We start from the raw sequence: 144,179 nt of genomic DNA on the forward strand, positions 1-144,179 counted from the left end.
GAGACAAGAGCCTAGCAAAGGGATTCATGAGAGCTGGACAGTGGAAGAACTTGGGACTGTGTGATCTTGATGTTCCCGTCCTGGTCCCAGTTGCTTGCCTCCCTTTTTGTTTGCTTGTTTTGTTTTGTGTTTTGGTGTGTGTGTGTGTGTGTGTGTGTGTGTGTGTGTGTGTGTGTGTGTTTGTTGCCTTTCAGAATAGATGGTAAGACCCTATTACTGAAGATGACTCATACTATAGTCAGTGGACATGGAAAAATCAAGCTAGAAGGGGCTAGAAGCTTCCTCTCTGCTGGATAACCCACAGAGAGGCAGAAAGTGTGATGCAGACTGCTAGAACAGAATGTTCATCAATTCTTACTTAGCTGTTGACTGACCAAGCAAGATCTGCCTGCTGGTGCAATGCTGGCAAGTCTGCTAACGGAGGTTACCAAGGGATTTCTAATTGGATTTGGTGACCATTTCTTGATGCTCTGCTCCAATCTGTTCATTTTCCAGCTTTCATTTTCTTTCTTTAGCTTTATCATAAGAGAGATTCTTACCCATGGTGATGTTGACTAAATGACACTTAAAAATTCTGTTGGTGGTCTAAGTACCAAACAGTCTAAGAGAAAAAGTAAATTGTTTTTCCTTGGGGTATGGCTCTTGCTTGTGGGTTTCTTCTCCCATTAAGGTCCCTATTAAGTGAAATTTTTCATCTTGGTGGAGCCCCTTTTTCTGGCTCTAAATTGCCCAAACCTTACTGTTATATACCTCTTCCCCCCGCCTGCCCCTGGCCTGGTACTGTTTGGATTTCTGTATGCAACATGATTGTGTTTCTGCCAGAAATCAGTTTTTCTTTTTCTGACTTCCTAGCTTTCAATCAATTCCCTCCTCCCACAAGCATTAGCAAATCTATTCCTAGAAGCCATTAGTTTTGCAAACAGATGTAGCAGGTCTTCTGTGGGGGACATATTTTGTCCTGGGTGCCATTCCAGGGCGCCTTCTGATCTGGTACTTACGAAGCACAAACCAGCTACTCAAGACATTGCAAAGAGATGAAGAAAAGACCTTATATTGCCCACAGTACACCAGAACCCATACTGTGGCTCTCCATAACTGCAGATGGAAAATATTTGTAAAATGTTGGTATCTGGGTTGAACATATGTGGATTTTAAAAGATCCCTAACCAATATAGTTTAACAATGATTTACATTTTAAGTAATCTGCAATGGTTAAGATACACAGGAATGTGGGTGTAAGTATATTTAAATGCCGTGCTGTTTTATATAAGGGACTTGAGCACCTGCACTTTGTGGTCCTAGAAAATCAGTGTCCTGTGAATACAGAAATGACTATTTCCCCCTTTTTGCTTTCTCTCTGAAGTTTTTTTCCTCTTTAAAGAAAAATCAAATTTAATTAAAAAAGAATAATTAGCAACTTCCTATGAGAATAACAGGGTAAACCAACTCACAAAAAAAGAGCACCCGTGGTTGGGCAGATGCCTCAGTGAGTAATGTGCTTTCTGCATGAGCCCGAGAACCAGGGCTGAGATTCTCTGAAGCCACATCAACGGTGGGTAGGTGTGGTGGCTTGCCTGCAATCCCAGCACTTGGGAAGTAGACACAAGGTATTCCATGCCCATGTAGGAGAACTAGACCAGTGAATTCTGTGAGTTCTGGGTTCAGCAGGAGATGCTGCCTTTGTAAATAAAGACCTGACAGTAAGCTCTAGCTTTACTCACACGGGTGTACACATATGCTCACACGGGTGTACACATATGCACACACACATGTGTGCTCACACACATGCTAACATGTATACCCCTCACTCTCCCACAGGACTCCCTTCCACAGATAAGAAGAGAATACGTTTCTAAGCATGCTTTTTTTATTTAATTAATTTATTAAGATTACATCTCAATTGTTATCTCATCCCTTGTATCTGCCCGTTCCTCCCTCCCTCCTGCTTTCATCCTATTCCCCTCCCCTAGGTCTAAGACGGAGGGGGACCTCTTCCCCAACTATATGCTCATAGGCTATCAAGTCTCATCTTGGTAGCCTGCTTATCCTTCCTCTGAGTGCCACCAGGCCTCCTCACCAAGGGGAGGTGGTCAAATATGGGGCACTAGAGTTCGTGTCAGAGTCAGTCCCTGCTCTCCACTCAGCTGTGGAGAATGTCCTGTCCCTTGGCTGGATCTGAGTGGGGGTTCAGTGTTTACTGCTTGTATTGTCCTCTAACCATGCTTATTGAAGGGCAGGAGGAAAATACAAATACCAAGTAGCTTAAAGGGTTCTGAATTTCTTGTGAGCTACCTCATTTCAAGGTGAGAGAGTCAGTTCATTTCCTTTAAAATATATTATCTTTTGAGATTATAATACAATCACATAATTTTCTTCTTCTGTTTTATCCCTCCAAACCTCCCCATGCACTTCTCCTGCTCTCTTTCAAACCCATTGCCTCTTTTTCTTTACTTGTTGCTGTTGTGTGTACATAAATATTCCTAAATATATAAAAACAACCTGCCCAATCTATATAATGTTACTTGTATGTATATGTTTTCAGGGCTTACAGTTTGGTATTGGATAACCAATTGGGGCACCCTTCCCTGGGCAAGACTGTTTCCCCAGCTCTCAGCATATAACACCCTCTTTGGGACACAGGACATTGGAACATTCTATTTTGCTGATTTTTATGTCTGTGTTTCATTTTACACAACTGTCCCAGTCTCTCCGGCATCTCTCAGAACGATGCTGAAAATGTTGGTCATTAGTGTGTAATTCATAGCAGAGCTCTTGGTCAGCCCCATTGTCACATGCATCCACTTCCAGGCTGAGATGGTGAGCTCAATGGCTCCTCTTTGGCATTAGTACCTTGCTATTGATCACTGTATTTGAAACCATGTCTCAGCAGAAGGTCTTCACTGGTGGCCATCTCATTTCTCTTCCTTTCCTTTCCTTGAACTTCTGTCTTATGAAGTCCGCATCCAGGAGGGCAGGGCCTGGGAATATAAATTATAACAGGTACCTCAGATGAGTCTCAGTCACAAGTCAGTTTGAATCTAGAATGTCCCCAAGGAATCAGGAGCGGAGACGTGGACGAAGCTAACTATTGATTTACAACTGGTTGAGCCTACCAGGAGGTGGTAGAAACTGGAGGAGGGGAGGCCCTGCTGGAGAAGGCAAGTCACCGAGGGCATGCGCTTGAAAGACGCATCTTGTCTTGAACTACCCTTTCTCTGTGTCTTAGTTACTTTTCTACTGCTGTGAGGAGACTCATGACCAAAGAAACCTATGGTGAGGGCTTTTGGGGTCCATGATTCCAGAAGGTTAGGGCCCATGGCCATTGTAACAGGAAGTACGGCATCAGGTAGACAGGCATGACCCTGGAGCAGTAGCTAAGAGCTTACATCCTAATCTATAAGCAATTAGTTACTGGGAATACTGGGCATTTTTTAAACCTCAAAACCTACGCCAAGTGACATACCTCTTCCTCCTCCAACAAGGCCACACCTCCTAATCCTTCCCAAACAGTTTCACCAACTGTGGACCAGGCATTCAAATATATGAGCCCAACGGGGGCCATTCTCATTTGCTTCAGAGCCTGCATGAGGTAAGCGTCATTCTGCTGTGGCATCTTTACCATGACGGTCTGTATTATTGTGCCCAAAGTGATAGAGCCAAGTGATCATTGATGAAGAAACTCAGAAAATGTGAATCTAAGTAAACCTCTCTCCCTTCAAGATATTTGCCTCAGGTATTTTTTCATAATGACAGAAAGCTGACTAATACAGAGCCATGGCATTAGGAGACATGGCCCCCAGCATTTCTTTTCCTTTCTTTTCAACAGGATCACATATATCCTAGGCCCACTACGTGAACTTCTGATCCTCCTGACTACTGAGATTACAGTCCTGTGCCACCACACCTGTCTAGGTGGCACTGGGGATAGAGACCCAGGGCTCCTTGCATGCTAAGCAGGCCCTCTACCAGCTGAGTCTCATCTCTAGGCACTGTTTTTAATTCTGCAGGCCAGAAATGGTTTCCATCATCATCCCCCAAGCCCCTTCTTAAAAATGGCGAACGATGGTCTGAAATAAAGATAAGCCACAAACTGGCTTGGGCTGGCTCTTCTTGGATGGCTTAAGTGAAATAATAACTGCAAAAAATTTCTGGCAGATGTTATTTATGATGATGTAAAGGGCACATAGCACAGCTCCCGGCCTGAACTCTGGGCTCAGAAAATAGTTGTTTTACTTGCAAATCTTGGCCTGTGGTGCTGATCCTTGGCACTTTCTGCTCCTGTCCTGGTCAGTGACCTTTGGCATCTTGTCTCTAACTCACTCAGCTTTGCAGAAGTGAGTGAGTCTCCATGACTCTCATCTCTGCAAGGTCAGTGAGTAGACACAAACATCTATCTGGCCTTTTGTCATGGCTGGCAGCCCCTGCTACTGTCATTGCTGGTCTCTTGCTGGAACAGGACACACTTCCGGCTTGGCTTCTCTACCTCTGGGGGGACAGAGCCAGATCCCACTGGGATGACTCACAGTACAGTGGCTACACTCGTTGGCCCTCTTTGGGATCACAGCCTCTTCCTGCAAGCTGAGTGGGGACAGGAAATGGATGGTCCATTGGTCCAGACGCTCTCTCACTGGATGGTGTGGCCTGAGGACATCCTTGTACTATTTGCAGTTTTCTGGAAATGGAAGCAAATGGTCCAAGGCATTCGATCAGGCCCCTGCATTGAGAAGTCAACCACTGTTTCTCACATCCTAGGGAATATTGAACAACCAAGTATGCCTTTAGCAATTTTACGAGCCTGTGAGCTGTTGGCCTCCTAGAATTGGTACATGCTGCCCTTAAGGCCTTATTCCACCCTGCTGTCTTTAATTACATGACCAAAGCTGCCTCTAAGAAGGAAATGACCCCAAGTGTGGCTTTGAGGACCTTGACAGCCTCTTAATCCATCTCCTGGTTCCCCTCTGACTCTCCCTCTAATCCATCTTCAACGCTACAGTCGGCCTGCTCTCCTCAATAATGCTTGACTTTCTTGCTTTAAGCTCTTCAGCAGCAGCACATAACTCTCATGATAAAGCTTAGAGTCCTCAGCTAAGATGAGGCTTCATTCATGCAGGCCTCTCTCCAGCTCACACTTTCACTTGGCCCCTTCATGCTGAATCCATCACTGCCCACTACACTCCCAGGCCCTTCCAGACCATGGCTTTGTGCACTACTTGGTAGTCTGGCTCCTATCAGCTGCAAAACACATCTCAGACCATCGGTCTGTATATCTCTCTGTGGACATGTGTGTGCATGTTAGAAGTCAGCCTTAGATAGGGCTCCCTAGATGCCAACCACCTTATGATTCAAGACAGACTCTCACTGACCTGGAGCTCACTGACTGTCTGGGCCAACTGGCCAGTGGGCAGCAGGGATGCTCTGGTCTGAGTCTCTAGCACTGGGATAACTAGCCTGCATCACCATACTCAGACTTTACTTGAATTCCGGGAAAGCATTCAAGTCCTCATGACTGTATGGGAAGCACTTTACTTTTGAGCTTTCCCCTCAGGCTTCTGCTTGTGCTACTTACTTGTTTTTTTAAATATATTTTATATTCATGTTATACTATCATAAAATACATTTTGATCATATCCACCCCTCCTGCAACTCCTCCCAGATCCACACCAGCTTCTACTCACCAAATTTTGTGTCCTTTTGCTTTCCCTCCCTCTCTCTTTAAAGACTTGTGCATTGAGTCCAGTTTGTGTTGCCCAAATAAGTACTTGTGGGTGTGGGGTCTGCAGTGGAGAATGTTGTCACACCATTCTAGAGAATTGTCTCTTCCTCTCCCAGCAGCTGTCAAAGGCTAGTAGCTCCCCAGGTAGGTAGGCTTTTCATTCACCTCCTGCCCTTCATGTTGGGATTTTATGTGGCTTGTGCTTGTGCAGGTCTTGTGTGTGCTGTCACACTCAGGACGTGTTCATATGTGCAGCTGCTTGTGCTTTTTGATGCTGCATTTTTAGTTCTTTCATGGAACTTTCCCTTTTCTTCCAGAATACATCCTTTCTGTTCCTAAGCCCCTGCTTGCACTCCCGCGTATAGGGGAATGTTTGCAAGCCAGGGTTTGAACTCTGGTTGACTCTTTTGCTGGTTGTGTGGCCTCAGGTGAGTCATTCAAACCTTTGCACTCCAGTTCTGTCTGTACGGTGTGGCTGGTGATAGTGCCTGCGTCTCAGGCTTCTTCTTGTGAAGACTGGTGAGAGCAGCACAGCAATGCCATCACTTTGTGCACAGCTGTAGTCAGTCCACCTACACCACCATTGACTCCACTGTAAGCAGCTTAAAAACAAGGACTGCAGATTCATCTCTGAATGCTGCCAGTGCCTAACATAGTGGCTGGCTTCTGTCAGCCATTGCATTAGCCTTTGCCCAAATGCTGCTGAATGAAGCCAGGAGGAAAGGTCATGTAGACTGAGTGCCAATGCTTATCTATTTGTTTGGAGAATTTAGGGTACAGTATTGAAAAAGTATTGAAGCCTCAGCAATAAATTATGCTACATCCTTACTATGGAATATTTTTCAGTGGCTGAAATCAATGGTGTCACCCTGGATGTGCTGACATAGAAAAATATCTAAGACAGATTTAGAGGCACTGAAGTGTTTGCTGGCAGATCTAATTCATGTGTGTGCATGTGTGTTTCCATGTATGCCTATGTGTGGGATTGAAACTCTTTGATGGGCAGAAATGATTTGAAAGAAATAGAAGAAACTTGAGTGTACTCATCTCTAAGATAAGAGGTGGAGAGAAGAGATGTTTGAGTCTGTCAGGGACCAGCACACTACAACTTTTGAGGTGAATTCATCCAGTTTCTGCTCTTGTAGACAGTTTTCCTAACAACCTAGTCATCCATTTTCCTCCTCCCATGGCTGCTTTTGTTCTGTTAAGGTAGAGTAAGTGGTTTTGATGGACACCACGTGTCCCATGAATGATTAGTTTCCTGGACCTTTACAGGAAAAATTTGATGACCTCTACTTCATCACTCTTATTTAATTAATTTCCTTTCTGTCATTTAATTACAAATAAGATGTATTAATGAAAGCTGAAGTGCCAGGAATGAGCTACCTCATTATTATTTGTTGCCAAGGAGGCCCCTAAGTCAACCCTAGACAATTCAGGATTTACACTGTTGTTAGTTGTCCCCCTGGACTAGAGAGAACTGGTGATAGGACTGCATGACTCAAGATGCCACGTGCCTTGTTCATGAGACATAGAGAAATCAAGCTGGAAGCCTTCTCACTGTTGCACTCTCATAGTGCCAGGAGGTTCTATGCATACCCTGGGAGAGAATTGTCTTCTAAATCATACTCAGCTGTGGACCTTGTGTGTAACTGTCTTGCCAGGCTCATAGCACAATAGTGGCAAGTCTGTTACAGGCCAACCAGCCACTTTCTGACTGGGTCTGGTGACCATTTTATAGGAGGGAATTCACATGTGGTGTAAACCTGGCCAAAAAAGCCTGTGGTTGGGGAGGCCGTAGGCCCTGGTAGGGAAGATACTGATTTAATGCTGATGAGTAGACAACATGTGCTCACAAAGTTGCCTTCTGAATGGTTATGCTTATGCCGTTAAATATCTGCTCTGTTCAGAGAAGATTCCTTTTTCCTTCTTCCATCCATTCTTCCCTCCTCTCCCCTTCCTTCCTTCCTTTCTTCTTCCTTCCTTTCTTTTTTTGCAGTGATAAAAACAGTGACTTCAGAGACTCGTAATCTTTCAAATGACTGATGAATGCCTGGCCACAAGTAGGACATCCTCTAAGGCTTTGTGGATACTATGGAAGGAGAAGTGGGAAGAATCTAAGATCCCAAGGGAAGAAGGATGAGGTGTGGAACACCGGATTCTGAATGTGACATGGATGTTGCTCTTTTGAACTTGAAGCAGTTGTGATTAACCTGAGCAAAGTTTACCAGATTGGGCTCAGCACCCTTTCATGGGAGGGCAGTTTTATGCAGTTCCTTTTCTCTCTGAGGATTTATAGCAAGTCAGTGGTTGATGGGTGTGCTAGCTAGTGTTATGTCACCTTGACACAAGCTAGAGTCATTAGAGAGGAAGGAACCTCAATTGACAAAATGTCTGCATAAGACCAAGCTTTAGGCAACCCTGTGCTGCATTTTCTTAAGTAGTAATTAATATAGGAGGACCCAGCCCATTGCAGGTGTTGCTATGCCTTGGCTGTGGTCCTGGGTTCTATAAGAAATCAGATGGAGTAAGCTATGAGGAGCAAGCCAGTAAGCAGCACCCCTCCATGGCCTCGACATCAGCTCCTGCCTCTAGGTTCCTGCCCTACTTGAGTTCCTTCCTGACATCTTTTGATGATGAATGGTGATGTGGAAGCATAAGCTGAGTACAGTTTCCTCTCTAAGTTGCTTTGCTCATGGTGTTTCATCACAGCAATAGAAACCCAAACTAAGACAATAAAGGAGGGAAAGACATTTTAAAAAGTAGTATATTGTCTTTGCTAGTCTTTTTTGTTTGTTTGTTTGTTTTCTGGAGGAGCATGGAGGCATGCAGTCAGACATGGTGATAGAGAAGGAACTGAGAACTCTATACCTAGACAGCCAGGCAGCAAGAAGAGAGAGTGACACTGGGCTTCTGAAACCCCAAAGCCCACTCTTAGTGACACACCTCCAATAGTACCACTCCCTATGAGTCTATGGGGGCCATTTTTGTTCAAACCACCACATTCCATTTCCTAGCCTCTACAGGCTATGTCATATCATAATTCAGTCCAACTTCAAAGTCCTCATAGTCTATCAGTCTCAACCCTTTTTAAAAGTTTAAAATTCAAAGTCTTCTGAGACTCATGGCAACCTCTTGGCTGCAATTCCCTATAAAATAAAAATAAAAGCAGATCTTATACTTCATCCATATAATGGCACAGGATAAACATTAATGTTCCAAAAGAAAGGGAAGGGAGCATAGTGAGGAAATACTGGACCAAAACAAGACCGAAAACCAGATGGACAAAGTGCAAACTCTATCTTTATGTCTAATGTCAAAATGCTCTTCAGATTTCCAACTCCTTTAAGCTTTTTTAATTGCAACACACTTCTTCCTCTTGGGCTGATTCCACTCTCTGTTAGCAGCTCCCCTTGACAGGTACCCCATAACTCTAGCATCTCCAACATCTTGGTGTCTCGAAGGCAATCCAGGCTTCCCCTTCACAGCTCCATGCAATGCCCTAACTAGGCCTCCATGCACAAATATCCCTGACACATGCCTGGCCTCAATGGCTTCCATTAGGCATGGAGGGAGATTCCAAGCCCTTTTTTGTATCCTTCACTCTGAACTCAGAACCACACAGCTGAAGCTGACAAGCTCTGCCTGCTGGGGCTGGAACTTGGCCCCCTCATTCAATCACAGCTTTCTGTTTTTGATGGTTTCCTTCACTGTCTAAGCTTGGCTGTCTTGAATTTCTCTATGTAGACCAGACTGGCCTCAAACTCAGAACTCTGCTTGACTCTGTATCTGTAGTGGAGTGCTGGAATTAAAGGTGTGCACATGCCTGGCCCTAAACTCTTGTTTAATTCTCTTTCACAAGTTGGAAGTTTAGCTGGGTGGGGTCTTGCTCTGAGAGCACCACTTCCTTTGTTCTAATTAGCATTAAGCTTTCATTTAATCTGATTACACTTTCTTGTACCCCCTTCCCTACAAAGTATACATTTTGTATTCTTTCCTTGCTCAGCTTGCTCCTTTTCATTACAGATATGCATAAGACTGGCCACTAATAACGGCATGACACCGTTAACGCTAGGCTGTTTTGAAATCTTCTCTGCCAAACTCAGCCTCTTCAACTCAGCCTCAGGCAAACTTTTTTGGATAAGAGCAGAAAGCAGCCACATTCTTTGCCAAAATTTCACAAAACCGTCTCTAGGACTCAGACTAATATTCTTCTTTTCTGAAACCTCTTGAGCCAGGTCCCCACAGTTCCAATCACCCCTAGCATCATTGTCTTCCATGCTCCTATTAGTATGGCCTATTAATCCTTGCTTAAAGTATTCAACTGTTTTCCTAATCCAAAGTCCCAAAGTTTACATTTCTCCAAACAAAAGTATAGTTAGGCCTATCACAGCAATACCCAAGTCCCTGGTATCAGCTTCTATCTTAGTTAGTTTTTTTTTCCTGAGTCAGGGCTTCTCTGTGTAGCCTTGGCTGTCCTGAACTCACTTTGTAGACCAGGGTTTTATTGCTGTGAAGAGACACTGTGACCACAGCAACTCTTATAAAGAAAAACATTTAATTGGGGCTGGCTTACAGGTTTAGAGGTTTAGTCCATTATCATCAAGAAGGGAAGCATGACAGCACACAGGCAGACACGGTGCTGGAAACGTAGCTGAGAATTCTTTATCTAGATAGGTAGGCAGAAGGAAGAGAGAGCAGCACTGGCCTGTCTTGGGCTTCTGAAATCCCCAAGTTCACCAGTGATTCACTTCCTCCAATGAGGCTACACCTCCCAACAGTGTCATTCTCTAAACCCTATGGAGCCCATTTTTGTTCAAACTACCATATATATCCATTGGAAGTATGTGCTCATGTTCCTTTAAACAAATTTTACCATGCTTGCGTAAGCAAACATATGAAATTTACACAGAAAGTCTTGTGGGGGGGGGGGAGAGAGAGAGAGAGAGAGAGAGAGAGAGAGAAAGAGAGAGAGAAAGAGAGAGAGAGAACTATTTTGAGGGGATCATGGAGTGGGAGGGTCATAAGAAAGGGCTATGAGAGTGAATATGGCTGAAATATATTATGTACATATTTGGAAATGTGATAATGAAACCCATTATCATAGTGTATATGTGTTAATAAAACACTAAAACAGGTTATAATATTTAAATTATTTTCATTTTTAGGCTGCTATGGCCTTAGTCTTTAGTGATAGGATGCAGAAGTCTGGGACTTCCCTATTCATGGTGTTAGCCTGTGTTATAATGATGCTGGAGACAGTAACTCTCCAAATCTTGGTCGTTTGGGATAATTATCACTTTGCTTCTTTCATCCTCTGGCATACCTGTGGATTGTGAAGATGGCTCCACTGGACTTAGGCTGGATTCTTGCTCATGTTTGGTTTTGAGTGGGACATCTGGCTCCCATCTATGAGATTGTTCTCCTGCATGGCAGTTCAGCCAGGCGCAAGGTGGTGGCAATAGTCTTATAGAGAGTATCTATTTCTTTAGGTTGGGCAAATTTTCTTCTACAAATTTGTTGAAAATATTTTCTGGGCCTTACAACTTGGAGTCTTCTTCTTCTATTTCTATTATTCTTAGATTTGGTCTTTTCATAGTGTCCCAGATTTCTTGGATGACTTATGTCAGAAACTTTTTAGATTTAACATTTTCTTTGACTGATGTATAGATTTGTTCAATCTTATTTTCTACACCTGAGATTCTCTCATCCACCTCTTGTGTTCTATTGAGCATGCTTATGTCTGCAGGTCCTGTTCTCTTCCCTAGGTTTTACATCTCCAGGATGCCCTCAGTTGGTATTTTCTTTATTGCTTCTATTCCCATTTTCAGATATTGAACAGTTTTATTTATTCCCTTCACTTGTTTAATTGTGTTTTCCTGTATTTCATTAAGGGATTTATTCATTTCCTTCAGCTGTTTGATTGAATTTACTTGTATTTCTTTAAGGTGTTTATTCATATCCTCTTTTAAGACCTCTGTCATCTTGATAAGGTTGGATTTAGAATCATCTTCTTTTGATTCAGCTGTGCTGGGGTGTCCAGGGCTTGTTATAGTAGGATATCTGGGTTCTGGTGATGCCATATTGCCCTGGCTCTTGTTGACTGTGTTCTTAAACTGGCCTTTAGCCATCTGGTTGTCCCTTGGTATTCCTGGTGGAGCAGGTATTATGAAGATGGGCCTAACCTGGATGTTCCTGGCTTGGCAGGCATCCGTGGGCAGCCTTGTGCTGGATTTTCCGGTGCAGCAGGCCTGGATGTTCTTGGAGTAGAAGGCATGGTGGATAGGGGTGGAGTGGTGGACTGAAAATAGAAGTCTGAATATTCCTGGAGTGGCAGGCTTGGTGAATGAAGGTGGAGTGGTCACCCTACAGTAGAGGTTGGAGGACATCATGAAGCTCAGGGACACAAGCAGCAGGGAGTTTGAAGGGGTGGGTCTAACCTGGATGTTCGTGGAATATCAGGCTTGGTGAATGGGGAGATGGAGGTGGGCAGAGTGTGGCCCGACAATGGAGATTGGGGGATGGCACACAGTTCAAGGTAGCTGAAAGTGTCCCAGGTCAAATTTCTGGTCTTTATACATCAGTGTCAGGATGGCTGTGGAGTGCCATCCTCTGGGCATAGTAGGCACTACCATTTCCATTAGAGAAATTGAGATTACCCACAGGAGACCCTCACACCAGATCTTTTGACACCCTCTCACAGAAGGAACAGATAGGGTGGGTCATTAGACACTGACATGGGATTCCAGGCACTCGCTCTTGGACCCACTCCCAGCTTTATATAATTCTTCTCCAGCTATACAAGGTCTCAGGAGGTGCTACTATGTATAGAGGATGGACATGTCCTGAAGGTGGATTCTCTCTATTCAGCCATAGGAAAGTCATCATCCATGCTGGGTGAGACATGAATCTGTTTGGGGGTCACCCATGCGCCTATAAGTAATGCCTCATCCATTCTGCTATACGTAAGATGTTATAATAGTCTCATTGGTTTAAATGGTGTTTTGGTCCTCCATTGGCACCATATCTGTACTAAGGCATTTACTCGTGCCTCTCCAGGAAAAGCTCATACAACATGGACTGAGACATTCTGTATAATTGACACAGAAAGGAATTAGGTAAGAAGTATTATATTGTTGGCAGAAAGTCTAAAGTTTAGCCCAGTCTAAAGATTCTGGGCTAGGAATATACATTGCAGACTTGACAGGTAAGGACACTGCTCCAGTAGGGAACCCTGCATCCTTCTTTGGTCAGAAATACTTGGAGCTTTGCAACCAGTGAAGTCTGGGTCATCCACCTTGGAGACCCATAAGATGAAGGTGCCTCAGACCAGGAAGTTTCCTTGATACATTATGGCATCTGAACCTTCATTACACTTTCCTCTAACCTGCTTTCTGGGTGTCTACTGGGTATATGTCTTGGTCCAGGCACTAGGAATGCGAAGATGAGAATGCAGGGTCCAAAATGGATGACAGAGACCAAGGAAGCCCAAGAGCCCAGATCAGTGGTACAACCCATGGGGCAAGAGCTAGGAGACTTAGATCATGTTCTACCAGAGCCTTTCCGCCGAGCAATATGGAGCATATCTTCTTGGTTCTCAGTTTTCTCACTTGTGAAATGGAGACAATAAAAGTTCTGCAGCTCATTGGACAAGGGATAAGTGATGGTTCTCTCTCTAGAGACATAAAGTCACGCACCATGCACATCTGTGTAGCACTAGTTGGATTCAGTGTGTGTGGGGGTTCTTAAAGGATGTGAAATTGGAAGGAAATGTGTTGGGGGGATCCTGGGAGGATTGGAGGGAAGAAGTTGGGTGACTATAGATATGATCAAGTATATCAAGTACATGTATTGAACTCTGAAAGAATACTTCCAAGATGGATAGATATAGAGGAAGACACCTAAATTCAACCACCTGGGGTCACATGCATCTGCCCACATGTGTGCATCACACACACACACACACACACACACACACATACACACACACACACACACACACACACACACACACGTGCGTGCATACACGCGCATACATGCACACAGTCATGGCAGAAAACTGATGACAAAGTGTCGCACAGCTCTTGCATTCACTCACTCTTGTATTCACATTCTTTTCCACTGTAACGTTGCATTTCCCCTCATATCTCTCTGTGCTCCTTCTCCTACTTTGTTCCCTCTCTTTAACCACTACCCCTGTCTTTTCTATTTCCCCTTCTGAGTGAGATTTGAGTCTCCTCAATTGGATCCTCCTTGTTACTTATCTTCTTTGGGTCTGTATATTGTAGTATGTTTATCCTGTACTATACAGCTAAAATCCACTTATAAGTGAGTACATACCATGGGTGTCTTTCTGAGTCTGGGCTACCTTGCTCAGGATAAGTAAGATGGAATCATCTCAGAGTTGTTTTGATTTGCATTTCCCTGATGACTAAGGATGTTGAACATTTCTTTGTTTCTCAGCCATTTGATGTTCCTCTGTTGAGAATTTTCTGAATTGCTCTGTATCCTATTTTTAAATTGGATTAATTTGTCTGATGATGTTTAATTTCTTGAGTTGTTTATATATTTTGGATATTTGCCCTTTGTCAGATGTAGGATTGGTGAAGATCTTTTCCCAATCTGTGGACTGCCCTTTTGTACTATTGATAGTGTCCTTTGCCTTACAGAAGCCTTTCAGTTTCAAGAGGTCTCATTTATTAATTGTTGATTTTAGTGCCTGAGCTGTTGATCTTCTGTTCAGGAAATTGTCTCCTGTGCCAATGAGTTCAAGGCTCTTTCCCTCTTTCTCTTTTACACTATGGAGCTGATAGACAGCTTAGTCTTCATGTGGGTCCCTTATCAATTGGAGCAGGGGCTGTCCCTGACATGGACTCTGTTGCCTGCTATTGGATCACTGTCCTCTAGCTGGGCAGCCTTGTCCAGCCTCAGGAAGAAGATCTGACATGAAGTGCTAGGGCAGGATGGCATGGGGGTGGTGCTCCCTTCTCTGAGGTTGGGGGAGTGGGCCTGGGAGGAGAGGAGGGAGGGGCTGTGATCTGGGTGCCAAGTGAATAAATAAGTACATCAAAGAGAAAAAAAGAATATAAACTATGGGCCAGAGAGAAGGCTCAGAGGGAAAAAGATCATACCTGAAGGTATGTCTGTGGGGCACTTCCAGAAAGGCCTAATTGTGGACAAAAACCCCACCCTGAACGTGGGTGTTGTCATCCTAATGGTTGGAGAGGGGAAGAAGCAAGTGCATGGAGCACCACCTTTCCTTTTTCTTGCTTCTTGCATGTGGACACAATGTGACCAGTTTCTTTCCCTTAGTGCATTGAGTCTATCCAACAAGGATGGGCTGAATCCCTCACATCATGAGTCAAAACAAACCCTTCCTTCTTAAGTACTTTTTTTTTGGGGGTCAGGCATTTTGTCACAGCAAAAAGGGAAAAGTAAGCGATATACTTTGTATTCCTCATTGTTGTGTTTCTTTCATTAGAATATGAGTAATAAAAAACCAAACCAACCAACAACTAAACAAACAAACAAACAAACAAACAAAAAGAATATGAGTAACACCCAGGCAGAGACTCAGCCTAGGAGGTTCTCTCATGCCTCTGATCAGGAACCTTACCTGACACACGGCAAGTGCAAAAGGATGGGTCTCTATTTATCATAGCTGCAAATTATCAGGCTTCTATCGCATTTCAGGGACCGATGACTGAGCACTTTGGCTACATGCTCTTATCTGATAATGTAAATAAAACTGCCTTGGGCCTTAGAGCTGAGCACCTTGGTCCCCAGGCTGTCCTGCTGTGATCTCAGAGCTTGACTTACAGATCTGGCTCTTGCCTCTCAAAACTCTCTGCTTTCAATCATAGTGTTGTGTATTCTGCCTCCCGTGACATCTTGGGAATTTCTGGTCTTTTGTTTCCCTACCCACAGCCCCAAGAGTCCTTGAGATGGGGATTAATTACAGAATTCCTGTTTGCTCCAGCCCTGTGCAGGAAGCTTGCTCTGTTTCTTGGGTGAGAACAGCTGTTGGGAGAAGCACTCAGGGTCTGCCTGAGAATCTCTGGGAGCTGCACTCCACCGGCGCTTCTGCCACCTGCAACGGTGACAGCCCTGCTGTCACGTACCACTGACAGGCTTCTGGCACCAGACCTCTTTTCAGAAAGAAAATGCAATTAGGGCTTGTGCAGTAGGCCAGGTTCACCTCCATTCCTGCCTTGCGCGTGGAGTCAGAGGACAAGTACGTGCATGTGTGTCTGTGTGCATATCTTGGGTTAACTCCCGCAGCTTCCCAGACAGACTCACATGCTACAGCTAGGAAAGAGATGAGCAGCCATTCCTGGGTATGGTTGACTTCCTCACCAGTTGTGGTTGTTGAAGACATATTCTGAGCTAGTCCTGTGGTAAGCACCTCATGTGTTCAGTTTCATTTAAAACCCAGAAGCCTGTGCAGTTAGGCTTACCTTCTATCCATACAACAGATGTGGACCTGGCTTAGAGAGGGTAAGTCCATGCAGCTGAACAACACCTAAGGCCAGAATTAAACCAGGTGCATCAGACTTCATCTACCACAATGCCTCCTTGGCCCTCCAGTAATCTTGATATCTACTTTCTACTATTAAACTAGGCAACTTTTCTTTTTTTTATTTGACATTCCTGAGTGGATGCATCTGAGAAAGCAAACAATGTATATGATATTTCACATTTTTGTGGTGCTAGGGATGGAAGTTGGGGCTTCATGTATGCTAGGCAAGAACTGAGCCACACACCTGTACAACATCATGTATGTATGTATGTATGTATGTATGTATGTATGTATATACATATGTGTGTATTTATGATCTCTCTCTCTCTCTCTCTCTCTCTCTCTCTCTCTCTCTCTCTCTCTCTCTCTCTCTCTCTCTCTCACACACACACACACACAGAGTGTGGTAACACTGCTTTGTAGTGCTTCCAGGCAGAATAGTACAGTCAGAGTATGCAAGGTTATGCTTTATAGTACCAAACATCACCAAAATAGTTTATTAGTATGCGTTTATCTCTCACTCACTTTACTTTTGACACAGGGTCTCACTCTATAGCTCAGGTCATCCTTGAACCCCATGATGCATTCTCAGGGTCTTTTATGTCCAACTTCTCCAGAATTTTCAGCTTCTCTCCTTTCCACAGACACCTCTACACAGTAACCACAGGCCAGCCAAGGGTAATAGCAGCTACATGAAAAACCCTTGAAATCCACACACCAACCCTACCTGCACCTACCTTTATTAAGACACAGAAAAGTTCTTTCCCATAAACATGAAATTTATTGGACAATAACTAAGACTCCAGGGAATTATTTGAAAAAAATACTTTCTACATTGTGTTTCTGAGGATAGCTACCTATATTTTGATAAATACTTCAGTCAGCTGACCTAAACCTGGCTATTGTTTATTGTTGAAAATCAATCTTTATTGGAACATAAGTGCACTCGTCTATCTATTTATGGTCTGTGGCTGTGTGTGCTCTGCGATGGGGAGTTTGAGTAGTTGCAATGGAGACCACGGGCCCTGGAGAGCCCTCTGCAGTGAAGGGAGGAGGAGACCACGGGTCCTGGAGAGCCCTCTGCAGTGAAGGGAGGAGACCATGGGCCCTAGAGAGCCCTCTGCAGTGAAGGGAGGAGACCATGGGCCCTGGAGAGCCCTCTGCAGTGAAGGGAGGAGACCATGGGCCCTGGAGAGCCCTCTGCAGTGAAAGGAGGAGACCATGGGCCCTGGAGAGCCCTCTGCAGTGAAGGGAGGAGACACGGGCCCTAGAGAGCCCTCTGCAGTGAAGGGAGGAGACCATGGGCCCTAGAGAGCCCTCTGCAGTGAAGGGAGGAGACCACAGGCCCTAGAGAGCCCTCTGCAATGAAGGGAGGAGACCATGGGCCCTGGAGAGCCCTCTGCAGTGAAAGGAGGAGACCATGGGCCCTGGAGAGCCCTCTGCAGTGAAGGGAGGAGACCATGGGCCCTAGAGAGCCCTCTGCAGTGAAAGGAGGAGACCATGGGCCCTGGAGAGCCCTCTGCAGTGAAGGGAGGAGACCATGGGCCCTAGAGAGCCCTCTGCAGTGAAAGGAGGAGACCATGGGCCCTGGAGAGCCCTCTGCAGTGAAGGGAGGAGACCATGGGCCCTGGAGAGCCCTCTGCAGTGAAGGGAGGAGACCATGGGCCCTGGAGAGCCCTCTGCAGTGAAGGGAGGAGACCATGGGCCCTGGAGAGCCCTCTGCAGTGAAAGGAGGAGACCATGGGCCCTGGAGAGCCCTCTGCAGTGAAGAGAGGAGACCATGGGCCCTAGAGAGCCCTCTGCAGTGAAAGGAGGAGACCATGGGCCCTGGAGAGCCCTCTGCAGTGAAAGGAGGAGACCATGGGCCCTGGAGAGCCCTCTGCAGTGAAGGGAGGAGACCACGGGCCCTGGAGAGCCCTCTGCAGTGAAGGGAGGAGACCACGGGCCCTGGAGAGCCCGCCCTCTGCAGTGAAGGGAGGAGACCACGGGCCCTGGAGAGCCCTCTACAGTGAAGGGAGGAGACCACGGGCCCTGGAGAGCCTCTGCAGTGAAGGGAGGAGACCACGGGCCCTGGAGAGCCCTCTGCAGTGAAGGGAGGAGACCACGGGCCCTGGAGAGCCCTCTGCAGTGAAGGGAGGAGACCACGGGCCCTGGAGAGCCCTCTGCAGTGAAGGGAGGAGACCACGGGCCCTGGAGAGCCCTCTGCAGTGAAGGGAGGAGACCACGGGCCCTGGAGAGCCCTCTGCAGTGAAGGGAGGAGCCGCAGCTTTGGATGTCCAGGCTCTTCACTGCACAGAAAATTTGGCCCATCCTCTCCCGTGGTTTGCCAGTGCTCAGGACTGTGATGTGGACACCGAGAGCTGTGTGTGCTTCTGGAAGAGCAGAACAACATGGTGAAGACAATTTTCATAACCACCCACCAACACAGTAACCGCAGCACGACCAAGTGGAATAACATCCACCTGCAAACCCCTTGAACTCTCTCTACTATCCCTTCAGGCCCAGAACAAGCTGTGAAGCCCTCAGCTCACAGCTCTCTCCCATGTCCTTCAATGAGACACATCCATCTACCTGCGCCTTTTCCTAGAAGAAAACATGCCCTTAAGTCACAATTTAATCATCACAGATTCAGGATGCTGTAGTTAAGGAGCACAAGATGAAACAATATTTCAGGCTGTTAAATCTAGGGAGACAGGGAGAGAAGTCAGTAAAATGCTTGCAGGGCCAGCATCAGGACTTGAGTTTGACACTCAGAACCCATGTGCAAAAGCTGGTGCTGTGGGAGGCACTAGTAAGTTCAGTGCTGGAGAAGCAGAGATAGGTGGCTACCTGGAGCTCACAATATAGCTGAAGCTACTTAGTAATCCCCAAGACAATGAGAGATGAGAGGCCTTGTCTCCACAAGCAAGGCAGATGGCTCTATAGGAACAACACCTGAGGTTGCCCTTTATCATCCACATGCCCATACACGTGTGCCCCCATGCCTGCACCACACATGTGAACACACACACACACACACACACACACACACACACACACACACACACACACACGAACATTGCTGTTTGGGGTTTTGGATGTATCTCCAGTGTTGGTTGGAAGAAGCTTGTGAGGAAAAAATGACTTGGAAGTAGTTTTTTTCCCCAGAACTGAGGACTGAACCCTAGGCAAGCGCTCTACCACTGAGCTAAATCTCCAACCCCTGGAAGTAGTTTTTATTCCTAAGTCTCACAGGTAAGGTTGCCCATAATTTACCCATGAAAAAGAGTCACCTATGTGACCCTCAGTGGTATGTCACACCTGAGTATCTTCTGAGGAGCCAAATCTAACATATCTAAAAAGCAGACTGCTAGGGGCCTGGGGACAAATGGGTTTAGAAGTTCATTCCATGGAAAACCAGAAAATAACATTAGTTACCTGCATTCCCACCTTCAATCCCGGGTAACCACTGTTCTTCTTTCTATCTCTACAAGCTTTGCCTTTACTTGTGTATTTAGGACACTTCACATAAATAGATTCACACGGTAGTGATCTTTTTCATATTGTCTCCATTTTGCATAATGTTTTAAAAATTGTTATTTCATGTGTGTGAATGTTTTGCCTGTATGTATATATGTGCACCACAGTCTGGTGCATATGGAGGCCAGAAGAGGACACTGGATCCCTTGTAACTGGAGTTACAGACAGCTGTGAGCTGTCATGTGGGTGCTGGGAATTAAACTTGGATCCTTCGGAAGAGCAGCCAGTGCTCTTAGCCACTGGGCCATCTCTCTGGCTCCTGTTTTGTGAGGTTCATCCACTTACTGGTACTTTCCCCCTTTTACAGTTGAATTGCTTTCTACTGCTTGGCTACACACTGGCTGTGGGTGCTTTTGGAAAGTTATTTAGGTAGTTTTTGTGTACAGCAAGGCTTGAGAACCATTGAACTGAACCACAGCAGGATGAAGAACTTTTGAGGCACCCAACTAGCTGTGGCCAGCCTCATTCTGTCAAGAAGCAAGTGGCTCTGTTCTTTTTATGTTCCTTCTAGTTAAACATATTGGCCAGCTGTTTCAAACTCCTCATTTTCTGCTGCCTCCTTGACCTATGGGCACCCACTCTGCCCTGTTCGGTGTTCTGAGTGTGCTGAAACCGAAGGGGGGGGGGTCTAGGTCCTTCTCTGCTTTGGCCTTTGGAGCATTTGTCTTGCAAATTACCTCCCTGCTCTTGAAACTTAGGCATTGTGACATCACAGTTTTCTGAGATGTGTCCTTTGTAGTTGTCCAGTGAGTGCCTTAGAATAGCTCCAATCAGTGAACCCTGTTGTCTGCAGTCCCAGGTGAAGAAACAATACACTCCTGCCCTCTGCTCCAGTATCTGGAGGCTGCGCTGGAGTTCCATGCTGAACTATTCTCCAAAGACAGTGCATTAGCGGTTTGATCCCCAGCTTGTGGCGTTATGAACTGGTAGCACTTTAAAAGGTGGAGCCCTGGGCCAGGTGTGGTGGCTCATGCCTTTAATCCCAGCGCTCGGGAGGCAGAGGCAGGTGGATCGCTGTGAATTCGAGGCCAGCCTGGTCTACAAAGCGAGTCCAGGACAGCCAAGGCTACACAGAGAAACCCTGTCTCAAAAAACCAAAAAAAAAAAAAAAAAAAAAAAAAAAAAAAAAAAAACCAAAAAAAAAAAAAAAAAAGGTGGAGCCCTGTAGAGGGAAGTTGGAATTGGGAGTGTGCCCCTAAAGGAATTTGGAATTCTGGTCCTTCCTCCTCCTCTCTCTGCTTCCTGGTTATCATCAGGTATCACCTGCTCCTCACTATGATGCTCAGTCTCACCACAGGCTTCAAAGAACATTCTAGCTGCCCACAGACCAAAATCTGCAACATTATCAGCCAAAATAAGTCTTTATGCATTCAAAAATATGTTCTTGGGGTATTTTCTCACACCGGTGGATCAACAAAAGTTGCAATCAAGGGGTTGACTGTACGATTTTTTCACATGGAGTCAGTCTCCCTTCTTCCCTTCCCTGATCCCCCCATCTCTCTCTCTCTCTCTCTCTCTCTCTCTCTCTCTCTCTCTCTGTCCTAGAGCTCATTAAATAAGCTCTACTGGCTAATGATTGAAAATCAGAGATCTGGCTATTCTTTCTGCCCAGTTAAGGGATTATGAGAATGTGCCACTACATCCAGCTTTTTGATACAGGTTCTGGAGACAGAACCCAGGCCCTCATGGTAACATGGCAAACAATCTATTGAATGAATTACCTCCCCTCCCCTCATTTGGCATCTGGGTAGGGGAAATAAGATTCCAAGTCAGTCAGGTTGTTGCCAGAATTTATTTCCTGGCACTTATATGTCTGTCAGCAGGCCTATGATTCTTGGTGACATCAATTAGGAATAGTTCTTAGGTTCTTGCCACCGATAGTTCCCTGCTACCTGGCATTATCACAGCATGACATCTTGTTTATAATCCAACTCAATTATGCCAATCTAGTTTGTTTAGGCAGAGAATTATATGACATAACGCAATCATGGGTGTCATATCTCCTGATATTATATACTCAATCACTCGAATGAGGTGCACTACCTCTGCCATATTCTACTTGTTAGAATGGAGTGATACAAATGCTACCTGTGGTCACATGTATGTGCAAATTAAAATTTCAGTCTCGAAATAAAAGAGAACACAACTAAGATGACTTATGTCTGGGAGGGATGGGAGGGAAGCGTATGGAGAAGGAGGATTAATTGCTATAAGGACGTTGTTGGACGGGAAGTCACTTCTGTTGCCCTATAGCTCAGTGGTATAACCTTGGTTTACAACGGTAAGTTGCCTACTCAAAACACTGAATAGAGAGAGTTCTCAAAGCAAATAAATGATGAAATCTTGAACAGCTGCATATGCCAATCACCCACATGTGGTCATTACACATTGTATTCATGTACTGGAATGCCACACTGTGTCCCTAAGTATGTACCATTGTGACCTGTTAATACACTATATAAAACATAGAGCTAGCTCTGGTGGTGCAGGTCTGTAAGCCTACAACTTGCGTAGGTTGCAGTGAGTTCAAGGGCAGCCTGGACAACTTAGTGAGACCCTGTCTCTGAAGAAAAACTCAAAAGAGGGCAAGGGCTATTGCTTTATGGTGGAGCACTTGTCCAGCATATGGCAGGCTCTGAGTTCAGCCCCCAGGACTAAAAAAAGATAAGCACTCTTTAACCAAATCACAGGTTCTGCCTGTCCTGAAAGGGAGGGATTACATAAACATGAGTCAGTTAAGTTATTTTAGGATATATCTGCCACCTTATTAAAAAAAAGTAGGAAGTGCACAGAAAGTCATAAGGAATAACAGTGGGCACACTCAACCTCATGATAGTTTGACATTTTGCCTTGTCTACGTAAGTAATGAGACCTATCAGATGGAGCTGCAGCCTTCATGTGCCTGTTTCCATCTTATCTTCTCCCTCTTCTCTAAGAAGCCACCACTATCCAAGGCTTAGAACTTAACATCTGCACTGATGTTGAAGGTGCAGAAATGTCACACAAATGGAATCATATCACACACTGCCAACGTTCTCAGCTTCTAGCACCTCCTCTTTTAGGTCTGTCTTAGTTTGCTTTTCTGGTGTTGTTATAAAATACTCTGACCCACAACAACCTGGGGGAGGAAAGACTTTATTCGGCTCGTACTTCCAGGTAACAAGTCCATCACTGGGGAAAGTCAGGAGAAGAACTCAAGGCAGGAACATGGAGCACAACCATGGAGGAACAGGGCTTACTGACTCACTATTGGCTCATGATCAGCTAACTTTCTTGCATAATCTTGGTTCCCCTGCCTAGGGATGGAGCTGTCCATACCACTCATCAATCAAGACATCGTCAAGGATAATCTGATCTGGGAAACTCCTCAGTTATGATTGCCTCAGATGATTCTAAGCTGTGTCAACTTGACAGCTGGTGTGAACCAGGGCCAGGTTTACCTTGGTGATATCTGTGGTATTAATTTATTTGCAGTGTGGCACAATATTGCATTTACTTACCCATTCTTTTGTGGAGAGACCAACAGGCTGCTTCTATTTATTTTGTTACTGTAGCAGCGATGCAGTGAACACTGAACCCATCTCTTTAAGTTCTTGCTCGAGATCTCCCCTCCCCACCCCGCCAGAGTATATGCTTGGAGAAAGAATCGATGATGATGCACTGCCACTTTTAAATACTTGCCCCCAACCTACATTAGTGACTTTTATTTTGCTGTGACAGGATCCTTGGAGAAACACTTTAAGAGAAGGAGGAATCATGCTGGCTCACTGTTTCAGAGAGTTTCCAACCATCATGGCAAGAGGCATGGAACAACTCAATCCACGGCTTCAGGAGCATGTGGTAGAGGCTTCCATGTCATGGTGGGCCAGGATGCTAACAGCAAGGTAAAAACCAGAATGTAGGTATAACTTTCAACGATCTGCCTCTTGTAATGTGTTTTTGCCACTTAGGGCCCACCTGAAGTTTTCAGATTCCCTCTCAATACCTAGCCATAGTCACAAGTTTCATTTGTCACCTCCAATATACTGCAAGGTGACCCTAACTAGAAATGAAGAATTTTCTCATTTCTCCTTGAGCAGCACATGGTATTAGCCCCTTCCTGGTTTATCTGTGGTGGCTTTTGTTAGTAATGGCAGAAGAAATTCCACCTGAAGTTTATCATGCTCAAGACACTCAACAAGGAGGACTTGGGGCAAGAGATCAGGGATAGGAAGGCTGTTGCTTGTATATGAAAACATATTCTTGACATATGTGATGCTCCCTGAAGTCCTGAAGCAAGACATGAAACATTTTTGAGAGTGTAACTAATGGGACATTTTAATTGTAGCGTCTACTGATTCCACAGATGATCAGGCAAGGGACTATGTGATCATTACACACTTTAGCTACTTCTGGATTGTGGGTTAATATGGCACCAGTTAATTCCTCTTGTAATTTCTTTTTACAATTTTATGAACCAGAAAGGAAAGCATATTCTTCCAAAGAATTGTTGCACACCCCTGTCTCCAGCAAAGGCTTGAATCTCATGATGTCTTCTTCTCTTTATAAGCCCTCCAATTCATTCCGTATTCCCTCTGTGTTTACAGGCACAACACATTGAAAGCCAGCCTTAGTGAACAACATGCTGGGAAATTACTTAAAACCAACAGGCATGGCAGGCTTTGTCTTAGTTAAGCTCAGCTGCTGTAATCACTGTCCCTACATACCATCTGTATCCCTCACCAAATCTTTTGCTTGTAAGAGATAGACTCCTCAGCTGTCTTCTTGCATTGTTGGAGACCAATCTATGGCAGGGATACTTTCAATCTTTAATTATTAGGTCACCAATGAAAACAACAATAATATTCCATCTGCATATGACCCATCCACCCATCTGTGCCTCTGTCTATCCACACACTCATCCTTCCATCCATGCACCCTTTCTTTGCCTGCTTATCTAAAAACCATTTAATAGCTATAACTGCTGATTATTAGGCTAATGTTGTCCAGAAAATGATTTAAAATGTTTCTCAGTGATACACACTTATTTCAGGACCCAATCCTCCTGTTTTCAAACCCATCATAGCTTATCTAGAAGAAACCACCCATTTGCTTGATAAATTACCAGTATGATGTTTATAACAAAATGGATGCATGGTCATGGAACAGTGAGATGTTTATAATTTTATTAAAATACCATATTTAATTTTCATGTTAACATTTGGGTTCATTTTTAAGACTCCCCACCAGTTTAAAACACACACACACACACACACACACACACACACACACACACACACACACACACACACATACACACACACACACACATGCATACGAGGGGGAGAGAGAGAGAGAGAGAGAGAGAGAGAGAGAGAGAGAGAGACGTATACCATGTATTTACCTTTAAAAGAAGATAGGACAATACAATCCTTTCTATTTGTTCCACTTAAAAATCTAATGCAGAGAAGAAAGTCTCCATGGGGCAAGATGGCTGGTGAGCACGTGGCCATGAGGACAGACTGATGGAACAGAAGCAGCCCAGACAGGATGACTTAGTGTTCTGGCAGGTAAAACAGTGACTGAGCATGGATCATTTAAATGAGGCAACTTAGGGGAAAGAGAATTCAGAAATGTCTAACAATGTGAGTGAGCTGAAGGGTCCACCAGCCAAGGTTGCCTGTCTGGAGCAGAACAGGAGCACAGATGCAAAGAGTCAGGGAGTGCCAGCTGATGAGAACCAGCCTTAGGAAAGGAACCATGCTACCAGTGTTCTGCCTGGTGGAACATTATGAAAACGCCATTGACTATGATGGCAAGGAGGAGGAGCATGTGGAGTTTGTGTTAGTGAGAAAGAATCTGCTTTCCAGCCAGCTGATTGAGACGGCACCGCTGTCTTTAGGATATTTGTGTAGCTCTGCTGCCCAGGCCAAGGTGCTCACACAGGACAGGAAGTGGAATCCAATTCCACTGTCGTATGTGACAGATGCTCCTGATGCTGTGGCAGCAGATCTGCTTCAAGATGTGTGTGTCGCCAAGAGTACATATCCTAGGTCTAACAGATAGATATGATTCTATAAATAGATATGGTAAAGTAGTTAAATAAGGTCTTCAAAAGCCTCAGAGACCTACAGAATATGGCATTTAAAGATGTTTTTATTATTCTAAAGATTCTTTGACAACAAGACAAGTTTACTCCTATCAACACCCAGCCTATGTCAAAGATGATGATCAATATCAAAGAATCTCCTTATAGAGATGGCTCCAAATATGACAAACCAGCCACTGGACAAAATGTTCTTGTTTCTGCACAGACAGAATTCTGCCTAAAAATGGGGGAGCTTAGATGCCTGCAGAGTCGACAGCCGAACTCTGCCAAGACAGGGTAAGCAAGTCCACAATAGTTCCTGCCTCACAAATATGTATGTCAGAGATATTGGCTAGAAGGCTAAAGATGATGCTCCAATGTTATAGAGAGTGTTGGGTGACTGTTCAGGCAGTAAACTGTCTCAGCCATTTTTCCATTTTGGAAGCTGCTAACCTGGTTCACTCAGGTATTTAAGTTTTATCCCTTCTCAAGTCTCTGATGGGGCTGAAGACCAGATAGTTTAGTCTTACAATTAAGCTTATTTGGTTAGAGGTTATGATGCTTTTAGATCAATACAGATGTTTTAAGTTAATAGATATATGATAGATATAGATCTTCATTCAGAAATTTAGACCCAACTAGGTAGGAAAGAAGTTTACTTCAAGTTTGCCAAATATGAATAGCCAAATCACTATGAATGTAACATTTATACAATTCCTGATTGTCTCATGGTTCTTCCTGCTGTATGTAGTTTATTTTATTCATGTGTAGTAATATATATATATATATGTATATATATATATAAGATTAAATAAAAAACAGATGTATGTGTATTATGTGGTCACACTCAAAATCCAGCTACACAGTGGCCCCAAACCAGAAGATTTGCCTCCTGAACAATGGTCACACACCACAGTAAGGAATGCTCTGAAGGACTTCGTGAAGTATATGAATCATAGTTCATTGGCTAAGGAGTGCCCCTTTCACAGGTACTCAGCATAGCATTTCATTAGTAATAAGACATAAAATAATAATCATAGGCAGCTACCACCTGAGGCAGTAGCTGGTGGGGATCCCTGCTTTCAAGGGATCTGAAGCAAGAATTTGCTAAAAATGTTAAGTGACTTGACCACTGAGGGCCTTTGAAAACCTGCCTGATTTATTCTGAATAGACCTTTCTCTCTTGGCATGGGGACTGTGCCCAGGAAAAGCAATCTTGTGGAAGACACTGCACTCTGCCACTCATTCTTAGATCAGCTTCTGAGTAGCCTGAACCCTCTCTGAGGCCGACTCATTGAAGGCCCTTCTCTGACTCTGACACCTGCTTTGGATCTCTTTCCTCTAACTGGGATGTCTTGTCTGGCTTCAATGGCCCAGGATGCGCCTAGTCCTGTGGCCTCTTAATGTGCAGGGATGGTTGGTACCCATGGCCTCCCCTTTCTCCCAGGAGAAAGGGAGGGGAGGACATGGGGGAGGGGGTTTGTGATGTGGGGCCTGGGAGGGGAGGAGGGAGGGGAGGCTGTGATTAGGGTGCAAAGTGAATAAATAAGTCAATGGAAGAATATAATGCAGGTTTCTACCATGAACACATACAAGTTTATATAATCACTTCTAAATAGCTGCATAATACTTTCATTTATGGGGCTACATGTTATCTTATTTAAAGTATTTTCCATTGATCAGATCCCAGGACAAACTGCAATGCTTTTGTTCAAATATCTTTGCATAGTTTATCAACAACTTAAAAAAAGACGAATTGTTAGAACAGGAAGTAAGTGAAGGGCTGTGCATCTGAAATTGCAATAGCTATTGCTAATCTCTTTTCAAAAGGGGTTACAAGAATTTGAATGAACGCAAATAGTGTGAGGAAAACCTCACTTATTGTGGGTGTGTGGGTACCTGGAAACACAGGATGACTTCATTCTCTTTTATTATGTATCTTCTGAAAGTTTTTCATACATTGACTATCGTCATTTTTTCCTCTGTACCAGTATCTCAAGCATCTGTAATTTCTTTATAAGGTAATATTGGAAACACACAGTACATTACTATTGACTACAGCACCCTACAGTGAGGTGTGCTGCCAGGTGCAGTTATCTAAGTGCAACTTCCTACCCACTTGACAACTTTTATCTATCTCCTTCCTTCTCCAGCTCGTCCGCCACATCCTCCCTGTTCGAGTGAGATTGGCTTTTTTTTCATATTCGATTTCTCAGCAGGACTGTGCAGCATCCTTCTTTCTTCATGTGGCTTTTTTCACCTAACACAATGCCAAAAGGTGGAATTTCATTTTTATGGTTTAACAATATTTCATTACACACACACACACACACACACACACACACACACACACACACACACACAGAGCCTTCTTAGGCCTTCTCCCAAATTATTCCTCCTCTTTCTCCTTGAGTTTGTGAGACAGAGACTCATTGATAAGCCAGGCTGGTCTCTAACCCTTTGTCCTCCTGCCTCAGCCTCCCAAGTGTCGGGATTCCTGGCTCTGACAGTGCAAAGTTATTTCAGCTTCAGTTGGAGTTTCACCGTGTCAGCTCCATGGCAGTCACATGCGGGAGGTGTGGTATGCAGAGGCCACAGCTTTCTGGAAGACAGCAGTAATTAAATATGACATCGTGCTGGTAACAAAGAAGCCCAAATGCTGTCAACAATCACCAACGACAATTCTATAGAAATTCATGAAGCAAATGTTTATCTGTAAACTCTCAAAGTAATTGTTTTTCCATGTTCTGAACACAATACATCTTTACAAACTTAGCAAGCTCACTGCTGAGTCATTCACCTTAACTAAAAAAAAATTCATTAAGACAACATCGTTTCCCGACTCCATCATTGTTTTCTAAGCTGGGCAATGATCCGAAGAGGCTCTGAAAAGCATTTTAAACAATCAGAAAAAAATGTGTCTAACATCCATAGTATAAAAGTAAATAGTAACTCCATTAGTGTAAGGGATGTTGCTATTTTCGTCAAGGGAATTATCAGTATCAACCAACAATACCAACTCTAGCAGAGTGCTAGGAAGAAGCAAATGTTTCCCGTTTATTGCCCTTGATGGAGACATTTCTGGCACTGAGGTGAATTCTTCATGAATTAAGAGGGACTTGAAACCTTCCAGTGTCAGAGCTTAAGTTTAAAAAATAACAAAGAAGATGAAATCGAGAGTATCAAAAATTGCCATAAAGCCCACTAAATCATTCATAGAATGGTATGTGGTAAGTAGTATAAATATCCCCTGGCATCATAGGGACTTCACAACCTTGGAGCAGCTTAAGTAATGCTGTGTGTTTCTAGGACAAATCACATGAAAAATATCTATGCTTTTAGGGGTTTGGGCTCTCCCATGGATTGAGATGCTCACACTGAGTGATGCATGGGAAATCAGGAGAGAATCTAACCATTGTAGTGACAATCTATTCTCTTTCTTTCTCTTTGTGTGTGTGTGTGTGTGTGTGTGTGTGTGTGTGTGTGTGTTAGGTTTACTGAGATTCTACTGACCCAGATATCATAGAATATGACCTTCAGAATGTATAAGAAGTATAAGCAGGCCAGTGAGTATTTTTAGTAAAACAGCCATTATAAAAGACCAATGAATGATGGGGCCAATGAACGTGCATTTTGTAAAAGAGCCAATACACAGCAATTACTGATTTTCATAACTTGTTTTGAGTCTATTGCTTGTTTAGGCACATCTCTGAGAGAGTTTTTGTATTAACTAAACAATCAAAACAAACAAACAACCACCCCCACAAAACCCACCAACCAACCAATCAAACAAACAAACAAAAACAAAACAAACATACAAAAACACCATGGAAATTTTGATTTAATTAAAAGTATCTAAATTAATTTGAAATTATCTCCCTCTGATTACATTCTGTCTGCCTTTTTATCTCACGTTGGAGAGGCAAAACAGCCATGAAGTTGTTGCAGTTGGGGAAAAGCACTGGTGCTTGGAGTACCTTTAAGAAGATGCATTCTCTTTGAAGAATGATTTCATTATTTGCAGAAAAAGATATTGAAGGAAATTATTTGAGTTGGGGAAGGAAATGATGAAATTTGACAACTCCTTGGGAGTTTAGAGGACACTGAAATGGAGAGCAGAGACTATTTTTATTCAGTGAGAAAGGAAGAAATGATGCTGAAAACATCTTGCTAAATCAAGAATTTTAACCTTCCTTCCCCTTTCATCTTCCCACATAGTGACACCATGGCATTGGTCTAGCCAGGAGTTAAAAGTAGAGATCCTCTCAGAAGGAAAGTTGGGAGAAAGTGGATACTGACCTGAAAAACATCCATCCCAATGCTGCTGTTAAGAGAAGGGAGATGGGCACACCTGTAATGCCAGCACTCAGGGAGGCAGAGGCAGGTGGATCTCTGTGAGTTCCGGCCAACTTGGTCTACAAAGGAGTCTAGGCCAGCTGAGGCTATACAGGGAAACTCTGTCTTGAAAAACCAGAGAGAGAGAGAGAGAGAGAGAGAGAGAGAGAGAGAGAGAGAGAGAGAGAGATGAAAAGTGTTTTTGGAGCCTTCTCCCGTGCACTGAGCATCCTTGGCCCCCAAGAAAGGTTGAGGTGACTTACACATTTCAGGAATATTTAGAGTCCCAGTGATCATCCACTCTGAGGGGATAGAAGCTTTATAGCCAAGTATGGCTACAGAGAGAGCCTCTTTTTGTAAGGAAGAAATGATGACTTTATGAGCTGTAACCCCATGCTGGAGTCGTTAGGCCTTTCAGGAGAGCTCTTGCTTCTGAGACCCACTGGCCTTAGCTGGAGGTATGCTCACTGACTATTTCTGCTCCAATGAGGCTGGATAGGTTATTAGGACAAGACTCTGATCTGAGATCATGGCAGAAAATCAACAGAGTGCTTTCAGCAGGATGCTCCATCTTAAAGCAGAGCGACCTCTCCTGGTAGACTTATCTCATTAGTGGGGTCGCAGGAAGACTACAGACTGAATCTTTTTGTCCCCTCTGGTTGGAAACTACTTTAACTGTCTCTGTGGGAATGCTTATGTGGACAGGCAGGCCAACCAAACCAGGACAAAGAACATAGGATCCTCTGCTGCCTCTCAGGTCCATTTCCCCTTTCCTTGTCTGATGAGTGCCTTTCCTTGTGACTACTGATGTTGTGATGACCTCACTCTTTGGCGAAGACCCTGCCCTTTTCTTTCATGGTTGTGGCCTGTTCCTTGCCATAGAACAGCATTGTGCCCCAGATAGTCAGTTACACTAAGAGGCACATACATATGAAATCTGTGAGTCCTTTCCTGGTAACCTCCTAGAATCAGCTATTTGTAAGATTAATTTATAATAACATGAAGCCCTTGTCTCCTGTTGGGGGATATTTGTATTCCAGCTCAGACCCTTAGAGACACACTCGACATAGTGTGACATAGACAGGTGACCTGTCTTAACACACACTTACCAATAGGACCATTTACATTTTTATCATCACTGGAACTCAGTGATAGCAACCCTTATGAGGCAGGCCAGTGGCCTTCATGCAACTGTGGCTACTTCACTCCAATCTTTAAGTTTCTACCATAGAGATGAGCAGTAGATGAAAGCTATTTGAAAGACCTAGGATGGAACAGGGAGCTGCATCATGACGTTGGAATAGAACATGCAATGATGGATGGCTTGCCTTCTTCCTTCCAAATCCTCAATGCTCTGTCATTTTCAAGGACTGTCACTGGATGATGGTAATGAATGATATACTTTCTCTGCTTTGGAAGAGACAGAGAACCAGAACACAATATAGCTAAGCCCTTTATCTTGGAAGTGGCCTCATTAACTCATAGTGGACTCAGGTGCTGAGGGAAGTCTATGAACATTCAGCATTCTTGCACATTTTAAACACATCTGTCAATAGTTTCTAGAGATTTTTAGCATCTTTAATATCACCCCACTATTCCCCCATTTAGAGTTGGTAGTGTTGTTATTTGTACTTTATAGATAACAAAGCAGGAACTAAGGAAGTGGAAGAGGCTTGTTCAACATTCCTCAGCTACATATGAAGGAGCAAGGATATGAACTTGGATCTGCATGGCCTGGTCACAGGCTTATACTGCTCGCATGAGTTCTGGGGCTCCATGTGTCTTGTCTTGGCCTTATATTTGTTCAGTCCTAGAAGTCCAATTTGGTGTTTGTCAAAGTCATCTAAGGTTAATTTTGATTCCAGAGCTTTTAGGAAACTCTGCAAGATACCAAGATTAGGGAATCTCTGTTCCCAAAGCTAGAAGTACACTTTTGGGGATGTCCAATAGCCAAATCATGCTTTAAGGACAGAGGACCAGGGGATCTTTTCTTTTTAAAGCATCTTTATAGTATAAGACACTTGGCTGCTTCTCTGTGCGTTGTGAAGTTTCTGGACCCATATTTTGTTAGATTCCCTAGGTCAGGAGGCATGAGTGTAGGGGGCACCAGGCTCTTTTAAAATTGGTTCTACATTAGCCTACTGCAGTAACTATTTATCCTACTATCAGAAGCATTTAGAAGTTAATTTATCTCCACTCTGTTCTTTCTCTTCACCTTCAGTGGAGAAGGAAGACCACCTATCATGCTACATTCAATTTCAACACCATGAAATGTGACTTCCTGTGCCTCATTGATCTGTACAGTTTAGAGCATGGATGCCATATATGTGAGTTGACACACTTCATTCTCTGTTCCTCAGGCTAGCGTGTCCACAGGAAGGGAGAATTCTACATACGCTCCATCTTCCACTCAGGACACTAGCTGTAATGCTCCAAGCTTGGCTTTACAAAGATAGTTTGAAGTCTCATCTCTTGGTGTCTTCATTTGAATTGATGAATCTGGGATGCAGAAAGTCTGCTTGCAATTATCATAACAACCATTTTCTATGAAGCCCTACTCTGCCTGGGTGTTTGCTTAGTTCCACTGACCTTGGGCCCACCCAAGATCATCTAATCCATCTTTCCAGAAGTAGAGCTTATCCTCAGTCTCTATTTTTTTTGAGACAGGGTTTCTCTTCGTAGTTTTGGCTGTCCTGGAACTCACTCTGTAGACCAGGCTGGCCTCAAACTCACAGAGATCCACCTGCCTCTGCCTCCCAAGTGGTGGGACTAAAAGTGTGAACCACCATCACCCTTCAGCCTCTATCAGTCATTTTGTAAACCTGTTTCACAACATGCTCCAGATACATAATGGGTGGTAGACAGCTAGCACTTGTAACCAGATCTTAGCTCATCTGTGAGAGGCACACATATGATGAACTCTCAACCAAATATGGAGTATGAGTTGGTGAGGGGACTCATGACAGACTGTTGGGGAGAGTTGTGATTTATGAGTTCTTATAGTTGGCAGAGTCACTAAGTAGACAGAAGCATCTCAACCTTGACTGGGCATCAGAATCATTTGGGCATGATTTTTGAAGATGCTGAAGCCTTGAATTCCTTTTGAAGGAAGGTTCTGACTGAACATGTATCTAGAAGCATCTGGAAGTATGTTTTTAGTAACACCAGGGGAGTCTGAAGTGAAGCTAAGGCTTAGGAGTCACTAAAAAAAAACTACTGTAAAAGCTCCCTGTAATAGACTGGCATTTCCCAAGAGATGAATCTCTTGTAACGTTGGAGGTGTGCAAGTAAACTTTCTAACCCTGAAATATATTGTGAAAGAGCTCCCCTACCAGTCATGGCTAGGTGAGAAGAAAGTCTCAACATGATGACATCAGGCATTTGACTCTCAACTTTTGTCTCTTAACTGAAGAGATTAGATCTGATTTAGATAATGGTACATGTTGAGGATTATTTGCAACATTCATGCATCTGTTTTAATGGTCTCTGTCTATGCTGGATGATGTAGGTTTTCCTTTTATACTATGGTTATAACACTTTACCTGAAGAAATTATCTGGTTTGCAGTGAAACCCTCTGAAGACATTTAAAGAATGTCTATCTCTATAGTTCATTCTGGTATTGGGATTCTCCAAAGATCTCCAAGGGTGAAGAACCATTGAATTAAAATGTGCCAACATAAGGCTACTGCAGTTTTAATGAATGTAGAAATCACAGGGGGATGTTGTTAAAATCAAGATGTTTCATCACTTGGCTTTGGGTCTGTGGTTATGGTTCTACATTTCTTAAAAGCTTACAGTTGATGCAGAGGTTGCCAACAGGTGCAAAGACCTTGTGGAAGTGGATTATGTAAGAAACTGCATCACAAATATTATAAGATAAATAATAATGGGATTTTGGCAAACAGCACTTGTGTGCTGAGAGTAGAACTTCAAGCCCCAGGATCCATGTAAGAAGCCAAGTATAATGGCATGCATTTATGATCCCAGCACTGGGGATCTGGGCATCTGGGGATCTGGAGATCTGGGGCGCTGGGGAAGCTGGGGGAGCTGGGCCAGAAGTATCCGTGAGGTTCGCTGGCAAGTCCAGCCTAGTAAAATCAGTGGAGACCTAGTGAGAGACCCTGTCTCCAAAAACACAGTGGGCAGTTCCTAAAATGACACAGTTGACCTCTGATGTAGATGTCTTCAGACACACACACACACACACACACGATGTTATGCTATGTTCTTTTTAAGGAAGAGGGAGGGCAACTTTCTATTTTTATGTCTAGAATATTCTCCAACACTTGATCAGGCATGGGCAGTTTCAGAACCTTGGACAGAGGCATACTTGCTTGTCTTAAAGGAGAAAGGCCAACTGGTAAAATCTGGCTGTGAAAGCCTTTGCGAAACAATGATGACATCAAAAATATTATTACTGAGCGTGATTCAGGGAAAATGTAAAAGTTTATACTTGCTTTTGCCTTCCTTGTTTTTATTACTATCTTATTTGTAGTTCTGAAATTCAGGTCTGCCAGATTTCATCAAACACACAAATTGGGTCATGAAGAGGAACCACAGGGTATTATGCCTGGATGATTTCTGACTCCTCATTAATGGAATTGGAGGATGACTTTAGCCTAAATATCAAGTTTGTATGAGCAAAAGGCTAAAGTGGAACCAAACTGCTAATTCAGGACCAGGAACGTGGGATGTCAATGACAACATGTCAAGGTGGCCTGCTGAAGGGGCTCTTGGAAGCAAGCAGGCCTGCACTTAAATATCAACTCATGAGTTACTCATTGGTATTTTTGAGTAAATTTAATTTAATTTCCATGAGATACCAAATTTTTTTCACCTGAAAAATGGAGATGAGTGCATTCCCTTCAAGACTCAAGAGGACAGAAGTAAGATGACCACATCAGTGCCTTGCTTAAGATGCCCAGTGGTTTTCTTTCGGAATCTTGACCAGAGCACAAAGCTCTGCATGATTTGATGATTGCCACCTTGCCCTGCCTTGTTTCATAACATCCCTCTGCTGGGTCATGATGCGTCAGCAGTTCTAGTCTTTGGCAATCTACCTAGTGCTCAAGGTCATTTCCATTTCAAGGCCTGTCTTTTCTGATCCCCCTCTGTGTGGCTCTTTTCCTTTCTACATGGGCCCCAGTTCTCTGGCTATGTTCTGAAACAGAGATTCCCTGAATGAGTTATCTGATGTTGTTTCTGTCTGACCTGGATTGCTTACTACTGTTTGTCTAAGTGCTCATCACTGTCTGCTTTAATCTAACTTGATTTCTCCAGTACCATCTCTCCCCATGGAGAACACCTGCCATGAGAGGCTTATGTGTCTTGTTCACTAACAAATTACTGACTAGAATAGATTTTGGCACATGGTGTATTTTAATAAATATCAGTCAAATAAATAAATGACTAAAGGAATGCCTAGGGCCCAGCGGTTTTTAAATGAATGACTGCATTCTATCCTTAGACATATTTAAGTTGATAGTCTGGTTTTGGAAATCCTGAGGATAAATATGAAACCCTTCTAATCATGAAAATTTAAGTCAAGTGGTGAAAGATATATGATGCATTTTGTGTTTTTGGAAAATGTGTAAAAAGATTACTGGAAATTGTGTTTACTAACACTTAGAGGCTCTATGCTCTCCAGTAAGGAGAATTTTATTGGGTCTTAGCTTTCTTTTTGCATCTTTGGATGATATAATTTCAAAGAGCCTCACTGTCCCTCTAAGAACTCAATGACAGTAAAATAAAACTTCCAACTTGGTTATTTATTCTGCAGTTGCTTCTTGTCTCATTCTATTCTTGACGTATCGCTTACTTGCTGCTCAGGGTCTGGTCACTATAGATGAACCACCTGCTCTCCCTCCCTCATGGACTCCTGTTTGCATGTTAGCACTGGCAGACATCCATGCAGACATTAAAAGAAGGGAGATCTGGGAGAACACCACCCTACCTTCCTCTCTGACATCCCAAGTCTGACAGCAGTGTGGACCAGCCCTTCTCTGGGAAGCCCCTCTTCCAAGAAACCAGATCAAATCTGTGTAATTCCACTCTTGCCTCCAATGGCATTGTGGGGGGTGGAGAGACCCCCTATGACTCCCTAGGCATCCCAACAGTGCTTACTGGGTTTTTAATCTTGCTCAGGCTATCACTGAGAGTCTCACGACTAAAGTCTCTACATTGAAACACCTGAATGTGATTTGGTTCTCTGTGATGAGGAATTTCTTTGAAACTGAAGCAGAGAAGCTGACTCCAAGCTGCCACTGAAGCTCATTTGTGGAGTTAATAGACATCTACATGCAGGCTTCTTCTTTGGATTTAGTACAAATCCATCCTGCTGCAGTTTTAACTCACTTGCTCTGGTTACATCTCACTTGGAAAAAAAAATACTGTGTCATTGTCATTCCGTATTTAACAGAGCTCATGCACAGGGTAACATCCCATCCAGAGAGTTCATGACAAGGTCTCTCCCCTCCCTGTTACCCTATTTGCTCTTTTGAAATGGGGAAACTCTTTTTTATCCTTTTTGAGCACCACAGCAACACATTCTCCTAACAGACTCAGGATATTCACAGTATCTCTTTATCCCCGTAGACACAAGCCGCGCATCCCCTCCTGTTGTGTCTGGCAAGTACTTGGATTAATTGCACACCCTTCAATGAGGCTGAGCCACCATTTAGCAGAATGTATTAATAAAAGGATCATTATCTAACAGTTCAGCCTCTGTTGGCTCCCTCCCTGAGTTGGTGAGCAAAATTAATGAGGATACTGAGGCCATGGCTAGCAGATCCTGTGACCCTGTCAGCATTTTTGTTCTGCTTTTCTGTACCTCTCCTCAGCTTTGTCACTTTCAGTCTCTGAGTTGATGCAAAGATGGCTTGTGACAATAGTTTGTGGGTGGCTGTCAGAATCGATGGTGGTTTGTGTGGGAAAATGCATAGTTTGAGAGCTGATAGAATTAACTTAAAGAAAAGTTCCACTTCACAGAGAAATGTCAAGCTGTGTGTTTTAATTATGATGCAGTTATACTATATCTCATACTTAGGTGACCTGGGCTTGAAGAACTGCAGAACTATACAACATTCCCAACTCTAGAAAAAGGGCATGAGAGTAATGTGATCTTTTGGAGGATGACTCAGAGGGTTCAGTGGGATACAGTGGGAAGGGTCACATATGTAGTGTCCTGGGCTCCATTCTGGACATAGCTGTTCACTACTTCAGGATTAGCATCCTCACCTGTAAAGTGTTGTACAAGGGAAGCTGTAAAAATCCTGATCCTTACAAGCATCCTATGAGGTATTTACTGGAAATGTGATTAGCTCCTATTGTGAAGGAGAAATTGCACCTCAGAGGGATTAGGAACACTGTCCAAGGTCACACAGCCCACAGTGTTCCACACCAAACTGTGGGTGTCTCAGCATGACAGCATCAACATGCCTTGCAAACAAATGGAAGATATTACAATTGGTAGTACTTTCCAGATAAGGACGATTGTTCAGGTTATAACCTTGAAGGGCCTGATTAAGTCACACATCTGGTCAGTGGTACAGCAGAGTCATGAACACACAACTGCCTGGTGTGCAAGTCTGGGCACTTTGCCGTGTGCTAATTCTATTTATGATTACAGCCCTTGCTGTTCAAAAACTCACAGCGAGTATAATCACAATAGAACCAAGGTTTATATCTATCAAGGAGCAATTTAGGATTACAGGAAGCAGAACATTGCGATCTAACATTTTGAAATCTATATGACCAACAAGAAGGAAGGTGGGATTCTGTTTGTTTTGTTTTGAGCCTAGTCTTTAACGGCTGAGCCATCTCTCTAGCCTGGGATTCTGTTTTTATGCTAATATTTAACACAACATATAAGTAAAATGCTCATTTAAAATATTTTAAAACTTTCAGCAGTATTTTGATATTTGGAGAACATTATACTAAATGAAATGACTTATCTCCAAACAGACAAACATCATATGATCTCAATTATATGTAGAAACAACAACAACCCCCAAACAAACAAACAGTTGAGCCCATAAAAGTAGAGAAAGGAGTGATATCAGAAAGTTTGGGAGTTGGGGGCTGAGGAGTGGGGAGTTGTTGACCAAAGGGCACAAAGATTCAATTAGACAGAGGAATGCTTTGAAGAAGCTCCACAGAGGTTCTCTAATACTGAAAAGGTATTGTAAACTTCAAAATAGACACAAAGTACGTTTCAAATGTTTCAACACAAATATATAAGTGAGGCAATGTGTTAATTTGCTTGATTTAATCATTGCACATTTAATACATATATCAAAACATCACATTGCACCCCATAACTGTATACAATTATAATTATCAGTTAAAAATAACATGAATAAAAACCAGCATTCTGTAGTTGATTCAACATATATGCAAATAGCAAACACCAAGTGCGCACCATATTAGAATTTATTAGAATACAAACTAGTCCAAACACAATATATTATCTAGTTAAAAAAATATGAGCATTTACTATTTTTCAGTGGTAGCTTCCTGTTCCATTTTTGAGTGGTAATAGTCAACTTTAGAGTCATTAATGTACTTCCAAAGGGCTCCTCATGTTGTACAAGTAAGGACCAATTGTGCAAAATGACCCTTTCCTGTTGCAAGGTGTTTGGTGTTTGGAACATGGATGCTCGTGCGCATGGCTTATCTTTTATGGTTTGTCTGCTGCCCCCCTCACCTCATTTCCCAGGCTTCTAGTTGATAAGAAAAAGACTCAGCATGTACATATGTGGCACTGTCACCACGTCCAAGGACACAAATCATACAGCAATGGAAGTGAAAGTGAACAGTCTTTGAAAGAAGCACCACAAAAACCCAGGCTAAGGTGTTTGCCCTTAGCAGCAGCTGTTTATGTGACGGGCTTCGACATTCAAGGTTTCATCTCCAAACCTGGCCTGAAAGAAAAGGCTTGCAATTTTTAAAATTAAAAAGAAAATATCTTCATCATTGTCTGTTATTATTAATATCAATAATAAATGAATGTTCCTTCTGAAATCTTAAAATCTTAAATAAACTTTAGGTTATATATATGTGTGTATATATATGTATACACACACACACATATATATATACACATATATATCCAAAAGGAAAAGGTATACATACATAAAAGCATATGTATATATACATACATATATTGGCTGATATATATACATATACATTCAAAAGAGTATCCATGTGTATTTTAACAGAAGATATAACAACTCTCTGGAGTGCTTTCATGGATTAGCTTTAAAAATTACCTAGAGAAATAGAAAATGTAGTCAGAAGAGAGAGATGCTGCCATACTACCTGGTAGAACCTCTACTGTTAAGAAGAGCAATGGGTGAGTGTCCGTGGGAAGCATTCCCAGTGCACACCCAGTTGTTGAATAGTTAATTTGTTTTTACATACAATTAAAAGCAGAGCAGACATCACTGAGAGTCAGACTTGCTCTTCAGCTCGTGTACATCCTCAAGAAAGGAATTGCTTAACCTTTATAGATATTGCACTTTGAATCATTTGTGTATATCTCAAACTAACATTTTCAGAGATATGTATTTTAAAAATAAATAAACACACACATATAATATATATTGAGCATAGGCAGCCTTTGGTTAATGTTTACTTATAGGGAGGTGCGGTGAAATTGTTTCATACACACAGTTAATGAACATACATTCATCTCTACATGCTTGGGGGGAAAAGAAATGCAATTTAAGTGGTATGGGGGATTTCGCTGACACTTCACTCACTGAGCATAGACTCTGGGGAGCAAGCCAGATGGAAGCCAGGACTGCTCATCCCTCACATGAGTAACTTCTGCAGACTTTTCTGTGGGAGTGGCTTGCTGCATCCCAGTAGTCCTGAAGTTCTCCAGCACATCACAATAATAGGCACATCCCCTAATCACCAGCTGCTTCTGTGTTGTCTTCAACCAAAGTATCGGCAACCTGTCCCAACACTGGAGAAAAATGTAGCTTCTTGGGTGTTCAAAGGTCCTCTTCCCAGAGGACTATGTACAGGAGCCATGCCCCCATAATGTCATTCTCTTTTGCACTGACTTTAGAATCTAACCATTGGGTTTGATGAGACTCTCCAGTAAGCCATTTAAAAGTGATAGGAACGAACACCACCAGAAACAATACAACCCCAAATCACACCAGGTTAGTATCCTTGGAGGGAGCTTAGGGCTTGTGTTGCCTCAGGAATCGTTACATGCCATTCCTTTGCTAAAGAGCCCTTTAACATGATAGGAACACGTCTTTCAGTTTAGGGAGATCATGCAGCAAAAATCAAGCCTATGGGACTGATATGTTTAGTTTGGTCACCAAAAATATGCAGTTTAAAAAATCATTTTGAAAGATTTCTTCCAAACCAGGCATGGGTTCAAATGCTGGGAATCTTGGGAAGGGGTATGAATAAAATGCAAAATAAGAGTAACTCTAGCATTTATATCCCCTTAAAAGCACACCACAGGACACAGTTTTATACAGTCATGTCTGTATGTGTGCATTATATGTCTGCACATACAAGTATTAATTCTCAGGAAAGTCTCTCTCCACGTCCTAAATTTGTTCTTACCTTGGACAGGCAAGGGGAGAACAATAAATATATTTGATTATCTTTGAAGCATCTGAGTTGAACCACTTTACTGATAACTTATACCACCTGACTGAGCTACTTATTTCAAAGGACAAACCAGTGGTCGGCACAGCCACCCCTCTATGTCAGTTTTGTCTGTGTTTCGGGTCTTATATTGCAATGCCAGCTGGGCTGTGGTAGGAGATGACACTCTCTTCCCACCAGAAGAGCTGCAGTTTCTGATCCTCGCAACTATTCTCTCCAGTTAAGAAGTCACTTCAAGTACAACAATTTTGATGAGGGCTTGAGCAAGCAAGAGGCAGGACTAAAACTTGACACATAGAATGCTTCTCTGGGAAGCATGCGCAGTGCTACACTAAGAAGTAATTTTGAATGCAAGGATTGTATACAGCAGACACAGGGATGAATCAAAACAGTGGCAAGAGTGGGTTTGATTTTTTTGTTTTTCTGGGCTCAAGAATTCCTCCTTTCCCCCACACATCAGGTAGGGTCTTTGTTTTAGAGGAGACATAAAATCTACACATTATGGCAAATAGAAAACTGTACCTTAGACTCCAAGTCTAAGGGATATAGTCATGTTGGCTTGGAGCCTCCCCATAGACATTCCAGCAAAAGTTTGGATGGTATTTGATACTTCCCTTTCCCCATGCTGTCATTCTGCAGCCAGAGTTGCCAGGGCCACTTGAAGACTACAACCCTGGCTAGGACAAAGGGCACCTTAGAAAAAAAAATCCCAAATCAGTCATCCCTGTTAGCTCCTGGCTATGGTACAGGGAAATGATGGATGGCCTCAACTCTTGGAAGAAGAGCATGGCTCAGCTACACACTATGGTAAGTGGCTTGGTGGACCACATACATGAGCAGTTGGTTCCTAGTGGCTGTGGGTGGTACCAACACTAACTACTTCTTGACCGTGGTCTTTATTGGTCACAATATGATAGATGCCAATTTATTTATAACTGCCAATGGCATCTTCAAGCCAGCAGGAACTTTGGCTGTCAGTGTGATTTTGTGAAACTAAGTGCACAAAAGAAAAACAAGATTCATGCTTTCCTTTCTTCTCTTCCATTTCTTCTCATCTACCGGTCTGAGAGCTGCTCAGTCTGTGGAGATAGGAAATCAGGTTAGCACTCTTAAGGAGAGCTGTTCAGCCAGAGGATGGGATACCCTCTCATCTGGACACAGATTACACAGAGGCACGAGTGCCAGCCCTATGGGGTCACGGGGATACTTTTATAGGCTTTCCGTGTTTGTCATACTGATACACCAGCATCTTGATGCAGTGTGAGTTTGCTGGTGAGATCCAAGGACTACTTGTTATGGAAAAGTTATGGTTGGTGTAGAACTGTACAGGCTGCTTCTGGCACTTGAACAAGGCCTTGAGTGTAGCAGCTGCCATGGTACGGAACCTCTTGCTGATGAAGCAGTAGAGGAAGAAGTTGATGGCTGTGTTCAGAAGGGCCAGCATGTTGGCAACATCCAACATGATGTGGACCAGCCAAGGCTTCTGGATGGGTGCGCCATACAGGTGGTAGAGAATCATGATGATGCGGGGGGCCCAGAGGGTGGCAAAGATGGAGGTGATGGTGAACAAGATGGCTGTGGTCTTCCCTGTGGAGTAGCCACGGAGGCGGAAATTGCTCTTCCTCCTTAGCTTGTACACAATGATTGAGTTCAAGATGAAGAAGATGGAGCAGGGCACCAGGTACACGGTGAAGCAGTGGACCCAGACAAGGACATGGTGCATGGAGGTGCTGGTGTAGTCTTCAGTCCAGATGTTAGGCCACCAGTAGTAGGGGATGCTGGTCAGGAAACAAGTGATGTAAACACTCACAATAACTTTTCGTGTCCTGGCTGGGTAGGAAACTGTGTGGTATTTGAGTGGGTGACAGACGGCAATATATCTGTCAACTGTTAAAGGGACCGTAATCCAGATTGAGGTGTGGATGGAGGAGAATTCCAGCACTTCTATGATCTTGTCAGTGATCTGAGGCATCTGTACACTCAAAATGAAATCTTCTAACAAGAAATCCACGAAAACGATGAAAAAGAGGACCAAGATGTCGGCAGCAGCAAGTGCTAGAAGATAGTTATAGGAGGACTTCTGCCTCCTGGCCACCAGTTGAGACAGGATTATGACTGTCAAGATATTTGCTGTGGAGAGAAGAGAATTAAGGTTACCTCCAAGGCAAAAAATAACCATTAGCTGCCAGTGAGGCCCTGGGCTTGATGTTTCGGGGGTAGGGCACTAGATGTCAGAGGATCAAATAGGTCTTTCTGTGGGATACTGTACCACAAATCACATCTCAAATGAAAAGCTGGACACAGTTGAATATATACACATGGTGTGGTTTATTTGTGCCTCATGCAAGCATGAGAGGTGATGCTGACATTAACCTACTACAGATGTGAAACTGGGGTCCACGAGTGCTCAGGAGAGTCAGTGCTGTATCCCTGAGTCGAATCCTTTACGTGCAGTCTCAGTGACTGCGGGGGAATATGGGTATAATAGTTAATGCTGACCACCAACTTGGCAGGATCTTGGGTCACCCAGGAGACAAGCCTCTGGGCGTAACTATGAAGGATTCATTGAGATGGGAGACCCGTCCTAAAAATGGGTGACACTGTTTCTTGAATAGAAAGGAAAAATCCGGCTGAGCGTAAGTATCCGTCTCTCTCTGCTTCCTAACTGTGGATGCCATATGATTAGCACACTCGTGCCCGCTGCCATGACTTTTCCTCTGTGGCAGGTTTTATCCTGAAAGTGTGAGCTTCGGTTGCCTTCCCCCAAACAATTTATTACAGGCAGGTGTAATGTGATGGGGATAGGAGCTTGGGCTGCATACCTTCCTTGTTATGGTGCTGGGGATAGAACCCAGGGATTTTTCCTATTGGTAAATGCCCTACCACTTGGCCACATCTTTAGCAGCATGACCTTTTAATAACCTTTATGAAACTTAGGGCCTCCTTTTACGTGCATTTAAGGGATGACTTTCGCATTAATTTAAAAATGAATTGTATTGATTTTTTGGAGCAAGTGATCAACATACATTGTGCATACTTAAAAAGAAATCACAAAGAAATAGAAAATTCTCCTTTACTTCTGTTTTCTAATCATCCCACTTATTTTCCCTTAGGAAAACGACAGCCAGTAAATAATTGATATGTGTATACACCCATATATCACAGATGTTTATGATTTTTGTATAAGTAACAGCAAATATTTTTGTTCCTAGGGTCAGATGGGAGATGGGTATTTAAAATGTGCACACACACACACACATACACACATACACTCAAACATAAAATCTCTGGTAAGTTTTATAAACATGAATCTCCCTTAATAAGATGCAATTAGAAAGGCATTAGGGAATAATTCAAAAGCAATAACCAAGTGATGATGTCTGAAAGATATTTAGACAAAACTGATACTCATTCATTCTTATGATCAACTCTGGACACTGTCAATCTTGCTTTGCAAATGAGGGACTCGGAGCTCTTATGTCCTTTGTCTGAGGTCCAGGAACAAAGCCAGAATCTCTCTCCCTCTCCTTCCCTTCCTCCTCCCCTCCTTCCTATCTTTGCTCCTTACTTCCATTCCCTGACTTCCTCTCTGTCTTCCTCCCAATCTTTATTTCTCAGTAGCCACATAAAACATCACCTAAGCCTGATGTCAAGGTGTTTTCTATGACCCTAGCATGCAGGAGGCTAACACAAGAGGGCTGACAAAGAGCTCGAGGCCAGGCAGGGCTTCATGGCAAGACTCTGCACCCAAACACTAGACAAACCATCAGTAGTTCACAAATAGAACCCTCTTACAACAAGCACACCCAGACAGCCTGATACACTTGTCCTAAAAGTAAAGGAATAGGAACATTTTCTTATATTTGGTTCATTCCTTCATAAAAAAGAAGTAACGATGTAGGCAGAGCTGAAGTTTGTCTTGAAATAGCTCCAAAACCATTGCTTCTCTTCCTCTCTTTCTCTCTCTAAGGGTAACCAGAGTCTGTGCCCAGGGTGATGCTGCCTGCTGTTGCTCTTCTACACTATCATGATTTCAGTGCATCCCATTCTTCCCTTTTGTTATTCAGCATTAGGTTTTTGAGGCTTAGCTATATCAATATCTGAAATTCTAATCTATTCATATGAACCTAGCATTGTATCAACCTAGTACAATTTATGTGTATATTACATATAGTAAATTATACATATAGTATGTGCGTATTACATATAGTAAATTTATGTGTATATTACGTATAGTAAACTATATAGTAAACTCTCTCTGCAGCACTTTTGAATTTATTTCAGGATTTCCCACTATGAGTGTGTTAATTCATATCTCAGTATGACTTTCACTGAGAAGCACTGCCATGTGAGGTTTTACTGGGTAGCACACACAGAAGTGCTGTAGCTATTCTTCTCCTTGCAGTGATCAGACACCTGACAAGACGCAACTTACCTGAGGAGTGGCATATTTTGGCTCATGGGTTAAGGCAAAGCCAAGAGACAGTAGAATGGAAGACCTGACTCGCAGGCATCAAGGCCCCCGAGACTCACTTCCTGGAGCAAGGTTCCACATCCTAAAGAGTTCCCATCCTTCCATACCACCGACTGGCTGGGGACCAAGTGTTGAAATACACGAGCCCATGGTGTGCATTTTTCTATATTAGGTAATGAGAGCTAAGTATAAAGTGGCCTTACTAATTTACACTCCCAACTGCTGAACGTCTGAAGTCTAGTTCAGCTGCTCCACAGCCTCTCGTTAGCTGGCAGTGCCAACTAGTAGTCTGTTTAAGTCTGCGTCATTCTCGCTCTTCTCTGAAGCGCTTGGAAATAACAGAATGCTGGCTGCGTTGGCCATGCTTCCGGCCAGGGATCTAGGATTGTGCTGTAGATTATCACGCAGCAGTGTTTATTCTAAGGGGATGGGAACCCACTCACTGTATCTGACAGGGAGCAATGGTGAGTGTATACTCCATGAGGAGCCTAGCTCAGAAAGCACCGCCTTCTACAGAAGTGGTTTGTTTTCGTTAAGACTGATATCCCAAACGATTGTGCAGTCAGCAACGTTTTTAAGAGCTCGTGAGTTATGTGCAGTGAAGAGATGGTAAATGAGGAAGATTCTGTCTATTTTGCTTTAATCTACCTTGGAATTCACTGGTGGAGAACAACAGTAACCAGAGAACTATAGAAGAAAATGCATAAATTCAGGTTATAGTGTGTGCTAGGAAGGAGTGGCTGGCAGCAGTGCCCGTGAGGGAGCAATGGTGTTCAAGCTAAGATCAAGGGGAAAAGCAGGGAGGTAAAGAGGGAAAACGTGTGAAAGGAGAAGCCTTTCAATAAAGGAAACAACATGTGCAAAGGCCCAGTGGTGGGGACACATGAAGTATTGGGTTTATTAAGGCAAAGAACACTTGTATTGATTTGTGCTTGCTCTGTAAGCATTTTTGCACTTAATAGCTCTCTTTTATTAAACAGCTTTGTTGTGTTCTCTTCAAAAGCATTTCAAAATGTTTTATTCATTCTGAAATCCTTTCACTAAGTATTTAGCCTCTATATTTGCAGGCAATGACCCACACATGGGCTGAAGGTGGGCACAAATTGATGTTGCAGACAGTCAGGGTCTCCACCAGAGTGTGGAAATAGCCTGAAAATGGCTACATGCTGAAGAGATAAATGAGGATGTAGGCAGTGGGCATAGGAAAACTTGTGAGCAGGCATGGAGCAGAAGGCAGAGGCTTGGAAAGGGCGTCTGCATCAAAGGGCTGCCCTCTTGCCCTTGCTTGCCATGACTTAATCTCATACAATTAGACTTTCCTGGAAATCAGGCTGTAGGCCCTTATTGCACTAATGACATTGGGTACCCGGCAGCCAAGCATGTAGGGTCTGGAGCAGGTCTTCCCTGGGGTTCTGTTCTAGCTCTGTTACTTACTGGCTCATAGATTTGGGGCAAATTTATTTAATCACTTTGTCCTTCAGTTTCCTTCTTTATAAAATGAGGCCAATAAGAACACTCACATCATGAGGTTGATTTCAGATGGAAGAATTATTAAACAAGACAATTTTCACAAAGAGAACAGTGCCTGGGACATGGTAAGTGCTTGGCTACTGGATCTGTTGTCATTCGTTCATTCAAACATTCATTCATTTCCTCATTTGTTTGTTCAAAGACAGACATTACAAGAAGTGGTGAAAATTAGAAATATGGATACGTTTCTTTTCATCATGGGGAAGACAGAGTGAAAGAAAAAGAGTAAGTGAATGAATGAATGAACGAACGAACAAATGAATCAACACAGCAATGCACAGGGAATCCCACATCATGATGCCATGAAGGATAAAGGACAGGGACGAGAAGTGACATTTGAGCTCAGTCAAGTTGAGAAGAAAGGGTCCATCATGATGGAAAAGGGATTCTAGGCAGTGAGAACGGCATGTGCAAAGATTTGAGAATGAGCTAGGTAACGGAAAAGAACAAAATGAGAATACTCTGTCATGTTATAGACGAGGAAAGACACCAAGCAAATGAAGAAACCAGGAAAATATTCTATCTCTTTGTGACCTTACCCCACATTAGATGTCTCCTTTCTTCCCTTCCTCCTTCCTTCCTTTTCCCATGTGCGTATGGTTTGGTACATGTGGTAGATGCATGTAAATGTGTGGGTGCATGGCCGTGTTAGCATACGGTGAAGCCAGAGCAGGGCACTGCGTGTCTTCTGTTGTCATGCTCTAACATATTGCCTTCAGATAAGGTCTCTCATGAAACTAGAAGCTTTTCATTTCAACTAGGCTGGCTGGACAGAGAGCTCTTGGAATCCATCTGTCTCTTCCCCAGAGTTCCATGGCTATAGGCACTGAAGCCATGTCTGGTTATTTCTCTTTATATGTGCACTGGGGATATGAATTCAGGTCCTCATGCTTTCAGATTTGATGTCCTTACACACTGAGCCATCTCCTTGCACCCTGTTTTGTTTGGTTTTGCCATAGGAAAGGCCAAAGAAAAGTCTTGTCATTTCTCACAATCTCTCTTCACTCACTGAGCAATGCCCACATTTTCTTTACACCTGTGGGCTCTATAACTATCAGGGGTCAAAGATGGGCAAATTTCAGGGTATCCCCAAGAAATGTTGTGATCATGTTCGCTAGATAACTCTGTCTCTATCTCTTCCTCCCCTGATGAACCCAGTTTCAAGTATGGTGCTAAAAATTCTCCAAGTTGAAATGCTGCAAAAATATTCCAGCCCTACCTAATGAATGCTTTAAGTCAAGCAAGCCATCAAAGCCAACAAAATTGCCAGGTATTCATACTTGACATTTCCTGAAGTTTCTAGTAATTGCCTCACTTGAGAAACTAATCTGTAGACATGGAGTTTCTCATTTCTTTTGTGTGAGCAGAGAGATCTCCCCAATCCCAGGCTAATATCTGGGACACTTAGGAGACCTTGAGGTGAGCTTGCGGGAGCTAGAGGGAACTGTGTATTGATTTTTTTAGAAAAGAAATGGGAAGGTAGGAGCTTCAACTCTTATGACTTGATGTTGCTCTAACTTCACATATGAAAGAAATCCATCATTTCCACTGTCACACATTTTTTTCCACAAAGGGAAAGTGGTGTTGACAGAGTCAGTGCACCTTTGCAAGGGGTGAATGAGCTGAGAAACCCACAGCACCACTGCCTGAAATTGCATTTCACAGCTTTTCTCTAAAACCAACTGGCTCGGGGATCCATTCTGTTCTGTGCAGTTGGACTGGTTCAAGCTCTTGGGATAGAGAAACCCCATGCCCTGGAACCCCTGAGCATCACCTTTGATATTCCTAGGAGAACTGATTTCCATGCCTGATGTTTATAGTCTTTAAACTTGAGAAGATTTGGACAGTGGTGGGGAGAACCAACACAGTTTTGATTATCAAATCATCCCACCAACTGGTCCACTGGCTGCAGAGAAAGGGCAAAGGTCTTTCAGAGATTTTTTGGTGTCTGTGATGATTGTGAACTCCCCATAGGTTCCTTAGAATAGACAGCTGACTGGGGAGACAGATCACTTGGAGTTCTGAGTTCATTTCTCTTAGTTTTGCTGTTTTCCCAAATTTTATTTCTAACAATTACTTTTTCAATGACTTACTTTTACCAGTGCATAATAATAACTAACATTTCTTCAACATTACTATGATCTGGGCATTCTACAACATCTCCTTTGATCTTAATTACCATGTGAGGGCATGATTTGAGAGCTTTGAGACTCAGAGGGGTTAAATCCCTTATTGAGGAAACACAGCTAAAGGGTGGGGATCCAGGAGACAGTACTAGACCTTTGGTACCCAAGTCTATGCATTTAATCAATACATTATAGACAGGTAAGGCTGAGGAGATGTCTCAGTGGGTAAGACCACTTGCTGTACAAGCATAGAGACCTGGGTTCTGGTAGAACCCATGTAAAAGCCAACTATGCCTGCATGTATCTTTAACTACAGTATGGTGGGTGGTGGTGGTTGAGACAGGAGGTTTGCTGGACACCAACCTAGCTAAGAAAATGAGCTCCAAGGTAGGGAACAGCAGGGGGAGAGAGAGAGAAAGAGAAAGAGAGAGAGAGAGAGAGAGAGATCCAGAAGGACACCAGATAACTCTCTAACTTCCACGAGTTCCTAGGCATATGTACTTTTATACAGCATGCACAGATACACACAATGAAAAGGACATTAGACAGTTAATGACTGTCAACACATCCCAATAATGTGGTAAGTAGGCTCCTTAACGGTCTCCAGTAAACTATATCCTATGGTGTCCATGCCTATATAGGCTCGTTGCCTTAAGTGGGCCCTGTGATGTTGGCCTGTGATGGTGACAGGAAAGCTTTGTGTGACTATTTACACTCTGACATAAGGGACATTTTTAACCTTTGGGACCATGGCTTCTTCTGAAATCCTCATTTTTATTCCATGATGTCCATGTCACTTGGAGAGGCCGTATGTAGGGACTCAGAATGAGAGGTTTGGGTAAGCTCCTAGAATCAGTGGTCATCTCTGGTGTGAGTGTCCATATTTGGTGCTTAGGCCTATAGCGCTCCAGGTGACTGCAGTCCCACATGCCTCCTGGATGCGACTGTCTGAACCTGAAAGTGAGACCTTTTCCATGGAGCTCCATCTGCCATGACCGGTAACCATAAACCTTAGCATTCAGTTTCTATGTCATGGAGGTTTTTAATGCTGCAATAGCTAAGCAGAGCAGGTGTTTGCTAGCATCTCCAGGATGTTTACACCAATGATAATAACATAATTAGTAACAATGATTAGTGCCACAGATGGGATTATACAGGAAACAGCACTGCTCAACTAAAATTTTTCAGTTAGAGAGAGACCCTCGGTCTTATTTTTCTCCATGCCTATAGACTTACAAAGCATCTTCCTGCTGTTGGACATTTTTTTTGTTTTTTTGTTTTTGTTGTTGTTGTTGTTGTTTTTTTTTACCATTATTGCTTGGGTGAGATGCACACTGTGCTTCTTTAAGGATTTTGTGTATTTCTTCAAGGTGAATCCCACTAGATAGAAGCATTGGTTTAAAGAATAATATACTTTTCTTCCTTCTTGCCCATCTCTTGTCTCCTTTCACCCCCCTCCTACAGGCAGCTAAGAGACTTTGTAAGAGGGAAAACAGATCAAACCATAGCTATAAAAAGACAAGGTTAGACACCAAGAAGAACTTTTTGATAGAAACACTGGTTCTGTGAAGAGCAGGGCAGCAAAGCCACTGCTGTCCTGTCTATACAGCTCTCAAAAATTAGAGAAAAATTTAGAGACAGAGAACTGCTTATCTGGGCTAATTAAATTCCTGGTCTAACCTTTCACAAATCCTGTCTCTCTGCATCCTAAATTACATCCTTGTGAATTTCCAGAGAGGCAGCACTCACCTCTTTCTGTTGCCACTTAAATTCAGTCCCAGTTATCTCCCCTATGAGGAGTGTCAGCTCTCACATCACCCCAGCCTCTGGCATTTTGAGCTAGTCTGGTGCTGTGGTTGCCTGCTCCTCAAGGTTCCCAAGACAGGGTTGTCAGGAATGACAGTCACGCAGCCCACTGGGCAGGAAGCTGGCTATGACCTTGCTTAGATCTGGTGATGAGAGCAAATGGCACTAAGTGATGGGTATTGCCACCCCCCCCCATGGCACTGGTATTCTCTGGTGGGGGTGGGGTTGCGGTGGGGAGAAGGGGAGGAGAATGAAATGTAAGATGCTTATAAGACTTTCTTGCGGGCCTCTGTGGACGGTTTGGAGGTTTCCAGGGGATTCTACTCTGAACTCTGAGAAGTAGGGCAGGAACTCCCAAGAGTGGGTGTCCCATTCTGTATCTCCAGTCTCAAGTGCTGGCAGCTGGCCAGTGGCCATCTTTGTTTCCCATGATTCTACTCCCACCAGTCAAGAACTCTGGGAAGTAGTGCTTTTTTCCTGTTGTTGGTTATGAGGAGCATAAGATTAACTGTGCACCCGTGACATGACAGTTACGAATGGAGCATCGCCCCAAGGGATGGACAACTTTGGGGAATGGGCTTCCCACTCCAAGAGAGACTCTGAAAGGTCTCTCTTTGCAGGCAGAACCTCACCCAAAGTATTAGAGCATCTAAGAACTTTTCCTTAGAGGAGCAGGGAGCAGGCTACCCGTGTCAAATCCCAAGAGAAAGGATTCTGTATGGCTTAGTGAACGTCCTAACCCTGAAGCCTCAGCATCAACTGTAAAATGGGGATCATAGCTGTGGGAGCCCTCTTAGATTGTTTTAATGTTGCATGGCATAATGTATGCATAGTATGAAGCATATTTCCTGGCACAGAGTAAGCACTAAAACAAGTAGCTATTGCTGCCTGTTAAAACTCCGGCAGTTGGGATCAGTTAAGAATTACAGGACAAGCACAAAAGGCTAGGCCTGTGCTAGTGGGAGAGTTAAAGTACTCAAGGAAGGAAGAAAGAAAGGGAGGAAGGGAGAGAGAAAGGGATGAAGAAAGGAAGAAAGGCACAACTTAGGTATTCCTTAGGAATCTTTCTTGGAAAAGATTCTGATTTCTCTGGCCCATTGCTTCTAATCCTCCAATTGTAGCTGATGCAACCTCTGTCCTCTTTGCTTTTGTCCTTGGTGGAGAACATTGATCATTATCTATACAATTAAGCTTTTAAGAGCCATCATTGGGTAAGGACTCACTTGTCTATTGCATCCTCTGGTATAGCATTTTTTCTTCTTTAAAAAAAATTAGTTCCTGGAGAGAAGATATAGCTAGGGAAGCTGTTAGCAATTCCTCCTGCTGTGGGAGGGAGGGTAAGGTTCCTCAGAGATGCAGCCTTTGAAAGAAGAGCCCTGACCCATGTACATAAAGGCAGTGGGTTTAAAAAAATTAATTTATTCAGATTACATCTCAATTGTTATCTAGGTAGTGGTTTTTAAAAAGAGTGAATACATGAGGTTGGGAGGGTAAAGTTACTGGGGAGAGAGGGGAGAGTTTGCAGGTGAGAGTCTAGTCAATGGGTTTGATAAAAACATATGTGCATGTATGAAATTATCCATAAAAGTATAAAATTAGTTATTATTTTGAAAGCTCTTCAATTTTTTGCAGCTTCTTATTTATTTATTTATTTATTTATTATTATATTATGTTATTTTCAATTACTTTCTTTATGGATATGGTTCACTTATATATTAGGAACATTTTGACTTTTGAAACACTCTTAACTTTAACTCTTTGAAATACCCCAAACCAGTGTTTCCATTCTTTTGTTTCTATTTTTACATATAAAAATTACATGTGAAATCTTTTGGTAGTGGCTACCTTGCCACCATGTTGAAAGCATTCTTTGGACTGCAGCTAGGCTCAGTGGGACAAAGATGAATTGGTGATGTCTGCTAAGGCGGAGCAGATGCTGTGGATTTGGCCTATAGATCTTGAAAGTGGGATCTGTGTGCCTTTTCTGGCTTGCTTCTAGAAATTAACAAAGTGATGGTTTCTTGTGTAGACTAGACTGGCAAGTCTCCCTTTGTGGATTAATAGGCAGCAACAGCAAATATGGCTGCTGTCCCAGGAAAGGTTGACTCAGGGCAGTGGAACAGTGAGTCAGCATCCATGCTGCAGGCTGAAGTCAGTCCTACCAATCAATTGACCTTCTCTTGAGAGCAGAGTGGTTTTTGCTTTTTGACCTGGGGCAACATCCTTGGGTAACCATGGCAACTTTAGACCTTGGTCATAAAGTCACATTCAAGGCAGCCAATAGACCCAAAAGCTTCTAGACTATGCTTCCTAGCTCAGAAGTTCATTTTCTTATGGTTACCTTCTATTGTGGACCTACTGGTGGCTTTGTATAGATGAGATGGTTTAATAGAATTTACTGATGAACATTCTTACTTAAGAACTTATAAAAATAGTTAATTTGTTTGAAAAGTTATTAAAACCTTATTTAAAAACTTGCAAAAAATTACACCATGCAGTGAAATGAGACAGTTTAGGAATATCATAGGAATATTAATTTCCCACTTAGAGCAGAGGTAAATGTCTGTTTATAAAATAAACATTTTATTTAAGAAAAGACTTTCTATATGGGACTTGCTATAGGGAGATGACAATGCAGGTGGGATTCAGGCCCTGGTCTCTGGGAACAAATTAGAAAACCGATGTTGAGGGAGAAGATGCCACCTGGACAAGACAGCATGGCTGGCAAAATGAAGAAGCATCTAGCAAGCACTTGATGGTGCCATTCTGGGTCAAGTTCTGAACAGAGTGATGGATGCAGCTGTGTCTTCTCGGCTCTGAAAGTCTGTCAGAAAGACAGATGGGGCAAGGCTTTACAGGAGCCAGTCTTGGGCAGGCAGGTGGCTCTGCAGCAATCACTGAGTGGGAGGGTTACTGAGATGGTTGGGACACTTGCAATGAGAAACGTACTTTTGGATTCTGCAGTACCTGGTTGGTTTCCTAAGTCCTCAGTTGTTAAAAGTCAGCATTTTAATCAATTATCTGAGAATATTATATAATATATTTGAACATATTCACCCTCTTTCTCTCACCTTCTCCCTTAATTCTCTCTCTCTCTCTCTCTCTCTCTCTCTCTCTCTCTCTCTCTCTCTCTCTCATCTACTTATCCAACTTAGAAATTTATTCATTTTTTAAAAATTTCTACCATCAAGTCTAGTTAGTCTTTGAAAGAGAGCCTGTCCTGGCATGTGATCCCTCTACATCTACCAGGGGTCATATTATTAAATAAAACTGGCTTTCCCTTACTCAGCAGCTTTCAAATGCCAATAGCTCCTCAGCTAATTCTGGGATTTTGTCTGTCTTGAGCTTGCTGAGGTCTTGTGTGTGCTGTCACAATCTCTGTGAGTTCCTCTGTGCACCTGCCATATTGTGTCCAAAAATACTATTTACTTGACATTATCTACCCCATTGAGACCCTTACAATCTTTCTTCCCCTCTTCTGCCAAGAATCCTGATTCCTGAGATTGTGTGTCTGTGCGTGTGCATGTGCGTGTGTGTGAGATGTATCACATAGAACTGAGAACTTTACTTTACAGTCTCTTATTCTCTGCTTATGACTAGTTGAGGGTCTCTGTGTTAGATGCCAGCTACTGCAAGGAAAAGCTCTCTGATGAGGGAGAAGAGATGCTCTGGTCTAGGGGACATTTTAACACTATGTCAATTTGGTAGAAAAATAGTATTGGGTTCTTCCTTAGGCCTATGACCTATCTAGGATCAGGCTCTTGACCCCTTTAGCAGTGCCAGGTATGGGATCTATCTTGTGGAGCTCAAAATCTTTATTTTTTTTATCTGGAATTCTTAGTCAAGTCATAGAAACACAGATTCAGATACCCTATCAGTGACTGAGGATGAGGATGGCTTCTGACTCAAAGGTCGGCTGTGAAGATGAGAGCCATATGACATATAAAGCTCTTGGCTAGAGCCAGGCTTAAGGAAATATTCAGTCAGCAGTCATGCTCATCACAAATAGCTGCTACCATTGTGTTCTCTAAGGAGAGACATTGAACGATGAGAGATTCTATGAGTCACTGGCCAGCTTGATTGAACCTTCTCATGGTCTACAGGGCAGGATCTCTAGCTCTGGACAAGAATTATGTGATTCAAGTGTCAAGTCCAGTCAATGCCAAGTGTTCTTAGATTCCCAGAGTGCCACAGGATATGCTTCTGTGCTAGACTGGGTTCTGGTGTAGGACCCAGGTGCCCAGGGCAAGCCTGTTTCATCTCAGGTCCTCAATTTCCATATCTACAATCAGAGCAGGTTAGCAAAGCAGTGGTAGTCATCAATGAAGTATCATAGCTCACATCTGGGGAAGGTGAGGATGGGTTTCACTGGCTCACAGGGAAAACGAGTGAACAGCATGGGCCAAGACACCAAGGGACAGGAGATGTGAAGATCCCTGCCATTCTCTCAGAGTAGCTAAACAGCTACTGGGCGCTTACTCAGTGCCAGACACTGAAGTCACTTCTTCACAGGCTGTAATATGACACACTGTCAAATATTATAATATCCTATGATATCAGTTAGTTTTGCTCATCATGATGACCAAATGTTTATAACAAAGAAGGAATGACTTGTTTTGGCTCATAGCTTCAGAGGATTCAGTACATCATGATGGGCAAACATGGCAGGCTAGGAAACAGAGCAAGACAAGAAATAGGCAGGGATAATGTATTCATAGGAATCTGCTTCCAATGACCTTCTTCATGTAGCTCAATGCCAGCTCCTGAAATTTCCAGAACTTTCCACATAGTATCGTTAGTTAGGGAAGAAGTGTAGACTATGAGCTGAATGGGGACTGTTGCATATTCAAACTAGGACACCAATCTGAGGGTCTCTGTCACTCTGTCACAACATGCTTTCACTAAGTATCTTTCAACTGTGCGAAGGGGCAAAGATGATTATGCATTCAGTGGAAGCCATACTTTAAGGTCTGAATTTGGATAATTTTATGGTCTAGTGATTTGAAATATAATCTCGTCTTTAAATGCTGGGTGCTGACAGCAACTATCGCTCTCAAGCCTGGCATTGTGAAGAAATACAACCAAGAGTCTGTGTTGTGTTGTGTTGTGTTGTGTTGTGTTGGTAAGAGGAATCCCTGTGGATTGGATTATTAATCCATTACCAACTTCCCATAGTTTCAACTTACTATGGGCTTCTTGGGTCTATCAGAATGTAACACTACTGCAAGTTGAGGACCATTTGCATATAGCACTTAATCCATACTAATGAAGTGGGTAAGATTTTCATCTACTTATAGATGGAAAATGCCAAGGTCTGGAAGAGGAACATGATCATATCTAACGCCTGAACCAGATTTCTCATCCTCTGACATGAATCTACAAAAGCTGGGCAAAGCTTGTCCATTTAAAATAATGTTTCCCAAGGGCCGAGGATGTAACTCGGGGTAGAGAGTTTGCCCAGCATGCATATCTCAGCACCCAGAAAGCCTCTCTTGGTTGAATACTTACTGTATGCATCTCACCTTCTGAAGGTTTAATATGTATTGAATTTAATCTTCGTGCTATGAGGTGGGAATATGGAGGCCTCATAGGGGTAACTTTACAGAGGAATCAATGAGAGTGTGCTGGACCCCAGATTCAAACACTATTTATGAAGACCCATGCCCTTTCTTGTTCATATGGTTTTTGATCATCTTTGGGGAATTGGTCCATTTTGTCTTTCTTCCCCCTTTAGGATACCAGTATATCTTAGCAAATGTGTGTGGCATGAGAAAGTCGAGGGAGAAAAGAATGTCTTTCAGAGGAGCCATATGGCCTTTGGGGACCCCTGGGAGTAGAAGGAGGGGGAGAGGATAAAGGGACTTATGGATCTAATGGTTTTCTTGAACTCCACTGCACATGACTGAGATGACCCCATTGTCTCTTCCGGTACCCAGTGATGTTCCCCACTGGCTAGTCTCCATGGCGCTCATCCCATGTGTTCTCTTTCTGCCTACCCTGCCCATCTGCTCCAGCTGGTGTCTGCCTTGGGCAGAGGATGCTCATTTATTCTTTTGCTGTTTTGCAGACCTGGGGTGATGGTCACTGGGTGCCAGGGGACTAACAGGAAGTCAGAGGCTTCCGGGCTGTTCATTTGGAGTTCACTGGGGTGTCAGAGGCTAATTGTGGCTCTGCTTGGGTTGTCGCTGTTTGATTAAACATCTTGAGCTAAGCACTATCCATCCAATGGTTGCCAGGGGTACGTATTTTTAGCAGTGGGCAAATAGCTTATCAATTGTGCATATAAAATGCGGCCAAGAGAAAGCCATCATTTTCTGTGACCCTGCTTTGTTCTTCTAAGCAGGCAAGGACAAAAGAAGGAATAAACAATGTTGGCATTCACATCTCTATTGAACAAATATTTCCTAAGCCATCTACCATGCAGCAGGCACCGTACCAGAGACAAGGGTGCAGTGATGAACAGACGTAGTGTTCCCTGTCCATGGGGAGCTCATATCCTACTCTGATCTGTAAGACTGTGTTCTATCCACTAGTTCCTGTGGCCCCGGGTAAGTCACATGTCCCTGGACTTACTTCTTTCATTCAAGAGAACAAGATGAACACATATCTTGTGCTGTTCATGGACTAAGGGCAGAAAGGGCACTGGATATCCAGAAAGTGTGGCTCAAGTGATGCAGACAGTTTCTGGTCTATGGTCAAGGTCCAGGGAAGGATTTTTAGAGGCATGAAGGAAAAAGCCATAGGGAGCAGAGTTGGAAGTCCTAGAGCAGCCTGAGCAAAAGCATGGAGAAGAGACTGTGAGAAACACACTCAGCAGCACACACTACAGTTCTCCCAGTGATTGACCCAAGTTGTCTTTCTTGCCTTAAGGCTATTGCTCTCAGGGGCCACTTCCTAAAGACAGCTCACTGCCCAACAGCCAAAGCTGTGTGTAAACTTTAGTGATCAACCTAGCTTCAAAGCCCCAGCTGTTTCTTAGTATTAGGTTTGCATCCAGCATCTTCAGTCACATGAGTCTTTATTTGGGGGAAGGGAGCTACTATGAACATGCTGGGATAGTCCTGTTTCGGACACTGCAAGAGATGACCACAAGGGCCATGGACCTCATTCTTATAACTGAGAAGGTTGCCCAAGGCCTCCTGGCATCATCCCCAAAAGACACACTCAACAAATAAAAATAGGATGCTGGATATGTCTCTGCTACTCTCTGGCTGTGTGATTTGGGGCAATGGCTCCAACTTCTCTATGCATTAGTTTGCTCAAGATCTCACAGGTTACAACATGGGGACAGTGTCTACAGCAGTGCCTGGTACCACAATGTATATACATTGCTATTGGGCAGGCAGACTTGCAATAAACTCATCAAGGCCAGTTTACTAGTAATTGTTAATGTGACACCAACTTCTTAGCTCTTTGGTGTTTCACAGACACACAGAAGGTCTGGTGTGCTGTGAATGCACTGGAAGATTTCTAAGGGGTTTCTGTGGAAATAAGTTGGGTAACACACATGTGCTGGTGATTAATTGGAAACTACTTTGGTATTGTGTTTGAGAGGGAGCTTTTTGAGACCCTACTCTTCTAATCCAATGTGTCCAGTTTAACTCAGAATAAACGTCGGATGTCCAATAACATGCCCAAGTCTGGGCCAGGTTCTCAGAGCGTACTCTGAGTAGACTCAAGGTACTCAGAACACATAAACAGAACCACCTCAAGGCAACAGAAAGACTCCCTGCTCCATTCAGTAGCTCCATGCTAGGCTCTTAAAAAGCATCAGGTTGTCTGGGAGAGTGTCTGTGTGAAGAGAGCAGGTAGGACTCCCAGGGAACAACATGACTTCTGCCTCATTTCAAGAGTGCAGTTTCTGTGTGGATCACCTGGCTTATCAGCCAACTGTGTTCATAACTTCCAGAGTGTTGAGAAAGGTTTGGAAGACACACACACACACACACACACACACACACACACACACACACACACACTGCAAATTTGTGTGCAAGCACCTGAAGTCTGGCCTATGTGTTGCTGCTTTGATTCCTATGCTCCATAGGTCCCAGGCCACTCCTCCTTCTACTTGCCAGCTCCCCTTTGGGCCATGTGGAACGCACCTTTCCCCTTTGTCTCAGTGCATACACCCGAGAGCACCAAGCTTTCCTGACCACTGGAGCACTGTTTGGGATGCCCTCTCCACCTCTGAAGGTTTGACAGGCAGGCTTTATTTCTCAATGCTTCTCTGAGTAGAATGAAGAGTGAAGCTCCTTGTTGGCTGGATAGCATATACAATATGTTTTTGATGGTTTAATTTAAGACCTGTGTGACTTTTTGCTTGAAGCTTCTGGAAGACAGAAGCAACCCCTCACCCCCCCCCCCTCTGAAAAATTAGGACTGGTCAAATGGTTGTGACAAATTATGAACTCTCTTAACATTTGTAGAATGAAAGATGATGGATGGGTGGGTGGGGGATGGTTAGAAGGATGAAGAATGGGCAGATGTATGGATGGATGAGGGTGGAAGGAAGGAGCTGGATGGGTGAGAGGAAGGACGAGAAGAAAGATGGATGGATGGGCAGATGGGCTCATCGAGGCTCTCTTGGAACATTTATCCACTGACTGTTACTTTCATGGTGCTCCACCATATGCTCCATGTCTGCTTTCTTCTATGTGAACCCATCTCCCTAGGTGATCTTTCAGAAACTCGCCCTTATTACCTACTACAGAGACCGATGGAGCGGAGTTCAAACTTCCCATTTCCATGCTTGAGTGTGATACTTAACTTTCTTCCTCTCTGCAAAGAAAACTAAATCTTCCCACTAGACTAGAGAAGAAGATGGGGGCATTTAACCCATGCACAGACATCACACCATGCTGAATGCAAGATACAAAGCAATGTGCTTCGTTTCCCTGCTGAGCATGAGGGTCCCCTCTTTGATGCTCTGAACTTGCTGAAAGTGGGAACACTAAGATCACTAATTCTGAAACAAGCAAGTTACCTCTTGTTTGCTGATTCTTATTTTTAGGATCCTGGCTTAGGCTTAGTTTCTTCAATGAGCTACACCCCAGTGTTCTTCATATGTAAAGCCGGGATGACAACACCTGCCTTTCAGGATTATTGTGTATATTAAATAATATGACACAATTTAAGTGGTTAGAAGTGCTTTTGGTCCTTCATTTGGGTGAGGGAGATCTTGAGATTTCCCTTAAGTTACTCTGGCCTGCCTCCCTGCTGTCTTCCAAGCCAGATGCTGGCTCTGTTCTGCTTTCAGGCCCTTCACTGAGGGCCTCAAATGTCCTAGTAGGCCTGAGACTCCAGATTGGGTGGAAAGCCATATAGGTGTGCCACAGTGGCAGAAGACAGTGTGTGGTGGAACCACTTCAGAAGGAAGAACACATCTGACTCAAGAACTGTGAAAGACATCCTGGAGGAAGTGTCAGGCATGCAGAAGTAAAGAGAAGGGGCCAACTAAATGAACTGCCATGTTTTTAAATTGTCTATTTCATGCCTGTGTTAGAATTTGAGCTTCTTTTGCAAACCAGATGGGAAGGACCAGAGAGGTGGCTCAGATGCTAAAGTTCTAACTATCCCACAATCTTGATGACCTGAGATCAGCCCATAGAAACCATGGAAAGAGCTGGGTGTGGTGGTGATCACCTGTAAATCACAGCACTCCCACAGAGATAAGGGAGGCAAAGACAAGAGGCTTTCCTGAAAACTCATAGAGAACTAGCCTAGAGTAAGTAGTGCAGTGGCAGAAACAATAAGAGAGGCCCTGCTATAAGGTGGAAGACACACGTGTCAAGATGCAAGAAAGCTGTTCTCTGGCTTCATGAGCCCATACCTGCACTCACACATGCACAGAGTTAACATATTATGAACGGAAGAAAACTGGGGGGAAAGGTCATGCTGACCCACACGTCCATGTAGGCTTGCCTTCCAGCTCAAGTTGTCCTCATTAGGCCTCCTTAACTATGTCATCTTTTCCCCTTTTAGGTGGGGAGAAAGGGGGTTGCTGGGGAAGAAGTGGAAAGAGTCTATCAGTTCAATGGCCTTGCAGCCATGTTGGAGGGGTCTTGTCTTAAGGTACTGGGGGGGGGTCACAAAAAGTTTTGAGCAGCTTACGGGCTTTACTAGGTATAAGCTTATTATTTGTATCAAGCCACAGGCGTATCTGAAGGGTAATGAGGCGTATGCATGTGCACGCGCGTGTGTAACAGGCTCTGCCATGAATATCAACAACATCTGGTAACTATGGCCCGCCACTGGAACTTCTCACCCATGTTATGTGACAAGAGAGGCGGGGCTGCTGGAAATAACCTCTTCCCACACAGTGCGTGCATCCTTGCTCTCCTTTTTGGCTTAGCAGAGGGAGGATCTGAGGGATCTGGATGTTCAAGAACGTTAGAAAATTCCCCAGCACACACAGCCCGGGTGCACACCTCCAAGGCTGCCCTTCTCAGGATGTTCTGTTCCATAGAGGGACCTGTGTTCAGATGCAGGGTCGAAGTGGTGTTGTCTGTGCTGGGAGACGTGGACAGGCAGGGAACAGGCCATGCCTAGAGGACAATGTCTAATTACCCGGGGGCCTTGGGAAGCAATTTTCTATGGTTGGAGAAATTGTGGGTTTTTTTCTTTTTATGTCAAGGAGGCATAATTATATTGAAATGGCTTTAGTTTGGGAGCTTCTGAAAACCCACCTCTGTGCCCTGGGTGGGGGAAAGGGAGAGGAAGGGGCTTTGGACCTTCCTGAGATTAGATGACTAGGCAGGAGATTGCTTCCTTGTAACGTGAGAGCAGTTTGTTTCTTTCTGGCCTCAGGACTCAGCCTTTGGGCCACAGGGTGAAGAAGCTATACCTTTTCGGCTCAGCCTTGTTGGTGAGCTTTAATCTGCATGGCTTAGATAAGGCTGGCTGTCCTGGGAGCTTGGTTTCCCCGGGTGGTATTAAAAGCTTATGGAACCTTTAAGAGGTGGGGTTAAGTTCTTGTGTGTGTGTGTGTGGGGGGGGGTAGAGTGTGCCATGGCATGGATGTGGAAACCAGGGGAGATCTGGTGAGTGCTGGTTCTCTTTCAGCATTATGTGGGTTCCAGGGACTGAATTCAGGTCTTCAGGCTGGGTGGAAGTGCCTTATCTGCTGAGATATCTCACTTAGATGAAGCCTGTTCTTCTGGGAAGACTGATTCAGGTCTCAACAAGAATTAGCTCCAATGTGAGTAGGTTTTATAGTTTCCCCCCATACCACTCCTGAAGGAACCTCCTTCTGCATCAGTGTTTGCCAGATGTTGACATGGTTGGTGATGCTGAATTTTGCAGCCACCAGGATGACGAGTAAATGAAAACCTCTTTTCTTTATATATCACTCAGCCTTAGATACTTCATTACAGCAACGCCAACCAATTTAAGATAGTGACCTTGGAAAAGTGAATGAAAGTTCTGTCTGTTTCCTCCTCTGAGAAATGGGATGGGAAACTGATTCTGTATGAAAAAGAGGCTGTGAAGAGTTGGACAGAGATGGTAGGCATGGCTGGAATTTGGCCTCTGTTCGAGAATCCTTCTGGTTTTACACACTGCTCATGTCCACTCTATGGAGAAACAAAGCTCTCCAAACAAGTCACACTCTCTCGAGCCTGTGTACTCTTCTTCTCCTATAGCCCTTCTCCCGTCCATCATCTGGATGACTCTTGCCCGTCCTTCATGAATCAGCTGGTTCCCCCACCAGCAGCCTGATGTCCCCAGCCTTGCTATAACCTTGCCTATGACGAAGCAAACTGTCTTCTTTAACTCTAAGCAAAAATGCCACACAAGACAGGACACTAATTGTCTATGGGAAAAGCAATTGTCCCCTCCCTAGAAATAAGAGGAACAGTAAATAATCACTCCAGGAGCAGTAAAAATGAGGATGGTTTCAATAAATGATTCTATGCTCTTTCCTGCCACAAAGGAAGTGCTTGTAATCATCGCAGCAGCTTCCATTTAGCAGTCCCTTATGACAAGATAGAAATGGTGGACAGAGCATGATACTCAGAGGCCACTGTTGTGCCCCTCACTTTGAAGGTGGGGTTTATTAGATCCTTCCTGTAATGGAGAGGATGCAGTCTTAGGGTTAGTGACTGCCCCAAAGCCACTTCTTATAGAAAGTAGCAGAGTCTAGATTTGAACTCATGTGTTCCCCAACTACAATATGCCTGTTGCCACAATCTGCAGCAAGTCAGAGATTTTGCTCTCTGTTCTGCTGGGCTGCCCCTATCATGGGCACCTTTATCAGCTACTCACAAATTTAGGGGGCCCTGCCCTTTCCTTGCTTTCTGATTCCCCGGAACGAATAAAGACACTCTGGTCAAACCAGGAAGGAGTGAGTTTCTTTCCTGGTGGCAGAGTCATAAGTGCAGAGTCACAGAAGTGTGAACATGCGCTGTGTTTGCAGAACTGCAAGATGACAGGCTTGGCTTGTGTGTGGACCGCAGGGGAATGAGGCATGGGGATCCAAGAGCCCAGTGTGATAACCTCGGTGAAATTGCTTTGCAAACTTTCAAGGTTGTTTTGGGGACTGCTGGAGATAATGCCCGTGGAGCAGCTTTGCAAACGTGAAGAGTGTTAGGCAAATGTTAATTATCATGAGATATTTTGGAGGTAGCCTGATTGGTATGGGGAACGAGATAGCAGAAGATTAAAATAGCTGCTAATTTCTCTTGAATCCACATTCTCAAAAGCATTCATACATGAAAAACTCTAATTCCATTGCTCTCATCCCTTCCCATTCTCAGATAAATAGATTATAATAGATTTTAGAGGCTAATAAAAATTCAGCCAGTTTCCTGGTTATTATTGATTTCACAGCCAGGTTTAGCGACCTGGAGTAATATTTTGTTGCCTGCCCGTAAGACCACATCCAGTTAATTCTTTACCAAAATACTTTTACTCAAACACGGCTGCCTCTTCTCTTCACTGTTCTGACACTGGAGCTCTCTGGGGGATATCTGTGTGTCCTTCTGTCTTGTTGAGGGATGTGTGCTTAGTCAGTACTATGGTACTCTATGCACAGCTGTACTCGGTGACAAACACTCTTTCAGAATGTAGCATCAGAGTCTAGATTCCACATGAGTTGCTGTAGGGCATCTTTACTCTACGTAGGGTTTGCTGTTCTCAAAGCCATTCTGTCTGTGTTTGGCAAAATCCTTAATCCAATTTTCCACAGTCTAACAAAATACTATAGGTAAAACTAATTTACCTAATATATAATAATGTTTCTAATAAAGAATCCAAATTTGCATGCCAACTGGAATCATAGGTAGGACCAAAAATAAGAGAAGCCACTACAATTATAGTTATATTCTTTAAAACACAGAACGATCAGCTGAAAAGTTACCAGAGGAATGAAGAAAAGTGGGCCAATGTCCAAAAGCCATGACTGATCAGAAAATAGGATGGGAGTATTTCATGCACACACCCTACCGTTTACCAGAGGGAAACTGCAGTTTGAGCATGGGTAGGGCAATTCTGTTCTCCTATTTGGTTGTATTTTGTCTCATGGGTCTGCAAAGAGCTTGGCTGGTGGCCAAAGTCTCACAATGTCACTCACATCTCAACTATTAGTCCCTGGCTCTTGCCAAAGTGAAAAATGTGCTTCCAATCCCATCAGCCCATAGAGACATTAAATGCCACTCTGATCATCACCCCTCTTAGGGAGACATTTCTATTTCTCTTGTTTGGAGGAGATACTCCTGTATGTCCAAAGATGGAGTCTCAGCTTTCTATATTCATGTCTGAAGAGAAGGGTTATGGATTTAATGATACATTCATTTGAGTGATGTTGGGACCAGGATCTATCTTTCTGGAAGCAATACTAACATGCACTTCCTCACCTCCTTCTGTAAGGAAGAACAAAGGCTGCAGCATCTGGTGAGTAGGTTGGAAGCATGGCTTTGTCATAGTCTGACTATGACCATGAACCATTCATACACAACGTTGTGCCTCTGTTTTATTAGTAGGTTCTACATTAGGGCTGGAGAGATGGCTCAGTGGTTAAAAGCACTTATTGCTTTTGCAGAAGACCGAGGTTCTGATTTCAACACCCACATGGTGACTCACAACTGAGACTCCAGGCCCAGGGGATGTGACACCCCCTTCACTTCTGGGCTCCATAGGACACTATATACATATGGTGTACTTATGTACATGTAGGTAAAAACATAAAAATAAATAATCAAATCTTAAAAAAAAAACAACAGTGTCTATTGCATGGATTTAGAAGGATTGGGTCAGCCAGTTCATGTAAGGTACTTAAAATGGAGCCCAGTGTAGAGCAGGTACACACTTAACAGTTATAATGATAATAAACCTTCATTGTCATGTAACAGGATGTAGAATTTCCTTAGAACAGAATCACACTTCTGCAGAATAGGATTAATGAAGATGAGACCCTCTCTGAGTATGGAGGGCACTGTCTCTTGGGTTATTTATTTTTTAAGAGTTTATATGAGCTTTATTTAAAACATATTCTTTTTCTTTTTTATAATATACCTTAAAAATTAATTTATGGGCTGGGCGGTGGTGGCGCACGCCTTTAATCCCGGCACTCGGGAGGCAGAGGCAGGTGGATTGCTATGAGTTCGAGGCCAGCCTGGTCTACAAAGTGAGTCCAGGACAGTCAAGGCTACACAGAGAAACCCTGTCTCGAAAAACCAAAAAAAAATTTAATTTATTCAGATTACAACTCAATTGTTGTCCCATCACTTGTATCCTTCTGTTCCTTCCTCCCTCCTGCTTTCACCCTATTCCCCTCTATTCCCCTCCTCTAGGTCTATGACCGAGAGGGACCTCCCCCCCCCCCAATATGGTCATAGGCTATCAAGTCTCATCTTGGTAGCCTGCTTATTCTTTCCTTGGGTGCCATCAGGCTTCTCCACCAAGAGGAGGTGGTCAAATATGGGGCACCAGAGTTCATGTCAGAGTCAGTCCCCGCTCTTCACACTGGTGTGGATACTGTCCTGTCCATTGGGTAGATCAGAGTAGGGGCTTTATGTTTACTTCTTGTATTGTCATTGGTTAGTGCAATAGTTTGAGCAGATGCCCCTGGGCCCTGATCCACCCATCACGATGTTCTTCTTGTAGGTTTCTAGGACCCTCTGGATCCTTCTATTTCCCCATCTACTATATTTCTCTTATCTAGAGTCCCAGCAGGATGTCCTCACATTTAACCCAATCTCCTGGTAAGTAAAGACCTTCATGGGACATGACTTTTGGGCTAGTGCCCAATTATAAGTGAGTATATACCATGTGAGTCTTTCTGCTTCTGGGTTAACTCACTTAGTATGATCATTTCTAGTTCCATCCACTTGTCCACAAATTTTGGGATTTCCTTGGGTTATAAACCTGGATAAGGCAAAGGGCAGGGAGAAGAAAGCCAGAGGGCCCCAGCATTCCCTTCTCTCTGCTTTTGGCTCTACCATACCCCACCCCCACTGCGAAGGATGAACCCTCTGAAACCATAAAGCAAAATAAACCTTCCCTTCCCTTATTTCTGTGAGCTCTTTTGTTGTAGTGATGCAAATTCTTGCTAACCAAGTCCTAATTGCAGCAAAGGTGTTAGCTTAGCTATTTGTAAAGTTTCAGCAATCTTGCTGTGTTTCAGCTGTGGACACTGATGTGTGGAGAGCAATGAGTGTATGAGATCATCCTCAGATTTTTCTCTAAAGTAAGATTCAATGCCACACACAAAGGGTGTTGTACAAGGTAAAATGTGACTAAGTAGTGACTCTTCCCCACAGCATAATAATAGTTTGTCAGTTTACTTTTTTACCTACTGGACGGGACATGTCTTATAAGTAAGGACAAAAGTCATTCTTCATTGCTTAGCCATGAATCTCATAAGAGAGCTACTTGGCCTGTGTGTGATGGCCAGTGCATTTGTAGTCAGCACACACAGGGCACTGTGGGTCTCAGAAAGGAGGAGGGTAGGTTCCAAAAAAACAGGTAGGACAAACTGCCTCCTCCCACCCTTTCCCCAGCACTGCTACCAACCCACAACTGGTGCTGGCAAGGCACATCCTTGGCCCATAGTATACTGAGCTTTATCTTTTCAACTAGACTGTGCTTTCCCCAACAGAACCCTGGCTCTATCTGTCACTGTAGCACCAGTGCTGGTAGATAATCCTCAAGGGAATGGACAAGGTAAAACCCCCATAATATTCACGTGGTGGGCTCCACATTGATACCTTCGAAGGCTTGCACATGTCATGGAAGGTACAGCAGCTCTGGTTTTGAAGTCCTGGCATATAGCTGCGGTTTTAACTTAGGGAAGCCACTTCACTGTGCCTAGCTTCTGTTTCATAATGGGTGAGGTCTTTGTAAGTTTTAATTCACTTTGCATATTGGTCAGCACTATATTAACATTAGTGATTCTTATTGATGACTCTGTAAACATTAGGAAAATCAATCTGGCATGGACTAGGTAAATGATGCACATTCACCACATGAACTGGATTTAGAAATCTGAGTCCTGAATGACACTGAACCCCTTCATGAGTGACAAGGGAAACCTTGGAAGGATCTGGATGAAGAAAGATTTTTTTTCTTGACAATTGTTTGATCACAATATGCTAGCTTATGGGGAAAAAAAGCAACTCAATTTCCATTTTTTAACTTAGTAGGGACTGGAGAGGAAATTCACCTGTGTGTCCTTGGTTTTAAAAAAATGATTTCAAGTAATTAAACCATCTGCTTAGGGAGAGGGCAAAGGGAACATTAGGATAGTCCTCAGGCAAGAAGGAAGACATAGTTCCTTAGAATGTCTGTAAAGATCAGGATGGGAGGGTGAACCAGGACAGAGGTCAGTAGACACAGCATTTGTCTTGTCCCATCCCCTGAATGCCAACATCTGCAGCAGCCCATGGGCAAGCACAGAACATAAACTGTGATGGCACACTCACCACAGCTCTGCTGCCTGCTGGCTGGGTGACTTTAGGAAGGTCACCTTCTTTTACAATCTGCTTCCCTATCTCCTAAGTAGACATAATGGACGTGCCAGGTATAGCTGTGAATATTAAGTGAGGCAGTGCAGAGTAAAATGCCTAGCAGATATTAAGTACTCAGTATATGGTGCTGGTGCTGCTGGTGCTGTTGGTGCTGCTACTGAAGAAGAAGAAGGAGGAGGAGGAGGAGGAGGAGGAGGAGAAGGAGAAGAAGAAGAAGAAGAAGGAGGAGGAGGAGGAGGAGGAGGAGGAGGAGGAAGATAATGAGGATTTACTTGCAATGTCTCAAGTTTCTTAGAGGCTAGTATGGAGATTACACTTTAAAAATTTGGAAGGCAATTACTTATCTGTCTTGCCATCTATCTACCTATTTATTTACCTACCTGTCCACTCATAAACCACCCATTTCCATCCATCCATTCATCCATCAGTTCATATAAACATACAAACATACAAACATACATCCAATATATATTTTCTAACCCATAACTGTGAGCTAAGGACCAGCAGAGGGAATTTAAATGTAAGATTCGCCTACTGTCAAGGACTCCCAGTCTAATTTGGCATCTTTTTGACATTCCTGGGCAAAGACAAACCCCTGTTATTTTGAGTCCCCACAGGAATTTAAACACCTTGCTTCCCAGCACCCTCATGCCTGCTAAGGAACAAGTCACCTATTACTATGATTCTTTAAAAATATATATATATTTACTTATGTTTTTAAAATGTTGTGTTTTGTCTGCATGTATATGTACATGCCAGAAGTGGGCATAAGATCCCTTTATAGATGGTCATGAGCCACCACGTGGTTGCTGGGAATTGAACTCACTACCTTTGGAAGAGCAGCTAGTGTTCTTAAACCCTGAGCCATCTCACCAGCCCTTGTTATGATTCCTTACCTGTGTTTTGGTCTTACTAGCATGTGAGTTTTTAAGGGCAAAGAAACAAAGCATGCTCATTTTGCCTCTCCTTCCTGTGTTTACCTTCCTGAATGAAAGTTGGATCCCGTAAAACTTAACTCAGTTCTTCGTTATGCATCCTGAACAGGCCAGCTGGGGAGCTGATAGGAAACCCTTGCGTGGCTTAAGAAAGGAAGTCTTCTCTTTGTTAAGTGTCTGTTGTGCACATTGTCTCTTGTGCTGCCCTCAGACATCCTCTATATTTTATAGGTAATGACATGGAATTTATAGATGCTAATTACACATAGACAGGAAGTCCAGTGGGAACTCAAATCCAGATATTATAACTTTGGTTTTTACAAGAAACCCAGTTACAATGGCTGAAGAAGTGGGATAAGGTCAAATTGTGGGGGCATAACTCTGTGTGTGTGTGTGTGTGTGTGTGTGTGTGTGTGTGTGTGTGTGTGTGTATGTTTACATGTGATGTGCATAGTACATGAAGACAAATGGGAGGCAGGTATAAAAATGACCAACTTAAATTTCTTTAGAGGCAAAGTGAGGGAAAAACATCAGACACTACTTTTAAAAAAAAACAGTGTTGGGAGGCAATGAGGAAAGATATGGTGAGGTACATCACATAAGCCTGGTCTCAAGGAGATTATCAGCCTTGGCTCTAGGTTTTTGGTGACAGTTTGGGAAGACTCATCAGGAGAAATACAATTATTTTTGGAGACTGTGTCCTGTTGTATAGTCCAGCTGCCCTGGCCTGGAGCTCATGACTCTCTCACCTATCTCCCACATGTTGCCATGCTTGCTTTTAGAACTGTGCATTGTTGTGACCCATTTCCAAGTGTTGCTTAAAGGAAGATGCTGCTATGGCAGGAAGTTTAAGCAGACACTTCCTACATTCCAGAACGGGGGCCGGTTCAGACATCTTCAAGAAAAAGGAGTGAGGCCCCCTACACATATGCAGCAGGTGTGCAGCTTGTTTTTCATGTGGGTCTCCTAACAATTGGAGACGGGTCTATCCCTGACTATATTGTCCGCCTTTGGATCCCTTTCTCATGGCCGGGCTGCCTTGGCTGGCCTCAGTGGGAGAGGATGCCTTAGTTCTGATGTGACTTGATGTGCCAGGGTGGGTTGATACCTATGGTGGGCCTCCTCTTTTCTCAGGAGAATGGGAGTGGGGAATGGGGTGAGGGGGTAGGAGGGAGAGACCAGGATGAGTGGAGGGAGGGGAGCTATGATCAGGCTGTAAAGTGAATAAATAAATATATTAATGAAAAAAAAAGAAAGGAAGTGAGAGTGACTGAGGAGAGTGGGAACCAGACTAACATCTTGGGGAGGGGGCGGCACTAGTGCTCAGAACAATAAACACACCTTACCTCAAGGGACAACCTTATGTGGCCAGGTCTATGCTGACAAGACCCAGTAAGCAGCCAGCCCTGCCCTTTCTTGAGCTGCATCTGTTTATACAAGATGTTCTCGGAATTTCTACCTCAGTTTTGGGTTAGAAATTTCTTGCCAGATTTTGTATCATCAGAACTGGATGCAACCATGGTGACAATGTCCCTCTGCATGGCTGGCCAGAACTCCATCCATTCATTTGTCAAATGACGGTGTTGAAGGTGACCTTCTCCATCCTGTTCACCTCTGTCATGTGACAGCTTAGAGCAGGCTTTGGTTTTCTCTCTGCTTGTAATTCTTGCCACCCACAGTTTGATCATAAGCAGGACTTATCCACAGTCACAGTCAAGATGTCACCTCTCCCTTGTGCCACGGGATCTTATCTACAACTCCCAAGAACCAGACAGCAATGTCCTTGGAGGCTGAGGACGTTATGGACATGCCCGTCCCTCCTGGCAGTCTCTGTCTTCCCTGGAGTCTGCAACTGATGATGAGTGGGGAAGAGTTAGGATGTGAGAGGCTGGACAAGATATGACCTCTGGCCCTCACTTTTGCTGAGTGTCAGTGGCTATACTTTGTATGCTGTGCACATGTCCCTCTCATCCATCTGTGCCCTTGAGGTCCCTTTTACTGCGATGGTCTTCATCCTCTTTCCTGTCTTTCTCCTACCACTGTCCGTCAATACTTAGTAGCTACAGAGAGCTTTGGATGACAAGTTAGGCCATGTCTACTCTTCTAAAGACTCTGTGTCTTCTACCAATGCTTACAGTAGCATCTGGATTCCTCCTTATGCAAAGCACCTTTATAGGATGGCATATCCTCTCATCTCTGATGACCTTTCTCACTCAGTGTGGTCCAGCCGCACTGGCCGCATCTCTGGACTTCCACCCTGTCTATTTCTTCTGCCTCCTGTGCCCTCTCCTGTTTTCCCCTCAGCTAGCTCCTTCTTGCTATTCAGTCGCAACATCAGTCACTCAAGCATCACCCTCTCCTGGCACCTAATTGTGCAACTCCCGCCACCTTTCCCTGTGGTGTGATTGCCAAAGTTCCTATCAGTACCTCAAGTGGTTTTGTTTATTAATTTGCTTATTGGCTTGTCATTTGTCTCTCAAGTAGTATCGAGAAGTGTAGGGACCTCTTGGTATTTTGTTATTCCTAATATATAGAGCATGCCCGGTATATGAAGGGTCCTGAACAAGGAAGAAATTAATGATATGGGAGCATCTTCTGTGAGGGGAAGGAGTATGGACCTTGGATTCCATTAGCAGTGGTTCTCAACCTGAGGAAACTCCTTTTGGGGTCAAATGACCCTTTCACAGAGGTCGCACATCAGATATCCTACATATCAGATATTTTCATTATGATTCATAACAGTAGCAAACAGGAGTAATAGTTATGGACTAGCAATGGAAATTATTTTATGGTTGGGGGCCACCACAACGTGAGGAATTATTAAAGGGTCACAGTATTAGGAAGGCTGAGAACTGCTTTAGGGAGTGGCCAGCCTTGTCCTGTTCAGGGCCCTGTTCCCTCTGGAAATTCTAAGTGCTTTAACAATCCATAAATTTTAGGGAAGCCACTGTATTTCTTCACAGAAGCGCAGGTGGCAGGGTGTGTGCCTGGTGATCACTCTGAGTAGCTGAACAGTAGAGGTGAGGCTGTGAATATTAAAAGTAGGGAGCTGCAGCTAGGATAGCCACAGCCCATTCTGTGTCTTTGCAGTGGCATGTGTGCATGTATGCATGTGCACATGTCTCCATGAGTGCCTGTGTGTCTCTGCATGATGTATCCATGTGTGCATGCACGTGCCTGGTGTGTGCCGATATGCATGTGTATGTGTGTGTGTGTGTTTGTGTGTGTGTGTGTGTTGCATCTGTGTGTGCATGTGTTTGGCTACAGTCCCTTGGTTAAAATGATGGGGCTGATAGCTTGCTTTGCACTTAGCTGAAATGATAAGAAATGTCTGTAGCAGAAAAGCAATTCCCCCAGCTCTGCTGACTGCCAAGCTTTCTGGCAAACAAGGGGGATAGGAGTCACTGTTGGATGCATTGGTTTATATACTGAGAAACGGCTTGTCCTAGCTCAGAGCAATTCACCTGGGTTTTGTAAGGGGCTGGCTTCCTGTGTCACTTTTCTTGCACCCATTCCTCTGTCATTCCAGACACTCTGGCCTTCTTTCTGTCTTGATTTATTTACACCAGTCCCGGTCCCTTCCTGCGAAGGACCTGGTCCAGCTTCTTTACATTTGTCCTCTTCCCTTCCCCTCTTCCTCCATCCCCTCCCTCCTCTATTCTCTCTGTTCTCCACCCCCACCCCGTTTCCCCCTTGTCCTTCCCTCCTTTTCGTTTCTTTCCTTCTGCTTCCCTTTCCTTCTTTTCCTCCTTCTTTCTCCTTTTCCCCTTCCCTGTACTCTAATTTGAAATGGTTCTTCTGGAGGGAGTGTCCCTTCTCCTCTTGGTCTGGGTCAAATTCTCCAGTGATTAAAGTCTCACAAGTGTCCTGGCATTTGCACAGCTGAATGTTTACATTTGAGTGGTTTACTGATATCTTGGTGTGTGTGTGTGTGTGTGTGTGTGTGTGTGTGTGTGTGTGTGTGTGTGTGCATGCTCATGCACACTAGCTTGGTGTGCTTTGTGGTATGTAAATGTCACCAAAAGAAAGGAATGAGTTTTGGGGGGGCTTGTCATGCAGCTAACACAGTGCAGAATACCTGGCAAAGTTGGGGACCTGGGGAGATGATGGGCAGATAGAAACTAAACCAGTGAAGCAGATAATGTGCATGACAATGCTTTCTGAGCTGTCATCCCCCTTTCCTGGGGCAAAAAGGCACACATTTGGGGGAGAAAAGTCCTTAACTTCTTTGTACCGTATTTTAGTTTATTGTAACCTTCATGCAAGAGAAGCCGAGGCACTTTGCATCCAGACTACAGAAATCAAAGGTACTTGGTCATCCACATAGAGGTGTGTCCGTTCTTTAGTAACATGCATGAAGCAAACTGGGATCCGCTGTCTTTGTATTTCTTGCAGGGGTGTGAAGGTGTTGGGGGGTAGCACAGGTGCTGTGGGTGGGCAGTAATTTCTTGGTCTATAATGACCAAAGCACACAGGATTTAGAATTTCAGGTCCAATTATGTCTGGCTGGGGGGCTGTTTTGGTCTTTTAGTGTCAGGTTTCCCATTCAGAGTATTTGGTAGAGCTTAGCCATGGTTCTATTGTGGGGGATTAATGTCTGTGTCCTCCTACATCCATGCATTGGCCTCTTCATCCAAGTGGGATGTGTTAGATAGGGGCAGGCCCCTTGAGAGGCGAGGAAGGATCAGTGTCTTTACAAAAGGACCACAGTGCACTCTGTGTTTTCCTGCTATGGTGGACTCTGACAAAAAGTTGGCAGTCTGCAGCGTGCACAGAGACCTCACCAAAGTCAGAGCCTGAGCCTGCTTATTCCATGACTTTGCACTTTCAGCCTCCAGAATAGTGAGAAATAAGCTTCTGGTGCCATAAGCCATGAGATTGGTGTTTTGTTATGGCAACCCAACTTGCTGAAATATCCATGAACTTTTTGATTTTTTGTTGTTGCATTTAAAATTCTGTTTCACCTATTATATTGTTTACTTTGCATTTTGTTTAAAAATGAGTTGTCTTTGTTTCTTAGATTTATGGGGTTGTTTTGAGAAAGGGAAAGAGAGAAAGAGAGGGAGGGAGGAAGGGAGGAAAAGAGGGAAAAAGGGAGACTTATTTTCTAGTCCAGGATGATATGGAACTCTCTATGCAGATCACGCTGGCCCAAACTCATGATACTCTGCCCACCTTGGCTTCCCCAGAGCTGAGATTACAGCAGTAAGCCTTCATGCCCAGCTCCTAGGTTTACACTTTTTATAACAATGCTCTCCAATGTAAATGTAACAAATCATATGTGCAGTTAAATTTTAATAGCTACAATAAAAAATAAAGAGAAACAAAAGTTTAACACTATAAAAATCAGAAGCCCTCCTGTATACAAATGACATATGGGCTGAGAAAGAAACCAGAGAAACCACACCCTTCCCAATAGCCACAAATAACATAAAGCATCTCAGTGTAACTCTGACCAAGCAAGTCAAAGGACTGTATGACAAGAACTTCAAGCCTCTGAAGAAAGAAATTAAAGAATATATCAGAAGATGGAAATTTCTCCCATGCTCATGGATTAGTAGGATTAATATAGTAAAAATGACCCCACCAAAAGCAATCTACAATTCAATGAAATTCCCATCAAAATATCAGAACAATATTTTATAAACCTTAAAAAACAATTCTAAACTTCATATGGAAAAAAACAGAATATCTAAAACAATCCTATACAATAATAAAATTTCTGCAGGCATCTGTATTCCTGACTTCAAGCTATACTATAGAGCAATAGTGATAAAAGGCTGCATGGTACTAGCATTGATCAGACTGGTGGGTCAATGGAGTCTAATCAAAGACTCAGAAGTAAACCCACACATTTATGGACACCTGACTTTTAACAAAGGAGCCAAAGCCATACAATGGAAAAAAGACAGCGTTTTCAACAAATAGTGCTGGTCTAATTGGATGTCTACATGTAGAAAATATAAATAGATCCATATTTATCACCATGTACAAAACTCAAATTCAAGTGGATCAAAGACTCAACATAAAATCAGATACACTAAATCTATTAGGAAAGAAAGTGGGTGAAGAGCCTTGAACTTATTGGCACAGGAGACAACTCCCTGAACAGAACACCAACAGCTCAGGCTCTAAGATCAACAATTAATAAATTGGACCTCATGAAATTGAAAAGCTTCTGTAACGCAAAGGACACTGCCAATAGAAAGAAAAGGCAATCTGCAGATTGGGAAAAGATCTTCACCAATCCTACATCTGACAAAGGGCTAATATTCAAAATATATAAACACTATATTCTAAACACAAACACCCAATGTATGTAATTCATATTAGTTATGAGATATTTACCATTTTTTCCTGTGCTTCTTCAGAATCCAGTGTGTAGTTAACAATTGTAGTATATCTCTTTGTGTGTGCTGAATTTTTTGTGACCTCTATTTAGAGGTCATAAAAGAGAGCTGGATGAATAAATTCATACCAGAGTTGTCCCAACCAGACAGTTATTTTCTAATAACTGAATGATCAGATTTTAATTGCAAATTAATTGAAATGAAATGAAACATTCAGCATCTCACTTGCACTCGTCCAATGTCAAGTGTTCCATAGCCTCACATGGCTTGTGTCACTGTAGCAGACTGCACAGAACCATGATTCACAAACTAGCCTCATGGCTGTAATGAAAAGGCAGTCTTAAAAACAAAGGCAGGGCCTGGGTGTGGCTCAGTGGTAAGATGATTTCCTGGTGTGTGCAAAGCCCTGGGTTTGATTCCTAGCATTGGGGAAAATATGTAATAACAGAACAAGACATTAAATTCAAGTCAGATACTACTGCCCGCCAAGGTGCCGGGCCCAGGAGATTTAAGACATACTGAGAAGGTGTTAAAGACACGCTACGCCAAGCTGAGATATTCCTTTGATGGAATCAGGAAGTTTGAGAGAAGGAACAGGTGCTGCACACGGATACTATTAAAAGCCATTCTAGACACAAACCAGACAAAATGCAATGCCAGGTGGTCACTGCGCACTGGCTCAGTCTATCTGTCTTTACTCTGATCACTTTCCTGCACCTGGACATCTAAGCAGTTGACTTAGAAAAGGAAGGCAAGATCAGAAGAGTTCCACTGAGGACACTTCTGCTCCTGGCCTTGTGGCTTCAGGAGAAGCATTGACCTTTTGGTAAAGTCAGGATCTTTGGGTTCATCAAAGAAGACAAAGCAAAACACTAATTCCAAACCATCCAGAAGCCATGGACTGACAGATACTATGCCCTATGCTAGCCCTGAATGGTCTCACTTCATCCATGCCATAAGCCCTGAGTAAAAGACATTATGGGCTGAGGCATGGAGGCCACTTGCCAGTCTTGTTAACAGGAAGTCATGAGGCTGTACTTTGAATCTAGATCCAGGGTCTTTTGTGCCCACACCCCAATTCTCTGTGTTGGCAGGTTTGAAGGGTTATTCTGTTTTTCTCAAATGCAGTTTGTAGTATTTCTTGGAGAAGTGTCTTCTAGCTAATTACCTGGGTTGGGAAGTCGGTATGCCTTCGTTCAGCCCACAGTTCTCTGGGTCTCCCTAATTATTGCTCCTTTCCTGTCTAGATTCAGTGTTTTGTTTTCTACTGGGATCCACACTGGGGTTTCTTGATCCTTCTTGGAGCTTCCCCATCCTAAGGTTGTAAGTCAGCAGGCTGGTGGACTAATGCAAGCCAGCAGGTAGATCTGTTTGGCTTGGGCTCAGGAAGTGTTGGCTCACAGAATTTTTTTTTCTTTTAGAATTAGTTGCCAACATTAAAATATTGGCTGTTCCACATAAACCTAGATCTCTAGGTTTTGGAACAATTTGCCAACACTGAGTTGTTGGCCAAAAAGTGAAGTGACAGAGGACTTTCTGACCCGAAGTCTAGTCCTTCCTTTCTTATGGTCAGTTCCACTTGAGTCTCACTTGCCATCTTGGTGTGTGTGTGTGTGTGTGTGTGTGTGTGTGTGTGTGTGTGTGTGTGTGTATGTGTGTGATCACTTTTTCATGATAAGCTAAGTAGTGACACACAGGGCTGCTCTGTCATTTCCTAGCTGTGTGAATCATTGATGCCCAAAGACTTGTGATAAGAATTAAATAAGTTCACACATAAGACGTGCCTTGATGAATATCTGGCAGTAGGTGCTATGTGGGAGCAGGTGGTTATTAAGAGCAAACATAAAGGTTTGGGGTTTGGGTATATTTATCTGCCACGGAGAGTGAATGAGGGAGACTGACAATCGAGTGGTTTCAGCACAACAGCAGGGAAGCACAATTCCTTGGATAAGCGAAACAGAACTGGACCACTCTGCTCACAGACATTACGTGACATCCCCTTATAGGTATTTGAGTTCATGACACCGGCAGCCCATTCCTCAGCCAGGATTGTAGCCTCTGACTGCTTGACATCCTCTCCAGGCTTTGTCTATGTCTTTCAGATGCACATGACCCTGGATACTTTTTCCAGGCAACCAAATGTACTTGTTCCAGTACTATTTCTAAAAGTTGCCCAGAAATCCAGGCAAGTCTTTTAGGAAGTCCCGCTGCTTAGGCTTAAGAAAGGATTTATTGCCAACTCATGGGGTTATTTCTCTCTGGCTTGCTATGGAACATCTGTATCACCATCGTGAGTAGAACCCTGTGTTTATGGGAAAGACCCATGTACCAAGTGTGGCTATCAGACATAGACATGGCTTAAACGCGCATGGGCACATTAGACAATAAAACAATGTCAGTTATTTATGGATCCCCCTACTTTGTGTGAGGGACTGTGAGAAACCTTTGTGTGTTTTATTTCTAATCATCATAAACAATATAAGACCCAGAGGTTAATAACATTATCAAACCTTACTCCACATGCGAGCAGGCATGCCAAGAATGGAACTAAGCATTTTCACAATTTAATTTATCTTCAAAATAGCCCCTTGGAACAGGCACTATTAATATACTTCTCATGGCTGAGGACGCTGAGGCTCAGCGAAGTACCAGATGAGTAAATAGAGGAGCCAGGATTCAAATTCAAGCAAGAAGATACCAGAAAACTATTGCTTAACTGATGACCTTGATATCCCCCTGTCAAGGATGACAGAACTCAGGATTAGAGAGGGGAAGTATTATACTTGAGGTTACAATAGAAACAGGATCCAAATCCACATCCAGTTTGTATGCAATGTATTTTTCATTCAACCTTGAAAAGTAGGACTGAAGTGATGGTTAGAGGAACTGTAGGAGGATTGGGTTAGGGTTAGGGTTAGGGTTAGAGTTAGGGTCTAGAAAGAAGTTGTTCTGGACTCCATCTCAAGGCCATGATAGGCAGCTTCTAGTAGAGCTGGATCATGACTTTGTGATTCCACAAACTTGTATTGCTATGGTCCGTCTAAGGGTTATGTCTCCAACTACAGGTCAGGCAGAATCCTCTCTTCTTGTGGCTTTGGTGACCCCATCAAAAATGACCTCTCTAAGGCCATACAGTGAGTTACTGCCAGAAGAGCCTGGAACCCAGAATCCAAATCTTGTTCTCTTTGTCTGGCTCATATTTATAAAGGGTTTTATGGCCAAATATACCTGAGTATGACACAGACAGGATGCGGGTGAGTTAGGTGTAGCATGCAGAGCTATGTAGAATCAGAGAGAGAGAGAGAGAGAGAGAGAGAGAGAGAGAGAGAGAGAGAGTGTGTGTGTGTGTGTGTGTGTGTGTGTGTGTGTGTGTGTGTATGTGTGTGCACTTTGGCAGGAAGCAGCTCACATGAATTTGAATGTAAGGATACAAAGGAATGCTATACAGCTGTATAAAGGAAAGACAAGGTTCATGCATTGACACAGTAAATAAATTAAAAAAAATAAAAGGTAAGTCACTGTATACCGTGCTCATCTCAGGCAGCATTTGGAATGAAGAGTTGAACTTCTCAATTTAAAGCGGTGAGAAGAAATGAAGGCACAGTAGCAGTGATTGCCTGCGGGATGATGAATTAAGGATTGATAAACAGGAGAAAGTGATCCAAGTGAGGCACTTCAGCCTGTGCTGTTCCCTGATTTGAGGGTTTCAAGCTGTATGGATGCCATAATCTGTTTCAAGGGGACCCACTATTTTTCAGCTTCTGGAAGGGGCTACCTCCTGTGAATGAACGTTTACATGCTGCAAGAGAGAACTTGGAATTCTATTGAGGTTATTTTGTTTTGTTTTGTTTTTAATTTCAAATTATTCATTGCTGGTAGATAGATATAACAACAATGTATTGTGTAAACACACTAGATCCACTGGCTAGTTCGTAGGAGCTTTTCTGTGACATCTTTTAAGTTTTTATGAGGGCTATTTAGCATCCATGAATAGAAATGATTGAATTTATTCTTTGCTTCTCTTTCTTGCCTTATTCCATTGGCCCAAACTTCCAGTACCATGTTGAAATAAAGCAAGGAGGGCAGTTCTTTCTGCCAGGCTCCAGATCATGGAGTTTGGGGGCATGCACCTAGGCGTCAGCCCCTAAGTGTGGTATAAGGCTCAAGTTATTTGTGGATTTTCCATATTAAAGAAATTCCCTTTATCACTCATTGGATGAGTTTTGACTACAAGTAGATGTTAACTACTGTCAAATAGTTTTTTCCCTATCACTTGGATTTTGCTTTTCAGTTTGATACTATTATTCTCAAATGCTTAATAAATTTGGTTTCCCCAGATAAACCCGAGTTCTAGATGAGTTATCCTTCTTAGGTGTGGATGGAGAAACTTGGCCATTTCTGCTTAGTGCTTTATAGTTTTATTTTCTTATAGTATCTGTTTTGCTTCTACGATAGGGTAAAGCTGGTGTCACCAAACAAATTGAGAAAGTTTCCCACATTTCAAATGATGATAACGTAGCTTATAGAGTGCTTACTGTGCTCAAAGTGCTGTGCTTAGTGCCTAAGTCAGTCTTCACAACAGTTTCACAGTGTACGGACAAGTATCACAGCTTCCTTTTTAAAGGTGAGGAGATGGAAGCATGGAGCAGTTAATGTCACTTGCCCATGGTTACACAGGGTGTGAGAATCACAGCCAGGATAGAAAATTCTAGAGGTTTAGCCTTCACATGTCTGCTCTTAGCCTGTTTACTACGTGTTCTCTAATCAAAGCTCTTTGTGGATGAAAGGGAACATATCTGTGGAGTTCAGCCCAGTTACTAGGCTACTAGCATCTTTACCTTTGGCTAGTAACCACCATTACTACTGTGTGTCAGGCTCCCTTCACCTCATCTCAGCCATCAGAGGAAGATCTCATCACCCTCGCCCAGCAGGTGTGGAAGCATTCCTTCCTGTGTGGTGGGGCGCCATTGCAAGCTATCATCTCCTTCCTCACTTCACTTTCCTTTATGTCTGGGGCACCTTTCAGAAAGAAAAATTAAAAAGAAAAGTCTTTCAAATCTCCGTTTAATTTTCTTACTGTTCCTTTCTTATCTTGGCAGCTCACCCATCACCCCCTTACTGTCTTCCTCCAGGCATTCAAACTCATAGCTTCCTCCCTCTTCTGCCATTCCTTTTATACTGCTTTGTCCACACCAAGCCAATCAGCACTAGGTTTGCCTACTTAGCTCCTGTGTCTTGAGAAAATAAGAAACATCTTTCTCACTTAAAAGGGAGGAGGGAGAGAAACAGATGGGGTTTTATGAAGGGCAGGGTTACCAATGTTCTTCGCTAAGTGTTTAGTACTGGGGGGACCAGGATTAGCTAAAACAGTTCTCTGATGGAAGGAAGGAAGGGAATGAGATGCAACAGAAAGAACAGGTGCATTTATCTCTGGTTTACATGCTGTGATTGTAGGGCAGATGTATGGAGACTTTTCTGTGTCTCAGTTTACTCAGCCATAAAATGGGTTCAGATGCATATGTAGGTCAGAGTGGGGTAAGGGATATAAAGTGTCAGAAGGTAAAAAGATCTGGTGTAGAGAAGGCACTGAGTCAAATGTGCTTGTCTTGGACCAGGCACAATTCTGAGTGTTTTGTGGGTGAGTTTTTGCTATACTTCTTAAGCTGGCCTTCAACTTCTCATCTCAAGACACCCTCCTGCCTTAGTCTTCTGAGTAGCTGAGACCAGAGGTACGACTTGAGTTATTTTCATATGAGTATATCTTAATTAATACATGCTACTTAGGGAGATAATTACATTTGACTTCTAACCCATTTTACTGATGGAGCAAACTGTGGAACTGACCAGCTAGGAATTCCTGAGTGGCTAGCTCTGCCCATACTTCACATGGGAATTCCTTGGACTTGTGCCAGGCCTGTATCACTGGCCCACACAGGCAATTACTTAAAGTAGGGGGCTGGACCACATGCCCTTTTTTCAAGCTCTTTATGCCAACTTAGGGTTTCTATGTGACCAGCGAAACCTGCCACTTTCCTGTAATTACTGGATTCCACTTGGCAAGTGTCCAGGCTCTCCCCATCCATCTCTCCATTTCCACTCACATCTCTAACAGCACTGGGGGGATTTGGAAAACTTGGAATGAGTTCACTGCTGGGAATAGTGATTCAATTAAAATCTCACTTTTCAATGATATTAGCAAGGCCTGTGGTCCGTGTTACATCACACCCCACATAGCCGTGTCTCTCCATGAGCAGTGACAGTGCTGTTGATTGACAGTGACTGGTGACTATGGATTGAGCAGGAGACCACCATGGTGGGCTTGCAAGGCTAATGTGTCAGGCTAACTGCTCTCCTCTAGGCACTTCCTGGATCCTCTGTTTGTGCCCTAATCACGCTGAGCAACTCCCTTTCCTAACAACCCATGGGATGACAATTATAACAGCAGCCACACAGTGTCAATCAATGCATGTGACAACCACTGAACTGCATGCTTAACCAGTTCTTCATCTTCACCAGGGTAGTCACTTGTTGCTACCATCCTAGGGAAAGCCATTCACATAATGTCCACTTTACAGATAGAAACTGAGGCACAGAGCCACCACACCACTGGTGGAAGATGGGTTAATCCCCAGTCTGCACTCCTATTTGGCTAGGATATGCTTGCTTCCTTGCATGGCTTTAAAGCAGTAGTTCTCAACCTTCTTAATGCCCTTAAATGCAGTTCCTAATGTTGTGGTGACCACCCCACCCCCATCATAAAACTATTTTCATTGCTACTTCATAACTGTAATTTTTGCTACTGTTATGAATTGTAATATAAATGTGTTTTCTGATAGTCCTAGGTGACCCTTGTGAAAAGGCTATTCTACCCAGAAAGGTTGAGAACCCACAGGTTGAGAACTGCAGCTTTCAAAAACTGACAAGGACTCTGCCTTTGAACCAGCCTTTCAGGTTGCTAATAAGATTGCGTTCAGCCCGTAGTTTTTGGTAAGAGTCTCTCCTTCAGTCTTCTCTAGGAAGCTTGCTTCTTCTCCACCCAGCTGCTGCCTCTAAAATCAGGGTTCCCTGAATCCAAGGACTGCCCTGGAAGACATTTTGGAGCCCTTTGCACATCCTTAATACTTGCACACAGTAGGTAGTCAAACTGTTAGCTAAGTCTACAAATACATCCACACCATCTAAGTTCAAATGTCAACTCTCTTTCCCCTTAAGTTCAAAAGCCCTGGACTAAACTTATGCTAAGCACAGTGCCTGGCATACAGTGGGTGCTGAAGCTATGGGTGGGAAAGACCGTAGCTGTCCAGGGGAGTTAGACTATGATAGTTCAAGACACCTTGACTTGAGGTTATCGACAGTCTGAGCAGTCCCTGTCCTTCTAACCTCATGTCCTGATTTGGACTCTTGGAGGTCACCCTCTTCCTTGTCTTTACAGCTCTGCCCCTTAGAATTTGTAGAGAAAATGCCCGAGAGAGTGAATGGGCAGCAAAGCAGTGGGGGAGATGGAGAGGTCAGGATGGGGGTTGGCTGTGCTGTGATGAAAGGGTGCTGAAGAGGAGAAGAGGTCTGGTCCTTCTTCAGTTCAGCAAGCATCACACATAACCAGCCTCTCAAGAACTGATTTCCCAATAGAGAGCTCTGGGGACAGGCTTTGGAGGGCAGGAGGGGGAGGTGCAACCTGGATGAAAATCAATTTCAGCTCCAGGTAATTACAGGAGCGCCCTACCTGGCAGGGTGCATAGAGGTGGCGCCCCTCTCCACCAGAGGACTAGGAGAGGGCTTCTAGCCATATGGGGCAGAGGAGCCCATGTTAGGAAACTTGCGCTGGCCTGTGCTGGCCAAATTTGGGGTTGGAAACCAATTTTTCCAGGGGCTTTGGATACCCTAAATGTTTGAGGAAGGGTGGGCTCTCAGATCTTGGAAGACTGAAACTCAGCTTCTCAGAGTACCAGGATGCTCAAGTTTTCAGAGCAGCGATGACAAATGGCAAAGGCTAAGATTCTACCTTGGACAGGAATGTTTCTCTTTCTGAGTCTGTTTGTGTCTAGCTCTCTCTTCTGCCTGCAGGTGACCCCAGGAATGCCCATGACATTGTGTGGATGAGAGGATTATCCAAAGGCCCCCAAACTGAAGCTCCCCCCACCCGCCCCGGGGTGTTCTTCCTGGTCCCAGTTTCTCTCCTTCATAGCCCAGGGAGACGTCCCTCCGCCCTCCCCAGCTTATCTCTCTTCAGGAATTCACTACAACTCTCAGCTTCACTTTCTAGAGGACTTTAAGATGTGGGACCAGCCAGCCACTCATCTGCTGGGGCTGGCTGATAAGGAGGACTGGGGTTGACCTGCAGGCAAAGCCAGAGGAAGAAGACAGAAGCTCAAGGAGGTTGCCATCCCCGAAGTACCAGGGCACATCTCTGCACAGTTGCCCCATACATGCCAGACCCAGAGGCAGCCCTTGACTCTTGTTAGCTATAGGGAGACACCTCACTCCCTCTGGTCATATAGGGGATAGCAAGGGCTCATCCCATTGTCACTTGAACCTGAGTTGGCCTTATGTAGCATTAGGTTAAGTAGGGGGTAGTGGTACAGAGGGATAGGGTAGCAGAAATGTTCTCATTGAGGTGACAGTGTAGGGCAAAAGCAGGAGAGAAGCCTTCTCTAGGCTTTCTGCCCAGAAGCTGCAAGCTGCAGTCAAGTCTCAGGCAGCCCTTCAGAAACACGACCCCCTACACACACACACACACACACACACACACACACACACACACACACACACACACACACACACACGAGCGCGCTTTGGAGTGGATGCACACCCACAAGCCACAATGCCCCAGCGCCCTAGTGCTACACAAGCACTGTCACCGCCAAGCCATGCAACGTCCCTTCATCATGATCTGGAAACCTCCACAGTTGCCATAAGGTTTCAACTTTGTTATTTTTCAAAGGGGGCTCCAGGGTACTTCCCAAGAAGGTGCCTGGGACCTCGGAGGTTCTGGACAGGCTCATCTTGCAACTTGGGGCTCCTGGCTTCCCTCCCTCTCCCCCACACCCCTCACCTGGTAACCCGAGGCACAGCAAGAAGCTGTAGTAGACCACCGGCACGAAGCCCAAGCCGCAAGCCGAGCTGTTGGCGGCGAGGTGGGCGTGCATGTGCTCCATGAGCGCGCCCCTAGCCGGGCTGGGCTTGTCGCGCTGCCAAGCGACTGGGAACCAGGCAGCAACTGGGGCTGGATCGCTGCACCGCGGGACCCTCTTCTATCCCTGGCCGATGTCCTCCGTGGCAGCTCCGCACCTGCCTTCCTGGATCGGCAGCTCTGCTCTCCAGCAGGGTGCAGGAGACGAGGGAGGGGCTCCCAGATCCTGAGTGTGCACCTCCCTCCTAGGACAGCACTGCTCCCGCCTCAGAACCCGGGTCGGGACGCCGCTCCCCGTAGCCAATCAGCAGCTGCCTGGATGGTGTGTGTGTGTGTGTGGTGTGTGTGTGTGTGTGTGTGTGTGTGTGTGTGTGTGTGTGTGTGTGTGTCCACGCGCGCGCGCACACGCGCTGCGGGCTTGGGGGATCGTGTGGGACATTAACCGAATCGGGTCCCAGTAGCGTTTTCTGGCCCCAGTTTGTGGAGTAAAAGACCTGGTTAACTTGGGAACCCCGCAGGAAGACCAGGACGGAAAACAGGCTGTCCCTGGGTTTCCAACCCCTGTGGGAGGGGCGTGGTGTGGATATGACCTGTTTCTCCCTTAGGGGCTCCATTCCTCCTCCAGCAACTCCTCAGATTTTCTTCTGACTCTCTTCTCCCTGTTACTTCTCCCTGCTCCCCACCAATGCTTCCAGTCCATGTTTGCACAGAGGATTCTACATTCTGGGGATGGGGGATGGGGTCGCAACTGTTGGAGCCCAGAGAATATTGAAAGGCTTTTTTGCTTTCCTGGATCATGGAGCTGAGCTTGTGGGTCTGAAGGAAGGGTGCAAACATCTTTGTGTGTACCACCAGGTCGATGGTGCTGTCCCTGAACTTGGAAGGAATGCAGGCTGGCTAAGAGAAGCCAGCCACATACAGCTTTTAGCCCGGGATAAGGATGTTGCAGACACTGAGACACACTCACTCACATGCACACAAAGGCATACAATGCCCAGCCATGCGGGTGCATTCACACACTCACGCACGCGGATGCTTTCATCTTCCACACCTAGCTAGACTGGTGAAAACACGCAGACACCCTCATCAATATGCACGAGGGCGCATCAGGCTCAGGCGGAGCCTAACACAAGTACACAAACGCACATAGGGGGCTGGGTGGTCTGGAGTGTTTGAAGGTTGTGTGAAGGAGAATATGGGCAGCGCAGGTGAGATCCCTGCAATGAAGGGGAGCCCCGTTTGTAGGAGAGGCAGGCAGAGCGCTCCAAGAGCTTCACTTGTCAAGGATACCCAAGAATCTGCCAGGGAGAGACGTCTGCTCTGGGCTCAAGTCAAGTGTGTGTGTTAAAGGCGCTGCAGGAGCAGAGACAAGCCTTTCCAGGAGCAAATTGAAGCAGATGCAAAGATGCAAGCGAGGGGCATGTGCCTGGCTCTAAGATGTTGGAGCGCCCACCTCCTCAGACTCCTCCCCCAACATCTGTTCCTGAAAGAAGAAACAGGCTGAGCTTCTTCTGGGTTTCCAGCAAGGGCCTAGTGTCTTGTTCCCATCTCTGTTAGGAGCCCAGGCAGTGCATGGAGAATGGGAAGGCTGGAGAACTAAAGTTGTTGAGGGGTATGCTGACCTCAGCTGAGTTGGTGGTGAACAGGCACCCAGCCCCCTAAAAGGACAGGTTATTACAGACTCCCATGGGTACACTGTAGCCCAGTCTGATAGTTCAAGCTCCATTAGATATTAAATTTTTATTGTGATATCTCTTGCTTTCTAATTTTTTATTTTATTTTTATTTTCGATTGACACACACCATCAGGCATATTTCTGTAGGTATAATGTGATATTTCAATTCCTGTATTTGATCCATAATGATCAAATTGGTTTAACTAGCATATTTGTCACCTTAAGCATGTGTCATTTCTTTTGAGGGAAATACATTCACAGTTCTCTCTTGAGTCCAGGAATGGATCTTAGTTGGTGAAGTGCTTGACTAGTGAACCTGAAGCTCTGACTCGGACCACCAAGTGGCACATAAGTCCTGGCCCAGTGGCTCAGGTCTTGGGAAGTGAGGATAAGAGGATACAGGCATCCTTGGCTACACAGGACCCTCTCTTAAAATGATTTTTAATGCGACCATCCTTGCTGTAAAAATCTAAGAAACAAATCCGCATGATGAAAAGCTCAACACATAATTGCTCTAAACCTATAGCCCGGGTTGGCCTGCAGGTGGCACTGCACTAAGATGAGAAGCTGAGGCACATGGCTTAGCAAAGCCTCCAGTCTCTTCGGAGATCTGCCTACATTGTGAAGAGTGGCAAAAGGCCCAGAGCTTTTGCATGGGCAAGCTGCATGGCCTGCATTTCCATCTTCATGTCCCTGCTCAGATGTCTTCTTCTCATTGACAATCCTATTTAAGATAGACATTGCAATTGTTCTTCACCCCAAATCTTGTGCTCTCCTTGCCTTCTTCCTACCCGAAGGCTTAGTACCATCATCCTACCATAGAGAATCTACTTTGTCTTGTTTATTGTCCACTCCCTCCTTGGGAGGTCAAGGCCTTTTGTCTGTGAGGTTCTGGATGCATCTGCATCTTTACACAGCACCTGCACATTGCAGAGTCAGTACACACGGGAAGAGTGAGATCTGCAACACCCACTAGCTGAGGCTGCAGAGTGAGTCTATCTTTGCAATGCAGATGGGTCAGTGCTGGATTTGGAGACTCAGCCTCAGATTTAGCATGCAGTGATCACATTTGATTAGACACTTCCAAAGTGGTTCAAATTCCAAGGCCCATTGATAGAGGTCCTTTATAGAGCCTGGCTAGGAGGAGGAACTGCACTGCATGGGGGATATTGAAAGAAAGCAGGAATGCGGTTGTCTCCTAAGTGCTGAGCAGAGAGAACAGGGGTGTGAGGGAAGGAGGATGGGTAGACTGCAGTCTCAATGGACAGAGAGTTGCTCCCTATCACCCGCTGCCCCCCTGAGATGCTTGGCAGCTGGTCAGTTATCATTTGTTCCTTGGGAAATGTGTGTTTGCATGAGAGTGTGTTTAAGGTTTTGAGTCTGGCTTAGGATGCTCTTGGTCCTTGGAAAGGAGTTTGGTGAATTTGCACAGCCTACTTGAGTTGGGTGTGGGGGACTGACTACACCTGTAATCCTAGCACTGAACAGGCAGAGGCAGAAGAATTATGAGTTGGAAGCCAGCCTGGGCTATGTAGTGAGACCTTGTCCCACAAAGAAAAACCAAACCTCCAAAGGTAGAACTTTGTTCCAAAGCTGATCCTTTTGGCTGGCTATGAAGAGCAGTGGCATGTGTGAGCTATACGAAACGCTGGAGACACCCATTGGTGTGTTGGTCAGAGCCTGATGCTAAAGAAAACGTGTCATCTCATGCGCAGAAATGATTAAGTACTTACAATTGTCAACAGCAAAGCTTTAAAATGACTGTGGCACTCTTCTTGCTGTGGGGATCTGGGTAACCACACAGATGATAAGCCACATAGGTCTTGCTGAGGGCACACAAATATGAGCATTTTAGTCAGACTTCCTATGTACTGAGGGTTTATTAATAGACATCTTTCTGTTAGTTAGCCTGATAATCACAGTGCAAGAGGGTAATGTTGAACTCCATTCCACAGACGCGAAAACGGAGGCACAGAGAAGTCCTGCAGCTGGTGGAGACATCCTGACTAGGAGTTGGCCCAAGACATGCTGACACGTGAGTCTGTGCTGAGGCCATTGAGGGACTCAGGCTGGTGCAAGGGCAGGCACATGGCAGAAGTGCTTCACTGGTGTGCAGCCCTTGTGCGTCCTCATGTGTCTTTGTCTGTTTATCAGAGAAGAGTCCAGTAGTAACCCCTGAGTGAATCCATAGGTGACTGAAATAGAAATGTTGGTGTCCTGTCAGAGTAGGAGCCGAGCACCCAAATGTAGGCAAGCCTGGTGGATAGTGACCACTCTTTATTCAGGAGGAAGTGTGGTGCCCTTCATGTTACTGGGAGCCCTGGGCCTTCTCCGTCCAAACTTCATTTCTCTACCTTTTGGTAGGCAGAGAGGGATCTAAAGGACAACTCTAACAGAAACAGCAGCACAAGTTACAACCAACACTTTACTTAGAGTTGGGAGCACAACAGGGAGAGGTGGGGATTGTAGCAGCTCAGAAGTATGAATGCTGGCCGCTGTAATGGGTTCTGAACATTCAACTGTTTAAGAAAGTGAAAAAGGTCTCTGATTAGCTGGATCTTAAACTCGAACACAAGAGATGAACATGAATCAGTACACACATACACATACCACATACACACATATATACCCACATATACATACACACATACCACATAAACATACATATACACACATATACATACATACATGCACATATATGCATACAAATATACACATGTACGCCACATACACAAATACATGCACACTTACATACACACATAACCACATAAACCTACACATATATACACATACATGTATGTATACATACACACATTTCCCCTCCCCCTACACACATAGGTAACCTTGGGTAAAGATTATGAAAAACAAGTTAATGAGAAAATGTACTGGAAGATATTATATGGTCTGGCATTCAGGGAAGGCTTCTCTGAGGAAGTGACACTTAAGTGTAAAGGATAACTAAGGGCTACTGTGGTTAAGGAGTGTGAGGTTAGGAGTGAAGGGTAGAGAAGAGAGCAAAGGTCCTGGTGTGAGAGTAAGCAGGACTCCGGGGAGGCTGAGGCCCAGGCTGTGGGGGATAGAAGGAGCTTATTGCAAATGGTAAATGGACTGGGCTTTGTTGACCAGGTGAGTGGTTGGATTTTTACCCCTATTTTTAAGGAGGGCAAGTGATTTTATTATTAGGCTTGTATTTTTCTTTTAAAAAATTAATTTATTTAGATTACAACTCAATTGTTGTCCCATCACTTGTATCCTCCTGTTCCTTCCTCCCTCCTGCTTTTACCCTATTCCCCTCCCCTAGGTCTATGACCGAGGGGGACCTCCTCCCCCACTATATGGTCATAGGCTATCAAGTCTCATCTTGGTTAGGCTTGTATTTTTAAACACTCATTTTGTCAGGAAAGTAGAGGAGGGGATGGGCAAACAGACAAGTGGATGGGTGGGTGGATGGGTGGGTGAGTGGATGGGTGGATGGGTGAGTGGATGGGTGGGTGGATGGGTGGGTGGGTGGATGGGTGGGTGAGTGGATGGGTGGATGGGTGGGTGGATGGGTGGATGGGTGGGTGGGTGGATGGGTGGGTGGGTGGATGGGTGGGTGGATGGGTGGGTGGATGGGTGGATGGGTGGGTGGATGGGTGGGTGGATGGGTGGATGGGTGGGTGGGTGGATGGGTGGATGGGTGGGTGGATGGGTGGGTAGATGGGTGGGTGGATGGGTGGATGGGTGGGTGGATGGGTGGGTGGATGGGTGGGTGGATGGGTGGATGGGTGGATGGGTGGGTGGGTGGGTGGATGGGTGGGTGGATGGGTGGATGGGTGGATGGGTGGGTGGGTGGGTGGGTGGATGGGTGGGTGGATGGGTGGGTGGGTGGGTGGATGGGTGGGTGGGTGGATGGGTGGATGGGTGGATGGGTGGGTGGGTGGGTGGATGGGTGGGTGGATGGGTAGGTGGATGGGTGGGTGGATGGGTGGGTGGATGGGTGGGTGGATGGGTGGGTGGGTGGATGGGTGGGTGGGTGGGTGGGTGGATGGGTGGGTGGGTGGGTGGGTGGGTGGGTGGATGGGTGGGTGGGTGGGTGGGTGGGTGGGTGGATGGGTGGGTGGGTGGGTGGATGAGAGAATATGTTGACTGGGGTCATCCTGTGTGGAAGGCTGTCTAAGCCCACTTGGGTGGCTCACCCTGCTTTCTTATCTTTCACTATAGTGTGACTCCTCACTTTTGAAACCTGTTGTAAGGCTCACTCAATCTGGAAGCCCCATCCTTCCTGACCCAGACACTCTACCATCTATGGCATTTCTCACCACATACCAACAAGGAGGTTGTCTGTCACCTGATCTCCTAGATTCAGGTCACCACCTGGCTAGGGTGTACAGCTTTGCTTATGACTCTTTAATGCAGGGTCTAATTGCAGTGTGCCCTGTGTCGTTATCAGACAAAGCTTTGAAGCCCTGCACAAGTCCCAGATAACTGTGCATGCCTCAGGACCCTCCTGATGGGATTGCTAGAGAAGAGCTCCAACAGCTCCAGCTAGTCCAATTTTTTAAGAGAGGCTTGGGGTCTCATACTGAAAGTACAGGAACCTGCCTGATTGGAGTCTGGAAGGTCCTTGTCTCTTCCCATCAGCAGACTCTGCTTTCCCAGGGCCACCCACATTTTTAGCAGGTGCTTACAGCATAATGAAGGAGTAGATGCTAGCACCCCTGTGTCTTCCCTGCTGGTTTAATAACTGAACTGAAAGTCAGCAAAAAAAAAAAAATCCCAGGGAAAGCTCTCTGTGTTATAGCCTGGTTGGGAGCTCATCACAGCCCAAATCACCGCTTTCAGATAAATTTCTGTTGCCAACAAAAGTGGGCTGGAAAAGCACAGCTCTCATGCCCAACAATGGAATCAAGACAACAGGTCACAAGCATGGCTCTCATGTCCAGCAATGGGATCAAAACAAAGGATCAATTCTTCCCCAAGTGTGTGAAATGTGAGAGAAGGTAGATCATTGATCCAAAAGAAAATGAGAATTCTGCAATGGAAGATTGGTATGGGTGCTGGGTGGGAAACACACATGGCTACAAGCTGTGTTTGGCCACTGGAACGCTAGTCTGTCAGTGCTCCATTAGATCTCCTTTGTATGCTATATGTAAAGCTGTCTTAAATAAACGTAGGTTTTTAGCTAAGTTTTAAGTTCATAGCAAAACTGAGAAAAATGCATAGGGTTTCTATACATATTCTGCCAACACAAATCATAGCTTCCCTTATTATCAACATCCTGCTACATAGTGGTACATTTGTACATTAGTAAGCTTTGTATTACTATAACAAAATACCTGGAGCAACTTACTTGTTAACAGGCAAGGTTGATTTTGGAAATTCTGGTTCAAGTTGATTTAGGCTTCTGTAAGAACAGTGGTACAACATGGTGGGAGGATGTGGCAGAGCAAACCACTCCTCTCATGAGCAGGGAAGAGGAAGAAGAGGAGAAAGAGAAGGAGGGGGAGGAGGAAGAAGAAAAAGAAGAAGATATTTCACAATTTCCATTAAGGAGATACCTTCAATAGCATAAGTACCTTTTATATGTTCCTACCCCTTAAATGTCCACAAGTATCTCCTCCAGAACCCACATAAAAAAGTTTCAGTTGAGCTGGGGAGGTAGAGGCAGTAGGAAGTCTGGGGCCTAATGGCTAGTCCACCCAGCCATGTCAGGAAGCTCCAGGTCTCAAAAGACTGTCAAAAAACTTGACATCACCTATAGAGAGATGAGACCAGAGATTTTCCTCTGGCCTCCACAAATACATGTGCATGCACGCCTGCAGGCACACATGTGTAACCTCTCCCTAAAACAATACATGTTCACATATACACACAGATGCCTTCTGTATTCAGCATAGACAAACATTAATCTTCAACTCTAGTTCAAGCTGAGTCTCTGTGGTGAAGAGTGAAATAGATCCAAAACAGAACAATGGACAGAGGGCTGGATGTGCATCACAGCAACGGAACAGGAGCAGCAGATTCCAGGTTCCGTGTGGACACTCTTTCAATGTAAAGATCTTCAGCTGTTACGTGTGCTTGACAATTCTCAACATAAAATATAGGAAGACTATGCTGTGTAATGGGTCTTGGTCAAGGATGTTATTACAAGCAATTGAAACCAACATCTCCTCACGGTGTCGCAATTCTTTAGGAATTTAACCTTCGGAGTTGTTGCAAAGACAATTCCTTCCCTGCTATTAGGCTGTCAAAATGCTACTGATATTTCCCTGGATGCTTCAGTCCTCCCCTGACCTTGGCCAGCTCTGTCAGAGTGTTTCCCAGTTTGTCTTTGTCAGCAGGCTCTTGTTTGCTTTCCAGTAAGGACGACAACACGGTGCTTCTCCCTCTGCTTGTTTTACTCCTCAAGCAAAGCTTGCTGTTGAAGGTGTTTGGGAGCTGCCAAAGATTTATTCTGGTGGCCCTTGTAACAGTCACTCACCATGGCTGTCAATTCTCAGAGACTTTAGATTGAGCCTTTTGTTGTCTGTCACCGACCTGTCTGAGTGGTCAGGAGCAGCCCCTGAGCACTGTGGGAATTCTTCCACAGCTGCATGTTTCCCGGCTTCTAACATCCCAGCGCAGGGAAAGGTAAAGAATCTGTGTTGCACCTGGATAAATGTCATCAGAACAGAAAGAGCAACTGCAATGAAGTGAAGAAAATGAAGTCTTTGCCTGAGAGAAGGGGAAGGCAAAGGCCAAGGGTGTGCATGTGTATATGCATGCATGTGTCTACGTATATAGATATGCATAGATAGGTGTGTGCATGTATGCATATATGTACGTTAAATATGCATCGATAGATGTGCATACACATTGTCTATGTGCCTATATATGAATAGATTGGTGTGTGTACTATATGTGTGTCTATATATAAATATACTTGGATAAGTGTGCACACACATATGCCTATGTGCATAGGTATGTGTGTGGATATGTATGTGCATATGTGTATTTCAGTACATATATAGGTCTGTGCATATGCATGGGTGCAATTTCATACATACATATATATGTAAATGTGTATTCTCACATGTATGTGTCTAGTGTATGTACATGGTTTTATGAGTGTGTACACATCCACATGTGTGCATTTATCAATCTGTGTATGTACTCATTTGTATATGTACAAATGCACATATAATGCAGAACTATATACATGTATGTGTGTATATGGTCAAATGTGTATATATGCATGAAGTGTATACAATATACACATGTTTTTATGTATGACGTGTATATATAGTGCACGAGTGTGTATTTATGCATAAGTGTGTATGAATGTGCGGAGAATGGATAAGGAAGTGGAGAAGATGGAAGAGAAATATATATGTATGTATGTATGTATGTATGTATGTATGTGCACATATATTAACACTTGTGTTTGTGTGAATATATGTATGCATGTGTATATTGCATGAGTGTATACATGTATTGGCATGTGTATTTGTATTCCTGAGTACTATACATGTGTATTTGAGCAGGCATGTATATATGTTACTATATGCATGAGTATATATATGTATGTACCTGTGTATATGAACAAGTGCATACATACATGTGCAAATGTGCAAGTACGGATTTGTGTCTGCATGTGTGGTATTATGTGGGAGGGTATACCTCACCCAGATTATATAATATCCTTTTCTCCTCAGGGAGATTAAGACCCTGAAGTGCTCCCCGCCCCTGCCCCATCTCGCTTTGCTCTGGAAACTACCAGGCAGGGTAGGGTGGGGAGACAGAGAAAAGGGGAAAAGAAGGGCATGAGAAGGGAGAATGGAAGTTGAGATGAGGGAAGAGTAGTAGAAGGAAACTGGAGAATAGGGGAGAAGGGTAACAGAAGACAGACGAGAAACCCCTCCACAAGCTGCAGCAGCGAGCTTCACCGAAGAACTGTGTCTGCAGGTGTGGCTCTGAACGGTACCTGCAGAGAACGGGACATCGTGGCTACTCAGTGACCCTGTGGACAGCAGCGTAAGGCTGCCCAGTGCCTTATTCTCCTTCATAAGCCCAACATTTCTTTTGGAGACTGACTTTTTTTTTCCTTGTGTGGTCTCAAATGGACAGTAAATACAGGCACCTGATGTCCCAAAGCCACTAGATCCTTAAGTTCAGACAGTCGGGGGCAACAGACAGATGCCCTAACCCTGACCAATTAGAGACTGTCTTCTGGGGATAAAATCTTGGCATAAAACAAGTAAAACACGGTTTGTACTACTTTGTTCATCTGAGTGGGGATTGCCCACCGGGACTCATTGTCCTGGCTCTTGCTGTTTTCCATATGTGGCTTCCTGGTCTTCTGTGGGTTCCTAATGTCTCCTTATCCTTGTGTCTAATGTGACATTGTTCATGATAGCCAATAGGCAGATATAACCTTAATGTTCACCACTGGAAAAATGCCCAAAGGAAATGTGACACACATATGCGATGCAATGTTATTCAATGTGAAAAAAGAAAAAATCTTGTCATATGCAGGGACCTCAGTGAACATGGGGAATATGCCAGTTGAAATAAACTAGGTACAAAAGGCCAGGTCTTCTTTCAATAGGATTCCTGTAGTATGAACTATCTGATGCAAAGTCATAGAAACAGATGATTAAATAGTAGTTAGCAAGGCTGGGGCTAGGTAATAAAGCTACTGTAGAATGGAGAACTAGTTTCCTTTAAGCAAGAGGAACAGCTCTAGAGATCTGCCAACAGCAGTGAGCAACAATGCATTGTGCACTAGAAAACAGAAGGGTGGATAATGTGCTAAAGTGTTCTTAATACAATCCTCAGTGACCCATAATATAATCAAATACAACACACACACACACACACACACACACACACACACACACACACACACACACACACCACTGTCCAGAGAGGACTCTGAAGAGATAAAAGGGTACTTCTTCAAAGTAAATAAATTACAAAATCCTTTTTGTTTGTGTCACTGAGAGCCAGTTTATAGAGCCAGAAACCCAAGGATGTGCACCCATCAGGGAGTGACCCTGGGTTTATTAGTCTCACCTCACAGCTGACAGAGCTTCACGCTGAAGAAAAGATGGCCGTGTGTATCCTCACATTTTAATCTTATTATTACACACAAGAAATGGCCAGGACTGACACCATCAGCTCATTTCACAGACGGGAAAATCTGAAGCCCAGAGAAAGCAAGGGAGGGGTCAAGGCTCACCTAGTGTTGGAACTGGGAGAATCACAGAAGTTTTTCCACCCAATCCTACCATTAGAAGGCAGGTGAAGGAAGGGAACTGAGGCCAGAGAAGATCTGTGAGGGCGTCAAAGGTGACTCACAATATCAGAGTGGCAGTACAAGCCAATCTATCTATCTATCTATCTATCTATCTATCTATCTATCTATCATCTATCTATCTATCTATCTTTTTTTTCTTTTCATCTTCATCATCATCAATCTATCTAAGGATTCCCTGTGTGTGTTTCTGTTTGTGTACACAATGCATGTGTGCTTGTGGAAGCCAGATAGCAACCTCTGACTGTTGCTTCTCATGAGCAATCACCTTGTTTTTTGAGACAGTGTCTTTCATTGCTTGAACCTTGAAGATTAGGCTAGGCTGGGCTGGTCAGGAAGCCCACGGGATCTGCCAGTCTCTAACTCCCAAACACTGGGATTACAAATATGTGTCACCATGCCCAGAGTTTTTCACATGGGTTCTGGGGAGCAAACTTGAGTCCCCACGCTTTGCACAGAAAGAACTTTACTGACAGAGCTTCTCCTTGGGCCTCGAAAATCTAACTTTTATAATAAACCTGAATGTAAAGTCTGGGCCACTCATTGAATAACTGAGAATGTATTCCTAAAATGGTAATATGAGTACCATACTATTGGCATCCTGTTTGCATGCAGTGTGGACAAAATGTCAATAAATTTCATTGCACCATTTCTTCTTAATTTGTTTGGCACTAGAAGCCAAAGGGTCTTACAACTTGTATCTAACTCTTAGAACATTCTAGATACTCAAGTAGTCAAAGAAAGTCTGGATATTTGCTCCAATCAGATAATCACAAGAATATTCTGTAATCCCAGGGGCCTTTCTCTTCCTTTCTTTCTTTTCTCTTTCTCTATCACTGCACCATTCCAACTGCCAAAAAGTTCAATTTTCTTTAAGAGCCCCAGAAATAGTCCTAAGAGGGAGACATGGAGCATTAGGAGCCCAAGAGTGGTGGTGCTTATCAGAATCCACCCTGCAGGGATAAAACATTGGAATGCACAAAAAGTGTGACTCACCAATGTTCAGATAAAGCCAGTCTGCCAAGCAGGCGGAAGATAAAGGCAGCTCCCTGGGAGAGGCCAGCAGGTAGGCAATCTAGCCCCGGTAGGGGCTGAGCAATGAGCCGTCCTGCTCAGTAAAGCACACCGGAAGTTTCTCTTTAACAACTCTGTCTTCTCTAGGATGCTGCACCAGAGATCTGAGGGTAGTTTATAATGCAAGGTAGGTTATAGGGTTACTGTGCCTCTCTCTGTAGCTGACACTGTCGGAGAGAGGCAGGAGAAACAGCGGGATCATGAGAAAGTACCTTTTGGACTTCGTCCAAGCCTCAGCAGATGAGGAGTCTGAAGCCGGTATGTCGCAGGGGCCTGTGTGGTGAAAAAGAGGGCACCATCATTTGTCCCTGTGGGATGGGGTGGACTCAGATACCTAACTCCTACGGACTTGGGTTTAAGAGACCTGTATGACCTTAGCCAGGCCACTTCTTATATCTCTGTCACAGTTGTCCATATGTAAGCTTGAAACAAAAATGGAACCAAAGATGGATGCTATCAGGGTAAAAGAGCAAACTCACCAGTCCCTGGGATCTAGCCATCACAGAGTCACATACATGAATTTTGTCACTTGTAATATCACTTACATGACATTCTGTTCAAATGGACTCATGCAAAGTAGCTCTATTAAAAAATAACTGTTAAAATTTCTTAAAAATTAAATTTTACCATATATATGCAAACTGGTCTCTCTCGGTTTATAAAGAAGGGAACAATTAAAAAGCTCATAGGAGCAAAAACAAAATCATTAAAATTCTAGCAAGTACCTTAGCCTGCCAAGGCTCCCAGTGTCAGCTGTTCATTCTTTGTTGAAAGCAGGAGTTAGCAAATGTTAGATGGGCGTTAGAGGAATGTTAGCACCCTCTCGAGACTTCCCTTGCATGCAGTGTGTGAAAGGGATGAGCTCTCTCACTGTGAGTCAATATTATTCCACACTGGGTCTGAGAAGCCCTAAAGTGACTTCCCTCTTGGTATCTCCTGACAATATTAGGGATGACATTGTGGTAGCGTCTGTGCCCCACCTGGTGCTTGATCCATTCAATGGGATCATTATGAATTTATTCTCCTTCCCTTCTCCTTTCATTGTTGCCTTAAGAAGGAATATTGGAGGCTGAAACTTGGTAGCCATATCTCCACTGGTGATTATAAAAGTCCTACTTTTTCCACAGTTCTGGCATTTCAACTGTCTATGGCCAATCACTGACTCAGAGTATTAAATGGGACGATTCAGAGGGTACAATTTTTGAGATATAAATTTCACACTCTTCCAAGTAGCATGGTGAAGTCAGGCGGTGGCTCACTCCACCCTGCCTAGGATGTGAGGTATCTTTGTTCAGTGTGTCCAGGCAATATATACTACCCACCGTTAGCAGCCGTCCTGGCTTTCAGAATGACTGTTGCAGTACCATGGGGTTTATGCTTAAGTTACCATTGTTTTACTGAATAGCAGCCCCAAAGAGCAAAAGTCAGGATGCTATGGGGCATTAGGCAGTGAAAGCCAGAATGGTGGTTGGCTCTGGTACTGTGGCATTGCTGTAGGAAACACGAGGGCGAGCATAATACTGCACATGTAGAGCATATACATGGAAGTCTGCAGCTCTAGGCATTCACTGTGGAAAAGTCTTGGGGTATATGCTTAGTAGATAAGGGAGAATTACTGTACAGCAGTTCCAAAGTCAGCTGCTGAGGCTGGCTTTAAAAACTAAACATTTGTAAATAACAAATGAGGAATTTGTCCTCAGTTCAAAGCACAGATTAGAGTTCATCTATGACAGGATGCTTTATGGTTCAAACACAAAGTGAAAGGTGAACAGGCATGAGAAAGTGATATTTCTTAGTTCTTTGCTTATAATTTATTTTTATGACTTTCCAAAATGGGACATGTTGCCCTGATATAACAGGTAGCACTAATAGACATGGTCCTAATTTGCTTTTTACTGCTGTGATAAGGACCATGACCAATGGCGACTTGAGGAGGAAAGGTTTTGTTTACCCTGTATGTCCTAATCATAGTCCAACACTGATGGAAGCAAAGGCAGGAACTCAGGCAGAGCAGGAACTGAAGGCAGGAATTGAAACACAGGCCATGAAAGAATGCTGCACACTGGCTTGCTCTGAACAGCTTGCTCAGCCTGCTTTCGTATACAACTCAGGACTGCCTGCCCAGAGGTGGACCTAATCACACTGTTCTGGGACCTCTCACATCAATCATTAATCAGGAAAATGCCCCCCAAGACTTGCCTGTGGTACTATCTAATGGAGACATTTTTCTCTGTTGAGGTTCTTCCTTCCCTAATGACCCTAGCTTGTGTCAAGTTGACAGAAAACTCACCAGCACAGACATCAACTATGGAAAGCTTGTGTCTTGATAGTCACCCTAATGAGAACAAGTCTATTGTCAAAAACTATTCTATTGTTTAAAAAAAGAAAAAGAAGCTTCCCTGATGAGGTTTGAGAGATGTTCTCTGTTGTGGGCATAATGATAAGAAATTAGGAGACAGTTTGTTACTGTATCAGTCTAGCAGAGGGCTGGTGCTAGACTCTCCCCTAGAGCCTAGCTGTGGGTTTTTGGAGCAGTTAGTGGTACCAGGGAGGAGTCCCATCTCGTCTAGTGAACTTTAAATCCAATTAGAATATGATTTGTTACCCCCATAGCATTTGTGCCTCTATTGCTCCAGCAGATACATCTTGACAAGATGGTTCTTATTGTAGCTTGAGGTTCACAGCTGGACAAGATTGATGATAACCCACCTCCTCCAGTAGTGTGCATAGCACCTTCTAGGATTGTGGATGCTAGCCAGTAGGCATGAAACTTGCAGGTTAGTATTAGCTTGATTTCTCTCTGTTCTGTGACTCAAGTGTGTGGCATCTTCAGCAATAAGGTCTTACCATTAAATTCTGGAGGGTAACCAAGGGCAATGGAGATAACCTGCAATGTTTGGGGGTCTACTGGACTTCACTGACCAAGTGAAAAGAAAGGTAACCCATGTCATCTAGCACAGGCCTTTTTACTTGGGGCATATGGTATTTGGGGGATGTATTGCCTGTTGCATGCGTCATTCCATTAAACCCCACTTATTTATGTGTACATATGTATTTTAGGAAGCTTCTATGACAGAAAGTCTCTATGGGGCATTTTCGAAGGTCTTTAATGTTTGTGATCCCCTCTCATTCTCCCTTTTCCTGTCCTCCTATTCCCACCCCATTTAACCCTTCATGTCCCATCACTTCCTCTTCCCTTGCATAGAACCTGCATTCTGTTCTTATCTTCTATCTGTATTCCTCTTTACTAGTCTCCCACCTTCTGTGGATACTCCAATTTAAACTCACATATATGATGTTTCTAAGAGAGCATCAATATATAGGAGAAGCTTCTTGAACCAGATGATGATTACTACAGATACTCACAACCGGTCAACATGAAGCAAATAAAAGACTGTTCAACTCTAAATGGGACATCTACAAGACACCCCTACTCCCAAGGCTGAGGAACCATCATCAGAGAGCAGGGAAAAGACTCTAAAGGCTGCAGGAAGTGGATGCCTACAGTGAAACAGCATTTGCTGGCTATGGCAGTGCCATTACACACATGAACTCCCAAAGCCTGTGTCTGTATGTATGAGACCTGCACAAGACCAAGCCAGCCAAAATCCAAGCAAGGACAGGCAAGGAACTCATGAAGTCTCACCATTATCTGAGGAGATCCTGGCAACTGGTGGCTGCTGGGAGAGGGGAGGGCTGCTTTTCTTTAAGGATGCTGTTTCTTAGCACCTAGTCATTCTCCAATAGATGACCCACACCCTTGCACATTTATATGCAACACAAAGTGGTCTTTGTAGATTTAAAACAAAGACACATGAAGTGGGGAGAGAAAAACGGTTGTGGGAATAGGGGAGAAACTGGAGAGGAGAGCATGAGTGGTTTGATCAAAATACTTTGCATTCACGTATAAGCTTTTCAAACAACAGTAAATGAGGAGATTACAGTGATGTGAAGGGGAAAATGGGACACATGGGGTAGGGGACTTATTTGGGGATGGTGGAGGGAGGACAGTACAGAAAGACAGGGATGGAAGAAGAATAAATGGTAATAAGGATGCTTGATACAACCACTGGGAATCATTATTTTACATCTACTTTAATTTACATATAATACACATAAGTGAACGTGCATATATATGCATTTTAAATGAAGTTATGCTCTTTAGGATAATAATGCCTGTCCCCAGAGTGGTAGACTATTTAATAAAGATTCTAGTACCAGGATTGAGAAGCTTCCTTTTGAGTTGTTGGGTCTCCCAAAACAATTTAAGCTATTACTGTTGCCCTTGTTTGTTTCCCAGAAGTTGATAAGTCCTATTGCAGAAGACACGACATACTTTGGACACATGGCTCAGAGGACCCAATCTGGATCTAATTTGAAAGCCTTCTTCCCAAGGGACTAACTTTTGTAGTACCAGAAGCTCTATGCATGTTTCCAAGGGAGGAAAGCAATCAACAGTCCTACCTAGTTGTAATGCCTGTGAGTCATCACAAAGAGCAGCAAGAGGGCTCTAAAGGTGCAGTAGTGGTACTGAAATATTTGCAGTAAGTAACAGGTGACTAATTAGACTTAAAAGGCCTGCTTAATGAAAGAGAAATTATTCCTGGTACTGTAAATCTAACCAGATACCTGTGGCTAGTCATGGTATGGATCTTAGAAGCAAACAAATTACACTACTTTCTTAAGCCAATGTAATTTCCAAGTGCATTCTAAGTGTTTATCCTTATTTTCCTTATACCCACAAGTAAATGTAGCTGTCACTTCTCATCAAAGAAGCTTCTTCTTTTTTTAAGCAAACAGAGAACATTACAGAAATCCACAGCTGTTCAAAATTCAGAGAACAACTGACTAGCGTGCTCAGCCCTAACTGATACATCTACAACGCAATTCCCCTGTACCTAAGGTTCAGGAACGCCATGGAAGATGGGGTAGGAAGATTTTAAGAGCCAGGGCGTGATGTAGGAAGACAGTACAGAGATTTCTCCATCTCATATTTTTGCTGAGACCTTTTGAGGTTTAACTAAAATTTCATCTCCTTGATGGAAATCCCCATGGAAAATAACCTGTAGCTGGATTTAGCTATTTTGTGGGTTTTTTCCCTACCCTTTATCCCCCCAGTCTTGCTTCCTATCACTAGATAGGAGAGAAAGAAGGATAGGGAGGAGAAAGGGAGAGCGATTCCTGAATCTAATTTTTTTCTTGTTTCTTCTTTAAGCATGACTACTAACAAACCACAGCCAACCCTCCATGAACAACCAACAACCACTGACCATGCCTACTGGGGCTCTAGCCTTTATATACCCTCTGAAAAGTTCCCAGAATTCCAAATGTCACATAATTGTGGAAACTATCTGCAGCTGGAAAAACCACACCTCTGCTAGAGATGAGCTTCCTAAATGGTCACCCAATAGTGGTGGCCAGCCCTAAAAACATACAGACAAGCAACACTAAAAGGACTTAGCAGTATATTATATATATTTATAATGTAGATAAATATGTAACATATTTAATTATATATTTATAGATTAATTATATTATGTAAAATTGCAATTAATATAATTATATATTTGTTATATAATTATATACTTACATAATATAGGTATATATCACATACAACATAAATATGATAACAAATATACATAATTGTATACTTATATAATCATATGCTAATATAAATTAATATGTTATTAATACATAAATATATTCATATAAATAATATAGTCATATAAATATAAGAAATATATTTATATAAATTTAAGTAATGTATTTATCTAAATAAAAATTATTTATTTATATGTAAAAACACATATTTATCTAGATATAAATTTATACATATAAGTATAAATATATTTTATACATAATATATCTAATAATCTATATATACAATATATAATATATTATACTTATATAGTAATATAATTAACTATATACTTAATATATTTATATATTCAACATATATTATATATTTTATACATATTATATTAATATATTTAATATACTTATATATTTAAGAATATATCATTAAAAATAAGAGGCCACAAATTTAAGATAGAATGAGGAAGGTGTGGGAGGGATTGGAGGAAGAAAAGAGGAGGGACAAATGTGGTGATTACATTTTAAATAAAACAGTAACAAAACATATGTAATTAAAAATGTTAAAAATAACACAATATATATTTTAAATTAATTTTCATTAAACACAAACATTTGATATCTGTATAATTACTATCTATAAGGTTATTACACTTCTTCTTTCCTACAAATGAAAAGTATAATAAAGTTTCAAAAGAGATTACAAAAAATATGATGAATATCAAAGAACCTCCTCATGGAGATGGCCTCAAATGTGTCAAACAAGTTACTGGGCAAAATGTGCTCATTTTTACCACAGACAGAATTCTGGCTAAAAAGGGGCAAGCTTGGATGCAGGCAGAGTTGGTGGCCAAACTCTGCCTAGGCAGGGTAAGCAAATCCTCAATAGTTCCTGCCTCGCAAATAGGTCTGTCAGACATATTGGGCCAGAAGGCTAAAGAAGACTCTGCAACATTATAGGCCACTCAGATAGCAAACTGTCTCTGTCATCTTCTGGAATACTCCCAGAATACTCCCGGAATACTCAGTTAATCAAGTTTATTCCTTCTCAAGCCTCTGATGGAATTGAAGACCAGGTAGCTGTTTTACAATGAAGCTTAGTTGTTTAGGAGTTAAGATGTTTTTAGGTCTAGATAGATGTTTTAAGTTGATATTGACAATATGTGATTGAGATTGATTCACATTCAATATTTTAGACTCACCAAGAAAGGAAAAATGTTTTCTTCAAGGCTGTCAGATACAAATAGCCAAAACACTAAGAATGTAACATTTATATAATTCCTGATTGTGTCATGATTCTTCTTGCTGTAGGTAGTCTATTTTGTATATATGCATAATAATGTAAATGTATATATAAAAAATAAAAAATGTTTAATTAATAAAAAATAAATATCTAATATCATGTTAATATAGTGAATTAAATAACAGGTTTACATTAAAAATTACAAGTAAAAATAAATGTTAAATAGAAAAAAAGAATTATTGTACTTCAAAATATCTGCCAACACCTTCCATTTTGCTTTGTTTTGTTTGTTTTTCAGACAGGGTTTTTCTGTGTGCCCTTGGCTGGCCTGGCCTGGCCTGGTTTGTAGACTAGGCTGGCCTTGAACTCACAGAGATCCACCTGCCCCTGCCTCCCCGAGTGCTGGGATTACAGGCCTATGCCACCATGCCTGGCCACCTTTCAGTTTTGAGTAGAAAAAAATTTAAATACTAACAAGTGTGGGAAGCCTTCCAGGATCAGCGCCTCACGGCCTCTTACGCTCTGCTTCTGCTAGCCTGCCTAGCATCTGCTGCTTACCTTCTTTTCACGAACACAACCAACCGTGTCTAACCCCAAGACCGTTGTGCCTGCTTCCGTCTCTGCCATCCTTCAGTTCTGATCTAATTCTACCAACTGCGTCCAAAGCAGCTATACCTCAATTACTGCTTGGATTATGTCATTTTATATCTACTGTTTGCTTATCTTTTGTTATTTATTCCTTCCTACTTTGTTGTTAGCTCTGTGCCAACATAGATCATGGCACCAACAGAATGCCTGGCTACATTGTCCTCACTGACAAGGAGTCATTGACTGGCTGTTATCATTTCATTTCCATCTTAATGGGTAGGTCTGAGCATTTTCTGTTTTATGAACAAGAAGTAGAGAGTCAGAGTGCTTACAAGTGACTTATCTTAGGTTGAACCACTAGTAAGTGGCCGGCATAAGATATAAACCTGCTAGCCTAACTCTAGGGCCACCAGACTGAAGCCACAAGGGAAAGGTTGCATGTTTAAGGGTGTTTAAACACTAAGCAATCCAGGCCTTGTCAGAAACAATCCCAAATACTCTTACTGAGGCTTCTAAGTCATGCTGTGCTGAGCTGGACTTCAGCGTCCTGACTTTGAGGGTCAGAGATTAGTTTGTTTCATGCTTGGTCAACAGAAAGGTGATTGAACAGAGACCCTGCCCTGAGTCACATCCTACAGATCTTTTTTTCATGTGATCAAAATGTGTAGGACAAAGCTAATAATTAATGATGACACCCAGATCAGTAATTATACAGCTAAAAATCAGAGCCTGGCTACAGTTCTTCCAACTGAGAGTCTTGTTCTCTTCTGCTGGCTTGGAGACCATGCTGTGTGGTCAGCCCTCCAAATGTTAACCTTATTTCTCCAACCCTATCACATAGCTGCAAAATGGAGTTATTCATGACATCTGTGTTAAGGGCTTATTACAGGGATGGGACAGCAGTTCAGGATATGTGTTCCTCTCTCTCTTCAGCAAGGCACAATGAGCTCTTTACAATGTGGGCTTAATCCATCCTTCCATGTCTTTCTCCCAGTCCCTGACCCAAATAGTCAATTCTTTGCTCTTTGCAGAGGAGCTTAACACAATATTTGGAATGCTGTTAGTGCAATAATGATCCTACCAATAGCAATAGCTGTGGAACTACTGTGCTTGACCCTACCATGACACATTTGGCTGCAGCTAACAGAAAACTTGGTTCAAGCGGATGCCACCAAGATGGGGTTTATCTTCCAACATGAAGTACTGACACAGAGCTTCCCAGGGCAGGTGAATCAATGTGTGAATGATGCTATTCAGGGTCCACATGCCCTTCCTGGCTTCTGCAGTTACCATTGTTTCCATTTTCCTTTGCAGCTTCCAAATGGCATCAACCATTCTGTGCACATCACACAAAGTAGAGGCACTTTCCTCTAGTACATTTTCACTGAGGAAAAGCGTCCTCTGAACCTCCCTTGTGTCTGGCATGACAGTGAACACCTGCAATACCAGCACTCACGAAGCTTAGGCGGATGGATTCATGAGTTCAAGGCCAGCCTGGGACACAGAAATACCCAACCTCAAAAAAACAAAAGCTCCTCTCTACAAGACTTCTTATGGAGACATGGATAGGTGTGTCAGGGTGCTGAATCAACCTGTCCCTAGAAATGCAAGAGTGAAGGGAGATAAACATATTTTTTTTTTGTTTCGATTACAAGTGGGGGATGAGAAAAAGACTTGTGAGAGAGCAGGTGATGTTTATCCCCTTAGAAGTTGAACCACTGCATGGGGGAGATTGGTTGTTAACCAGCTGAAAAACATCCTTGAACAAATTCTGAGAGGAGGTATAAATGTGAGCCAAAAAGAAGAGGCGGGGCCTTTGGAGACTTGGGATAGTTTTGGCTGCTCATAGCTCCACTTCGAGATGCTCCTAGAGAGAACTGTTCGAGGGAAGGCTTTGGGGCTCTGGGCTCCGGCTGAGGTTCCAGGTTCTGGTTGTTTCAGGTTCCAGCAGAAGAAATCCTGCTGATTACGCCAGGAGAATTGTTCTTTGGAACTGATATCCTTATGGTTTTATTATTGTATTCTTTAATCTTCTTTTCCTATTGTTTAGGTTAGTCGGGTTATAAATGAGGTACTCTCGGTTAATAAGTTTGTAATAAAATATATTTGCTAAGAAAATTGAACCTACACAAGAGAATGAGTAACAGGGCTTCCTAACATAAAACTAATGTTTCATCATTATGCCCAACTTGAGTGGAAGCTCCAGAATTATTGTTAAATCTGTGTGGTGGGCTATTATTGACTAATCCTCAATGTAATCAAGAGATGAAATACGAAAATGTACAGTATCAGACATTCTACGAGGGAACTGATCTTTATCCTGTCACTCAGCCTCGGTCATCACAGGACATCCTAAAGGCACCGGGTAGTCAAATGTTGACCTGAAGTACCTGCTTAACAGTTCATTGACTAGGAATCAATGAGGCTAAATTGATTAATTTTTACTTATTTATTAATAAAATATTAGTGACGATGGTAGTAATAACTGTGATAACAATAGTTCTTACCTTTTTGTCTACTTGTATGGCATGTGTCACAATAGGTATGTCACATGCATTGGCCAGTTTAATTCCCTTGCTAACCTGTGTCATCCAGGCACTGGCTGCATTCCACAGCTGGAAGTAAGTAATGTGGCAGGATCAAGAAACCAGGAAGTAGTGGAACAAGTTCTCAAAGCCTGGTTTGTCTGTAGCAAAACTACTCTGTAATACCTAAACATGCTAGAGCATTCCCTGCTAGTCACCTCAGTCCCTCTATCTGTGAGCGGGCACCAGAAGACCCCACTTTTTAGGGATCAGAAGATAATCAAGCAATACTTAGTGTGAGGACTTCTAAGGCAAACTCCAAATTATTAGATAACATTCTTCTTTGTTCAGGTAACAAACAGCCGAGCCTGGTACCCTGGGTCACTGACACTCATGGCCAGGTTCCCTTCACTCTCCTCTTCCCTTAAAGAGTCTATATTCTTAGTTCTGGGAATGAATGTCCCTCTGTAATATGCTCTGGAGCTCTAGCTACTCCCACATAGCAACTAGGTCATATGATGGATTGATCAATGCCAAGGGGTATTGGGAGAATGGAATTGGAGGTGATGGAGGCACTAAAATCCCACCCTAATCAGTTTCCTTATGGCTTTCTCAGTGTCCCACCTGTCAGAGTGTCCACTTTGATAAGATAACACCTTCTGGAAACATTTCCTCTGTTCTCCTATCTCACCATCTTCTACTTCAGGGTTAGCAGATTAGGAGTGATTTTGCTCTGTAGGGGACACTCAGCATTGTCTGGAGGTATTTTTAGTCATAAAAACTGGAAGATAGAACAAAAGTACTAAAATCTGAGCAAACTGAGACCTACTCAGAGCTCTTTAGTGCACAGGACAGCACCCCACAGTGCACAGGACAGCACCCCACAGTGCACAGGACAGCACCGCACAGTGCACAGGACAGCACAGCACAGTGCACAGGACAGCACCCCACAGTGCACAGGACAGCACCCCACAGTGCACAGGACAGCACCCCGCAGTGCACAGGACAGCACCCCGCAGTGCACAGGACAGCACCCCGCAGTGCACAGGACAGCACCCCGCAGTGCACAGGACAGCACCCCACAGTGCACAGGACAGTACCCCACAGTGCACAGGACAGCACCCCACAGTGCACAGGACAGCACCCCACAGTGCACAGGACAGCACCCCGCAGTGCACAGGACAGCACCCAGCAGTGCACAGGACAGCACCCCGCAGTGCACAGGACAGCACCCCACAGTGCACAGGACAGCACCCCACAGTGCACAGGACAGCACCCCACAGTGCACAGGACAGCACCCCACAGTGCACAGGACAGCACCCCGCAGTGCACAGGACAGCACCCCGCAGTGCACAGGACAGCACCCCACAGTGCACAGGACAGCACCCCACAGTGCACAGGACAGCACCCCACAGTGCACAGGACAGCACCCCACAGTGCACAGGACAGCACCCCGCAGTGCACAGGACAGCACCCCGCAGTGCACAGGACAGCACCCCGCAGTGCACAGGACAGCACCCCGCAGTGCACAGGACAGCACCGCACAGTGCACAGGACAGCACCCCGCAGTGCACAGGACAGCACCCCGCAGTGCACAGGACAGCACCCCGCAGTGCACAGGACAGCACCCCGCAGTGCACAGGACAGCACCCCACAGTGCACAGGACAGTACCCCACAGTGCACAGGACAGCACCCCACAGTGCACAGGACAGCACCCCACAGTGCACAGGACAGCACCCCGCAGTGCACAGGACAGCACCCAGCAGTGCACAGGACAGCACCCCGCAGTGCACAGGACAGCACCCCACAGTGCACAGGACAGCACCCCACAGTGCACAGGACAGTACCCCACAGTGCACAGGACAGCACCCCACAGTGCACAGGACAGCACCCCGCAGTGCACAGGACAGCACCCCGCAGTGCACAGGACAGCACCCCACAGTGCACAGGACAGCACCCCACAGTGCACAGGACAGCACCCCACAGTGCACAGGACAGCACCCCACAGTGCACAGGACAGCACCCCGCAGTGCACAGGACAGCACCCCGCAGTGCACAGGACAGCACCCCGCAGTGCACAGGACAGCACCGCACAGTGCACAGGACAGCACCCCGCAGTGCACAGGACAGCACCCCGCAGTGCACAGGACAGCACCCCGCAGTGCATAGGACAGCACCCCACAGTGCACAGGACAGCACCCCATCAAGGAATCATCCTGCCTACAACATCAGTACTGCCGAGGTCAGGGAATCCTACCACCAGGTCCTTAAGATACTGTGCTGTGAAGATTAAGTCAGTGAAAGGACAGTAGGAAACTGTCCAAGTTTCATGGTTTGAAAGTAGCTTCATGGCCACTCCTTTTGTTTTTTCAGAATCTGAGACTATGCTTGGCTAACACATCTCACCCTCTAGGCATGGAGTAGGTGGATGATATCTCATTTATACATCTGCTTCCAGAAGTTAGGCAAGGGGGAGTAAAAGGCCCACATATGACCATTAGACGCCTTCAGAGGGCTGGGGAGATGGCTCAGCATCTAAGAGCTACATGCTCTTCCCGAGTATGTGTGTTTGGTTCTCAGTACCCTTGCCAGGAAGCTCAGAACTGCCTGTAACACTGGCTCCAGAGGATAGGACACATTCTTCTGGCCCCTGAAGGTATATACACATGTGTGGGATACACACATACACACACACACACACACACACACACACACACACACACACACACACTAAAAATCGAAGCCTTCCAGTGTTTTGTTTTTTCAAATAGAAACAGTAGAAAGAAAATTCTATTTCTTTCTGGGCCCAGGGCTGTTAGCATGGAAACTGGGGTTACGAAAACATGAATTCAAAGGAAGCCTAGATAAGAGATGATGAAATTATTTGCAGAAAGAGGCAGGAGAAACAAGCTAAGATGTGGACAACCAGAGGCCAGTGGTACTCTTGCCATCCTTCCTATTGGCCAAGTCCCGTACTCACACATATTCTTTCTCATCTTTTGACACTTTGCTGACAGGGACGTTAGGTCACTTATGGTTCCACAAGTCCCAGAGACTATGCCTTCTAATTTCGTCTTGTATAGTGTCCACCTGTGGTTCAAATCTGAACATTTCTATTGTTGTCCCTCCAAGTTCACATGTTTTCAGAGTTTTAAGTGTTTGTCTCAAAAACACGATTGGAGAGATGGGTCAGCAGTTAAGACTATTTGCTGCTCTTGAAGAGAAACCAAATTAGGAAGCTAGGGTTTGTCTAAGGATCTCGGGCTGCTATGTGGCAGAGTACAGATATTATCTTTGTGTTCACGTGTACTGACATTTGTTTATGACCACCACGTTACTTTATTTGGTCCTGTGTTTTCTTTATCTTTGTAACACCCAAACCCAATACAGTGTTGAGAACAAAGTAGATGGTGAATCAATATTTGTTGGAGGAAGGGCAAAAGGGAGAAAGATAATAGAAGTGTCTATTGGAAAATGTAAATAAAAGAAAGAATGCAGAATGAATAAATCTGGTAGACAGAGACAGAAAAGCACAGATGGATAGATGGATGAGCGAGAGGTCACCTTGAAACATGCAATAGGGACATAAGGTGTTAATATAATAAGCCACATTTAATAGAGAAATAGTCTCTGGAAGTCCTTTCCTTACTCTCCCTAACTACTTATGCAACTTGAGAGTGTCAGAGTCCTTGAGGCTGGTCTACCTGGCTCAGAAGCCCCTCTGGTTTAATTCTGGAGAATGTCTCTATATCATAGGGGCAATATATAGAGGTGGATTCCATTGCAGAAATCTTGGGACAGTGTGGTTCTTGTAGTTAAAAGGACAGAAGTAATTGCAGACAAAGACAAGTTCATGAGGGAGGGATCTAGAAAGCATTATGGTAAGCAAGATATGACAAATTGAGTCTGTGCCATTCGTTAGTTGAATGATCTTAGGCACATTCTCATGCCATGAAAACTCTGTTTCAAGGTGAGTGTATTCTTGAACCCATTTTACAAGTCTATTTTATCAGTTAAGTGTGTGTGTGTGTGTGTGTGTGTGTGTGTGTGTGTGTGTATTAAGGTTTTCTGTGAATTCTTAAGAAGTGGTAGCTGATATTATTGTTATTGGAAAATCTTGAATTCAGAATAACTACATTTGCTTCTCAAGCCAAGGAGGGATCTGCTTGCGTGGCTTGTGTGGGTCATTACATTTGTCTTTCCCTCTGTGGCTTCATTCACAGTGCCTATATTAGGTGTCAGGCCATGTGCTGGGTGGGGGTATTGTGGATATGTCTTAGTCCTTGCTTTGGGGAGCCTAAGTAAGATAGGGGAAAAGAGAGTAGCCAATACAGCCCCTGGTGAGAAAAGCTAAGCAGTGTAATAAATCTGCTTTTGTAACTCAGCCTCTGCCTCTTAGCATATGGGTGGGCCTAAGCAAATCACTTAATCTTTTTAGATTCAGACTCCCCATTCTATTGGTAAAATGCATTGATGAAAACAAAATGTGTCTGCTGTGACATGTCAAGTTATTAGCATGGTGCCTGGCACGCATAAAAGTTTGAGAAATATTTGCATCTACATAGTGAGGATATTAATGCCTTTCTGTCTTCTTTTTACAAAATTTTATTTATACACAAGCCAGAGAAGAGTTAGCTAGCTTCAGATCTTCACCTCCTACTCCTCTCCTCCAAATCCAATTCCTAAATCTCACCCGCCCATCCCCCCCTCTGCACCCCCCCCACCTCCTCCCTCTATAACAGATCTCATCTGCTGTGTCCTCTCTGCCCCCTCTGCCCCTCTGCTCCTAGTCCCAGAGGACTAAGTAGGTTCTGGTGACATATTCTGCTTTCCTCTCTCCTATGTATGCCCTCAGCACACCCCCCCCCCCCACTTCTAGCTAATCTGCGTTCCACATTCCTAAGTATCATTTCTGAATATATAGAAATATATTTTGTACCCAGGACCCCCAGTGGCCACACCTGGCAGGAACCCAGAAGCATTCTCTACCAGTCAACACACAACTATAAAACTCTCCTAAGAACAAAAGAGGGCAATGAAATGAAGGGATAAAACACCCACACAACAAAGGCCAGACCATGTATCAGCACCTAGGATTACAATCATCCCAAAGGTAGCTGTTTAGACACCAGTGTAAAAACACAATCAATATGGCCCCCGCCAGAGCCCTACAACCCTATTACAATAGGCCCTGAGAATACAACCTAGCTGAAGCACAAGACAAGGACCTTAACATAGCTTTTATGAATATGATAAAGGTCCTTAAATAGGAAGTAAATAAACTCATTAAGGAAATATATGAAAACACAACAAATAGTGGGAAGAAATGAATAAAACATTTCAAGACCTGAAAGTAGAAATAGAATTAATAAAGGAAATCCAAATTGAGGGAAATATGGAAGTGGAAAATTTAGAAAATCAAACAGGAACCTCAGAGTCAAGCTTCACCAAAAGAATATGAGATAAAGCAGCACAAAATAATAATAAAAAAAACTAAACATACAGAACAAAGAAAAAATACTAAAAGATGCAAGGAGAAAAGGCCAATTAACATATAAAGGTAGACTCGTTAGAATAACACCTGACTTCTCAATGGAGACTCTAAAAGCCAGAAGAGGCTGGATAGACTCATGGAGACCACAGATGTCAGGCCAGACTACCATATTTTAAAAAACTTACTATCACAATAATGGAGAAAGAAAAACATCATAAGATAAAATCAAATTTAAGCAGAATCTACATACAAATTTAGCCCCACACAAGGTGCTAGGAGGACGACTTCAGTCTGAAGATGTTAACCACACTCAAGAAAACACAAGGGATAGATAATCCCAGGTCAGCAAATCAAGAGAGGAAGAAACACACACACAGATAGACACACACACACACACACACACACACACACACACACACATACACACAGATACACAGACACACACACACTCACACACCCCACAAGAGTAAAACAACAGGAATCAACAAACACTGCCCACTGACAGCTCTTAACATCAATTGTCTCAATTACCCAATAAAAAGGCACAAGCTAGGAGCATGAATGTGAAAACAGGATCCATTTTTCTGCTGCATCCAAGAATCATACCTTAACATGAAAGATAAACATTACCTAAGAGTAAAAGGGTGGAAACAGATATTCCAAACAAATGGATCTAAGAAGCAAGCTGGTATAGCCGTTTTACTATCTGACAAAACAAGCATCAAAACAAATCAGGAGAGATAGGGAAAGACACTACATATTCATCAAAGGGGAAAAACATCTATTAAGAGGTCATCGCAATTCTTAACATCTATCACCAAACACAAGAGGACCAAAGTTCATAAAAGAAACACTATTACAGCTAAAATCACTTATTGACTCTCACATACTGATAAGTGACTGACTTTAATATCTTATTCTTGCAATAAATGAATCATTTAGACAAAAGATAAACAGAAAAATACTGGAAACTAATTGATGTTATAAACCAAATGGACATAACAGATATTTATAGAACATTTCATCAAAACATGAAAGGATATACTTTCTTAGTAGTTCATAGAACTTTCTCCAAAACTGATCACCTCCCGGCCCTGCCCACCTCTGCCAAAGCAAGTCTCAACAGATACAAGAAAATTGAAAGAATTCTTTGCATCCTATCACACCTCCATGGATTAAAGCTGGATATCAACATCAGAGAGTTTACAAACTCATGGAAACTGAACAACTCACTACTGAATGAAAAATAAGTCAAGATAGACATTAAGAAAGAAATTAAAAACTTTCTAGAATAGTATGAAAATGAAAACACAACATACCCAAACTCATGGAAGACGATGAAGACTGTTCTGAGGAAAGTTCATATCATTAAGTGCTTTCATTTAACAAACAAACAAACAAAAAACAGTGAGATCTCATCCTAGAAACTTAACAGCACACCTAAAAGCTCTAGAACAAAAGAAGAAATCACACCCAAAAGGAGTAGTTGTAAGAAATAATCAAAAGCAGGGCTGAAATCAATAAAATAGAAACAAAAACAATACAAAGAATCAATGGAACAAGGAACTGGTTCTTTGAGAAAATAATAAGACCAGCAAATCCTAAGCCAAGTTAACTAAAAGTAAGAGAGAAGATTCAAATTAAGAAAATTAGATATGAAAAGGTGATCATAACAACAGATATCAAGGAAACCCAGAGAATCATAAGGACATGTTTTTAAAACTTGTATTCCAAATTGGAAAGTCTAAAAGATATGGATAATTTTTCTCGATACATACCACCCACTGAAGTTAAATCAAGACCAGATGAGCAACTAAACAGACCTATAACCCCTAGTGAGAATAGCCATTAGCTCTCCAACAACAACAAACCAACCAAACAAACAAAAGTCCTGGCTTTCGTAGTCCAGGACTGGAAGGTACCATTATGGTTCTCATTGGCCAAAACAGAGTCATGTGATCACACAAACTGCAAGGTGGGTTGAGGAGTAAAATTGAGCTGTGAGCTCAAGAAAAAGGAAAGGGTTTGGTTCTGAGATGTTAATCTGTGCTTTAGGAATTCTGTGAGAGTGAGTGAAGAGGGTACTACACTCTGCTTAGTGCTGCTACAGCCCATTGTGTTGGTTATCCTTCTAGAACTATAACAAAACACCCAAGGCAATCAATTTATGAAGAGAAGAGGTTTATTTTTGGCTCCCATCTTTGGAGGTTTCAGTTCATGATCTGTTATTCCTATTGCTGATTGGACCCGTGTCAAGGAAAAATATTGTGTCAGGAGTATGTGTGAGAGAACAAAATGTACCTCATGACCAGGAAGCAAGGTGTCTCACGATCACCTACTAGGGAATAAATTTAATGACCTGAAGTCTTTCTACTAGCCCCCAGATCTTAAAGGTTCCACCACTCTCCAGTACCCTGGAGACAAGACTTTAATACAGGTTTTTGGGGGAACACTCAAGAACCAAACAATAGCAACCACAGATTAAGCAGTTTACAAAGAAAATAAGTTTATTTCTTGTGGTTCTGAAGGCTTGGAAGTTCAATATGAAGGCCCTGGGCTCTGGTGATGGCCTCATTACTACACCATCCCTTGGTAGAAGGCATAATGGTGAGCAAAGGCATGAGAGAGAGAGAGAGAGAGAGAGAGAGAGAGAGAGAGAGAGAGAGAGAGAGAGAGAGAGAGAGAGAGAAGAGAAGAAAAGAAAGAGAGAGAGAGAGAGAGAGAGAGAGAAGAGAAAGAAAGAGAGAGAGAGAGAGAGAGAGAGAGAGAGAGAGAGAGAAAGAGAGAGAGAGAGATACAGACACACAGAGACACAGAGACACAGAGAGAGACAAAAACAGACAGAGACAGGGAACACATGTGAGACCTTTTATCAGGAACTCTTCCATGGTAACTGAACAACTCCCTCAATAGCAGGAGTAGTCCATCAAAGGTGGCCCAGCCCTCATGATCTAATCGTCACTGGGATGTCCCACCTCCCATTCCTGTTGCATTGAGGATTCAGTTTTCAATACTTGATCTTCTTAGGGACACTGAAGCCTCATTATCATTGGGGTCGGTCAGGATCATGAAGGTTGGGACATTTGTGGCTCAACCAGGGGCACAATTATCACATAGGACATATTGCCTGCTGCTTGGCTTTTTTCAGGAGAAACTGAAACTGTGGATTTTTTAAGTGCCGTTTTCCACTTCTTAAATGCTAACAGTTAATTACAAAATTGAAATGTAGACAAGTTTCTGTGTGCCAAACGAAACAACCTGCAGGCCAAATGTGGCTCACTGGTACCAGCTTTTGACCTGTGGGTTATAGTTCTGCCAGAAAGGTGCTAACAAGTAGTTACAGCACAGTGTGTTCACTGGCACACTGTACTCTGCCATCCATTAGCTCCTGGTAGTTACTGGGCAGCTACTATAAAGCTAGTAAGAGACAAAAGCATGAATAAGACATGTTCTCTACTCTCAAGAAGGTCATAGTCCACTGGGGAAGGCAGATGTTGAACCAATAAATACAACAGAGGAGAGTAGGTGCAGGAGTGTGTGTGTGTTAAATGAATAAAACCTGACGAGAGGACATAAAGAAGGCTCCCAGAGGGCAAAAACTTTAACGTAAGCTACAGGATAGGAGGAGGAGTATGGTGGAGTGCTGAGGTTCCATGTGAGTGAGCATGTGCAAAGGTCATGGGTAAGAAAGAAGTCTCTGCATTTGAAAACTCCAGAAATTCCAGTGGTATTGGACTTGTAAAACATCCATGAGAGTATTTGCTGGTCCGAGGGAGCTAAGAGTAACCCCTAGTCTTAAAGCTTTTAAACTTTTAAATATAAATTTAAAAAGCAAAATGTACTAATGGCCACTACAGCCCGTGCTACGTTATTTTAACCAAAACCGAAATTCATCTGTGTTGAGAATTTCCATTCAAACCTGTTAAATAATTTTAGTGTTCACAGTTCAGCCAGTTGTCAATATAAAAAATAGAAAACATATTTCATATTTGTCATTAATGGAATCTAGACCCACACAAGTAAAAACTTCAGATAATATAAATCATTTCATTTTGCAAAATGTTTCTCAGCTGCTGTGTCCAACAATTGCAAGCACTGTGCTAATTCATCAGTTGCATCGGATACATGAAAGCAAGCAAGAACATGGTTGCTTGGCACCAGCAGAGAACAACGCTTCATTTAGCAAAAACTGTATTGCATTTGTGTTATCTGAGAGTGAGGATGTGACAAGTTAATTAATTTGTATTTTTCCTTACCTAAGTGTTTTCAATCCTGAAATTTCCTCTGGCTTCCAGAGCAGTGTTGTTCCTGAGATCAGCAAAGGCACTATAGACAGCTCCCCATGGCATTTGAATGCACTTGCTTTTTGCTTTAAAGAGACAGAGCAAAGGATGAAGAGAAACATTTGCAGGTACTGGTGACATTAGTTGTTGGTGAACGGTATTTAGGTTTTAGAATAGAATACTACATCTCAAAACGTGCCTTGCTAGTTTTCAATTTTATTTTTGTCTGTGTTTTCCATACATGCTGCTGTTGAAACTGAAGAGTCCAGTGTGCTTAGGGATGGCCCAGATGTATGAGTAGAAATACCTTGTGGAGTAAGGAGGAAAGAAGCCTAGGAAAATTTACAATGAGTAGGCTCCATGGCTAAGGAGATGGCTCAGCTAGCAACCATGAGAATCTGAATTTGGGTCCCCAGCATGTGTGTTAAAGCTGTGTGTAAACCGGGCGTGGTGGCGCATGCCTGTAATCCCAGCACTCGGGAGGCAGAGGCAGGTGGATCTCTGTGAGTTTGAGGCCAGCCTGGTCTACAAAGCGAGTCCAGGACAGTCAAGGGTACACAGAGTGACTCTGCCTCAAAAAACCAAAAACAAAACAAAACAAAACAAAACAAAAAAAAAACCAACCAACCAACCAACCAACCAAAACAAAACAAAACAAAAAAGCTGTGTGTATCTTCACTAAGGAGATAGAGACAGGAGAATCCCTGGAGCTTGCTGGCCAACCAATATAACTGAATCCGTGAGCTCTGGGTTTTATGAGAAATCTTGTAGGTGGAGAACAGTTGAGGATGACATCTGATGTTGACACATATTACTCCCAACCATACCCACACAGATAGACATAGACAGAGATACCAACACAGGCACACACACACACACACACACACACACACACACACACACACAGGCACACACACACACACACACACACAGGCACACACACACACACACACACACACATGCACGCATGCACACACACACATGCACGCACGCACACACACACACATGTGTAAGGTTGAATAGGTTGTGAGAAGCCTTTGAAATATTTTGGGGAAAATGACAAGAATAGATTTGGATTTTTAAAACATTAATCTAAAGCTCTATAAGAGGTATTTGAACAAGGTAATAACTGGATATGAAGGAATCTATTTTTTGTCGTTATTACAATTAAAATGCTGGGGATTGAACCCAAGATCTTGCATATAGGCAAACATTCTACCACAGGGCTACACCCTCAGCCCAGTATTTCTTCTTCAGGATTCTTTGCTTCTGAGATTGCATCAGCTTTCCCTGGAGTTCCTATCCCATGAAGAACTGCTGACACTCACTGTGGACTTTTTTTTGACTAGAGGTCAGGTGTGATGAGCACCCTATATGCTTAAGAGAGAGCTGTTTCTGGGCATCCTCAAAGACATAGGGGTTTGTCTTGGTCTCTTTGTGGTGCTGTCACAACATAACTCATGCTGAACAACTTATAACAACAAAAACATACTTCTTACAGTTCTAGAGGCTTATTTCTGCTGAGATTACCATTCCTGACTGTTAAAGGCTAACTTCTTGTAAAAACACTTGCCAGAACAGTGTGAGAGAGCCCTCTGGGTCTCTTTCTAGCAGTGCTAATCTACCCCTGAGGGATGTACCTTGCAACCTAACTGCCTACCAAAGGCTGCATCTCCCAACACCATCCTTCAGGGAAGTGACTTTGCAAGTATGAAAACCTTCAGTTTATAACACAGTTCTTTGCACTGTCTATGGGCAACCATCAGTGCAACCATCAGACTGTTAGGTGAGAATTGGCGATGTCAGACAGTATTCGCACTGAACACTTCTGCTTTGGATGGCGTAAAGTGTTAAGGGAGGATTCCCCTTGAAGCAGAGATGATGATGTTAGAAGAGGAATGTAGGATTAGATGTCAAGAGTGTATCTGTGACATCTGGAGGTTGTCGGTGTGTATTTTTTACATCCATTTTAATGGGGCTCTTACGTTACTACATCCCCTTTCCACCCCAGTCCCTTCCAATACCCCATCATCAAGTAGAAGGGAAAGAAGGTTAGTAGGGAGAGGGAGCACAGTTCTCTTCTGATAACTTCTTGCTGTATTAGGATCGTCGGGCTCCTTGGTGCAAATCCAATATTCATAGTCAGGATATCTCCAACTTCTTCTTGTCAAACTGCAGCAACAACAACCAGAAGCCGCAGGGGGAGCTGCAGCAGCAGCAGCAGCCTTCTTCTTCCTTGTAGTGCACCCCCTTTGTCTCTCTGGGTTCTGGCATTTATACCCTCTCAAAGTTCCCAGATTTAAACTATCTGCAGCTGGCAAGGAGCCCACACCAGGCAAATAGTCTACTGCTATGCACAATATGAAACAGCCCCATATCTCATACCTGGGGTTAAAACAAAAACATGTTTACATAACATATCTGAATTTTTAAAGAAACCAAAAACTCCCACTACAGGAGATGACCCAAAAATTCCACTGCCTTTCAAGAGTATCACCCTGAGTACCAACCCTCTAATCACAAAGGGCCCTTGGGGACACACAAATCACCTTCAAACTAATATCTAGCCAAGAGACCTCCCCAATTCTTCCTGGGTAATAAAACTGTGTAGCTATGCTCAGGAAAGGGGAATTGGCCAATATTTTGGGGAATAGGTCACAATTGGCTCAAATGTCACTGGCTGTGTGGCCTTGGGCAAGGGTTTGTCTGAAGCTCTTTCTGACATCTGTAAATGGAGAGACGGACAGATGAGAAGCCAAATGGAACATTTAGATCGTCATCAGCCCTTGGGAATTGGTAGCTGTCCTGACTTGTCTATGGACATTTTGCTACTTTACCTTTTATTAAGTTTAATATGATTAGTTTCTAGCTCTCTGGGTCCAGAAGCCTCAACTCTCTTTCTATAATGCTTTTCATTCTTTAATGTGAACAAGATCTCCCATAAATCTGAAGATACAGATTCTGATTTAGCAAGGCTAGTATAGAGCCTGAGAGTCTGCATTGATAATGAACTTCCATGGTGTTTAATGTTGCTGGGCTATAGAGTGAATTCTTGGTGATGCTGTGGTGCTGTGGTCTGTGGAGCAGTCCTCTGGTGGTGATGATGTTGTTGGTCCACATAGCAAGTCCCTGGTGATGCTGTGATGCTGTTCTATGGAGCAAGTACCTGGTGATAAAGGTTTTGCTTAGAGTAACAAAATCTACAGGAAATACAACATATTGACATGTCATTGGCAGGAGATAGAGAGGGAAAGAAGGATGGAGAAAGAAATCTAGCAAGAGAGTGGGAGAGTGTGTCTTTGCCTTCCCTTATGGGTTTTTGCATTGTATTCAGGGTTCTGTGGATTCCAGCCATACCAGATAAGTCTTGTTGAGTAGCAGAAATTGTCCTTAGGCTTTGAATCTTGAGAACCTTCACATCTCAAGTTCCCACAGGAGCCACTGGATGATAGCCTTGCTCTTAGAGGCCAGCCAGTATACTTCTGAGTGATGGCTCCTTGTGTGAGTAGCAAATTGAGTTTTTGCTCAGCTGCTTCAGGCAAGTCTAACCTCTCAAACACAAACAGTGTCTGTCTGGGAGTGCAGAGGCAACTGGAACACAGAGAGGAGGTTACTCTGGAGAGGGGAATTACATTTAGATATAGGTTCCAATCGGTCCCTCAAAATAGCATTTTAGCTAAGATGAATGTGTCTGGAGGACATAGCTGAAAGTTCAGTCTTATGGGATATGAGGGAGATGCAAGACCTCTGATGTTCTAAAGTGATGTCACATTGGCTGTAAGCTCAGGGTTGCTAGAGCACAGCTCCCAGGGCCCTGGCTCCTGATGTCAGGTGCCCCTCTTATTGCTACCCTGCTGGGACTTTCTCCCCATTTCTCAGTGACCAGAATTTGATAAGGAGAAAGTTGAATTCAGGGCATCATTGTGATGTTCTGGTCCCCCTGACCCCCTGCATAGTCTAGGGCAATGCTTCTCAACCTGTGGGCTACAATCCCTTTGTGTGTGGGGGGGTGGGGGGGATAAAATCCTTTCACAGGAGTTACATATGAGATATCCTGCATATAAGATATTTACATTTTGATTCATAACAGTAGCAAGAATTACAGTTATGAAGTAGCAATGAAATAATTTATGGTTGGAAAAAAAGCCCAGGGCCAGATGGTTTCAGCGCAGAATTCTACCAGTCCTTCAAAGAGGAGCTAATACCGATACTATTCAAGCTATTCCGAAAGATAGAAATGGACGGAATATTACCAAACTCCTTCTATGAGGCCACAGTCACATTGATACCTAAATCCCACAAAGACCCAACAAAAAAAGAGAATTTCAGACCAATTTCTCTTATGAACATTGATGCAAAAATACTCAACAAAATACTCGCAAAGCGAATACAATAGCATATCAAAGACATCATTCACCATGACCAGGTAGGCTTCATTCCAGGAATGCAGGGATGGTTTAACATACGGAAATCCATCAATGTAATCCACCATATAAACAAACTGAAAGAGAAAAACCACATGATCATCTCTTTAGATGCAGAAAAAGCATTTGACAAAATCCAACACCCATTTATGTTTAAAGTTCTGGAGAGATCGGGAATACAAGGCATTTTTCTAAACATAATAAAGGCTATATACGGCAAACCAATAGCCAACATTAAATTAAATGGAGAGATACTCAAGGAAATCCTTCTAAAATCGGGGACCAGACAAGGCTGCCCACTTTCCCCATATCTCTTCAATATAGTTCTTGAAGTTCTAGCCAGAGCAATAAGACATCAAAAGGAGATCAACGGGATCCAAATGGGAAAGGAAGAAGTAAAATTATCCCTATTTGCAGATATGATAGTGTATATAAGTGACCCCCAAAATTCCACCAGAGAACTCCTACATCTGATAAACACCTTCAGCAACTGGCAGGATACAAAATAAACTCAAAAAAGTCAGTAGCTTTCCTATATACAAATGGCAAACAGGCAGAGGAAGAAATTAGAAAAATTACTCCCTTCACGATAGCCACAAGCAATATAAAATATCTAGGAATAACCCTAACCAAGCAAGTGAAGGATTTATTTGAAAAAAACTTTAAACCTCTGAAGAAAGAGATTGAAAATGACATCAGAAGATGGCGGGATCTACCTTGTTCATGGATCGGAATAATCAACATAGTAAAAATGGCCATCTTACCAAAAGCAATTTACAGATTCAATGCAATCCCTATCAGAATACCTACAAAATATTTTGAAGATATTGAAAGAACAATTCTCAACTTCATATGGAGAAACAAAAAGCCCAGAATAGCAAAAACAATCCTATACAATAAAAGATCCTCTGGAGGAATCTCCATACCTGATCTCAAGTTGTACTATAGAGCAATAGTAATTAAAACAGCATGGTACTGGCACAGCAATAGGCTAGTGGATCAACGGAATCGAACTGAAGACCCAGAGATGAATCCACACACATTTGCTCACTTGATTTTCGACAAAGAAGCCAAATCCATTCAATGGAAAAACGACAGCATCTTCAACAAATGATGCTGGTCTAACTGGATGTCTACATGTAGAAAAATGCAATTAGACCCCTATTTGTCACCATGCACAAAACTCAAGTCCAAGTAGATTAAAGACCTCAACCTAAAACCACAGACATTAACCCAGTTAGAGGAAAAAGTGGGGAAGAATCTGGAACTCATAGGCACAGGAGACAACTTCCTGAACAGAACACCAACAGCCCAGGCCTTAACATCAACAATTAATAAATGGGACCTCATGAGGCTGAGAAGCTTCTGTAAGGCAGGAGACACTGTCAAGAGAACAAAGCGACAGCCTACAGACTGGGAAAAGATCTTCACCAACTCTTCATCTGACAAAGGTCTAATATCCAAAATATATAAAGAACTCAAGAAATTAAACACCACCAAACCAAATAACCCAATAGAGAAATGGGATGCAGAACTAAACAGAGAATTCTCAACAGAGGAATATCAAATGGCTGAGAAACAATTAAAGAAATGCTCGACCTCCTTAGTCATCAGAGAAATGCAAATCAAAACGACACTGAGATTCCATCTTACATCCATCAGAATGGCTAAGATCAATAACTCAACTGACACCTCATGCTGGCAAGGGTGTGGAGAAAGAGGAACACTCCTGCATTGCTGGTGGGAATGCAAACTAGTACAACCACTTTGGAAAGCTATCTGGTGCTTTCTCAGAAAAATGGGAATAGGGCTTTCTCAAGACCCAGCTATTCCACTCCTTGGAATATACCCAGAGGATGCACTACCACACAACAGGGATATATGCTCAACCATGTTCATAGCTGCCTTATTCATAATAGCCAGAACTTGGAAACAACCTACGTGTCCCTCAATAGAAGAATGGATAAAGAAACTGTGGTACATTTACACTATGGAATACTACTCAGCTATTAAAAACAAGGAATTTCCAAAATTTGTGGACAAATGGATTGAACTAGAAATTGTCATAATGAGTGAGTTCACACAGAAGCAAAAAGAGCTAAATGGTATATACTCACTTATATCAAGACACTAGTCCAAGGTGTACGTCCCCATGAAAAACTGTACCTACCAGGATAGTGGGTAAGAGGGGAGGTCATCCTATTGAGACTTTAGGTGTGAGAAGCCTGGGAGAAAGAGGAAATAGAAGGATCCAGCGGGTCCTGGAAAACTACAGGCGAGTCTGGGCCCTGGGATCCTCCACAAACTATGGCAACAGCCAAGAAAAAATAGGCAGTAAACCTCGAACCCCTACCCAGACTAGCCGATGGACAGGACATTCTCCACTGTTGAGTGGAGAAGGAGATCTAACTTTCACACAAACTCTGGTGCCCCATATTTGAACATGTCCCTCAGATGGAGATGCCTGGTGGCACTCAGAGGAAAGATAATAGGTCACCAAGGAGAGACTTGATACCCTATGAGCATATACAGGGGGAGGAGGTCTCCTCAGACACAGACATAGGGGAGGGGAGGGGAGTAGGGGGGAAGTGGGAGGAAGGGAGGAATGGGAGGATACATGGGATGGGCTAACAACTGAGATGTAATATGAATAAATTAATTTAAAAAAATAAAAATAAAAAAAGAAAGAGAGAGGGAGGGAGGAACGAGAGGATACACGTGATGGGATAACAATTTAGATGTAATCTGAATAAAATAATAAAATATTAAAAATTTTAAAAAAAGAAATAATTTATGGTTGGAAGTTACCACAGCATGAAGAATGGTATTAAAGAGTCACAGTATTAGGAAGGTTGAGAACCACTTTTGTTAGGTGATATTCTAAACTCTAAAAATGTTCTTCCATGATGTCAGAACCCATTGCAGAATTCATCTTTTTATGGAAGCAGTTATCTTCCCTTTCTTCTTCTTTTGTTCATCTTCCTGCTTTGTTTAGCTTTATGCAGCATGATTTTTATGGATGCCATCTTTGTTACTATCCCAGTTGTTACCATGTATTGTGGCAGTATAGAAGTAATAGTCATCTTCATTTCATCATTTTCACAAATTATCACCAGCTCCATCTTGCTGGGACTCAGAAGTGCTAAGCTTCTTGTCTAGGGTCATAGATTTGAAGGATGTTGGAGTTGGTATTGGAGGTTACGTTTATCTCACCCCAGAGCCCAGTCTTAATCTTCATGCTGTCATTAAACCGAGGAGCCATTACTCCATGTCCAAGGCATTCTCTTCACTTTTATCCTCTCTGTGTACCACAGTTACTTGAGAACTTGCCCTGTGGAGCCGGACACCTCATGTTTAATCCTTCATTTGTTGCTTTCTATGTATATGAGTAGGAACAAATGTTTGAACCTTTCTCTCCTGGTATTTCTCATCTGTAAGATAGGTGTAAAATAAGTTTTCTTAGGGTTACCTAGGGATTTAGAAAGTTCTTCACAGAAAGCCTCGCCACACATACCAGCCATTATGGTCACTCAGATTTTCCATTCCAGTTGTCCTTTACTAATGCATTATTCGTTCTGCACATTTAGTTATCAAGTCAGAAAATGCATATGAGGTAGTAGATGCATATCTGCCCATTGCTAGCTTCAGCTATTCCTTAACTTGAGAAGGGGTGCATCCCAATAAGACTATCATAAGTTGAAAATATCTTAAGCAAAAAGTACATATAATGTAGTTAACCTATCAAATGTCACAGCTTGGCAACATAGTAGATTGGTTCTGTGCCCTCTTCCAGCTCCCACCCCAATGCTCACGTGGCTGGTTGGTAGCTTCATGGCTGCTGCCCAGCATAGCCAGAGAGCACTACATTGCACATTGCTAGACAAGAATGAGATCCAAATTTTCAGCATAGTTTCTACTGAAGGTGTGTCACGTTTGTACAGTCATGAAGCTGAAAGACTGAATGCTGAGGACCATCTGTGCTGTTATTATTCTCAGTGTGTAGCTTATGAACTTTAGGTTTCAAAGAGTTAAGACATATTCTCATGACTATTAACTGCAAAGAGGCAGTCATGTTTGAAAATCTAGGTCCATCTGACCCCAGAGGCTGAACTCTTAACTATATTGTATTATGGTAACCATCAAGGCTGGACCACAATGAGCATCATGATCCTGTTGAGCTTAAAGCATCCATCTCATCTTGAGTGTTTGGCTGTAAGTGGCATAGCCTAGGACTCCTACATTTATTGGGATCCAAAGCAAGGAACTTTGAAATTAGAGGTTTTTTTTCTTGAAATCCTATTATAAAATCAAATTAGTAGACTTTTGTTGGGCACTTGAACTCTGAGGGGATTTAATTTTATATATTAACTTTATTGGTCCACAGGGTGCCAGGACATTTGGTTGGATGTTAACTTGGGGATGGTAGACTGTGTCAAGCAGATCATTTTCCTCATGGAGATGAGTTCCAGCTATTCTTTGGAGGGGTGAATAGAATAAACAGATGACTGAGGGGTCCCATTCTGTTTAACTGTCTTTGCATAGTGATTTTGGTCTTCTCTTGCTTTTGGACTTAGAATTGAATTTGCATTTTGGCTTTCCTGCTTCTTAGGTCTGCAAACTTGGCCTGGAACCACGCTATCAGCTCTCTTAGATACCCGGCCTTATCAACTGCAGATCTTAAACTCTTCAGCCTCATAATTACGTGAGCCAATGCTACATAATGAAGCTTCTTTATGTGCTTATGCTTTTCCTTGGCTCTATTTCTCAGAGATTCCCAGGCAAACACAGCTCCCTTCTTACTTGCTGTATGCACCTCACTTCTGGGCATCCCTATCTTATAGGTTGTCTCCATCTGCAAAAACACTTAAGGAAACATCACAGTTTATTACAAGTCATTTAGAAGAACTTGGCTACAGGGTCTGTTCTCAGTTAACGTGGGTAAGATAGAAAATAGCTTGGTTCTAAGTGGTTTCTAATCAGTGGCAGCAGATGTTCACAGAAGGCAGAATTTTCCTTGAATTGGTTTTGTTAATAACATAAACAAGAAATTGAAGGTAGAAAAAGAAACTTTTGTTTGGGCCACATGTAGTTTTGTGGGGGAGATTTTGGGAACTGGGAGGGAGAGATTCCTATTGAAGCTCAGTGACCAGAGCTGGCCACACCAGGATCACTTGCTTCCTGGATTGTTTTCTCTTTAGCTCTAGGAAAAGGCACAGATATGTTTCCTGCCCTGGAATTTTAAGGCATTTAGAGATTCACTTAATAAAAACCAAAATGCAAAGGGGATAAAACTCTTCATCTTTTCATAAACATATTCTCACTCCGAGTGTTCTCTCTCCTCTGAAAGATGAACCGGTTCACTGAAGTTGATGCACACTGCCTCATCAGAACACACTATTAAGTATTTTGATAATCTGGAAACACTGATGATATTCTGAGACGAGCTGTGGTGGGATCTTTCCTTTCACCCAAAGAGCCTTTTCCCCTCTCTTGGAAGGTTACTCACCTGTGAAACTTTAGGTCTTAGGCTTACGGTTGATATTTATGAGCTCTATCTGTCAATATTCATTCTATAGTGACTCCTGGTAATTGCAAATATCCCTTGGAGAACCAGTCACCTCAAGTTGGGAAGTTCAGGTGACATGAAGTGGATTCCTGAGGTCTATGAGTGGGCATATGGCTTAGGCTTGGTCAAGCAGGTCACTTGGTCTTCCCAACCACAGTGATTGGTTCATAGTGGGTCAGGTGGTACCCTTACATCACTCAGTACTTGCTAAGCTTCTGCGGCTATCCAGGAAGGAGGATCCTGCCTCCCTATAAAGAGTAGTTTTGAGAGCTTATAGGCACACTGGAGGAGGTTAAATCTGAGGAGATGGACATATAGCAGATCTCCTGATGATATACATTAAACACACCCAAGTATTCCTAAATGTTGAAATGGCTGAGTCAAAAAGTGTGACCCTGATTTTATTACAGGGCAGTGGCTTGGATGAGAATGGCTCCCACAGGTGCCTATATTTGAATGTTTGATCCCTAGTTGGTGGAACTGTTTGGGAAAGATCAGGATCTATCGCCTTATTGGAAGAGGTGTGCTACTGGTGATGGGCTTGGGTGTTTCAAAAGACCCACATCATTCCCACTTAACTGTCTCTCTGTCTCATGCTTGTAGATCTGGTGTGAGCTCTCAGCTACTGCTCCAGTGCTATGCCTGCCTGCATGTTGCCAGGCTCCCCACCATGATGGTCATGGACTCACCCTCTGAAACTATAAGGAAGCCCCCTAAATGCTTTCATCTATAAGTTGTCTTGGTCATGATGCCTCTTTACAGCAACAAAAATGTAACTAAGACAGTATGGAGAAACAAATCTTGTTTATGTTGGTTTCTCTGTCTCAGAAATTGTAAGCTATAGTATAGACCCAACTCTTCAGTGGTCCTTACAGTTTTTATACTAAGGATCAATTTCCAAATGAACAAAGAAAAGCTTCTGTCTCACTTCTGCCTCAGAGTAATGAAATCTGCTCTGGTTTCAGCCACCCTCTCCTTCTGGCCTAACTTGGCTAGCACTTCCTCTGTGTAGACCCTCAGTTGGAACTTCTCCTGTTGGCTGGGGTTACAGGTATGTGCTATCATGCCTGACTGAAAAATACCTTTTAGTTTGAAGACAATGATGTCTTCACGCTCTAACCACAGTGGAAGTAGAACGTGGAGGCTGTGCTACTGCATTTGGATTGAGGGGAAGGGCTCAGGAACCCTGCTTTGGCCCATATTTTCACAGGTTCTCCCATGTAATCCCAGTGCCTGCTGCACAACAGGACTCTGGAAGTGCCCATCAAGTCTACACTGGCCCTGTTTTATCCCTAGGGAAACAAGCTAAGAGAAGATTTAATTCTGCGCTCTGGTGCTTTTAACTTACAGTGTATGGGGAGATAACTGATGAACTTTGTCTTGAAAGACTGCCACTGGAATTTCTCCTGCAGAAGGAGCCACCCTAATTGAGCTTAATGGTGTAGACAAATGGCACAAAACAGTAATACAATGTGAGCCTCATACCAAATAAAAACCATTATGGTAGCCACATAAAATAGCAAGAAGCAAGTAGGATTAATTTGACATTTATTGACCTCAATATATATACAATAAGCAATATTTATGGACAATTTGCCTTCCTTTTCATACTGTGTTTTTGAAATTAGGTGCACATTTTACATTTAATGTGATTCTACATTTGGATCAGTCACACTTCAAATAATAGCCATGTGTTGCCAGTGGCTACCATATTGGTTTAGGAAGTGAGATATCTTGGTAAGAACATTTGAGGAAGTTAGAGAGAGGAACTGACACCGATGCTGACATGGCAACACCACTAGCAAAATGCCAGAAGGATGTGTGCTTTACGCTTCTCTGGGAAAATCTATACATTGTAGGAAAGTCAGACAATTCCTCTCTCTTGTTGGTAAGAGCACTCTTTTGGGTGAGAACATTGAAGAAGGGCTGGAATTTTCTACTGGACACTGGAGAGAGAGAGAGAGAGAGAGAGAGAGAGAGAGAGAGAGAGAGAGAGAGAGAGAGAGAGAGAGAGAGACAGAGAGAGAGAGAGAGAGAGAGAGAGAGAGAGAGAGAGAGAACTGCAAAGATTTCTTTCACTTTTTGGGCTTTGGAGTTATTGAGAGGACTTTGGAGGGGAAAGGATGTCACTGGTATTGATGCTCTATGCAATGTTCTTTACATTCCATGGCTGGCAACAGGTTCACAGAAGCTACATCGCATACACATCCCTCTATACAAACCAATACAGAGAAACGAACCCAGGCTTACTGGAGGCTGTGAACAGTAACACCCATCAAGCCTTGGAGAACAGGTCTTGTGGGCACTTAATGTATGTAAAGACTCGGTGGGTGGACAGATCAGAGAACTGCCTGTCTCTGCTTCCCTGAGTGCTGGGATTACAAACGTATGCCACTACATCCAGCCAGGTTAGAATTTTGTGTTTCCCTTTTCTACCTCAGTTTTGTTTTTCACTTGCAAAATGGAAATAATTCTTGCTTTTATAAGAGTGCTGATGAAATAAAATGGAATGATGAATGCAGTGGCATTTTAGGAATAAGACATTCAACTACTATTATTGTTAAATTTTTCAGAAAGAGGTTGGAAAGTCCTCATCGTTTTGAAAGTCAAGCCTGAAGCCTTGGGCTAGTGGGTTATAGAGCTAATTGTTTCGAAAGAAATTTGCTTCAGAGACAAAAGACCCAAATTCTGGAAGCTTATGACAGCCCCAGGTATTCAAGTCATCAATGCACACATTTGCTCAACCAGGTGTCCATCATTTATTGAGCACCTACTGAGTGCCGGGTGCTGTGTTGTATGCTGATGTACTACAAGAAAATGCTCTGCTTTCCTACTAAGAAGTAAAAAGGGCACGCCAATAAAGTGTGTATTACAATAGCCTGTTGCTACCTTCAGAATATTTCAGACAGTATTTTATACTTCAGTATGATTGTTCTTATATTAATTGTTGACATAAAGACCAAGACATAGGCAGCTGAGCTTCCGCGGCCAAGAAAACCTTATCGGGGATCCAGATGTCTAGGTTTTAGCTCAGTGTTGATGCTGAGTAAATCTGAGTAATAACAGCAACAAAGACTATTGAGAGGGAGAGGTGGCTCTGCAGTTATGAGCGCTTACTGCTTTTTCAGTGTTTGAGTCCTAGCATCCACGTCTGGCAGCTTAGAAACTCCTGTACCTCCAGCTCCGAGGAATCTGATTCCTTGCATTTTTTTTTTTTACCTCTTTGGATACCTTCTTTATTTTGTTTATGTATGTGCAAATCTTTGGGGCTGGAGTGATGCCTCCGTGTCTAAGAGCACTGTGGCTCTTGCAGAACACCTGAGTTTAGTTCCCAGCACTCACAGTGGGTGGCCCACGACCATTTGTACCTCAACCTCCAAAGATGTAACTCCCTCTTCTGACCTGCTAGGGTACTGTACTCACATGAACACATACACAAAAACAAATAAATAAAAGTTAAATCTTAAGAACAGATTGCTGAATAATTCTTAAATGATACCATGCTGATTGGAAATTTGCTTTTTAAGTTGCGTATCCTGACACCAAAAATTAAATAAAAGATTTTTGTAGGCATCTATGTGTTTAGTTGATTGCATGCTCACTAAATGCCACTTAGCACCAAGCATGCTACCTGTGTTTTTATAGGTAACCAAAGGAGCTGGCATTGATATTCATTTTATCCCATAGATGATAGAGCTGATGCTCAGAGAGGTTGAGTAGCTTGCCAGAGTTTACACAGGAAGGATACAAATGAAGTGTCTTGAGAGCTCAGAGAAGAGCCACTTAGTGGCTGGCCTGACAGGGTAGGGGAAAGTGTCCAAACCCACAGAAGAGGATATGTCTCTAGTGGATGCTGCTAATACACAAATGAAATGCTTATACCAAGTGCGTGAACTGGAGTAGGACTGGCCCGGGGTCAACATTTACTGGTGCACGCACCAGTTATTTTCTACTATCTGGGGTTGGCAACATTGCCCTGTCCATGCACAGGAACCGAGTGACCTTTCTAGTTCCCATTGGCTTCTGGAAGACTCTGGAGACATCTGATCTCTCTTGCCACAATGAAAAGGATTGGGATCTGATCCCATGGAACCAGATTGTGCTGTAAAAGAGAGAACATGCTACCTAATGTCACTGGCCTCCCAGTCCCCCAGTGGTAAAATGGGATTAATATTACTACTGCACACGATTATTACAGGGAATAGCTGAGGCCAAGCACAAACAATTCTTATTACAGTGTGGCACCCAGTGACCACACAGCAGCATTAGACGTCATTGTGGTAGCACTTCATAGGTTAATTCCCCATGAGATCTCCCTGATGGCAGTTTTGACGTAAAAGTTCTCACATTTGCAGGTGGAAAAGCTGACTCACAAATCCCAGGAGAAGTCCAGTTCTCTTTCCTCACTTGGTGTGTGTGATGATGTTTGCAGTGCATTCTCCAGATGTTGGCTGTGGCACTAGCTCCTGAAATAAAACCAGTCTTTAAATCTAGCAGTTTAACATTTCACAGGCTTGAGCATTATTCATTCAGTGGTAGTTCAGTGAAGATCTTCCTGGGGGAAGATTTATGGGATGGCTCCAAGATTCAGGTCCTTCCCTGTGGCTTTGGTCCCTCCTCTGGAGCCATGATATCTCTTTCTGCATGCAGAGGATGGCAGAGGGAACACAGAGGTGATGTGGGGGAAGGAGGTCCTTTTGGGTTGGATGTAACAGATACAGCACTGGCTTGTCACATGGCCACATCTAGCTGCAAGAAGGCTGAGAACTGTGGTCCTACTCCTGTGCCCACAAAGAAGAAGGAACAGGTTTCACATGGAGCTAATCAGTTGAGACCATGTCAAGAGTTTCTGGATTTGCTCAAGGTGCCATAGAACAGTGGTTCTCAACCTTCCTAATGCTGTGACCCCCCCCCCACTACAAAACTATTTTTGTTGTTCCTTCATGACTGTAATTTTGCTACTGTTATGATCATAATGTAAATATCTGTGTTTTCCAATGGTCTTAGGTGACCAGTGAAGTGATTGTTTGACTCTCAAAGGGTCTTGACCCATAGGCTGAAAACCACTGCCCTAGACTATTTCTGACTAGGCCAAGTACTCTTCAGGAAGAAACATCTGCAAACTCCTAGAAGAAATGAGATTCATCTCCCTGTGAACCATGACAGGTGTGTCTGATGCTCTGTGTGTGGGTTGAATGTGAACTGCCCTCTCAGCTGCAAGTGCTGTTTGCTTGATCCTGCAGTTGCTGATGCTATTTTGGCAGATGCTTAAAACCTCAGTAGAAGTTGGAAGTTGAGATTCCTCTAGACACAAGATTGGGCTCACAGATCCTTCCCTTCCTGTTGGCTCCTTCCAGAGGTGAAGACTGCTCTGCTGCAGCCATGAGCCCCAATGCCAGGGAGGTCTGGGAATGGAGGTTTCCCTAGTAGAGCTCTTCCTGTCCAATCCACTCTCCTAGAATCCAGCCCCATCTATGTGCCAGGCAGCTATTGAGCCATTGACTCACCTCTTTTAAGGCCCAGGGAGTTATCTCTGATAAAATGCACAGTCCATGGAAGTCAGCCACCTGCTGGCATCTAGGCTTAGTGCTGGAGGGTGTCTGAGTGTTGGGAGGGCATGCAAAGCTTCACGTGGAATGGCTTAAAGCCTTATGTAATCAATTCTTGTCTGTACTCGTCTTGGGCCATTATATCAGCACAAGGGTACAACCTTATTTCAAGTCTGTCTTTTGTGTGTAAACACATTATACTTTCAGGCAATAGAGTGTTAGCTTTTGTTTTTTGAAGTACTGTGCACTGTTAGCTCTACTGGTTCTTATTGTGGCTTTAACACATCTGCTGTTTATTCTGTACTATGAGGTGTGAGATGGTGCATACCTCCCATTGATCATTGCCCTGTTCATCTTTGTGACTCTATAAAATGTTAACACTATCCCCAGTTTGAAGAAAGAGGGCTGGGGTTCAGAGACTGTAAGGAGCATCTCCAATGTCATACAACTGGAGTTGGTGCACAGATCCTGAGGGACTGGCTTAACCCCATAGCCTAGCTCAAAGGATAGTCAGGGTTTTAATAGCAATCTCTCTCTTCATTTGCATCATGAACACAGATCATGAGGAAAGAGGCATGTTTTGGTGCATGAAAGATGAAGGTACAAGGTAGAGGGCCCACATCCAGTGATGGCCTTCATTCTGCCAGAGTCTAGAGGTTGGCCCAGGACATCAAGGCAAGAGACAAGAAGCATGTATCTGTGTGTCTGTCTCGTCTTGTTATAAAGCCACCAGGGCAAATTGGGAACATATACAAATTTAATTATCTCTCAAAGGCTCTACTCTTACTGGTCAGATTATGTCTCTACCCTTTTGTGTGTGTGGGTGGGGGGCAAAACCTCATATATCTCAGGCTGGCCTTGCGTTCCCTAGGTAGCTGAGGGAGTTATCTCTGATAAAATGCACAGCTGAGGATAACCTTGAAATCGAGATCTTCTTGCTTACACCTCCCAGGCAAGAGCTACCATTCTTGCTTTCACATACTGTAGGGGTGAGAGTCAGGGTTTCGTGCTTTACTAACTCCTAAACTGCATCTCTACCCTCTTAATCCCTTACACTGGAGGATTAAACTTTAGCACAGGAGGGCACTTGCAGACTACCCAAATTCTAGCAGAAGGCACCCTCACGTCTCCTTTGCCTACATGATGCTGGCAGGGTCTTCCATCTCTACTCATCACGCTGCTGGGCAAAAACTGTATCTCCAATGAGAAATGAGGTCATTGGTGGAGGGAAACACTCCCTGCTCCTTTATTGAATCCAATCATTTACATCTCATTGAACCCAATCAAATTAGCCACTTATCCCATTAAAGTGGCTAGAGAGGGATTGTGTGGAGCAGTGCTAATTCAATAGGAAAGAAGGGCCAACTGAGTGCTGGGTCACAGGATTCTGGCATCTGTTCTTGAGAGGTGGCAGTCTGATGCCTCCTCTGTCCACCATGGTCTGAATCACCTTTTCTAGAAAGCTTTGCTGCATGCATGCTGTGGTAGAGAAGAAGGGGGTGGCAAGAGAGGCTGGGATTGAGTGATTCAGATGAGGGGAGCCTTGGTGGAGGAACCTCATTTCAAGATAGGGTGGTGGGAAAGCCCCTGGTTTGCAATCAGACTGGGTGACTTTGGGCAAGTTGTTTGGCTTTCCTTGGTGTGTGGATCCCCATCCTTACTGATTAAGTAGGGGACAGTAATATTTACCAAAGAGGGTTGTCACAGCAGTGCTAACCACAGGTGGAGTTGTAGACAGAACCTTCCTTTTAACAATCTGCTTTGATTCTTCATGCTACACAGAGGAGTAAGCCTCCGTTTGGTACCAGACTGTTTGATGCCGCAGACTTTTTGATCCTTTGGTGAGTGTTGGCTATTAGGGTACTGTTGCATGATGGAATTGGCCAGGCTTGCATTTGAATCCACTTTGCCATCTTTCCTGGCTGTGTAATTGTCGTAGCTAGGGTTCCTATTGCTGCGAATAAGACACCATGACCAGAAACAACTTGGAAAAGAAAGACTATTTTAGCTTATGCTTTCACATCACAGTCTATCAGCAAAGGAATTCAGGGCAGGAGCTCAAACAGGGCAGGAACCTTGAGGCAGGATCTGATTCAGGGGCCTCAGAGAAACACTGATGACTGGCTTGCTCCGCTTGGCCTGCTTAGCCTGATTTCTCATAGCTCCCAGGACTACCTGCTAAGGGGGTGATACTGCCAACAGTGAGCTGGGCCCTCCCACATCATTTATCAGTCAATAAAATGAACCAAAGACCTGCCCATACGCCATCCTAGTGGAGTAATTTTCTCAACAGAGGTTCCCTGCTCCAAAGTGACTCTGGCTTATATCAAGTTGACAAAACACTAGCCAGGACAACTGATCCCTTATCATCTGGGAAGAGAGGGACTCTTAATTGAGAAAATGCCTCTATAGGCAAATCTTAGGGCATTTTCTTGGTTGCTAACCTATATGGGAGAGTCCAGCTCACTGTGGGCAGTGTCATTCCTGGGCAGGTGGTCCTGGAGTATGTAAGAGAGCAGGCTGAGCAAGCCATCAGGAGCAAGCCATTGAGCAGTGTCCCTTCATGCCCTCTGGATCAGTCCCTGCCTCCAGGCTCCTGCCTTGAGTTCCTGCCCTGACTTCCCTAGATGACAGACTAGAATCTGAAAGATGAAATAAGTTCTTTCCTCCTCAAGTTGCTTTTGGCCATCGTGTCTCACTGTAGTAATAGAGACCCTCACTGATACAGTGATCTTGGGACAGAGCTTACCCACTCTGTATCAGTTTCTCAGATATAAAATGAGGACAATGATAGATTCTGCCTCCTGGGCTTATCAGGTACATGAATTCATGAATACAGTCTAGCTCACAGTAGACAATACATTCATTTTTAAAAACTCACCTTATCACTCTTCCCTGCCATTCCTTAAGCTAGACCTCTGTGCCTTCAGAAGTCCGTCAATTAGAAAAACATTGTACTTCTAGATTGGGCCACACTTTCTCTAATGGCGGGACTTTGCACATACTTTTTATGCACCTGGCACATCTATGTCTTAGATGTCTTCCCAAACAGCCCTCACCTCACAGGCTTCAGCTGATGTCTCTTCTATGAGGAAACATCTGCTTCATGCTCGCTTGCGCTCTCTCTCTCTCTCTCTCTCTCTCTCTCTCTCTCTCTCTCTCTCTCTCTCTCTCTCTGACAATGTCTCACTGATTAGTCCAGGCTAGCCTCCAATTCAGGATTCTCCAAATTGCTGGTTACCAGCCATGCAGCACCATTCCTGGCCATCACTTTGCTTGTTCTTGTATCTGGAGCAGCTTTTATGTTTGAGACAAGGCCTCTTTATGTAGCTTTGGCTGTCCTGGAACTGCAGGCTAGCCTCAAACTCACAGAGGTTCACTTGCCTCTACATCCTAAGTGCTGGGATTTAGAAAGCGGGTCACTACACTCAGCTCAGATGATAAATTTAACACAAATGCCTCTTTGAAAAGCAGAGCCATAATGAAGGTAATAGACAAGTCTGTGAACCTCAGGCACTCCCTGCGAGCTTCTGTAAACTCCCTATTTCCTTACCTCCTTACCACCATGATCTCTAAGACTGCAGATATATTTGAATTAAAAAAATAACTTTGTGTAAATTGAACCACAACACGTGTTGTTTGTCTGGCTGATTTCACACTACACAAACATTCCCAAGTCTATCTGCTGTGTTGCGTATATTTGTGTCCATTCTATTGTTTAGGCAGTATTGGGTACGCCCAGTCATTCACTGTTTACATGTTGATGCCCCTGGTTGCTTTCAATTTGTATCTATTCCAAAGGAAGCTTCTATAGATAGGCTTTATTTTATGGGGCAGACTTGCTCCATTTTATGGAGGAGAAAGCAAGTCAGTGAGTACAGATGTTGCTTACAGCAATTGACAAAGGCCACACATGCTTAGGTGCTGTACAAGTTGTTTTCCCTTCTCTGAGTGAAATTTCTGCCGCATCAAAGGCATGGGATTTGCAGTTTTCTTTCTTTTTTTTTCCCTCACCAGACACCACTCATTTACAGCCTTGACCTCCAGTCTGTCATTCCCCTGCCTGTTTTTAACCATGTTACTGGAACCTTTTAAAGCAAAGCCTCATCATCACGTCATTTCACAAACATGTCAGTCCACCTCTCACTTATGCAGACATTAAACAATCCCGGGCAAAGTGGAGTCGGGAGTGTGGCACGTGTCCCCTCTCGCACCCTGTGTGACCTGGATGCATGACCTCCCTTCCCCAGGCTCTTTCCTCTCCCCCGTCAGGTGTTGGAAAGCAAATCTCAGCCATGTTTATAATTTATCTCTAAACGCTGCATGTTTTTAACAGGAGACAAGGAGTCTTTAAGACAAACACAGCACCAGGAAGCCATCGTTATACCTGGGCTCTGCAAAATCATCCCTTCAGGTCATCCAGCTCTCAGCTGACACTCTCCGTTTCCCTCTTGTCTCTTGTCATTCTGTTGTCTCTTCTCTCTCCCTCCATCCCTCCATCCCTCCATCCCTCTCCCTCTGCCTTTCCCTCTCCTTTTTCTCTCCTACAATCTGTTTGAATCAGAATGCAAACAAGGACCATATGTCACCATTGCTTAGATATCTCTAAAGTCTGTTTTAATCCATACATCCCCGCCTTTCCTCCTGCAATTTGTTTGTTGGAGAAAGTTGCCAATGAAGCAATAAGGAAGGTCCTTCCTGTGACCATTCATACAATCTTCAGGACAATTCTCAGTGCCATCAGTGCCTATCTGCTTTCCTCTGGCTCTGCCTGTGCTGGAAGCATCATCAGATTAATAAATCTCAAATGAGACCAGTGTGTGTGTGGTCTAAGTGCATTGGGTGGGGCTTTGAACCTTCTCCACTTGCCCTGCAGTATATATACCCCAGAGTTTGTGCCTTAAAGGTCATGATGCTCACTGCATCCTGTCTCCTTCCCTACTAAGCACACTAGGAACAGCTGTTGAATGAGTTGGAGTGAATGGCGAGAAGGCTACAAGGAAGAAGCAGGCAGGAGAGGAGGCAGCCTGCCATGGCTGAGCAGTGCTTTTTTTGCTGGAGACTCTTTGAATTCTCTCTCTCCCTCTCTGTCTCTGTCTGTCTGTCTGCCTGTCTGTCTGTCTGTCTGTCTGCCCCCCCCCCCCCTCTCTCTCTCTCTCTCTCTCTCTCTCTCTCTCGTGTGTGTGTGTGTGTGTGTGTGTGTGTGTGTGTGTGTGTGTGTGTACAACACTTGTATGCAAGCTCACATAAATTGGTGTCGTGTATGCTTGTAATCTAAGCACTGGTGAGGCAGAGACAGGAGAATCCCTGGGCCTTGATGCCTATCCAGTTTAGCTTAGAAAACCAAGATGGATGTCTCCTGAAGAATAGCATCCAAGGTTAAACTCTGTCTTCTACATGCACATGCACACGCATAGACAGGACACACTTGCAGACACATCTGCATGCACATGAATACACACATGTGCACCAAAAAGCACACATGTGTACATGATTGCATACACACATGCCAATGAATAAACACAAAAACACATACACATGAATACATATATATGTGCACATGAATACACACAAAGACACATGAATGCACACATGTGCACACAAAGAACACATATGTGCACATGGACACACATGTGCGCATGAATATGCATATCTGCATATGAATATGCATACACAGAAGTAAGGCGAATAAAGCATAGTTCCATCTGTGGATCCCATTGAGAACTATGCAGAACAGGCAGCCACCTCTTGCCTCCTTCTCCTTGCCCACTCACTTTATTCATGGTCACTTCAGCCTCCAGCCCCTCCACATGCTATTTAGTGTGGCTGGTCATGGAGCATCTCTACATGAACAGGCAGCACAAGATGTGATGCTCCTGATCCATCCGATCAGGTCAGACATACTTATCCATTCCTGACCAGCTCACCTGCTTGACTGTGTCTCACCATGATGAAACAACTCAGTACCTGACATGTTTGGAAACCCACCTCCCAAATCCTCTTCTATGACTCAACAGGGAAAGCCAAGTACATCTGTCAGAAGCATTTAAGAAATTACACTCAACAGAGGCGACATGATGTTGGAACCAGCTTCTATATTAAATATTCACACCCCAATGATACAGTGTCACAACACACCTTGTGTACCCATCCAGCCACCAGGACCTTAGTGGCCTTTTTGTGGATAACAAAATGGCCCTGACCATCATTTTTTGTGGCCTCCCTCCCTCGCTAAATGGCATGTGCTCCATGATTTGTCCTTCACAGCCTTTCTGGGAGGATGCTAGAATTGCTTCTGTTTTCCAGATGAGGAGAATGAAGCTTGGCAAAGCTAAGTCAAAGGTGTGAGAGTTCCACAGGGCAGGCGTAGGGTTGGGGCTTTGGGTTTCCAGCTGTTTGCCTTTTATTGATCAGGAGATGCTCAGTGAGAAGCCACACAGCAAACTCCCATCTTTTGCTCAGTTAGACTTAGGAACTGTCATTTGCTTCCTGTGTAGGGCATACCCTCAAAATGCTTTTGTTTCAGAGATAAACTCAGCATACTGAAAAAAGCACTGCTGATCCTTAAAGTTAGAAGTCTACAAATGCTGTTGTTTCAAAGATAAACAGTACAGAACAGCACAGCTGATATCTAAAGCCAGAAGTCTATGGCAGTGTGGTGGTTAATGTCTAACGGTGTTTCCACAGAGACAAATTTATATGTGTGTGTAAATATATTTGCCTTTTAAATTAATTTTTAACTGATTTTCAAAGGTCTTTTCCTCCCTTCTTTCTTCTGTCTCACCCTTTCCTACCTTCCTTTTTCTCTTCTTTCTTGTGTTTGTATGGTGTATGTGTGTGTGCACATGTGTGTACCTGTATATGCATATATGGAGACTAAACGTCAATATTGTGTTTTTTTTTAAACTGAGATCAGTTTTATTTTTTGAGATAGAGTCTCTCATTGAACCACCAATCGGCTAAGTTGGTTGGCTACTGAGGCCCAGAGAGTGTCCTGTTTTGCCTCTAAGACCTGGGTTGACAGATGTGTCATTGTCACTTTTTTGTTTTTGTTTTGTATATGTAGGGATCTGAAGTCAGGTTGTTAAACTTGTACAACAAGCCCTTTATCCAATGAACTCTCCCCGGTCTTCAGTACCAGGGTGACTTACATGCATTTGTCTAATTGGCTGGCAATATCAAAGCAATATATTGGGATTTTGCCTGGGATGATCAGCCAGAAAAATATGTTTTCACTTGAACTTGGCTCCTGGGAAAATCATGAGCATGTCTGGGGCACGGGCTGGGCAACAGTGAATAGAGGCTGCTGCAACCTGGGGTCTGAAATGACAGTGGACATCTCTGACAGAGGAGGCACATCTCTCTAAAATCCCACCAGCTTTTAAAGTTATAAACAAATTGGTTTTTACATGAGGATAGTTAAAGAAAAAATATGTGGTGAGAAAGAGAAGTGCATATTCAGGCTGCTCACCACAGTCAGCTTGGAGGAAACTGAGTGGTGTGTGCATGTGTGTATATGTAAATATGCACGCGCACACACGCATATGTATGTATGTGTAGATATGTGGACCAGCGGTTAACGTTGCATTTCTTCCTCAGTCATGGCCATGTTATTATTATTTTTTGAGATGGGTGCTCTCACTGAACCCAAAGCTCACCAATCAGGTAGACTGGCTGGACAACGAGCCCCAGGGATCCTCCTGCCTCTGTATCCTCAGGACTGCAATTATAATACATTCCAGCACACCCAGCCTTTTACATGGGTGCTGGGAACCAAATTCAGTCCTCAAGCTTGAACAATGAGCACGTTTACAAAGGATCCACCTTTCTGGCCTCTTCAGTGACACAATTCTGACTCACATGGAAGCCGAAACTGTTAGAAGACTTGCTCAGGACAAAGGAGTCTCCTAGGTTTACCTCTTTTCCTCACACCTGCATCAGTCTGGTAACAGTGTAAGGGAAGACTTCAGTGTCCCCAGATGCTGGATATGCTAAAGAGTGGTATATGATGGAGAATTCAGGCTCTTTGACCATCTGAGGTCATAGCACGGCTCCATCTCTACCAGGTGGGCTAATGATACATTCACACCCCCAAATGTTAACTTCTCTATTAGAAAAGTGGGAATGGCCACAGAGAATGTCCATGGGAGGGGGGCTTCAAAGAGTTAGAGACACAAGGGAGGTCACAAGCAGGACCTGGGAGACTGGCCTATGGCGAGGACATTGGGTGTGAGCTGAGCAGAAAGGAGGGTCAGTCATTGGTGTCTGGCCCACTCCAGCTTAGAGCAACCCAGGCTGCAGCGAGATCATCTTGTGAGTCCCACACATTAGCAACTGCAGAAGAGAAGATCCAGCAAATGCCATCACCAAAGCTTCCCCAGTTCTAACCACTGTCCTGCACTTTGGCAAAGGAAAGGAGTAGGGCATTTTGAAGGTATCAGCTCAAACAGGTTCCCTTTTCTCTGTCCAGTGCAGAGCTCCCATGGACGTGCTTACACTGCAGGACCCTGCTCTTAGGCTAAAGCTAATTATACTTGATCTATATGGGAACAATCAGGCCATATTGTTTAGAGGTGGGACCTTGCTTTCTGTTGGCATTTGAGCCAGGAGTGGGTGTGGGGTGTCGGTTAGGTGACTGTGGGGCCACTGTGTTTGGCTAAGTGTGTTTTATAAGGAGAGAGACCAGGACTGTTGTCATATCGGGGGACAAACGCCATCTGACTATATTCTATTTATGCTTTGAGAGTTTCTCTGCTGTTATCTTGGTGGAAGCAAAGCCCATTGGTCACAGGATTTCCAGCCCTAAGTGCCACTACTGCTGGGCTCAGTGGTGCATTCTCAGCCAACTGTGCTCAGTGAGTCGGGGAGCAAGCTGGAAAGAAGCAGGAACACATTAGAAGGAAGTAGGAGTCCTTGGAGAACAGATTGATACCTGGTCTGAGGCAGGAACCATCCATAACGAACCTGGAATGTCTTATCATATCAGGAAGCCAGGAAGCTTTATAGGACCCGGGAGTCTGTCAAAAGGACCCAGGAGCCAACTTTCAGGAGATATCAGTGGCCAGAGATGGAACAATATGAGCATCAACAGGAATACTGTGGTGAGCTGCAAGCACTTCTAATATGTTTAAATTCAGAAGTTTAATATTATGCTAATCTCAGTCTCAGGGCTCACAGGTCCCCTTTAGATGAACCAGTCTAATGCTGCATTTTGAAAGCTGGCAAACAAGACACCGTCAAGCATCTGTGCTGTCTCTTCTGTTCAAACTGTTTGTCAAGGTAACTGAGCACATAAAGGCATGCTTGTCTTTGCAGGGGTTCTAGCTAATACATGAAAATGGTTTGATAGAATGTTCCTTTGAGGGATGCACCAGGGATTGAACCCAGGACCTGGACGTTCTGGGTTCCCTACTATTGAGTTATATGCTCAGCCTGAATTTTTATCATAACTCACAAAATACAGGTTTTAAGAAGTTCTTGCTAATGGCTGCCCATGTTCAGCAACTAGGGTGCCAAGGCTTTCTAACAGAAGTGCACCCCATAACTGCAGAACACATGAGTAACTGGAACCACTCAAAGCTTCAGAGTCTAAGCTTCCAGCTTCTAGAACTCCCAGAGACAGAGGAGAATGTTAACTCCAGCTGTGCTTCAGAGTCAAGAGTGTGGACTGGTAGGAGTGCTAAGGGACCAGATGTCTTGTTTTCCTTAGAGGAGAGAGAGAGAGAGAGAGAGTCTGTCTCTGTCTGTCTGTCTCTCTTCCTCCCTCCCTCCCTATATCTCCAGGGTTTTACTATTTATCCCTGGCTGACTTGGAATTCACTATGTAGGCCAGGCATGCCTTGAATTTACAGAGACCTGCCTTCCTCTGCCTTTTGAATTCTGGGATTAAAGACATGCCACTATCATGGTTGGCCACATATGCATACTCTTAAGTATGGTACACATAAGTATCATAAGTACACTTAAGTTATACCCTGGAGTATGGAACAAATTGTCATCCACTGTGGGTTTGATCCCTAAGCTTACTCATGCTGATTCTATGTGGCTTTTTATCTCTTGACCTACATCTTACTATTTCCTTTCTCTTCCTTCCCATCCTGGCCACCTGCAATTTCAAGTGGAGAAAAGAGAATGGGAAGGAGAGAGTCTGCTGCTCAGAGACTTACCAGCCAATGGCAAGGTATGTAACAAATAAGCAAAGCAGATATTCATGAGACAATCAGGGAAATTTGAATATTAATTTAATGCAATGATTTTGAGAGTTGTGTGTGTGTGTTATACATGCACTTGCGTGAGCATCCGTACCTGTGTGCACATGCGGAAGCCATAGAAGTACAATGAATGTCCTTTCACCAAGGAAGAGCCTCCCTCTGAACCTTGAGGTAGGCTGGTGGCCAGAAAGCCCCAGAATTCCTGTTTCTGCCCTGACAGTGCTAGAGTTACAGAAGTGTGCAGGTGGCCATACCTCATTTTTAATGTCAGTACTGGGGATTTGAAAGAAGAGCTGAACACTTGCACTGCACAGCAAATACTTTTACACACACACACACACACACACACACACACACACACACACACACACACAAATATTGCTGTTTATTTATCTGTGGTTACATTTTCTGAGGTTTTAGTTATGCACATCCAATCATGGCCCAAAAATATTAGGCAGAAAATTCTAGAAATAAACAATTTCTAAGTCTAAATAACTTTAATTATAATATATTACTGAGTTGTTTTATTTCATTGGCTATTGTTGTTAATCTTTTATTGTGCCTTACTTATAAAGTTTTTTACAGTTGTCTTCATCAGTTTTTTTTCATTTTGTTTGTTTGTTTTTGGTGTTTTTGTTTTTGTTTTTGTTTTGAGACAGGATTTCTCTGTGTAGCCTTGGTTGTCTTGGACTTTGTAGACCAGGCTGGCCTCGAACTCACAGTGATCCGCTGGCCTCTGCCTCCTAAGTGCTGGGATTAAAGGCGTGCACCACCATGCCTGGTATCTTCATCAGTTTTCTGTTGTGGCAAGGCTTGTGGATTTAGAGATCTCAATCCATGCTAGGTGCATTCTCTTTGAGGCCTATGGTGGCCAGAAACTAGAGAGAGGCAGAGGTGAGGAGCTGAGCACAAAAAAATATCTTCTTTCCGTGGCATACCCTTGGCCCTAAGTTTCATGCTTCACCCAGTACAGTTCCTACTTTCAAATATCTTGTGAAGTTGTGAAGCTGTGCACCCATCAATGGATCAGTCAGTTGATGAGACCAGAGGCCTCATGGTCCCCATGTAGATTTCACAACAAACCTAAGAGGGGGACGAGATGTCCCACCTCATAGGTGAGGAAACAGGCATGCAATGTTAAAACTGTCTCTAGGAGACTTAATTTCCAGCAATGCTGACATCTCCACAGGCTCAAACAACCAGAACTGCATGACTTCACATTCTGTCTTCTCCTGAAAGGACCCTGCTTTCCAGAGCACCATTGTCTGTGCAGTGAATCAGACATCAAATGGATGATCCCTGACTCCATAGTGCGAAGTCAAAAGAAAAAGAACGAGCCATTCCCTTTGGAGAAGAAACAGGCAGGATATGAAAGAACAGACTTGAAAGATGATGTGTTTAGTGTTTATGTCTCTTTGCCTTGTCCCTCAAGTTCAGTTAAGCATCCGATCATCAAGGCTGATTTATGAGGATCTTGGGCAAGTAGCGGCGTGAAACTTCCCTGTGGCTGCAGCGCGGCAGGCGATTCATTTCACAGACTGTGGGGCTCTTAGGATAAAATACTTCACTAATATTTTCCCCAAGGGCAGCAAATGGCCTACAGCACTTTGCCGAGAAAGGGTTGGGATGGTCTTGAGTGAGACTCTTGCCTTCTCGTCTTTTCCTACAAGGAAGTAAAGTGACTATCTCCTACCCCTGTGTCAGAGATGGAGTCTTTGATGTTCAGAGTCACTTCAGAAGCATGGCTTCCACAGCCAGCCCATCCTCCTTCTCCTTATAACTTTTCTTTATCTCCTGTTGGTCATGTAGCGTATAGTCTCTGGGGAGAAAATAAGCCTTGTGTTAGGGGTCAGGACACTGTGAACAGCATCCTTGGCAAAGCATAAACTGGACCAAGGTGATTTTGGCAAAGGAGAGTCCGGACAAAGACTTGACTCACTTCATCACTCTCTAGTGAGGTTAGTAATGGCTGACAGAGTCCATTTACACAAACTTCCTATTTTCCTTAGTACTCCAAACACCTGTGAGGGGGCTATTGTTATCGAGTTCACTGTAGTTAGTAATGGTTTAGCTGTATCTTAGAGCAGCTGGGCTACTCTGAAGACTACGTTGTTGGGACAGTGAGTCAGGGAAAGAATATCCCAAGCCTAAGAAAGTGCCAGACCGAAAATGGGACAGCCCACAGCAACTCATGACACTTTGGGTACCTGGGCTTGAGACCCAGGAGTGAGAAAGGGAGAGGTGGTAGAAGAAGTAAGGAAGGACTTGGATGAATCTTAGGCCCCAAAGGTGCTGGGAGCCTGCCAGAAATTTCAAAGCCAAGGAGCAATATAATTTTATTTGCATTGTAGAGATCATTCCAGAAGATGAGCTGGCAGCGAGGGTGGCAGGGGTGAGGGGGTGGGGACTCACCTAGGGACAGGATGTCCAGAGGATGGGTCTTCCCCAGCATCTGTAGCAGGCAGTACAAAGGCTGGGAAAACACATTATGAATTGGGTCCTGGCGGGGAGTTGAGGAGAGAGGGAGAGACATAGCTGGTAGGGAAGAGGAGGGCTGCCTGTGAAGGAAGGCA

At 43.6% G+C, this 144,179-nt stretch overlaps 1 protein-coding gene across 1 annotated transcript; it reads right to left on the minus strand.

Annotated features, from left to right (window-relative positions):
• Positions 1-38,418: 38,418 nt before the first annotated feature.
• GPR139 (G protein-coupled receptor 139) lies at positions 38,419-84,265 on the minus strand. The gene is made up of 2 exons (XM_084773024.1): positions 84,027-84,265; positions 38,419-42,919 (listed from the first exon to the last, which is right to left on the minus strand). Exons 1-2 carry the CDS (start codon positions 84,127-84,129, stop codon positions 41,985-41,987), a joined length of 1,038 nt encoding a protein of 345 aa, XP_084629150.1. The 5' UTR covers positions 84,130-84,265; the 3' UTR covers positions 38,419-41,984.
• Positions 84,266-144,179: the final 59,914 nt, after the last annotated feature.

The sequence above is a fragment of the Acomys minous genome (assembly GCF_964271855.1).
Source record: "Acomys minous genome assembly, chromosome: 2".
Classification (NCBI taxonomy): Eukaryota; Metazoa; Chordata; class Mammalia; order Rodentia; family Muridae; genus Acomys; species Acomys minous.

What these genes read in the sequence shown, in the direction of transcription:
- GPR139 (XM_084773024.1), bottom strand. Translation starts at nt 84,129, where the DNA reads ATGGAGCACATGCACGCCCACCTCGCCGCCAACAGCTCGGCTTGCGGC. An exon ending in GCTGTGCCTCGGGTTACCAG is followed by an intron (nt 42,920 to 84,026) that starts GTGAGGGGTGTG and finishes TTCTCTCCACAG; the next exon opens with CAAATATCTTGACAGTCATA.